At 31.2% G+C, this 144179-nt stretch overlaps 8 protein-coding genes and 2 pseudogenes across 23 annotated transcripts; 2 read left to right on the plus strand and 8 right to left on the minus strand.

Annotated features, from left to right (window-relative positions):
- Positions 1–1002, minus strand: part of LOC129288758 (beta-amyrin synthase-like) — a 12687-nt pseudogene extending 11685 nt beyond the window's left edge.
- Positions 1003–32135: 31133 nt separating this feature from the next.
- On the minus strand, positions 32136–38489 carry LOC129287480 (uncharacterized). Of its 10 annotated transcripts, none has more exons than XM_054923655.1 (2): positions 37902–38489; positions 32136–32568 (listed from the first exon to the last, which is right to left on the minus strand). In XM_054923655.1, the coding sequence occupies exon 1, from the start codon at positions 38372–38374 to the stop codon at positions 37952–37954; it is 423 nt and encodes a 140-aa protein (XP_054779630.1). In that variant the 5' UTR covers positions 38375–38489; the 3' UTR covers positions 32136–32568; positions 37902–37951. The 10 variants fall into 10 exon arrangements, with proteins under 10 accessions (XP_054779630.1, XP_054779632.1, XP_054779633.1 ...); XM_054923657.1 differs by lacking the exon at positions 32136–32568 and adding an exon at positions 33256–33356; XM_054923658.1 differs by lacking the exon at positions 32136–32568 and adding an exon at positions 34423–34439.
- Positions 36146–36907, minus strand: LOC129287479 (CBL-interacting serine/threonine-protein kinase 6-like; annotated as a pseudogene).
- Positions 38490–45058: 6569 nt separating the features above from the next.
- On the minus strand, positions 45059–45711 carry LOC129287622 (auxin-responsive protein SAUR15-like). Its single transcript, XM_054923842.1, has one exon. It carries the CDS (start codon positions 45709–45711, stop codon positions 45205–45207), a length of 507 nt encoding a protein of 168 aa, XP_054779817.1. The 3' UTR covers positions 45059–45204.
- A 16987-nt stretch (positions 45712–62698) lies between these two features.
- Positions 62699–71450, minus strand: LOC129288437 (pumilio homolog 5-like). Of its 3 annotated transcripts, none has more exons than XM_054925004.1 (10): positions 71232–71450; positions 69804–70439; positions 67987–69404; positions 67760–67883; positions 67535–67642; positions 65740–65952; positions 65544–65654; positions 64940–65131; positions 63759–63930; positions 62699–63194 (listed from the first exon to the last, which is right to left on the minus strand). In XM_054925004.1, exons 2-10 carry the CDS (start codon positions 70386–70388, stop codon positions 63181–63183), a joined length of 2937 nt encoding a protein of 978 aa, XP_054780979.1. In that variant the 5' UTR covers positions 70389–70439; positions 71232–71450; the 3' UTR covers positions 62699–63180. The 3 variants fall into 3 exon arrangements, with proteins under 3 accessions (XP_054780979.1, XP_054780978.1, XP_054780977.1); XM_054925003.1 differs by having other exon boundaries at positions 67760–67901; positions 69804–70407; positions 71232–71447; XM_054925002.1 differs by having other exon boundaries at positions 67760–67901; positions 71232–71446.
- Positions 71451–75509: 4059 nt separating this feature from the next.
- On the minus strand, positions 75510–79565 carry LOC129288689 (uncharacterized). Of its 4 annotated transcripts, none has more exons than XM_054925407.1 (6): positions 79343–79565; positions 79102–79263; positions 78129–78614; positions 76533–76937; positions 76190–76392; positions 75510–75830 (listed from the first exon to the last, which is right to left on the minus strand). In XM_054925407.1, exons 3-6 carry the CDS (start codon positions 78556–78558, stop codon positions 75585–75587), a joined length of 1284 nt encoding a protein of 427 aa, XP_054781382.1. In that variant the 5' UTR covers positions 78559–78614; positions 79102–79263; positions 79343–79565; the 3' UTR covers positions 75510–75584. The 4 variants fall into 4 exon arrangements, with proteins under 4 accessions (XP_054781382.1, XP_054781381.1, XP_054781380.1 ...); XM_054925406.1 differs by having other exon boundaries at positions 78967–79263; positions 79352–79564; XM_054925405.1 differs by having other exon boundaries at positions 78967–79263; positions 79343–79564.
- Positions 79566–109481: 29916 nt separating this feature from the next.
- On the minus strand, positions 109482–110607 carry LOC129289392 (uncharacterized). Its single transcript, XM_054926144.1, has one exon. It carries the CDS (start codon positions 110485–110487, stop codon positions 109627–109629), a length of 861 nt encoding a protein of 286 aa, XP_054782119.1. The 5' UTR covers positions 110488–110607; the 3' UTR covers positions 109482–109626.
- Positions 110608–113312: 2705 nt separating this feature from the next.
- Positions 113313–124525, plus strand: LOC129288382 (uncharacterized). The gene is made up of 14 exons (XM_054924918.1): positions 113313–113956; positions 114608–114931; positions 115440–115619; positions 115994–116129; positions 116406–116740; positions 117595–117724; positions 118797–118925; positions 119087–119131; positions 121416–121495; positions 121969–122065; positions 122203–122292; positions 123051–123104; positions 123684–123749; positions 123851–124525. Exons 1-14 carry the CDS (start codon positions 113547–113549, stop codon positions 124001–124003), a joined length of 2229 nt encoding a protein of 742 aa, XP_054780893.1. The 5' UTR covers positions 113313–113546; the 3' UTR covers positions 124004–124525.
- A 4331-nt stretch (positions 124526–128856) lies between these two features.
- Positions 128857–135358, plus strand: LOC129287438 (V-type proton ATPase catalytic subunit A-like). Of its 2 annotated transcripts, XM_054923586.1 has the most exons (20): positions 128857–129198; positions 129824–129950; positions 130165–130220; positions 130304–130360; positions 130507–130618; positions 130752–130789; positions 130875–130976; positions 131206–131262; positions 131375–131446; positions 131524–131625; positions 131712–131774; positions 131911–132043; positions 132549–132655; positions 132912–133106; positions 133302–133388; positions 133509–133613; positions 133924–134021; positions 134134–134212; positions 134540–134628; positions 134964–135358. In XM_054923586.1, exons 1-20 carry the CDS (start codon positions 129121–129123, stop codon positions 135076–135078), a joined length of 1872 nt encoding a protein of 623 aa, XP_054779561.1. In that variant the 5' UTR covers positions 128857–129120; the 3' UTR covers positions 135079–135358. The 2 variants fall into 2 exon arrangements, with proteins under 2 accessions (XP_054779561.1, XP_054779562.1); XM_054923587.1 differs by lacking the exons at positions 128857–129198; positions 129824–129950 and having other exon boundaries at positions 130174–130220; positions 130304–130352.
- A 1392-nt stretch (positions 135359–136750) lies between these two features.
- LOC129287985 (uncharacterized) lies at positions 136751–138952 on the minus strand. The gene is made up of 3 exons (XM_054924286.1): positions 138815–138952; positions 138203–138352; positions 136751–137215 (listed from the first exon to the last, which is right to left on the minus strand). The coding sequence occupies exons 2-3, from the start codon at positions 138348–138350 to the stop codon at positions 136953–136955; spliced, it is 411 nt and encodes a 136-aa protein (XP_054780261.1). The 5' UTR covers positions 138351–138352; positions 138815–138952; the 3' UTR covers positions 136751–136952.
- Positions 138953–144179: the final 5227 nt, after the last annotated feature.

The following is a 144179-nucleotide window of genomic DNA, read 5'->3' on the forward strand; positions in this document are numbered from 1 at the left end:
AAATATATTCAGCAATCTGAATAGTTCAAATTTAATATCAATGATCTATATTTAATATTTAAAATTTTATAAATTGATTATTAATATACACTCTGCAAATTATTGATTTAATATTAAATTCTTTTTATAATTTTTTAATATTAAATTTGAACAATTGATATGAAATTTCTCAGTACAATGAAGTAATGCCATTAGGCATCGGGCGTGAGTTGGAAGTGGGGCCAGAGATCTTGAGGATGGATCAACAAAATCCTGCTCAGTCAGCCAATACTCCTGATCTTGAATTGAGATTGGGTCCGCCAGGGATGGAGGTTGAAAACGACCACCCTAGTAGTAGAAATTCTGGGTCCTAAGCAGGGCCTTTCCCAACATAGGAATAAAGAAAGGTGAAAAGTTCATGCTCAATGTTAGTCTAAGTATCGGGCTTCTTAAAGCTATCTTTTGTAGGGTTTCCTTGTATAACTCAATGGCTTTCGCGCTAGCCTTTATTTCTAAGGAACAAGCAACGAGCAAGAAAAATTAAAATTTTTTACAATTTATGTAAATTTTTATTTTAATAAATAAAAACATATTAAATTTAAACGGTTTAAATATAAGCCTCCCTTCAAGAGAGGCACAGAGGATGCTTCCCTCAACAAAGAAAAGCCAGGTCTTTTGACGTAGTGCGTAACATCTATCATTGTGATCTTACTTCTTGATGAGGTTAAGGGATCAAACCCCCATGTGGTTAGATAGAATATTGAAGGGAAAAAAAAAAAGAAAACAAATGAAAAGAGACCTGAAAACGCCACAGAAGATCACCACAGGGCTTGAGATTGAAGCGATTATTGAAGAAGTCTTGACGAGCAGCTTCAACCTCAGCACGCTCTTCAGGAGAGCCTTCATGAGCATGAAACTCCCATATTTGCCTTCCTGTGAAGTTGTTGGTGCTGAATATGTACGGATCATTCCCTCCCTCACCAATCTTCAGCCTCCACATTTTTTTTTTTTAATCTCTGTCTGTGTATATTTCAATGTCAAAGTAATCAGTTCATAGACCCCAGGGACTCGCTCATATATGTCTGTATAAATACACAGTACACACACACACACATCAATGATGTCATTAATTGTTGCTGTAACAGGTAGGTAGATAGTTTAATTATGTCATGTTTTGTACAAATGGATACATAAATATTATGGTTGCGGCGATCACAATCAAACTAATTAAACGAGTTGCAAATCTTCAAAGGACAGCTGGTGTTGCACTGTTGGTTGACAGCGCGTCTTGCCTTGTTAGTCATTTTGTTTTGTTTTTATCTTTTCTGGAGATTGTACTGAGGCATTTCTTGCCTTTTTTTTAAATTATAAATAAGTAAATTATTTCTTAAACTTTAGGTCAAATAGTATTATAAACTCTAAATTTATTTATTATGTAAATTATTTTTTTAATTTTTTAAAATAGTACAATATGGCCATTACCATCAACAAAAGTTAACTTTAACTATTAGTTAACTAAAACTTAATAGAAGAACCTCAAAAATTACAGAAAAGGTCAAGAAATTATATAAAAAATAGGAAAAAAAAGTTATAGACAATGACCCAAAAAAAAATTAGTCCTTTTTTATAATTTTTGATATCATTTTTGGTTAATTAACAGGTAAAGTTAACTTTTGTTAATAATATAAGTCAAATTATAATATTTTTAAATATTGAGGGAATAATTTACATGATAAACGAGTTTATGGTCCATGATATTACTAGATATAAAGTTTATGTGGTAATTTGCTTTTTACCCTTCTTTTTTTTTCTGTTTTTATTAGTGTTTATTTTTTATAAATTAATAAAACGGACTCCTTTTTGTTTAAAAAAAATTAATTAAACGGTAGGGCCTTGTGCCTATTAGGGTCAAGGACGCTCAATAACAAATGGACATAATTTCCTTGCATGAAACAATCAACATCACGTGAAAAAGAATTTATTCAAAATTAATCATTGCTATAAAATATAAAAACTCTACCTTGACATACCAGTAAACAATGCAGCTCGTTTTTATACTATAAATATTATATTATTATATGGGTGTGGTTGTCCATAACTCCTATAACACTTAGGATTTTTTTTTTTTATCTTAATGCTTTAAACCCTATAACCTCCCTAATGTTTATGTCTTATAACATCTCCAATAAATAGCTTGGAAGGAGTTTTTCTATAGGTAATGCCATATAACTTTCAAATGCTACATAATGTATGTGATGAAATATGAAAGATTTGATTTTCTATAGGATTTAGTATCTAGGGTTTTATTTTAACAATTAAGCATCATATTAAATAAAATAAGATACCTAAACTCGTTATATATTTTGTTGTCATCTTATCATCATCTCTTGATTTTAGATAGATTAGGATTTGAATTTGAATTTTAAATTTTGATTGGGGAAATTGCTAGAAAAGACCTCCTTAAAAGGCAAATTGTGCTGAGGGACTAAGTCATATTTAAGAACCAAACTTATAATATTAAGAAAAGGATGGGGTGGTGGCAATAAAATAAGAAAAAGATGGGGTGAATGGACAAAAATGCCCCTAAGTGTTATTTAACAAAATTAAGAAAAGGGCACAAAATCTAGCTGCCAGAGCTTAAATCCCTCTGGTACCAAGTGATGGTGCATTTGTTGGAGCTCCGATCGGCCAGTGAATAGTCGTTGGTAAAAGTCAATACCCTTAGATTTCATGATAACTATAAAAAATATCATGAAAAACTAATAACAAGATGACACATTACATTAATTAGGTCCAACCTTCTATGATGATTATCAAATATTACATAAAAACTCAACAAATAAAGGGAATGTAAATGTCAATGCCCAACCTTTTAAGATGTTTACATGATAAGCCTATTCATTTACCATGTAAAGAGGATAGTGATTCAATATAACGTGCACCAATTACATGAAAGTCATATAATATAGGGCATGTTTAAAGATAGTCTCTTAGCCTAAAACCTTGCACCTCGAGCCTATAAGCTTGCACCTAAAACTTATCACATTGCACCCAAAGCCAATAAGATTGAACCTAAAGCATATTACTTTGCACCTTGCACCTTAAGCCTATAACTTTGCACCTGAAGCTTATTACCTTGCACCAAAAGCCTTTTGCCTTGTACTTTGCACCCAAAACCTATCACCTTGCACTCAAATCCTATAGCCTTGTACCTTGAGCCTATAGCCTTGCACCCTAAGCCTATAAGCTTGAATCCAAAACCAATCACCCATCGATGTTAGACCTAGTGGTGTTATATGTATATCATAAGGTTGTAATGCAACCTTACCTCTTAAATATAGCCTAATCTTCCTAAAACCAAAAGGTACTATTGAAATTAATTTGGACTTGATGCTGTTGGATTTTCTTCTCATTAAGGATAGGGAATTTGGTCTCTAGATCAAAGTGATTAGTCATATACTACATATAAATTCCATCTTCAAGCACTAACTTAGAACTTTGACCAAGTTGCAAAGAAAAAAAAGTTCATTAGCACATGTTCAAGACATTTTTTAGGAAGGAATAAAATAAAACTTACATTATACACAGTCCTCCCTATTAATGCCTGTATCTACTATAATTCCAAACCCCACTTCATTTCTTGACTTCTACATTGTTCTTCCTTAATGTGTGCTCACAACAACATTTGCTTGACTTTCTTGTGTGGGTTGACTAAAAGGAGGAGGTCTCTTGAGTGGTAGACAATTGGGAATTTTGACCTTCACTAATTGAATTACTTTGGCTCTATAATGTCTTCTTTGGCCTACCAATTCGTGTTCTAGGTGAAGGATTATGTGACAACATAAAATTGACCATTAGAACAAGTAACTTTATGTATGAAATGAAATGACACTCATATCTAGACATTTTACTTTGTTATGTCCCTTCTTTCACAATAAGTGTGTAATGTTCACCTTGACATTACCAAGACAATACACTAACACGCTGTTATGATAACCAGAATTAATTAAAATTTTAAATAAAAGTTATCACAACCCAAAGATTTAAAAGTAAATAGTTTATAAAATTAGGATCCCAAAAAAACCCTTTTTTAAAAGTTGTTTGAGCTCAAACTAAAGTTTAAAATCAATCAAATATGATAATGAAAGTATGGAAATATAATTTATACTTAAAAGCGCACTTGGACTAAAACTGAAAAATGCAAAATTTATACCATCAACTGTGATGCAGACCTCATCCACCATGACGAATGGCACAGAAAGCCACACCCTCGTTGGGTTATGCACCATGACACACTCCTGCTGTTGTCATGATAGCATCCCGGAACAGCTTTCAGAGTGCGTCCTTTTACCATCTAATGTCTAATTTGAGATGTTCAAGTGTTCACATGACGCTCTTTAAGCCCTCTAGCTAATGGCACTAATCCCACACTTAAATAATCATCCATTAAAAAGATGAATACCTGAATTCAAAATGATTTGTTTTGACCTCAAAACACTTTCAATAGTGTCCAAAACATACTATCAAATGCCATTAGTTCCAAAATCACTTTAACCTCTTCAAATGGACCACACACAATAGGCCATTCATATCACACAAATAACCAAATATACTAACAATGACCAGCAAACCCCCGATTCACATCAATAAAAGGGGTGAATTAAACTCAACATAAATATTGTTTTGGTTATGTTCACACATAAATCATCACAATTATATCACTTGTAATTATATATTGGCCGAACACACTCATTCAATCACAATAGCATCAATCTTAGGCTAGGAACGCACCCATTTCACATATTCTCATACAAGTGATAATAAAATCATGAAATGTTCATAAGTTGGCATAATATTATGACATATTTGTTACAAAAATAAAATGAAAAAGGAGAAGAGCTATACAAATGAGCTCTTCACTCTTCGATTACCACTTCCTTCCTCTTGCCCCTGCCAAAGCCCTCACCTATAAAATTTATCCACGAGGTGAGATAAACATCTCAATAACAAAATAATTCACTAAGTTACTATTAATTAATATGCACAACCATATGGGAGTATAGATATTAAGCACCAAAACATACTTTTAGCATATTACAACATAACCTTTTCCATAGTAAATGTTTATTTCCACTTTAGTAGATTCAATAAATCCTTTCTATAAACATAAGTCATTTACCACTAGCATAATCATTCTATCATCTGAACCTCCATATCACCCTAACTGAAATCATAGACTTTTGGACCAAGTGCACATTCATAATGGCCTGAGCTCACCTTCAGTGGTAGGATCACCTAGCCAAAGGTGTCCTATCCCACTTCTGAACTATGGTCTTTCCCTATCGCACACGAATCAGGGTATCGTTACTCCAACATTGTATCACTAATACTAAGGAGCGTCACTCTCTGAACGCCATATCTTGCATGAATACTAAAGAGAAAATCTCTAGCACCATGCCTCACTAGATACTAAGTAGATACATGCCATATAAACTTTCACTACTCCTTCCTACAGGTGAACTCCTACCTTTTAACATGATCATGCTCACACTCACCATATATAACACATATATATTTCAAATTCCTCAACCAGTCTATATAAAAATTTCACCATTATTATCATTTGCAAATAGATTTACATGTACAAATCACATTTTGTAATATACAAGGTTATCAAATTTCAAGTAACAAATTAACATATCTAATCACAAACAGTTAAGCATTATAATCAAATAGTGTAAATTATTTCGTTGTCTCAACCTTTTGTCACAAAAGGATTACTGTGGTTCAACATTAGCTCCACCCATTCCTAGTCATACAATAACACTTGAACAATTCTTAATCTACACAATTAAGTGACAATTATCAATTATCACTCTGAATAATCCCAATTCACTAGGTTTCAAGTACCCAAAATTCTCAAATTCCTTATTTAACAATATTAACCTTCCAAAACACTTCAACAATTATATTTAAGATCCAAACACTCTAACATAGCCAACTATCCATCCACATTGTCTAAAAACTCTCAAATTATACCTAAGGTTCATCTAAACCCTCAACAAAAATTTCAAATCCAAATCAAACTCATAAACTAAGGGTTAGAGGCTTAATTTAACTCCCCAAGACCTTAAATAAGTCAATGGGTTTGTCCATTACCTAAAGGAACCAAGACCAAAGCCCTCATTTGCCTCAAAAGTCAAAAATTTTACATCAAAGGGGAGAAGAGGTGGTATGAAACTTATCTAACGATGATTCAAGCTCTAAATGCCTCAAAATCTCTCCTAATGTCGAGCCCTAGCAACCATAAGCTCCTCCTCCTTCGCTCCCTTTGATTTTTCTCTTTCTCCTTTCTGATTTCGGGTCTGTTTTACGAATTGATAAGTGTTGATTTTGCACATGTGCCATAGCACATTAACTCAACCACCACAGTGGATGGCATAAAGAGCCCCACCATAATTTAAACTTCCCTCCATGCCATGGCCCATTCAAACTTCAACCTAGCCTTCTTCTAAGGCTATCTAAAGATTCAAAACTATATTAATCTCTCTTAAATACCATCAAGCAATCATTTATCTAATTTGATCAGAATATCCTTAGAAACACTAATAATTCTCAGATTAAAAACTTAAGATGTTACAAAGTGCATGTAATTGAATTAGTCCTCCTTGTAAATTTCTCATCGATGGGAGTTTGGAAGTCAGATGGTTTAAGAACACATTTGGCATCTCTTTGCATTGCTTTTCCCCTTCCCCTTATCATTCATTTTAATGACAACAAACTAAAATCAACAATACAATAAAAATGGAGGTTATGGACCTTGTTTCACTCAAATAGTATATAAACAAAGAAGTCTTCATCATCATATTCAATTCTTTACCTTGAAGTTGGTGTTGAGTTACTGTGCTTCGTTGTCTCCAATGTGGTCAAGATTCCCTATGCACATGCAGTCCACTGTACTTCAAGATTTCATAATTGCATTACTCCTCGCTGTAACTCTTGTCCAAATTGCACAACCTAAACCCTCAATTGTCATTGGGTCTTATGTAATCTCATTTGTCGTTCTGTCTTTGGCTCTAAAATGTCCTTACCCTCTAGTTTGTTTGTTCGCATTTTGCTTTTTCTTCCCATTTTCTTTAGACTCCCATGTGCGTGTAATCCTGCATTTTAATCTGATGTGTCCCTTTCCTCCAACTAGGATGTGCCAACTTAGATGGTCAAATAGTCAAACTTCACACATTTGAAGCCAATTTATAATTTTCCTAGGCCCCATATCTTGCCACATCACTAGATAATGAGAGAGTTGATGGCTTATTAATAGAAAAACATTTTTTGTCCTCGAAAAAAAATTGCCCCACTTAAAAGTATAAGTTACTCAACATTCCTATAAAATAAGTATAGGAGTATAATTAGACTTTAACTCTTTTCTCTTTTTTTTAAGGGTTATTGCACCCTAAACATATTTTTTTTTTCCAACACACGCCATAAATATTCATTCAGCCAAAAGAAAAAAAAGAACACTACTCCTCTCCCGAGTGGATCACTTCCATATTATTGGCTTTAGAATTTATATCAATGGAAAACTATAAATGATAATCAAATAAGTTATGCGAATTTATAAAAATAGTCTCAAGTTCGTTTAAACTTAGTTGTAGTAAATTTTTTTTATAAAATGACACAAATCCCATGAGCCACCCTCCTTTAGCCATTAATGTAACTAGACGGCATTTGCCTATGGTTGTTAACCGGGTTTTAGTAAAAAAAAATTTTTTTTATAAAATTATTAATGTTTTAATATGGGTAAAGAGCAAATTGCCTCTAAACTATAAATCAAAGGACGTCTGGAATCTTAAACTTATTTTTTATAAAATGTTCTCCTTTAATTTTTAAAAACAGTATAATTTGTCATCTACCATTAATAAAAGTTAATTTTAATCATTAATTGATTAAAGAATGAAAGAAAATGATCCAAAAATTATAGACAAGGATCCAAAAATTACAAAAACAGACCAAGAAAAATTTATTTGTCCTTTTCTATAAGTTTTTGTCTTTTTTTGTTAGTTTTATGTTAACTAACAGTCAAAATTAATTTTTATTAATGGTAAGATCAGATTACATCACTTTCAAAAATTGAAAAACAACATTGTATGAAAAATAAGTTTAAAATTATAAACGCTCTTAGATCTATAATTTAAAAACCAATTTACTCTTTTATCCTTTTAATATTCACAAGTGAAACTTCATCAATTTTAAAGTCAAACTTTATGATTTCCAAATGAAACTTCATTGATGTGTAATATTTACGAGCAAACCTTTTAAAATATTGATGTTTTAATAGTTATAAGTGAAATTACATTTTTTTTACAAGTACAACTTCATCATTTGCAAATAAAATTGTTCAATTTACAAGTTTTTCAGATTTAGAAGACAAACTTTTAAGTCAATGAAGTTTGGGCTGTAAATAATAAAGTTTTACTTGTAAAATCAGTAAAATTTCACTTGTAAATATTAAAGCATCAATATTATTACATATATAAAAGTAGAGTTAAAAGCTACGAAATAATGTCATATGTTCATTTTTAGATTTGTTGCAATTCTGTGCTTTGAGATGCATTTCCTACAATTCTATACTTTGGAGTCAGGTTTGGGGTTAGGTTTGGAATGATTTATTATTTTTTAATGTCTATAAGATATAATATTTAGGTTTGGAGTTAGGTGCAAGAGAAATTATTAATTTTTATATGTATATAAAAATGAATTTTTACCTATTTAAATTCAAATATTATCATATTTAAATTTAAATTAATATCTATCTATTTTAAAATTTTAAAAAATAACTCTATTTAAAATTTCCATCTATCGTCATCATTTTTGAAAATTTTCATCTATCCTAAAGATTTGCCAAAAATCAAGGTTCATATGATTGTGTATCTATTTTAATTCAAATTTAAATTAATATATATATTTAAATATTTTGAAAAAATATTTTTTTTGAATATTTAGATTTATTCTCATAATTTCAAAAAACTTGTATCATATAATAAACTATAGATATCTATTTATTTGAAGTCAAATTAATATCAATCTATCTAAATATTTAATATGCAATTATGGGTTTAAAAATAGTAAAATACATATTTTTATAAATAAAGAAATGTATATTATCAATGATTTATGTTTAAAAATATTAATTTCAATGGTTTGATACAAGTATTTAGTATTGCATGGTTTAAAAATATTAACTTCGTTTAGGATTTACAAAATATATATATGTGGTAAGTGATAATTGATTTTTGAATTCAAATTATTTTGGGATCACTTTGCATATCTATCATCACAAAAATTAATATTTAATATATATCATCATGATTTTAAAAAATCTCCCCTTCATTTTCCCTCTCCATTCAACCTTATTCAATTATAAATTACTAGGCTAGACTAATATCACACTTTACTATTCTACGTCTAACTCACTCCTGTAATCATATTAAGTTTATTCTCCTCTCAACTATTATTGTACTATCCATGGTTTCTACAATTAAGATTCATACAATTTATATGATCCATACAATATAACAAAAAAGGATTGGCATATTTTTGCTTGGGTGATTCATCATGTGTAGAGATTGCCAGGTAGAAATATATTTGAAAACTCCAACGGTGTTGAATTGGTCTTCCATGATGTTGGAGTAAGTTTTTATGACTTTTCTATTTCATTTTTAATAGTTGTAACCCATCAATTACGTCCAATTTTGTCCAATATCTAATACTTATGTAATCTATCTAATACTAGATCTTTGTAGTCATTTGGAAGTTTTTCTTTTAATGTTTTAGAGATAAGTTGCAGCCATTTAAGATATGTGAAATTTTAAAATTTGGAGTCTCCCAATGCTTTAGATCGTATTGGACAACAAACCATTTGTATAAAGATTAGCTTCATGTAATTGACTATTGTGAAGTTACATCCTAAGACAAGTTCTATCCATTGTTTTAGATTCAAGTTTGTCAATATTTTAGATATTGCATATTAATTACTTAGTGGATATGTTATTAAACTTTTTGAATTTTCTATTCAAAAACTTTATTTAGCACAATTAAGATAATATCTTATCTTAAACTTTTCCTATTTATTTGAAAACTTTATTTAATGCCCTTATATAATACCCTATCTATTCAAAAACTTTTCCTATCTTAAACTTTATTTTTTTCAGTTTATTTAATGAAATATATATGTAGCATTATGCCTTATTTATATGAACTATGTTAAGTTAGACTTGCTATGTTGGAGAGATGTGGATATGATGGAAATATGAAAGTTAAATAAGTAAATATTATTTATAATCACAGCAAATCCATTTCTACTTTATAGTATTATTTGCACCAAAATATGCATGCTCAATGCTTCCATATAAAAACATGGGCTCATCAAATATGGTTTGGATTTGATATTTTATTAATATAATTTGAATTTTAAATATAATGTATGTAATATATGTTTATTTTATTACATTTTTTTGATAATATGATATACTTAATGTGAATTTTATTCTATGTAATTTCAAATTTTCAAATCATAATATGATATTTAGTTAATGCGAATTTTATTAATAACTAATATATGTTTATTTCCACAAAAGCTTATTCGTTTATTTTACATTAATTGAATTAATTTTTTAAAGTTAATTTATATTATACTAATTATAAATAACTAAGGTTACTAATATTGCGTTTCATATGTCTGGATCTAACCAATGCCTATAACCTCTTCAATTTTATTTTGCTGTCAAGTATTCTTCAATTTATTTTTTAAGCTCATTGTTTTGTTAGATATTGTTTAGAGTTTAATTTATCTATTTTCTTATTTGCAGTAGGTGTATCTTAAATTTCATACTGTCTTTGGCTTTGACATGTGATCTTCACACAATTCGTACTATCAACACAATGAAAAAAGAGTGGCATATTGTGGTTCAAGTGATTCATGTTTGAAGAATGCCAAATAAAAATGCATTTGAGAACTCAAATAGTATTGAATTAATGTTTCACTAAATTAAAAAATTAATGAAAAAAAATTAAAAAGAAAAATAAAAGACTATAAAAATTAGGATATATTTTAAAAAATATTTTTTACCTGTACATCCCAAAATTCTTTGTTTTGCAGTGTCTTTTATGCAATTCAATGTTTCAGGAGTTAAGTTTGATTGTTGATTGGTGGGTAGTTTTTGAACTAATTTTTTAATTATTATTTATATAATATGAAATTTTTGCTTCAGGCATATGAAATTTTTTCTATTTAATATATTATATATTAGTTTGGTGTTATACTTTATGCTTTTTATTTCACTTATTTAGTATTTTTAATGTTCTTCAATTTTTTATTTTCCTTAATTCAAACAATCCTCTTTGAACACTAATTCATTTATGTTGTCAAGTTATTTTATACAATTATGAAGTTTTGTGATTTGAATTTTAATTGTTTAAATTTGGATGGAGATCCATAATATCCAATGCCTCATAATTAAAGGGAAGGATATTGATTATTGTGAAAAGAGAAATTAAATATCTAAACTATGGAAGTAGTTAGTAGATAGTAATTTTAGACTTTAAAAATCTAAACTATGCAATTAATCAGTGGGGGTGATTTTGACCTTTTTTTCTAATGTCTGAGAATAAAATAAGAAAAAAATAATTATGTTATTATTTAGGAAAACATCTTTAGGTTTAAATTCCAAGCATATCCAATAAGTAAATTAAATTAGCAATTTAAATTCAAAATTTCCTCTAGCATAGATACTATGCAATTATAAATTAATAAACATGAGTTTGGTTATGAATTCATTTCATGATTCAAACTTGAATTAATTCTATCATTTATGAGTTTACTGCATAGATAGGTGTATCCTAAAGTCCTAATTATCATTCAATCCCATCATGTATTTACATTGCTGATGTTTATTTAGTCTTTCATTTGCTTACACCAAATCTACCTCAACATTTCTTCTTCTATCAATTTTTATTTTGTAAAAAAAAAGTGATAGATTCATTATTAAATAATCATAGTTGTGTTATATTTAAAATCTCAATTGGAAGAGATGTCCAATTTTATTGCCTAACCATGCAATGAATAAGATTGCCTCTAATAAAAAAATACTTGTGAGTGATTAAAAAAATATTTAATAAAATTTAATATCATTATCATACCCATTATGCAATGGTTTGTTTAAGATATTAATAATCAAATGAAGAAAAGTTGTTGGTGATTGTTATTTAGAATTTTATTAATATTAGTTGAAGTTATAAGATTATCTTTCTTCATGTGTCATACCCAATATAAATTACTTCTCTTAACATATGTTTAAAAAATGTTCTAAAGTTAAACGATCCATTAATTGATGATATTTTCCTTTAAAGGAAAAGTTATTGTGTTTGGTTGAGATTTTAAGCAAATCTTTCATGTTATTCCAGGTAGGTCAAGAGATGATTTTTTCTTGCCACCATTAACTCTTTATACATCTGAGACAATTGTCAACTCCTTGCACTAATAAGAAACATATGACTTCTAACAAAAAATACTAGGGCATCTATTAGTGTTCCTCAATATTTTGCTTACTAGATTATCAACTGGTGATTGGATTGCTACTAGAATTAATGAAAGATCTATTGATATTAAGATCCCAACTGAATTTATTATTCAAAGGTTTGGATAATCTAATAAAATCCATTATTAATTCAACTTTCTCAGATTATTCTTAACAATGTTTATAATTCTTTAAATTTTAGAGATATGGTTATATTAACTCCTATGTTGACTAAGATTAAAGAAGTAAATAGGTACATATTCTCCCCACTTTTTGGTGAGAAAATTGTATACTTGAGCTTTGATAGTGTGTGAAAGATGATGGGGATATATATTTACTTGATGACATGTACTCTATAGATTTTTCTAAATTAAATTTTAATGCTAGGCCCTCTTGAATTATGAACTAAGGCTTAAAGTGGATGCTTTAATTATTTTAATGTGGAACATTGATATATTTATGGGGTTGTGTAATAGCACATGTCTCATGATTATAAGAATTGGAAGATATGCTATTAAGGCCAAATAAATGTTTATAGATCAAATACAGGGACAAAATTATATATATTGCATATTGATGTGTGTATGTCCATCTAATTTCATGTTGCTATTTACTATGATAAGGGGGTATGTAGTTTCTCATTATGTTAGTTTTTGCCATGATCATTAATAAGAGCCAAGGCTAGAGCATGTGTTATGTTAGTTTGTGCCTGTCTCATCCTGTTCTCACTCCACAATCAATTATATGTTGTTGCTTCTCATGTTTGAAGCAAGAATTAAGGGTTAAAAAATATTGATTCTTGATGGACATGGTCATTTCACAAATAGAACTTTTAATGTCACTTATAAGAAAATTTTTAGAAATTTGATTTAAATAATTATAAATTTTTATTAATTTGCTTCCCATTGTATCCATTTACACAATGTGCATTTAATTTTTTATCATTTACTTTACTCTAATATACATATTTAATATTCATGGCAACAATTATATAGTCTCATTACATATAAATGATATAGTGTTTGTTATAAGTTATTCTTTTAAGAAACATCTTCCTACAAGATTAACAATTATTCACAAAAACTGTGATATAAGACCCATGCATTGCATGGGTAGTTTACTAGTTTTAATTAAAATATTAAAAAGTTCTTTGGCTAGTTGGTCAACAACAACTGGTGATGGTTAATATCCAGTAGTCAATAATTGTTAATTAAAACGAGGGTGAGCCAAAGGGTATTTGTATCATCTTAGAGGGAAAATTAATTACAATCAAATTCTCAGGAACTTGAGAGTATTTTCACAAACTTATAAGACATATTTGTAAATAAATTTCTTAATTAGTATTTACTTATGATTTTCAATATTTTTTTGCTGCACCAAGGCGTGATTTATTTGGAACGCTGCTATCTTCTATTATGGGTCAGCATACGATGTTATTTTTCTTAAAAGAAAAATTTGATGCTAATTTTTTAAAAAAAAATAAAATTAACTAAACAATAACTGTGTGTGTATTAAATGCTCCAAAAGAATTGTTGAATTTCAGCTGTCCCGTAAGGTTCGTCATTGAATGCCATCTAAAGTTTTAGATAGCACTGTAACTTGTAATATTTTATAAAAAACACCAAAATCTTCTTTTTATGTAGTAGTGAAATAAATTTACGAATTCATAAAAATATGGCCAAATTGCTTGGCATTTGGCTGTAACAATACTGACTTATTATGAAAACATCGTAAACAATCTACTAGTTGAGTAGTGGCGGACCTGCATTTACTTGAGGCCGGAGGGTGGGGAATCGCACCCTCACTTACTCATGTAAACATGAACTTAGCTTTAATTTGTCCCCACTGAGGCATTGAACGTTGAAAGAGGAACAAGGGAAGAGGAAGAAAAAAGCAAAGAGAGATGACAATCACCTTTATATATATATATATATATAATTGTTAGAGGATGAGGAATTAAGATGAGCAGTTTGTTAGAAGAAAGAAAAAGTGCATATATAGTTGGATTTAGGACTTTTTATGGGATGAAAATTTGAAATAATAGGTAATGAGAAAGGACCGATATTTTACAATAATTTAAGCACTATGAATAAATTATCTTTTATCAAAAGTTTTATTTCAAACAGTTTAATTCTTAAGTTTGTAGTGGTATTTTTAAAAAATTTTCTAGATTTTTCTTAAAATTATTTATATAGTTTTAAATAATTTTGATCTTAATATATTTGATCAATTTGTTGTTTAAATTTTTTATCAAATCAAATTGACATGTATAGTAGAGGACTTTTTATTATTTAAACAAGTACTTTGGGTTCGAATATTAACTTTTGCATATGTAAAAGCCGATAGCTGAAAAAGTTATATCCAATATGTGAGGCAAATTAAACTTTACTATTATCATTTGCTGACTTATCAAAAAATAACTTGGGAGAATGATAGATAGGTTTCAAGATGATCAATTAATTTAAATTAAACTTTAAAAATTTGCAAGTTCGTCTATCAATTTTGTGACTTTATTGTAATGAATTTACAGCTTGTTTTTTAAAGTTTAACATGATTAAAGAATAAGTAGATTAAATTTGTTTTTCTTGTTAAAATTTGAAATACAAATTGCAAATTCATCATAATGAAGTTGTAAAATTGAGAGCTAAACTTATAAATTACTAAAGTTTTGCACTTGAGACTTAATTTCAATTAATTGTGAACCTCTATGTTATTCTCCCAAATAAATTCTGTAACTATTGATCTATGATCTCTAGTCCTACTTTTGTGTTTTGAGCGAAGAGCAACGATTACAGAAGAACGGATAAGAATTGATTAAGCCTAATTCATGAGATTCCTCGAATTAAATTTGTGTCAAATTCAACGATAAAATACATGTATGTACCTAATATATGTTTATCTTTATCATACACACTTGATATACTTCTCTATGTAAATCATTTTCAATGTGTTTGATCAGAACCAAAAGGAAAATTTAAATCCTATAACTCATTATAACTCTATATAAGTAGTATTTAATAAATTTTGGCTGAAATATATTTTTAGTCTTCTAACTTTATATAGAGTTTTATTTTAATTTCTTAATTTTATAAATTATCTTTTTAGTCCTTTAACCCTAATATTATTAATTTTAAATGATTATTTTTTGTGTAAATCATTATTATTTTAACAAAAAAAAAATTAGACTTAATATATCAACATTTGAAAATGTTTTGTCAATATTTGAAAATTCAATGTAAAAATTTATTAGAATGAAACTAATAATTCTAGGGTTAAAGGACTAACAAGACACTTTATAAAATTAAGAAACTAAAATAAAATCTTATGTAAAGTTAAATGACTAAATATATACTTTAGCTTTAAAGGCTAAATTTTTAACATTGTTCCGATTAAATATAAATTATTGCATGGAATTAATGTATCACATCATCCATGCTTCATCTAATAAAATTGCACAATTTCAACATAATAAAAAATCATATGCGTCATTACTTTTAATGATTTTATTTTGAGAATAAAATACTTATTTAATTTATTTTCTTCTCACTCTATTATCATTAATGATATAATTAATTTATATTTACAATGATTTGAGTGGCATGTTTTTTATTGTATAGAGTATAGATGACAGTATGCTATGGGTCTATACAGTAATTTCTCTAAATTTATATATTTTAATGATTTTTTTTTCACTAATATTTGATAGACATTAAAAGAAAAAATTTAATGGTATGATATATAAATACGATTAAAAAAAAATCTCTTCGTCTAATAAATGAGACTGAAGGTAGTTCGAAGTTGGTCATTCTTGACCAAGTTAGAAGTTGGTCATTAATATCAATAATCAATTATGTTTAATGTCCAGTCCTATCAACTAGTAAAAGCCATAATCCAAGGACTACATGAACACCGTATTTAATAATAGAAAGAAAGTAGTAATAACTTTTGTAAAATCATAGTATCCTTTAAACGCCCACGACTCCACGGTAATTAATCGCCATCAAATTATGAATTTGAGATATGTAAATATTTTTGAAGATTTTTTTAATATTTTTCTCATTTATTGTTTTTTATAAAATATAAAATCTGTTTTTCCTTTTTTTAAAAGGTAAATTTTACAAAAATTTACAGATTTTAATTCATGAGAATTTAAATTCTAAGACTAGAGGCCCATGTCTACGTTCACTGAAAAGAAGAGGTGATAGAGACTGGAAACTAACTCGACGCTGTTAGAAAGGAGCATGGACCTTGTTAATACCCTCTTTAATTAATTCTCCAAATTTCATTTTTTTTCCTTGTATTGTTAATTTTTAGGTAAACTGAAAAATATTTTAATATTCCCTCTGTCTCAAATTATAAAACTCATTTAGCAAGATTTGTCGTTCCAAAATATAAAACACATTTATAGAAGATTAAAGTTTTATTAAATAAACTTATTTTAAAACTACACTTTCTTTCTTTATTTAATATTAATTAAGTGTAAATATAAAGTTATTAAATAAAGGATATATTTAAAAAAATTTATTTTAAAAAAATAAGGTTGTTAAGTGAATTTAATAAGGTTTGTTGATATGTGAAATTTTATCTAAAATATCTTATAATTGGAAATAGAGTGAGTATCTTAAGACGCAAAAAACAACTACAAAATTGCACTGTTTTTCCTTCACAATGTTTAAATTTAAGAGTTTTATGATAATTTTACCTCTAAATAATATATTCAATTGTTTTTAGGACCCTAAATTTTTTTAATGCAATGTTCTCCTTCAACAATTAAAAATGGGGTAATATTGCCTCTACTTAATGTTAACTTTGACAAATGGTTTATTAGAAATAACATAAACGAACCTTAAAAATCATGAAAAAGAATAAAAAAATTACACATACGTACCTATTAAAACATTAATGTCCAGAGATTAGAACTTGTTGCTATTTGAGCAATATTCAATTAGTAGACAAGTTATTTAATGATAGCTTTTTAGTAATCAATATCATTTCTTTATTGAGAATTTTTTTTATTTTTTTTCATATTTAAAGAAGTTCATTCTTCATGTTCATTAGCAATGTGAGTCCACAGCATTTACACGAGATATGGATACTTGATCGCTTTCGCAAACGTACAAGATCATAGTAATAAATTACTCAGAGTATTTTAGATGTCGAACTTATAAGGAAGTTGTGTTTTACTAATTTAAATAATTAATAATTTAAGAAAATAAATAAAATGAATTATTTAATGAGAATATAAAAATAAAAATAAAGCAAGAAAATAATGATAAGAAAAACACAATTATTTGAAGCGGTAGGAATTAGGATTTACCTTATAGGTTGCTAGTTTTTAACCTTTGAGTTTACTCTTTAATCAGTGATAGTAACAACTATTTCTAAAGTGTTCTAATACTCTCCAAAATTAGTAATCTATTTCTATTTAGTGTTGAATTTGTTCTCATAATATCCAAACAACTAATTAACCATGAAACTATAGTTTAAGTCACCACAAATTTTTAAAACTATTCCTAACCTAGTTATTTTATGCCTATTTCTCTTGATCGATTCTTGATCTTTTCACCTCCCAATCCATCAATATTACCTATATATTTAATTAAATGATGGCTAGTCATAAAATCAACATAAAGAATAAGAGAACTAAATATAATTGAAAAAAATATATAAATATAAAAGCAAAGAGTCAAAGCAAAAAAAATAGAAAACTAGCACCTCAATTGGACTACATTTCTACCCCAACTGGGTAACTAAAAAACATATAATAAAATCAAATAGCACTGTTTTAAAATCTCTAATGATGAAAAACAATCATAAAGAAAATTAAGAAATAAAAAAGAAATAATTATAATATGCAGAACTTCTCAACTATCTTGCTGTCAACCTTCAGACTGTTTCTACGAGTTTTAAATATCTTAGAGAGAATTGTTAAAGCATTCAGATAAGTGATTGGATATTCTTGAATAAGACTATGAGCTTTTATTTATAATATTTTGCAATTAATATTTCCTAATCCTTCTAAAATATCATAATATCATTTTATATTTGATACTATTTAAAATAATTATCGTGCTCCCTCCTGTGTACACCTCTTCAATGCATTTTTTTCCTTTATATGATTTTCCTCTTTGCTTCAATATCTTTTATAATATTTCCTGCACACAAAAAAGAAAGATGTATGAATAGATTTTGTAGAGAGTTTATTCTTTATCTTATTATTAAGTAATGAGGAAAAAATATATAAATATTAATTAAATAGATATAAAATCTTAATAAATATAATCAAACATAAATCAAAACATATACCTACTATATAATTATAAAATATACACTTATCAATCCTCTAATTTTCTTATCTCTCCTTTTCTTTTCCTCACCTTTGGATTAAAAACTAAACTGTTAAGATTTAATATTTTATAAAATTATTATAATAAAAATAAATAAATAAATAAATAGATCCAAACTGTTAGATTTGAACTAAGCATTTCACATCAACAGTGAACTATAATTAAAATAAATGAATGAATTTGATCAAATCTTAACTGTTGAATTTTTAATCCAAGGGTAAGGATGGGATGATGAGAAGAAAATGAGAGAAATGATGATGAGAGGATCCAAATCCCAATACAAGGGGATTCATATGCTTATATGATACTCAATCAAGAGAGTTTTACACATAAATTTTACAAATAGATATAATAATCATTATAATTAACATCTATATCATATTTATAATGATATTTGTATTAAATTCTTTTTCGTGCCATACATGGAGGAGTTAATGCTAGTTATGAATGACTATAAGAAGAATTATACATATAAATACTGTATTTTGTCTGGGCTTTCAAATGTAAATTAAAAATTAATAAAAACATAATAAATAAAATAAAGAAATAAAGGAATAAAAAAGGGGGAGCTTTTGTGATAATAATAACAATAATATTTTTTTACTCCAAATCCTTTAAATATGTTCCCATTAAAGTTGACTTTTTTTAAAAAAGGAAATTTAAAATATTTGAAATCTGATTTGAGGAAATTATGTCTTGACTGAAATTTATTTTTAATTAATTAAGGAAAAAAATGAAATCTAAAATAATGAAAAAGAGTCAAAATAAAAATTTCCTTTTTTATTTGATCCTATCATTAAATAAGAGAACCCTAGTTAGCACCTATAAAAGAGATAGCCGTGAAGAAGAAAAGGAGGTAGGGGATAGAGAAGAGATCTGAGGAGATAACAGAAGGATATGAAAACTAGGAAGAAGCAAAACATATTGGGTGAAGCTTTGAAAGATAACCAATCCCATTTTGATTCCATGTTTCTTTAACTTTGTGTGCTTAGTCGGCAAAATCTCTTTGAAATAAAAGCTTTTTAGGTTTAGATTATACACTCTTGTGTAATAATAATAATAATAACATGGAGCTTTGTACATGTACTCTTGTGCTTGGTTTGGTTTGATCATCAAGTGACTGACCTCATCCGCAATTTTTTTTCTTTTTTGGTTTACATGATTGATCTTTATGTGTTACCAGGTGATCTCGTACTTGCTTGAGATTATGGGTGACACTTTTTTTTTTTATTTGTGATAAGATTCACTCTTGCAGCTTTATTATAGAATGGAATGAGTTTCTTGTTTGATTAATGAATCATTAGCTTTTTCTCCTTAGAAAAAGGCAAAGGTCTCGATGACAAAAAATTATTATAGCTTTCTTTTAAAAAAAATAAAAAGTTCATGATTAATATCATAAGTGATACTAAATTACCATAGATCCTTAAAATATCAAATGAGATGCCGTAAATGATCCTAAGTCATTGCATGTATCAATTTTTGCAATTAAAATTTCATAATTAAATTAGTTTATAGAAAATTCATTTTGAAAATTTCTTTAGGATATGTTACGAGTGATATTAAATTACTGTGTGTCCCTAAAGCGTCAACTAATGGACTGCGAGTGATACTAAATCACCGTAAGTTCCACCTCTCTTGTGCATTATTACAAAATAATAAAAATAATAAAAAATTTAGCATATTTTAGATTGCCCCATGAGTGATACTAAATCACCATGGATTCTTAAAAATATCAAATGAGATACAGTGAATGACATTAAGTCATCGCAAGTATCTAATTTCATATTTAAAACTTCAAAATTAAATTATTTTATAGAAAGTTTCTTTAGAATTTACCATGAATGATACTAAATTACCATGTGCACTTAGAGTGTCGACTAGCGGACTATGAATGATCATAAATCATCACAAGTTCCAATACTGGTTATTTTCCTTTTACCTAAAGGTACTTCCTTATGACAATTTTTTATTTAAAAATAAATATGATTATATAACACAAAATGGCATTCTCTTCATAAAATAAATTAATAAAAAATTAAAAGAAAACCTAAATAATAATATTTTGAATTACGTGAACTTTGATCCCTATCACAGGGTATGTAGGCCCTAGGCTTTGATCCTAGGTCAAGTCCTTCCATGTAAATAAATAATTTATTTTTTTATCTTTATTTTTCACGTGCAATAAAGTATAACAAATATATTATTAAAAGGTCAATTAATTTTACACAATCAACTTAGGATAACTGTACTTATGAAGAGGTGTCGTGAGGTGCTTAATACCTTTTTCATATACAAGCAACTCCCGAACCCTATTCTGATTATTATAGACCATTTTATTTTTTTAAAGGCTTCCAAAATTATCTTTTAAAATTTTGGTAACGACTTCTATATTTTTTTTTTTTTTTGGAAGATCATGATTTGGGCACGACAATACACAAGCTCCTCACAACACAATAAAATACTAATTAATATAGCAAAATGATGACACTGTCGGATAAATTGTCATTTTGTTCAGCTAAACTATTAATAAACTTTGTCTTATTTAATTGTATTGTGAAAAATCTTAACATAATTCTCCTATGAATATATTTTCGAGATAAAGACATTTTATCTTAGATGATATTTCTCCTGACTATTTTCAACAGTATGTTTTCTCAGAAATGTTCAAGCAAATTTCTCTCAAAATATTTCAAGAGAAAATAATTCTCTCCAAATTTTCTGATAAAAGAATCTTTTATCAAAAATTTTTGAAACAGGATATTTTTAAAAAAAATTGAGAGAAAAAAAATTCTCTCAAATTTTTTTGGTTCTTTTAGAGAATGACCGAGAGAAAGTTTTTCTTTTTTCCGTAATGATATATAATTCAGTATATGTGTGTAGAGCACAGCATAATGCAAATATATAATTAATTTACTACGAGAGATCAGATGCATTATTTATTATTTATTATTTATTTATGAGCGAGCATTAATCAATGGATTACAATTAATGTTAAGTTGAGGGGGAAGCATGAGGTGGTGGAGAGTGTTTGTGGGGACAAACTTGAGAGGACGCGGCAGTAAGGTGATGCAGAGTGATTCCATGATGGCGCATATTTGCAAAGGCTTGCGAGTATTTCTTCTTCCCGTATCTTGATAACCCTCCACAACCACAATATCTCTAGTATGTTTCATCTACGTATTTACATATAACTAAACAATTTCTTGTACGTTACACGGATTAGAATTAAGAAATTTGAAAAATATCATTGATATCATTGATATTAACACATCTAAAATGGTTAAATTTTTGGGAGTTCTTCTATTGATCTATGAGCACGATCGTGTGTTGCATGAGTGTACACATGAATATGATCACCATGCTCGTGACATCGCAACTTCTCTTTATAGGTGGAAACCTATTTTGAATTGAAATGCCTTCTCTTATAATACTTAATAATGAATCCACCATTGATGTTCCTATAGAGGACACCATGGCAATAGACTCGATAAAGGAAACTCAAACCAAGTGCTGTCATTCAAGCACGGCGAAGTCAAGCTCTCGAATTCTTCAAGAAGTATGTAGATAAACCCGACATCCTCTCCCTGACATTGGCTAAAAAGAGGCGCAAAACTCTTCCACCCTAGCTGCCCAACTCTCCACTTTTGGTAACAAACTCGCTTAGGAAAATGACTGATTAATCATTAATTAGAGCATATGAGACTGAGAGATGCAAAGATATTTTTATATTGGGAACAGAAACTCTCTAGTGGGACTTGAAAGCATGAAAAATAATATAGTTAATGCTATCATGATAGATAACTCAAGGAAAATTTGAAATAGAATTTAATGCTCCCGTCCCATGAAAAGATAAAAATCAATTAAAATAAATGAAAAATAAATTAAATTCTATCAACCAATCAAAATAATATTCAATCACATTAACTAACGACAGAGTAATATTAATATTAGACTAAAATTAAATTGATTGTCCTGTGAAAAGATAAAAATAAATTAAAATAAATGAAAAATAAATTAAATTTTGTTAACCAATCAAAAAAAATATTCAATCACATCTAACTTGAAAAAATAAATATCAATTAAAATAAATGAAAAATAAATTAAGAAATATTCAATCACATCAACTAATGAAATAGTAATATTAATCTTAGACTAAAATTAAATTGATCATCTCATGAAAAGATAAAAATTAATTAAAATAAATGAAAAAAATAAATTAAATTATCTTAACCAATTATAAAAAATATTTAATCATATCTAAATTGATCATCTCATGAATAGATAAAAATAAATTAAAATAAATGAATAAACAAATTAAATTTTGTTAACCAATCATAAAAAATATTTAATCACATCTAAATTGATCATCATGTGAAAAGATAGAAATCAATTAAAATACATAAAAAATAAATTAAATTATGTCAACCAATCAAAAAAATATTCAATCACATCAACCAATGAAATTGTAATATTAATATTAGACTAAAATTAAATTAACCAATGGGAGAGGATAATTAACATTATACCAAAATATGTTGAGTAATGGAAGAGAAGAGATTTGTGATCAATCACCTTCGTTCTACAAGATTTGTAGATATATATTGATATCACTAATTCACTATAACATAAAAGATTTTTTACAATAGTTAAAAAAAAGCTTTTTATATTAGTCTAAGAGATGATGTTGTTTCAAACGGTTTAGAAAGTCAAGAACTTTTTATATCGATTCTACAATCAATGTAAAAAGTCTATTTTCTATATTGGGTCTAAAACTAATGCTGAAAGTACATTAAATTTTTTAAGAAAATTTAATAACTGAACACTTTCTAATTGGTTCTAGAGCTCAACCGATGTAGAAAGAGTACTTCTATATTGCTTATTGCCACAACTAATGTGGAAAGTGTGGTTTTCTACATCAATTATGGCCATACCCAAATGTAGAAAACCACCAGTTATGGTTACAACTGATGTAGAAAGTGGTTGTTTTTTTAAAAAAGAAATTGCATCTTTTTTTGCCAACAAAATATTTTTTATTAAAAGCATAATAGTCCAACATATCTAAAAGCAAAGAGAGAAATTAAAAAAAACAAAGAAAATCAACCATAATCTTGAAACTTCTCCCAGTCAATATCTAATAAAGATCTGAAAGGAATTGGAGGTCTAAAAACCCAATCCAGAAGACAGCTTATTAACATAGGAGATTATTGCTCCTCTAAAAAATAGTTTAGGAGAAAAATATCCAACTTATTAATACAAGGTGCCCAGGGCTCCTTGAAGGAAAATACAGAGATAAAAATACACTTTAACCCCTAAAATATGCAAATGATGATGAGACCTCTAAAAATTTCATTATTCTCCTCGAGTCCCTAGAGACTTTTCTAACATTAATGATTTTTTTGTGAAATAGCTAAAATGCTCCAGTTTAAAATAAAAATAAATAAATACTACTGATTATTGTAGTTTAAGCAATAACTATTTTTCTTCTAAAAATGACTAGAATGAAACAATCAATTATAACTTGCCCTGTGCAAATTTTTTATTCACTGGAGTTCAATTATTGTAAATATTTGTGACTAGTTTAGTTTAAAGCAATGACCAGAATGGAACAAGTAATTACAACTCTCTCTCTACAAATTTTCAAAGGAGAAGTTGTAATTACTTGTTCCATTCTAGTCATTGCCAGAAAAAAAAAATAGTCATTGCTTAAATTAAAGCAGTCACTGATATATATTTTTTAGTTAAAGTGTATTTTTGCCTTTATATTTTCTTTCGAGGAATGTTGGGTACCCTATATTAATAAGTGGGGTATTTTCTCCCTGAATCATTTTTTAGAGGAGCAAAAAGCCCCCTCCATTGGTGATCTATTAACAGAGTGGGGTTCTTGCTCCTTTGAAAAATGGTTTGGGAGGAAAATGCCATACTTATTAGTATAGGGTGTCTAGCACTCTTTAAAGAAAAATATAAAGACAAAAATACACATTAACCCTTTTTTGTTAATAAATTGAGTTTTATATTTTATAATTGAAGTAAATCAAAATAAAACTTTAATCAATTACAAATCAACTAACCAAAACTTTTTCAAAAGTCTGAATCCTGACAAAGTCTTTTCAAGTATTTTCACCAAAAAACTGGTATGTCTCAAGAGGATCAGGAGGACTCTAGCACTCTTTGACATGGATATAACTCTTAGCAAAATTAATCTTGAAATTTCTCCAACAACATCTACAATATGAAATCAACTTGTGCCGACATGTTGGATTAGGAGGAACATTATAGGTGAGATGCAATTAAAACAAGATAATAGTTAGTAATTTAATGATAATATATAACTACATAAATTTATTGATTTATGGTGATTTAGCCAAATACTTCAGCCAAATATGGTCATTCACAAGTTCTGGCACTTCAGAAAAATCATTAAACAAGATACTGGCCTTGCTATGCGATAGGAGGCCAAGATAACTATTGAACTTGGGCTTGTACTTCCCTTGTAGATTCCATCTCTTAAACTAGTTTTGACTCAACTCCTCATTAGGGGTTCTAAGAGTTGGCTAACTCTGAGTAACATAACTAATCGGTTGGCTTGAGTGTCATCACCATGTCCACTTTGATTCCCCATATTCCTACTAATTGATATAAATAAAATTAATTAAAAATACTCAGAGATAAGATAATTAGAAAAAAATTCACAAAACATAAATTTAATTCAAACAATCAATTCGTAAAATAAATTGAACTTGAAAACATACTTTAATTTTAAAAACTAAATTCATATAGGATTATTCTTCCATATGCCTTCATGGTGTTCTTGTGGAATGTTCATCATTTACCTCATCTACTCCATTCAAAATAGGTAGCGTTGATGAGAAGGTAAGAGGTTCAAAAATATTAAAGTTTAATTTGTTCTTGTCATCACTATCAATCATCCTTTATTCCTTAGACAGTTATTAACTAATTTTTATTTTCCAAATCTGTGAGTTGTCCATTATAAATGACTCATCCTTATTAGCTAGTTTTTTAAGATCAACCATTATAAATTATAACTTTTTCAGTTGTTATTGTCAATCCATTTGCATTGAAAAATAAGAACTCTAAATTTTGTATAGTCAACCTCTCAAATCTCTTCAATAACCTTAAAAAAAGCATGGATGCTTATTTAAATTTCTTATGTTTCAAGCTAGAGAAGTGCATGAATTCAGCCACTATCATACCCTACAAGTTTGCATCATACTATTCTCATCCAAGGATTTCGTATAGAAAGAATATCCATTAATATTATATGCACTTCAATAGATCACCATTAAAGCTAGGACGTTCTACCAACCATTTAATCATATCAAAAATGCTACTTTTATTCAAAACTTTCTACTTGAACCATACAAAAGTCCTATTATACTCTTTCAACAACCTTTATTTAGTTATTCTCATTTGATAATTTTTTGCCTTTAGAAGTTCTTTGTGAGAAAACATGTAATCTTGAACTTCATTAATATTATTCAATATATAAATGTACTTCTTAAACTTCATCACGATTCATAATCTTTACTGATACCCCACGTGTGTCCTAACCTAATTGCCTCTTTTGATGATGAGATTTAGGAAGCCTAATTAGATCTGTACTTGACAAGTAATTCATGCTCTTGGTGACCATGAAAAGCTTTCTTTAATTTACGATAAGGGTGATCTCGTTTAAGAAACCTCCAACAGCCAAAATAAACCATCTTACTTCCATGTTGAAATTGATGGTAGCTTTTGCCTTCTTCATAAATTGGACATGTTTTATAATCTTTCACACTATAGCTAGAAAAATTCTCCTACGTAGGAAAATCATTTATAGTGCAAAAAATTATAGCACATAACTTAAAATTTTTCTTTTGATTTGCATCAAATACTTTCGTACTTAACTCCCATAGCTCTTTCAAGTCTTCAATCAAAAGTCTTAAGTAAATGTCAATGTCATTTCTAGATTATTTTGGTCTTGAAATTAACATGGATAGCATTATGTATTTTGGTTTCATGTACAATCAAGGTGATAGGTTGTAAATCATCCAAAGAATAGGCCATTAACTATATATATTGCTAAAACAATTGTGAGGATTCATTTCTAAGCAAGAGTTTCCTTAGATCAATGCCAAATTTAGAAAACAATTGATCAATTTTCTTTCATTATATAGAATCAGCTAAATGATAGAGTTTTTCATTAGATATCCTCTCATTTGCATGCCACCTTAAGTTCTTTGCATCATTTGCATTTGCAAAAAGCTACTTGAATCTTGCTATAATGGAAGATTCCATAAGACCTTTACAAAAGCTCCCTTTTTTTTGTACAATAGTGTCTCACATTTTGGACATTTCTCCTCTCATTCAAGCTCTTTTCTATACAACACGCAATCATTAAGACATGTGTATATATTTTTATACTTCATACTTATTAGGCACAAGATCTTCTTGGTATCATAGTAATGATTTGGTAATACATTGCCTTTTGAAAACATTTGTTGAAGCAACTCTAGCAATCATGTAAAACTCTTATCACTTCACCCATTTCTTGCCTTCAAGGTAACTAGTTTTAATACCTTAGACAATAAACTGAAATCAATGCATCCTGAGTATAAAGTCTTCTCCACGTTAGTACATAAGTTATCATACATATATGCTCACTCAAAGGCCTCTTTCCCAACATCATGGACTATGCCCTCTAGCCAATCTTTATCCATATTTACTTCATTATCAATATTATCAACTTTCATATATAGAGATGTACTACTAAGATTTTTCAATCGTTCACCATGCTAAATTCATACCGCATAATTCTGCAAATTCCATCACAAATCAAGTGCTCTCTTATTTCTGGAACACCTAGTCTCCTCTTATTCAAGTAATTTACACAAAGACAATAGCACCTCCCTCTATTGTCAACAATGTTTTCTTAGCAAATTTTAAAATTCCTTCACCTCATTATCATACTTATCACTTGTTCGTCTAGATTTATCCAACTATAATCCATATGTCATTACCTAAAGAAGAATATAGCTAATTGGTTATCACCTTCAAACACTTTTAAAAATCTAAATTCCTAATCCACCTAAGATTTGAAGTACTTTAAGAAAAAGAATAAAGTTGAAAATTTTTGATAGAGTCTTCCCTAAAAACTAGACCTCTTGAGGCATTGTAAAATTTTTTACAAAGAACATTTATAATTTTATAACACATAAATGATCACATGCAACAACTTAAGGCCTTATGAAATCACTAACAACACTCCCAGCAATAATCAATATCAGTAACAACTAAATTTGAGGCAATTTAGGGGAAACAACAAAATTAAAAAATTTTCGATAGAGTTTTCTCTAAAAATTGGACCTCCAAAAATTTTACAAGCAAAAAAATCACAAGTTTATACCTAAACAATGTCAACAACAATAACAATTTGGTCAAATGCAACAACCTAAGGCATTAGACAGCCACTAATAACACTCCCCAATAAACAATTATATAATAACTAATTAAAAGTAATTAACTAAATTATTCTACAATAACTAAAGTAAATGACTAATTAAAATAATTAATCAAAAAATAAAAATTACCATCAAATTAAATTAAACATAAATTAAACTATTATATATATATATATATTAAAAAAAAAAAAAGAAAGAAAATCAAGAAATACCAAGAAAATTCTTGAAGAACCCACAGAGGGGGAGGGAGGGGAAATGGATTTTGGATTTTGTAAGGAGGACAACGGCGAGGAGGGAGGAGGAGGGAGAATGACAATAGCAAGAAGCAAGGAGAAGCGCAAGAAGAATGGCTTCAATAAAGAGGCCAAGACACAAGAAGGGAAGAGACATTTTGACGATCGTTTGTGAGGAGGAAGGTGGTTCGATGAAACGTTGTCAGAATTTTAAATCACTTTTTACATCAGATCCCTTTGCCACCCAATGTATGCAGAAAGTGATCATTTTTCCATTTTTTTAAAATTGAAAGCTCTTTTTACATTGGGTGTGAAGCACCCTATGTAAGATAAAGTACTTTCTGCATCGTTTGTGAAGAGATTTGATGTAGAAAGTCGAACAGTCAAGTGCAAATATTACAAAAGTTACTGCCTGGACTTTCTATATTGTTTGCCTTCCAATTGATGCAAAAAGTTCCATATAAAAACCTTAATTTGTACTAGTGATTAGCTTCTTCATTAATTCAATTCCAATTTGTGTGTGTGTGACTCAGATGATGAGATCAAGTGTGGGATATTCCTAAAGTTTCTTAAAGTCAATGACTTTGTGACTTAGTGGCATTAGGCTAATCACTCTTGCATGTGTAGTTTATGAGTTCAATCCCGCTAGCTTGTACAGAAAAAACTTCCTATATAAAGTCTGTGTGTACTTATGAGTGATCTCAAACGATCCTAACCATCGACAAGAGGCTGGTGGTGTAGACGGACATAGTTCAACACCCCGGGGCTTTCGTTGAATCCAAATGAAAGATCTCCCTACGAGTCCCATGATCTTGTCTACAATACACTTCCCCTCATAAAGCTCTTCATCTAACTCTCTCTTAGCTTCCTATTTCTTCATTGCATCATCTTCCGTTCCTTTTCCACCTTCAACAACTACGTACAACAACAATAAGAGCTAGCAAATCGGGTGGGTTGAACTTATTCGAATCAGGTTTAAGGCTGGACTTATTCGATCTAACCTAAATAAGCTCAAACTTATTAAAAAAAAACCAAAATATCCAAGTTCGGCCCTAATCACTTCTAGTTTTGGGCTAGCCCAAATACTTGAATTGTCAAATTTTTTAAAAGAATAAATTTTACTTTAAAATTAATTATTTTTATTTTATCAAAAAATATAAAATATATATACTTTTGAGGATAGTTAAAAAATGCACAACACTCATTTTAAAAACAAAATTGCAGGTCTTAAAGTTTACTCCTCGAGTTCTATTTATATGCTAGAGAATATTAAGTTTGGCCGGGTTTATAGGACTCTTAACTGTTTTTGTATATATCTTTAACTTTATGCCCTTATTAAATACTAAAAAAAATTATTAAAAACAGTTATTATTGTCGTTGTCAGAGGGCAGAAGTGGAACCTTTGTAAATTTTAAGATAGAATTAATGAAATTTAATTTAAGATTTTCTTTAATTCTGGTAAAACACGTTAGGAATGACTTATAAATAAAAATAAAGGTAGTAAAAATCAAAATTAAAATAAACTTTGAACATTATTTTGAGATATTTTATAAATTAAAGACAATAAATATATGACCGTGTGATGATCAACAACGTAATATTACAACTAAATCCAACCGTGTGATGATCAAATTCCACCAATATATATATATATATATATATATAAAATAATGATTCAGAAACCTTGTTCCTCAGATAGAGTAATTTGACATATCGTTGGCTAACAAGTGAGAATGATGAAGACGAATCAAAAGCATCACCAATATTAATGTTGTTGATTATGGTACGGTTATTGTTTTGTGGATCAGAAGAAACTGGCTACGGAATGATTGCTCAGATATTTGTTCCCGAATTGCATGACGTGAGATACACTTTGTTCATCGTAACCAAATAAGGTTCTCCGATGAATCTATATGAAAATTTATATGCATAATTAAGAGAAGCACACATATATCAGAGTCTTGTGCATGTTAATATAAAAGGGAAAAAAGAAAAGGTTGAAAAATATGAGTGTATATATACACACTCACATATATGTGACATGGTTTACAATCTGATGTTGTCATTCCAGAGACTCCTCGGTCTAATCATGTTTATCACTGCATATATATAGAATGAAATAAATGTAAGAGAAGTAATGAGAAGTTTTGTTTAGTTTCCATCCTTTGTAATTCTTCTTGCTTGTGAGTTTGTTGAGTTATTAGGGGGACAAAATAGACACAGCTGCCCCACATATGTCTAATTTGGTTCCACCAAACTATATATAATATAAATATATAAATATATAAATATATATATATATATATATTTAACTCACCATGGAGAGAGAGAAATAGAGGTCTCGATCACTTAACTTCTCAAAGAAGTAGGATCAACCTCTTTATCCCCCCCCCCCCAATACTTTACATAAAGTTCAGTTAAAAGGGATTCAAACAACTTATATACACTAATTTATTGGATTTTTACGGTGATTTTACCTAAAATAAAGAAGGAGATAGACACTTGGTGACGGCAAAAGCTATTAAAAATCAAACTGATCATTAAATCAATCAAGGTACTAATTAAAGGATTGATAGTCAAAATTATAATTGAACCGTAATTAAATTAATTATAAATAAAATATTTTGATTAAACCAGTTAAGATACCAGTTTAGTGGTTTATCGGTTTAATCAAGTAGGTTAACTCCAATTTTCAAACTATGATGTAGAACCAACATGTGTATCAAAAGTGGGATCCACTATTTATGTCTATTTTTGCTTTCAATGTGTGAACCTTCATGAAATATTTGGTATGCAAAAAAGTGTTTTCTAAGAAAGAAATATGAAATGCTAGTGGACCAAAAGAAAAGAAAGGAATATGAAATACTCCCATCTCATTTCCTTTCCAGACTCATGTCTCGTTTTTTTTCTTTTCCTAGAAAATACTTTTGCATCTACTAAATGTTGCCTTATACAAGGTATGGTACAGTGAAAATTTTTTTTCATGAGAAAACAAATGTGAAATGAAGAAAATGAAATAGGTCATTTCACATTTCTTTCTCGAAAAACACTTTTTCACTTACCAAAAGGTAATGTTTACTATATGTACAAAAAAGTGGTTTTTAAATTAAAATTGTAAAATTCACTTACAAATGCAAAAGTACAACTAAAATTTCGTCGCTAAACACTGTCACTAATTTATCTAATTAATAACAGAATTAGCGATGGAGTAGTATTGCAAATGTTTAGGCTCATCAAAATATCATTGCCACATCACTTCAATCTAATGGACTAGTGCCACTTAACTACCACCTCACCGCGTGCCACATCACCCATCACCACCTCACTACCATGTCATTCATTATTATCATGTTAAATATTATTACCTTCAATTGTCTCTTAATCAAGCTAAAACTCTCAACCTCACACCTTCTAGTACCTTAGCATTCAAACATTCCCATATGTAGGCATTGTTTAGTATGCAAAAAAAAGGGTTTCTGCAAAATATAAAATGCAGTTATCTCCTTTTTTTTAGGTTTATTTATCATTTCCTTTTTGAAAAATACTTTTTTGCATACCAAATGCTGCCTTAAGATGTCTATGTTGTTCCTATTTACATGTACAATCTGGTATCGATCATATTTGGTATGTAAGGAATCAACATTTAGATAGAATCATAAAATTAAGAGATAAATATATAAGTATACAAACCAATATAATCTTCCATCCAAGAAACACTGAAGAGGTCTCCCAAACAAGTGGCTTATTGGGTTGCAGCAGAAGGCTGAGAAGAGGGCAGTAAACAGCAAAACTATCCTCAGAAGCATATTGGAAGCAGAAAGGGGCAAAAACATTGAAGGCTTTGAAACATGCTTCCTGGTTCGCATGCCTCCTTGTATATATATCACCATCTCCTTCTACCCTTTGTTTTCATGCTTCTTTTTCAACACACCCATTAACTCGTCTGCATGTATTTCATCCCCCTCATTCGGCACGCCTGATTATATTATCCATATATAAATTAATTATAATTAATTAATTAATTAAAATTACATGGATATTATTGATCTCCCTTATTAGTGGCATATATGCATGGTCCCCAAAATTCAACTGTGAAAAAAAAAAAAAATCACAGCTCCAGCAAACTCTATGATTTTGGTGCTGATCACAGAAATGAACACTAATACTTGGTATCGTAATGAGATATATATGAATTGTTCAAAGTATATTTTGATATTATATTTAAAGTTATTAACATTTGATTTTTAAAAAATTAATAAATTCATTTTATTTTTTTAAAATGTGGTAGTAAGAAAATTTAATTTCATTTTAGATATTGTATAATTTATTATATAATTATTCAATCGCGACAAAAATAAAAATAGACTAAACCCTTCATGCGTATATCCAATCCATTTCTCAACTTCGTTCATATTTAATATGAAAATGAAATGAAGTGAAATGAAAATGATTTCTTTTGAATGCAAAATGTCTTTTATGTTCGGAAAAAATTATAATTTAATAACTTGTTACATATCTTAATTTGGGTGTAGGAATTTTTTACATAGATCTAACCAAAAGGGGTCTCATTTATTTGTTTTCTGGAAAATGAACTTTTTTTTCTTTTTTGCCCAAAGGAAAAATGAACTAATTAATCATCATCTGCAAGAAACTGATTACGTACGTACAAAACCAGGAGATCCATGATCTCCGTAGTAAATAAAAACCGAGTCTTAATGGCCACTGTCCACCACCTCACCGGAGCCACCGCTGAGGACAGTCCATCTGCCAAGAACAACGGCGAACAGGTTGTGGGCTAAGCCCATTAGAACTTGAACCTGAAAGCTTTGCTATATCCCTAAATCTAAGGTGAATTATCAAGGCTCAGGGCCCTAAAGCTTTTTTGTGTGTGTGTGTGTGTGACGTGTCTGTTATTTTTTTTTTTTTTTTGTGGGAAAAATACAGTTTAAATATTAAATATTCAAGACAAATCAAAATACAAATTTCATAAGTACAAATAAAAATTAAAAAACCATACAAATGTTCTGTAACATGATCTAGAAGTCTAATAAATCTCTAATTATCATCACTATCTACAAATAAAATATTTAAGTGTTTGATTAGTTTTTCAATGATTCAACACTTTAATGATTATGGTTTGGCTATTTGTAACTAAGACTGAATAGGAGAGTTCTTAGATGGCCAAAAAAACAAAGAGTAACATATTCTTAAATAAAAAAAATAAAAAAGGACTATTGGACTAGTCCTAAGTAAAGATGAGCAAATAACTCACGACCCGTAAAGCCCGCCCATATGCAATCTAAACAGGCAGGTCAAAATAATGGGCTAACCAGAGTTTGAATTAAACGGGCAGGATAGGTTATGAGTTGCCTCTTGAGCTACCTGTCCCAACCCATGTAGAGGTTTCTTTATAAATTAAAAAAAAAAGTAATAATTAACCACACGAGTAACTCGTATGGTTGCTTCCCGTGGAAAAGAAAACCCTCCCTCATGCTCATCTCCAATTCACACACTCGTGGCTGTTAGTGTTCTCAGGCGCCCTCGATCTCTTGTTCTCTCAAATCTCTCAACTCTCAAGTCTCATCTGCTCATCTCTCCTCGCATCGTTACTCGTCGCCGACGGATGTGGGACTGGAAGAATGAACTGCACACACGGGCTCCCTCGTCGTTAAGCTCACCTTCTTTGTTGAAACTATTATAATAGTTCTCTAAAACTTTCAGCCACTCGCACCGTCCATGCTCTTTTAGTCTCTTCTTCCCCTCGCTAGTCATCCGCGCTGTAGCCACGATGTGATTCCATTCCTGAGTCTTGACTTTAATCTTTAATCTATTTTTACTTTTTATTTCCTTTTTCAAAAAACAAAAAAAGTAAGCTGAAGTTTTGCTCCTTCGTTTATATTTATAAATGATCTGTTTCAAAACTAAGCGAGTGCAGATTTATGAGACTAATAAACCCTGCTATAAACTTAATTTTTGTGGTGGCAATCTAAGCTGAATGGCTGAAAGTTTTTTCCCCTATGTTGTTCCTCAATGTTGGGTGTTTGTACTTCTATGATGTATTCTCACCTGTTGTAAATTTGAATCATTAAATGAACCCTGGGTCTAAGTCTAAATGAATATTAACAATATATATATGTGCTGGTTTTCAGCATTTCAAAGAGATGAACAGTTTTATGAAAAAGATTGTAATTCAAACTCATCTCATTGATTGAATGCTCCTGCTGCCTACGTCTGTGGTTCCCTTAAAAAAATGATGATTTTTTTTTAAATATGGATTGTTTGCACAAGCCCGCCCAGACCCTTGACTAGCCCGTTTTCAGACGAGCTGAAACAGGCCACGTACGGTTACATCCTGCCCATTGGCCGTTGCTCAGCCCTAGTCCTAAGCCTGGCTTTTCTTTTTTGAAGGGTTTTTTAAAACTCAAGCTTGAAAATCTTGTCACTCACTTTTCTAACAACTTCGCAAACTCACCTATACAAAATATGGGGAAAATGACTCAATCCAAATTCACAGCTCTAGGTTCAACCCATCTATCTCGCTTACAAAGAATCATCATTGGTGCATAATACTTTTTTCTTTCCTTGTTGATATCCTATCCTTTGAGTCATCACAGATTTCACAGTTTTTGTATCTATTGATGAAAAGGCAATCATTCAATTAAGATTACATTTGTAAGATAATTAGTTGTTGAGGTCCTCAACTTGTGAATCAGATTTGGCAGAGCATTTTAGAACAGGGGAGTCATATTCTTATCTCGTTGAGGTTCTCATGTTATTCCCCATTTGGCAGGGCATTGAATCAGATTTGGTCTTCTCGATTCGTTGAAAGGTCATAGAAGAAAAGAACATGAGAACATTAAAATCTGACAAACAAACATAAGCTAATCATAGGGGTTAAAACGTATAGCTTCTTGTTTTTTGAAAGATCCTCTTACTAATTTATAATGTCAGATAAAAAGTATTCGCGCTCAGCTATCCAAATCAGCTCGTTATGATAATATTAGACGATCCAAACCATTTCTATTCACTCAAAAACTCATAGGCATGGTAACATTTAAGGTTTGGTTTGGATGTAAAAAAAGGGGCCAGAAAAATTATAAAAACGAAAAAACTAAAAAATTTCAAAAATAATAACTGCCTTTTACAATTTTTAAGAATTTTTTTTCTTAATCTTCTTTTTTCCTTGTTCAAATGAAAGGTTAGTTTCATTCCACGCGGTTGCTTTTACTCCTCCCCCCATTGATCTGTTCTATACTCCCAACCAATACATTATCAATATCAGCAATTATTTTGAACTAACCATGAGAGTCCTAGTATGTCCCCCAAATTAATTAATAAATTTTATAGGATTAAGATACAAATCTGCCCCGAATGTTTACACACAGGTACAATTGGTATCCTAATGTTTTTAAAGACACAACGTCACCCCCATATTTTTAAAAATCAAACAATGTCGCCCCACAATTACTTTAACAGCAAACGAAGTCATACATGTGAGCATCACAAACACATGGGTGCCAAGTTGGAAGGATGAAATTTTGACCATGTACACCTTAGAGGGATGTAGTTGCCGTCACGAACCTCATCTGCTCCTTTTCTTCCCTCTTCTCCGAGAAAAGTGACGACAAGTCGAATGCCTCTGGTAGGGATATCAAATGGAAAGCGTACATTATTGCTGGCTGATTCTACTTTGATTTCTCAAAATTATCATCGCACTCCGAATCAGACTCCTCTGTTTTCATCCTCATGCTCTTTGGGATTGATTTCTTGAAGAACGACGAGTCCATGATTTTTGACATTGTGATTCAAGTATTGGGGTTCGAGTCAAGGAGCTTCGTGATGAGTCTTCGAGCTTCGGATGAAAACCACGGTGGGCATTTAAAGTCTCCTTTATAAATTTTCTTGTACATTGAAACCAAATTGTCGTCCTGAAAGGGTAAGAACCCAACGAGGAGGACGCATAAGATGACAGCACAAGACCAGATATCCGCTTTTGCACCATCATAGCCTTTTTTACTAATTATCTTCGGAGAGACATACACTAGAGTACCACAGGTAGTGTGAAACAAACCATCTTGCCATAAGTGCTCGGAGAAAGCGCTAAGACCAAAATCTATGACTTTCAGGTTTCCATGCTCGTCCAGGAGCAAATTCTCCAGCTTGAGATCACGGTGTTAAATGCAACAGCTGTGGCAGAAATCAACGACGGAGATCAATTGCTGGAAATAGACTCTGGCCATGTCTTCTTTCAACTGACCTCAAGCGATTTTATTGAAGAGCTCGCCGCCTCGAACGAGATCCATGGCGACGTACATTAAATTGCATTTAATGACCTCGGCTGCATCCCTCCAGTGTGTATATGGTCAAAATTTCACCCTACCAACCTAGCACCTACATGTTCACAATGCTCCCATGTATGACTCCAGCTGCTGCTAAGGCAACGGTGGGGCAAAATTGTTTGATTTTCGCCTTTAAAAATGTTTTTAAATTGTGCCTCTGTGTAAACATTTGGGATAAATTTATACTTTAACCCAATTTTATACAATGCAATTGAAAATAAAAAATTAGATTCTAAAAAATCAAATCAATGACAGTTAGATTCTTGACAAAAAGAATTTTTAAAAATGAATTCTAAAAATTAATTCAGACACATGTATTCCAATTACAATCTAATAGTTATATATGAAACTGAAATATTATTTTTTCAGAAAATTTCGACCAGATCTTAACTATTATTTTCCCAAAATAAAAAAGGGGTTGAATTGCACTCAAATCATGGACAACACAAGTAAATAGTGCAAAATATTGTATTGTGTGGGATAAAAAGTAATTTTTCTGGGGGAAAAAACTAGCGGAAGATTTCCTTTTTTTTTTTTTTTTTGGGTTGGAGGACGATTAACTAGGGGCCAAAGAAGGAAGGAAAAAAAAAAAAAGGCGAATATGGATTCCTGGCACCACGTGTTATTAAATTTTGAAATACAGGTCCAACTTTTTTTCAACTGATTCTCTACCGTATTTGTGTTTGGGTCATGCTAGGTGAAATCAGAACTTATCCAACTCGGTTCAAATTCAAAACTCTGAATCTGGATGCTCTCTTAGCCAGAAAAAAAAAAAATTTTTTCTATTGGAAAAAATATATCCTTATCATAATTTTATTATACTAGATTAATCCATAAACTCGATATTTTAATATCTGAATTCTAGATGAAATACAATTTTCAAATTAGTTTCTACTTAAGAATTAACTGTGAATGGAATCTGAAATGAGATGCCAAATACACAGGCAGAGAGAGAGAGAGAGAGAGCTACCTTAGTGCATTATTGATGAATAGAGTAAACATGTCCGGCAGGATGGAGAATCAAGAAGAAGATCTAGTGGCAGAGGTAACAGAGTTCCAGATTTGAGCAAGACCTCCAAGAATTTGAGGCATTACAGCTCCGATTCCTTTAAGGGTGGCGCCGGAAGCGATTCCGATAGCGAAGGTCTCGGGATAGCCAGGCTTGGAATCGAGCTTCAGGTCGAGAATAGTGATGCGGCTGTTGAGGGAATCGATCTTTCTAGAAGAATCCGCCAAGAGTCTGTCCTTCTTGCCGCGGCCGGAGGATATGACTCCGAACAACGCCTTCTGTAGATCGTCGATGACCTTCACGGCGGCGGCGTTAGAGTCGAGGCCTTGCGATTCGTAGTGAGATATCAGCTCTTGCGGCGTCGGCGGCTTCCTCTTCGAAGGGGTTTTAGGTTTCGATGAGGTGACATTTTTGGTTCTCTGCGGCTCCTCCATTTTCGATTCGCTAAACCCTTATCGGAGTGGGAACTGTTGAACTGAGAATCGCTATCACATTCGTTTCTTGCGCTCTTACGTCTCTATTTTTCAGGTTGGAAATTTAAATCCAATAAAATTAAATTAAATCTCTTCGAATTTGGTGGTGACAAGGCAGTGATGATATTTATACCTCGACACATGAATTGGCAGAATAATCACAGGAATAATTCAAATTCCCCTCAATATAAACAAATATCACAAATTATATTTATAACGAAGCATAATAAAATGAAACTATTTTTGTATTGGGCCTAAACGTAATTTTAATTATATGATCTTTATTTGGAAAAATATAAATATTTATCCCTATAATGTTATCGTGTTTTATTATTAATTTTTATATTTTTTTAATATTTTAAATCTTAGTTTTTTTAGTCTACAATATTAATTTATCTATTTTTAAATATGTACAGAAAGACAATGATATAGTACTAATAACAATATTAAATTATGTGAAATTTAACTAACAATGTTAATGAGGCTGCTAACATATTTAAAATACAATTAGTTGACAACTTAAATTAGGAGAAGATAAAAAAAAAATGACAATTGCAAAAAGTGATTTCTAGTCATTATGGGTTACTCACTTTATTTCATATATCAAATGCCATAATTTAACATCAGTAATATCACATTATTGCCCCTCTAGATATATTTAAAAATAAAGAGATTATTGTAGTAGATAGAAAAAATTGTAAGGACATAGAACATTAAAAAAAAAATACATAGGCTAAATATAAAATAGGATAATTATAAGTATCCATAGTTATGGTTTTCCTTTTATTTTAAAACTTACAATAGCCTCGGTCTTTATAGATCATCACTAAAAAAAAACATAAAGATAGTTTATGATGATATATGATTAAATTTAAAATTGATGAAAAAAATGAATTATTTAATTTCTTTCAGTGAAATATAATGTTATTAGGAAAAAGAGAAATAGGGATAATAGAGCTTTCAATTTCTTAAGATTGTCTCTAAGTCTAATTTTTATTTTTTATACTGATTAGTCCTTACAGTTTCTTAGATTATTGTGTTAGTTTTTTTTTTTTTTTTTTTGAAAAGGCAAGAGCTAGTTCTTTAGATCTTTAAACACAAACTAACTCTCAAGTTAATTTAAGAGAAAACACAGTCATTAGTTTCTATAGTTTTATTATATTTCGCTTTTACTTATTATAATTTTTTTCAATGTTTTTAATCCTTATAAGAATTGAAACTATTGAAATGATAGAGATCTTAGTAATAAACATTATCCAATCTTATTAAAATTATAAGAAATAAAAACACTAAAAATACTAAAAAAACTAATGATTATGCTTTCCCTTAATTTAATATGAATAGTATATTTGTTAAAATTTATGAGTCTATTTATTTTCTTACCTAAATAATTACACTTTTTTTATTAGTATGCATAGCTGCATGTCATCAATGTTTCTTTATTCATGTTAATAAATTTTAATAATGTTACCTCCTCTTTAAATAAATAGCATGATCCCATGCATTGCAAGCTATAGTTTTATTAAATCAATAATTAATGCAAATTTTAAGAACCAAATTAACAAAAATAAAATTTAAGAAACTAAATCGATAACTAAAACAAATTTAAAAAGACTAAAAGTTTTATTATTCTAAAGAAATACAAACACAACATCTCTTTGCCACTTGTCTATTCTTAAGAGTAGTATGGAATGATTGTCTCTTGAATCAAATTTATTTGCAAATAATGGGAATTTAAATGGCCTGTTTTCCTTTTCTCACAACATCTTGTGGAAAGAATCTTAGAGGATGAACATATTCAATACATTCTAATCCTACATACTATATGGCAGTATTTTTAAAAATTAGACTGGTCGGTCGGTCTGATTTCCAATCTGATTTATATGAGAAAATCATTTTGGAGGTTAAGTCGGGTTGAGCCGTTTCGAACCAGCAGTCGGATCAAGAATCAAAATCAAGTCGGGAACCGGTTCTGATTTTCAAAAATTGAACTGTTAAAAAAATTTTTATTTTTTAAAAAATAATTAATTTTTTTAATCATTTGATATTATGTTTTATCATGTAGCTTGTTAAGTCATGATAAACTTAAAATATTTAATTTTTTTAAGTTAACTAGAAATTTCATATGTATTTTTTATATTTTGATTATTATATACATATATAATTTTTTTAATTTAATTATTATGTCATTGGTTTGACCATTGATTCAACCCGATTGAACCATGCGGACCGTGAACCGCTGACTTTTCCGCTTCAATATTCAGTCCGATTCTAAAAACATTGTTTGTATGGCAAAAAAAGGAATTTCACAATTCACAAAATAGCACAATGATTTGCCCGATGAAAATCAGCTTCACTTCCATCTAACGCGTATTTGTCATAAGAAATGTGAAGATACCAACTTACCTGGTGAAGTCTTACGATCATCTCAAATTTCCAAGTTTCATGAATAGATTCTTCACCTCCTTTGATGGTTTCTTGCATGCGGGAAAAATGAAGATCATATTTTTATAAGATTAGCTTAGTAATTTATTTAAATGGAGAAGAGTTGCAAAGTCGAACCTGTTAGGATAATAGTCACAGGGCCATCCTTTCTTTGCAAATGAATGTCTTCGCTCTATTCTCCATTCAATTTGTAGCTTCATATCAAGCGAGAGGATCATGCTTCGTTCCATTTTCGTTGCTTGCTTTAAATTAATATTCTTTCATTTACAAGACACCAATCAGGTCACTCTATCATCAACGTAGATCTTTGCTATTAGTTAGATAACTTCTCCTAGGCCAACTTAGAAGCTTTTCCGGATTGGATAATTCTTTTTTTTTTAATTTTTTTTGGTTTTTTCGTTTTCATGTATCTATAGTATCGTGTGCAATATAGTTTGATCCTTTGATCCAAAAAAAGATAAAGAAAACCATCTAATTATTTGACTTGGTTAATAAATTTTGAATTTTCTGAATTGATTAAGTTTAATGGAAATTTTCCACAACATTTTTCAATTGTATATTTTTCATTTCCTTTATAGAAAACATATACGTTTCTACCTAAAAAATATTGCATAAAATTATCATTTTAAAGAGACCTTTTTTGTTCCTTCTAATAACAATTATTAGATTTTTAACAAAGATTGAAAAATCTTCGCAGTTACACTTTTTTTTCAATTAAATTATGCTAAATTTCAATATTTTCATTTAGAATACAAGAGAATTTACTCCTATTGCTGGACCTGAATCACAATAATTCGATCCTTTTTGTAAATAACAATAACAACATTATGATCTTCTTGTTATGGGTCCTCATATCAAGCCCATCGTTACTTTATTTGTTTAATTATAATGGGCCTCATGGCCTTTAGGTGTGCATTTGATCCAATCTAAAAAAGGGTGTAACGACGTCGTCGTGGCCGTGACGTTAACAATCGAAGATGACGAATTGTTCACTGCGTTTTTGGGGGCATATGGATGAGGCTATAAGCCCAACAGCAGACAAATCAAACCCAAAAGAAGAAACAAAGCTACCTAAATTAAACAAAAGGTTCATAGAGTCACAAACAAAAATTGTTGGTAAAGATTTAAGGATTAAGAGTTCAAAATATCCTTAAAGTGCACATAAAGAGTCATAAATGATCTATGTTCCTTAACCTTTAAGATTTTCAAAATTTTCATCCTGCGCTTTTTACAATCAATTCCTCCATTAGCTAGGCTCACATTAAATTTTTTAATATTTATTTATTATCAAATATTGCATGATGGGGCCCACCAATTTTTTTATATTTTTTAATAATTTAAAAAATTTCTTTCCCTCTCTCCCATCTCTCCCCCTTCCTCTCTCTCTCTCTCTCTCCCTTTCCTCTTTATAGTCTCTCTCTCTTCCATCTTTGCCACAAGTCCGGCATCCTCTCTACATTTTCCACTTTTTTCTCCATTCCTTCTCTACATTCTTTATTTCCATGCATGCATGGCATCATGATAGTTGACCTCATCTCCCACAACCCCTCCCTTGCCAACCTCCTCAAATGCATCTTAAACCAATGCAATGTTGATGGCCTCGCATACTTCAGCTACAAGGCCATCCTCGATAGCCTAGGCTAGCCATGTCCTTCCAGTCACCTATGTTGTCTCCAATGGCGTCATGACCTTTTTTTGTCAAATTTACCAATGTTTGGGTTGTTCATGGTTCAAGATGAGGACTAGAGAGAGAGAGAGAGGGAAAGGAGGGAGGGAAAGAGAAAGCAAAGCTCAATGACAATGGTTTGGCCAATAGCTCACAAGTCTTTGGTGAACTTATCACTACTGGCTCAAGACCGCCACTTCATCCATCCAAAACTTTACCTCATCACTTCAACCCCTACATTTTTGAGCTTCTCGACAAAATTTGGGTTAGTAGATGCATTGCATAAGGAGTTGAGAAGAGTGAGGTCGGCGACAACATAAGGTCAATAAGCACTAAAGCAATGAAGGCAGCATCATTGATGTTACCAAAGCTGAAAGGGAAGGTGAATAGGAATGGCATTAGGGGAATTGACGCTAAACGTATCAATGCATGCCAGATATGGTGGTGAATGTGGAGAAAAAGGCGGTGATGGTAGAAGACATGAACTCCAAGATGGACTTGGATGCCAAGGCAAGTTGAAACAATTTAAAGACATCAAGCTTTGGTGCACATCAAAAATGGGATTTAGATTGGAGCTTTGCTACAAATTGATGAAGTGCTCTGTAAAGAAGTAAACGAGGGATGAGCTCTAGATAGAGGAGAAAGTGGAGGGGGGAGAGAGAGAAGTGAGATGAGATTAAAAAAATATAATAGAAAACATAAAATGGGTCCCACTGTTGTATTTTATTATTAAAAAATTATTTTAAAAATTCACATGGCTCTTACTTAATAGAAGAATAACGTTAGGGTATAAAAGATCAAATTTTTAAAGTTGAAAGACAATATTGACCCTAAGTTGAGTTTAGGATCTCTAATGATCTTTCACGTATATTTGAGGGACAAAATTGACCGTCAACCCAAGATTTAATCCATATTCAATAAAATTATGAGTTCAAATCTTACTTATGATGTGAGGGCCTAATTGATGGGAAGTGATGTGCAAGTATCCATGTAAGAACTTCTTGAATTTGGAAGCATGCCTTAACCCTAATGGGTTATTTGGATTCAGCTCACATAAAATTTTGTTTATAAGAAAAAAAAAAAGGTTCATAGGGTCAAATGAAAAAATATATTAAAAAAAATTAACTTGAGTAATCTGGGAATGATGATATGAGGTAGGAAACCAATAAAAATATTGGTACTTGTTAATATAAAATATTTTTCAGTTGGCCAAAAGATCATAAAATATTTTTAAATTAGGTTATTTATAAAAAAAATACGTTTGAATCTTTACTTTAAAACCATATCTAAAATGTTAAATTGAAAGGTGCAGAAATTATTCACTTTATTTTAAAAACCACATCTTATTAACATAATTTTCATTAATAAAATACAATGTTGAATGTTGATTACTCTTCTTGAATTTTGTAAAACACGAGATAATATAACATCAAAAAGAAAAAGTTGTGGTTTCGATTTTCAAAAAAAATTTATTTTTTTAAGAAACACAACTAAAAATAAATTTGAAGTAATTTTTTTCTGAAAATGGAAAATCAAACAAGCTAATAATTATATATATATATATATATATTGGGTAACAAGAAGCTACATTTTTCCTCCTATTTCCTGGTATGGTTTTCTCATCTTCTATCTTTTGGATTTTATTAAAACACAAAGGCTTAATCTAGAAGTAAGTGCTGCATGCAAATTGCAACATATTATATTCTATACTTATCCAATAGTTTCACTGAATCAAGCTTGCCCTCTTATCTCTGGCATAGGAAAATTTTTTCCCCCATCTGTATCTCCGCAGTACATTTTTCCTAATTAACTTGTGCACTTAGACATATAATTTCCTTAATATTCTTTTTCCTTATTATTTCTGGTTAAAGCGTGAAGTCTGTAAACAAGAATTGAACTACATAAAGACAGTTTGAATGTAAATCAATCAATTCACCGAAGTTTGTGACTTATTTGGTTTGATATGATGAGCAGGTTGGTTTGATTTGTATGAATTTGGACCAAGTTTATTGTTTTTGTGATATATTTTTCATAATCAATAAATATTCATGATCATTGATAATTTTTAACTATTAATTACTATTTTAATGAAACATAGCTCTTGAGGACAAAACGAATATTTTTTAACAATTAATTAACACCTTTATTTAACTTTTAAAAATTAATGTTATTTTTAAAATACTTAATTATAAAATTAAAAAATTATCATAAACAATCACATACAATATTTGCTAATTGAAAATACTCTTTTACCAATCGTTCACAAATAACTAAATTTGAAAATAAATATAACAAAGTTCGGTTCAAGTTCCAAGTGACAAATATCTAAATTGAACCAACTCAATTAATTTTGCTAAAAGAAAAAAAAAAATCAAATCAATTTATGTCAATCTGGTTGGTTTGGCGTAAATGGTTCAAAATTCCCTTAACACTAATCTTTCTATGACCCTATTTCAAGCTAGTTAATTTGAAAATTATATATATTATATATACTTGATCAATAACGAGAATATATCATATATTATGCCATAAGATAAAGGATTATTCAAGCTCTTTTAGCTTCCCTCTGAAATTCACCTTGTTTCTCTTAAAGTAAAACCAGGAAAAGGATCACTGGTCTCGTAATTATGAAGATTAAGAAGAAGACGACAGATCAAATAAGAGAGAGAGAAAGAGATCATCATCTACAAGTTTGAGCAGCATGATGAGTGGGAGTAACCTCACAATCTGATCCATAACAACTAAAACCGTCCTTATCTTCCCCGAAGAACATCGGTCTCTTATCTTCTACCACCTTCAATACCTTCTCGAACAAGGACACGTGGCATGGAATCTTGAGTACTCCCTCTTGATGGAATCCGAATTCCTCTTCAGCTTCTCTCAGTAGAACCTGAAATGCTGGGTGTGATAAGTACTCCGTCGGGATTGTGAATCTCTTGAGCTCTTCTCCGACGCAGATCGCCAGAAAACCTTTTGGCACAACGACGCTATTGCTGTCGGAGCATGCTGAAACGACGTCGGTGAATGACAGAGTTCTTTTGAAGAACTTCATGCCTTTGTTACTGCCGCTGGTGGCGGCTCCGGCGACAGCCGCGGCAGAAGAAGCAGTTGCGAGTTTCTTCCACTTCTTGAGGATTTGTTGAAGTTTAACGATTTCTCTGATTTTGTTAGACTTCTTTGAATCCATTATTCGATGCTTCATGCATGTGGGTGGGGTGGTGGGGGCTTGGATTTATGTACACTATTTGTGCTCAGATTTATGATATTTTATATTTGTAGACTGATTCTATGTCGATACACCAAATTAGTAAGAAACTGAATACAATTTCTTTTTTTATGGAAAAATGATCATTTATTCTATAAAGTTTAAACCATCTATTTTTGTCTTTAAGTTTGAATTGGTGTGATTCAAATTTTTAATTAAAAATAAAAAAATTATCGAGATTAACTGAATAATTATATTTTATTTAGAATATTACTTTTTGTTAAAAAGAAATTATTTACTTGCACACCCTCGCTAGCTAGCTCTATTGTTTCGTACTAGCTTTGCATCATATGAAGGGATTTAATTTCTCTTAAGTAAGGTTAATTAAAAGTTAAATTTTATATATAGATAAAAAATTATGCGTGAGCCACTCTCTAAAAAAAATGAGAATTTGATCTTGTGAAATGTGAAAAATACTTTTAATTAAATCTGCAGGGTCTAATTGTTATTAAAATTTTGATAAAATAATAAAAATACTCCTTAATTTAAGAAAGTGAAAAAAATTATGGTGAGAGAAAGTTATAAATGCCTAAACCACTTTCATCATTTACTAAATCAGGCTTGTAAATTTCAAAACTAAAATTGTGAATAAAAAAAATTTTTGCTAATTAAAGAAAAATTGTGAAGAAAGTTATGAATGCTTATACCGCTTTAGTCATTTACTAAAATTTGTGAACTACATAATTAAAGTTGTGAATGAAAAAAATTTTGTACACTTTATTATATTAAATGAAGAAAAATGAAGAGAAAGTTGTCCATGCTTAAACCACTTTAGTCATATACTAAACTAGACTTGTAAATTCTAGAACAAAAAAAACTTTGTTACACCTTTTCAATTAAGAGGTATATTTGTCATCTCATTAATAACTTTAATGATAATTAGGTCTCTTAAGACTTAGAAGCTATTATCACATTTCATAGGACCAACTTATCATTTTTCTATTTTGGATGTATTTTTTTGTCATTCTTCCAATGTATTTTTTTTTTTAATGAATCAAACTCGGTTTATCTAGAGGTCAAACAAATTGGTTTCCCGGGATAAGCTGGGAAATAATATTAATTTAATTTAGTCTGATCTTAAAACTTGAATTATCATTGTATATTTATTTATTGGACAAAATGAAGCGTTAGAAGATCGTGGAAGATGCTCATGGCACTTTAATTTCCGTGTAATTAGTAAATTTGCATTTTTTTAAAAAAAATCAACAGACAAATCCAACATGCAACATGCAGTGGCCGGACCTCTTGATTAATTACCTCACAAACAGGACGTGAAAGTCCTTTAATTTATTAAATTATATATATATATATATATATTTTATTTTATTTTTGGTTGACTTCTCGCTTGAATGATGAGTCATTATTTCGCTTTTATTTCATTTATTGGAAAATAATATAATTTAAAGTCGGCACTTGATCTGTTCACATCTTATCTTAATCTTAATATTTTTTTTGACCTTCAAATCTTAATCTTGATATTTAGAAGTAGCAAACGGAGAAATCCTTCTGTAACTTAATAATTTTTAATATTAAAAAATTCATGAGCAAACCAAATATATATCAAAATCTATTTATTCTGCAAAAAATAATTTTTTTAATTTTATTTTTACCCTCCATTGGATGCCTAAAAATATTAAACCTCAATTAGGGGTAATTTTTTTTTTGTAAGAGATATTTTTAAAACAATTTTTAATAATTATACCTAAAAATTATATTAAAACTTTTATTTAGGAATAAAAGGAGGAAGGTAAAAATTAGAACTTCTATATAGGGACGGAGAAAAAATAAGAGAAGAATTATGTTTTTTCTTTTCCATCAACAAAAAAAATTATATTAATTACAATGATTAAGGCAAGTTGCAAATAATTAGTACGGATATAGTGTACCTGAAGTAATAGTTATGATTTTGAATCCTAATTATTTGATCAAACACACGAGATCACATGCTCCTATATCCACCACTTTGATTAGAGTACATGCTTCTTCAGATCTGACCCTAATTAATATAATCATTTATTGGAACGATGTTTAAGCTTTTTCTCTGTTCTTTCTCTCTCTGTTTTTTTTAAAAAAACTTATATTCTTTTTTTCCTTAATTGTAAAATCATATATCAAATATTTATAATCAAGAAATTCTCAAAAATTTATAACAAACTCAATGTTTCTCGATCTATTCTGACTTTTTAGGATCAATAAAATGATCAAAATATCCTTCTTGAATTAAATTGAATAAGACATATGACAAACTTAACAAGTAATGATAGAGGACGACAATTATATTATTAAAAATTAACTTGACAATATCAATTATAAGTCAAACACTTCTTCTTCTTCTTTTTTCTCTCACATCATTCTTTTTTTTTTTTCCTCATTTGTAAAATCATATATCCAATATTAATAATCAAGAAATTCTCAAAAATTTATAACAAACTCGATGCTTCTCGGTTTATTATGGGCTGTTTCGGATCAGGCATATTGGTGGGGTTATTAAATCCATCCCAATTAATTTTTTTCGTACTTTTTACACAAAAATTGTTTTATAGTTCTTCTTTTTATATCTCATGTGTAGTAAATTGATTTTATAATTATTGTAAAGAACTTTTATGATTTCTAATTTTTAATTTAATTTAAAATTTCAAAGTAATTTTCATACTTAATGTTTTACCTACACGTATCTTTTTATTTTTGCAATCCTATTCGAAACACTTAATTGGCCTTTTTTTTTTTAATGGATTAGATAGGCATTTGATTTGGGTGCTAGTAAAATCTAGCTTTCGTATGGTGTAACACCTATGATCTTCTGCTTAATATGTTATCCCATAAATAACATTTTTATCAAAATGTTTTTTTCAAGAGTAAAATACATTGAACTCCTCGCTATTTTTCATTAATTACATATATCTTCCATCCATATTTAAAACCCATATGAGCCTTCTTTAATATCAATAGTTACTAGACGCAAACTTCCTTCCATTTTTAGGATTTTATTTTCATTCATCTAATTGCTTGTTGAGTTAAATCATATATATTAGAACCAGATATCTCTCATAAAACAAAAATGTTATCTAAAAGTCATTTAAGATTATCCAAAAAAATGTAATGATATCCTTTCTTTAACATTTTTATTCATATTATAATTTTTGTAGTTATGAAAATTTATTTACTTAGTGTTTTCTAAAAAAATAAAATAATTAAGTTGGCTAAAATAATATTTCAAACATATACGTATGTTAACTTAATGAAATAGAGATTTAATATAATTAAGAATAAATTAATCAATACAATTTATGTTTATTTTTCTTTAAATTTTATAATTTTAAACAATATTTTAAAATTATTTATTTAAATATTGTAATACTAAATTATTTAAAGATCCTTAAATTGGGGGGAGAGAGTGGACAATTAGATTATAAGGTAAATTAATAATTTAAATTTTTTCACATAATTAAATGAAAAATTAAATATTTTAGAATCTTTAACAGAATATTCTTAACATTGTTAAAAATTAGATTAAAGTGCAGGTTTTGTGAACAGAAAGAAGGTCTATATAATTTTAGTAAACTAGAATGGAGAGAACTGTATTTTGCTCTCTTTTGGTATTGATTTAATTTTTTTTTTCATGAAAATGAGGCTTTATATTCGTTTCAATAGTTTTTTTTTTTAAGTTCAAAGCAAATGCAAAATCATATCCTATGATTTTTCAACTAAATAATAAGGCGGCTTCATAATCTCATCATGGGCATTATTCTACATCATATCATGTGTCTAATATTTGTGTGAAAGCAACTGCCGCCAGACGCTTGATTCAACTAATAAGCGAATTTTATCAGCTTAACTAAAAAATACAAAGGATCTTAATCCAAATTAGTATAGGTCACGTTAAAGTCCTCTTAGCTCAACATGAAGCAGGCCTGCGATATACTGGGTACTTAAAAAAAAATATATGCGAGGGCTTTTTTTTTTTTTTACCAGATTAATGTGATGATTTTAAAGTTTAGGCCATTATATGATAAAATAATAAAATAAATAGTTTATGCTTATTGCTTACGTCAGACATGCGAAAAACATACACCGAATTCCCATAGTATAATGGACGGCATGAATTAACACAGCTCATTTGTTTGACAAATAGTAAGAAAAATTACATAAAAGTTCCATGAAGCAAGCTTATTTATTAATAAATTCCATGAAATTTGGTAACCACAGCCAGGCCTTCTATATGTAATTTAAAATTAAGCTACAAAGACAATAATATCCCTATTAAATATATATTACACCAATTAAATAATTAATTTATAACTACTTCATCAGTAATTTATAAATATAATTTCAACATTTTATAACTGTAACTTCATATATCAAATAGTTAAATAATCATGTGTTACTAACAAAATTTAACATTAATTTTTTACAACTACTTTATCAATAATTTACAATTATAAATTTAACTTTTTACAACCGTAACTTCATATATGTAATATAGTTAGACTGATTTGTTTAGTGGATTAAGGTGCATTTTTACTTTTAAAATTTTTCACTAGGAGCAATTTTATTTTGTATAATAAGTGGGGTAATTTTATACCCTTGAACTATTTTTTTCAAGGAGGCCAAGCACCCTGTAAAAGGGGTTTTTTGCTCTTCGAATGAATAGTTCAAGAGTAAAATTGACCCACTCATCAGCACAAAGGTAAAATTGCTTATCGAGAAAAAGTTTAAAGGTAAAATTACACCTTAACCCTAGTTTAATTATTAGATATGTTATAATTGTAAAAAATTAATTTATAGTTGTAAATGACTGATGAAATAGTTATAAATTATTTAACTAATATAATGTGTTTAATAGGGGTGTTATTGTTTTTTATCCCAATTTTAAATCACACTTAGGTTCCCATGGATTTAATTATGATTTTTGAATTTCATGGGATATATTTATAAATAAGTCTATCCACAAGATTTATATGTAATTTTTCTTAAATATAATATAACAGGTTAGGAAAAAATGGAAACTTTTATATGAAAACTATTTTTTCTAATCTTAAATATGGAAAAAAATATTTTTGGTCCAAAAAAAAATGTGGAAACATATGTAAAATATACTGTCTGACAATAATAATTACAATAATGAATAGCAAATGCTTTGAATTTTTTAGTAAAAAAAATGCCTTTTCATCTACATTAGCCAAAAAAAGGGAAAAATAGTATCCAAGGACCGCTAAGGAAAATTAATATCAATCAAGAATCAATTGACTTCAAATTTACATTGCAATTCCTTATTCCTTGAGTGGCAACATTTTATTTAAGAAATAATTAGTTTAGGTGGCCACAGGAGGGTTTGATCCCATAATCCCTGGCCACCTAAAAAATTTTTACAAATATCATTTGTTAATCTGATATGAACAATTACAAATTGAGAGCTTTAAAACTTCACGCATTTTAATTGTTAAACGTCGGAATGTATTGTTGTTAATCACGAATAGGTTGTTGTCAAAACTCAAACAGATACTTGTTAATGAATGACTAATACGTACAACTAAGCCCTTCCTATTAGTTTTTCTAACTTATTAAAATCAGAATATATTGTTATTAATTTTGAATAAACTGTTGTGAAAACCTCAATGTACACTTGTTGATGAAGGACTAACATATACATTTAAGCACATCTTATCTGTTTTCTAAACTTGTTAAAGTTCGAATGAACTATTGTTAATTTAAAATGAATTATTGTCAAAACTCGAATGGATACTTGTAGTTGATAATTAAAGGCACAAGTCTAATGGACTGCTCTTTTCTAACTTGTTAAAACCTAAATGGACTGTTGTTAATTTAAAATGAGTTATTGTCAAAACTTAAATAGATACTTGTTGATAAAAGACTGACTCATACAATTATGCCAATTCTACATGCTTTTCTAGCTTATTAAAGCCTGAATGGACTGTTGTTAATTTAAAATGAGTTGTTGTTAAAATTTGAATGGATATTAAATTAATAAATATCTATTCAGATTTTGACAACTCATTCTAAATTATGAGCAGGGATTTTTTTTATTTAGACTGCATTAGTCTTGGTTTTAGCGACATGGATTTTTTTTTTGGTCAATGCTTATTGTAGAAAATTTTGCTAAATTATTCGAAGGCATTTTCACACAAGTTTAGGGCTTAATAAATGGTATCAAAACAGTTTTTTTTTTCCAAAATATAAATGAATACAAAATTGGAAATATATAATTACACCTTATGCTTGCATCGCTTCCATTCATTAACAAATGGTATTAGAGACATTTTTTTAAAAAATTTTGGGCATATGTTAGAATTGACACTCTCCAATGAAGTTGAGCTTAGAAGAATTTGGCTTCAAATTAAAGCAAAGTATGATCGGAAAAAATAAATACATTCTTGAAAGAACTATACTATCTATTTCTATTTGGTCAGTGAAAAATTAACTATCATGCACTTAGCTTTTATTCTCATGTAGTTGTTTTAGTTATACTTAAATTTTCACTAACTTAAAAGGATTTGAATTCAATGAATGGCCTAAGTTTACTCATTCAATAAGTTTCTTATGTTACATGATGACAACCATTCGATTAATCAAACGACTATAAGAGATTTTATCATGTAATATTCAAAGGGTACCAATTTAAGATTTTTAGAGGGGACAATATATGTGAGAAGTACTTTAATTGCAAGGAATGTTTCAAATTTTTGGAGAGAAATGTATCTTAATAATAGTTAAGTATTGATAAGATTTAGTGATTGTAATTAAGACACTCATTGAAGGAATAGACTTAAGTCACTCATTGGATCCAAATTCAACTTTAAATAGTTTTTTTTTTTGACAAGCTTGCTAATGAGACTCATATGGAAAAATTGAAGCACTTGAGGATGAAGAGAAATAAGTAAATTAAATACTTTGAATGTTATCATTCTCTACTTTTCCTGTTCTTGGATGTAATTGACTAAAGTAGTAATCTTGTTTATTAAATTGCACACCGACATTTAATTCCAAACTAATAATGATTTTTCTTTTATTTATATTATGTGGTGTTTTCACACAAGTTACGGGCTCAACAAATGGTATTAGAATTACTAGAATTTGCCAGAAACTTACATATTGGTATTGGGTTTGCCTTAGTTTCATGGTATAGACTTGGTTTTTTCATGCATATGTCATCACCCATATCAAAAAATTGTGTTGGGTTATTGTATGGTATTTTAATGCAAATTTTCATACTAATTAGTGGTATCAAAGCTAAGTTTTGCCTGAGAATTCTGTGAAGATAAAATAAAGGCATATAATTAAACATAGGAGGAAAATTTAGGCCAAGCTCGAATAAGCACAACAAATCTTACAGAGCTTAGGAAATAAGGGGTTTCTTTAGGATTATATTCAAGTTTTGCGTGTATATACTTGGAGAAGTTCAGTCCAAACCCTATTCCCAAATACAAACATTTTTTTCCAAGAGTAACCCATAAGGAAATTGGTGTGAAAAGTGAAAATTGCCCCTGAAAAAAAAAAAAAAACTTGTTCATTGACTTCATTCTCTCTCTCTCTTCTCTTGCTCATGCAGTTGCTTTTGATTGAGGAATGATGATTTCAAATATATCTGTCAATACTAACAATGAAGCAAAAATAGCCTAAAATAATTGTTCTATTGAATGAGGGACTATGTGTGTATATTGATGAAAAATAAACAACTTAAAACAAACGGTTCAAAAATATAGAAACAAACATATTTTAGAAGAGTAAACTGAATTAATCAACGTATCCTTGAATAAACCACCCATGGACTAGAGTATATAATATTTAAAAAATACATAATATATCATGGAGTTACATGTTACAATGAAAACTAGTCAAGATATATTCATGTTTATTACACAGAATACAATATAATGAAAAATGTAATTTTGTATATGAAAAATGTCTTTGGTACCATTGAACAAAATAAAACAATATAATTAAAGAGAAAGGTATTGTTGAGTAAAGTTTTATTTTTTGGCCAGATTGAGTAAAGTTAACATAAGTATAATAGATACTGCATATATATTTTAATTGTGCAATGAAAATGGAATCCATGGCCATTCATTATATTACATTGGGATTCAACATTATCAATGAGAATGAAAACTTGTATTATTTTTGTATGACACAACAAAGGCACATTGAAAAAACCCTTGGAAAAGTGGAAATGAATTAAAACTAGCTAGCTTCTCAAAAGACTTGATCTCAATAACACAAGGTTTGAGGGATCATAAAGTTATTCTTTTGTGTCTTCACACAAGTCACATACCCAATAAATGGTATTAAAACTATGTTTTGTCAAGGTTCTGTTTATTCAAATTGGGCTAGCCTTGGTTTCAGTAGTAGGGATTGGGTTTATTTGCTCGTGTCAATGCCTAGCCTATATTAGAAAATTAATATAAATTGTTGTGGGACATTTTCACATATGTCTATGGCTCAATAAATGATAGCAAAACTAAATTTTGCTCGAGATTTTTATGAATATAAAATCAAAAATATATAATAACACTCTATTTTTGAACTATTTTCATTCTTTAACAAATGGTATCAAAGATATTTTTTGTCTTTTAGACATATTTGACTTAATACTCTAATAAAATATAGCTTAAAATAGAGTTGGGTGTTAAAATGAGGCAGCGCATGATTGAAGAAAATAAATATATTGATGGAAGAACTTTTTAGCTATTTTCATTTTAAGCAAACATGTTAGAAGCTTGTCAGTGAAAAATCAATTTTCATGCACTTAACTTTTTCATGACAAGCTTCGAATAGGTTTGGTGAGAATGGAGGTAGACAAGGACATTCTTCCATCAATATATTTGGTATCTCCTATCATCCTTAGTTTTATTTTAGAGTTTAACTCTTCCGAGCTCATCTTAAGAGAAGAGTCTAAAGCTTGACATGTCAAAAGAAAAAAAATAAGTTAGGTAAGCTAATATGTATAGAATGCATGTCTTGTGTAATTGAATGAATTCTAAAGATCATGGAAACTTAAAATGGTTGCCATCATGACCCATTCCCAAACTTCACGATGAGAAGGAACATGAGTTGAGCGTGAACAATCTTATTTACAGGAGGAATGGAATGAATTGATGTGAATGAAGGAAACAAACTCAGAAAATGATAGAATTACAATAAGACTACTGGCCAAATAAACTGCCATAAAAGTATAGTAGATAGAGGAGTGATTGAATATGCTTATTTATTCTACATGGGTCATAATTATCGCACCCTCACCTTTAGTATAGGTTTCACAATTGACTCAAAATACTTTCATGTAGAATTGACGAGCATCTCTAATCAAATCACCTAGTTCTTCAATGATTATGTCATACTTTTCTTCTCTTGACCCAAATTCAGCGCTACCATGCACATCAATAATCAATCATTATTATGATCTTTGCACAATCCTATCATTCACAAGAGATGGGATAGAGACCTCATATTGTTGATTAAGATCTCTACCATTGGATCAGTTAATGCTATCTTGCAGTGAATGTGTTTGTCAAATTATACTGTCACCTACATTTTCAGTTTAGACTAGGTAGGAAAAACTAATAAAAAATTAAAAAGAAAAGCAAAATTTAAAGGCTGTTACCTTATCGTTAACATAGACAATAACTTTCTCTATTTTCTAATATTTAAGCCACTCATTAATACTTGAGCCTTTCCAACTTCCCATAATAAAAATGATTTTGAGACTGAAAAGATGAAACACGTTAAGAAGACATTGCAGTTGTATGAACAATGATTACAAAACAAAACTACATATTATACTTCTTAAAGGAGAGTTGGTGAACGAGACGCTCATAATATACAAACTCAGAAGATGAGTCACTCAACAACACAATCCAATCTCCCAATGTATCCATCCACCTTCATAAGTGGATATCTATCTCCCACCTTAAAGATCTCAAATTGATGAGTAGGCAAACGAACCTCTTGACAATGTTGAATTAAAGAAAAAGATTATTTCCTTCATACCCCCTCCACTTGATAGGCCTGACATGGCAGGGATGATGTTAATAAAGCATTGATGAACTGGGAAGAATCAATAACACCCAAGAGAGAAAGCTTCAAAACATCATGTTCAATCTCAAATATGTTGACTTTGTAGAATTTGGTTTTGGCATACAACTTTGGGAAAATTATTGAGAAGTCCCATACAAGGATTTCAATTACCTTAAAATCCCATGAAATGTATAAATTACTGTCAAGTCTCAAATCCAATGTAATTACAATTTGGCAAAGTAAAATGACAACTTAACCAAAGAAAATGATAACTTAGATATGAGTTTAATATTAAGTTGTTATTTTTCTTTGCCAAGTTATTATTTTTCCTTGCAAAGTTATAATTGCATCGGATTTAAGATTTGAGAGTATTTTGTGCATTTCATGAGACCTCTTAGTAATTAAAATCTTTACAAGAAAACTTAATTAGAGTAATTTTCCTTTGAAATTTTTCGGGTACACACAGTTCATTTTGTATGCCACAATTGTATTGGCATTAATATTAAAACATTAATGTCTTACACTTGAAAATAATAAAATATTCTCAAAAACTTAAATATTAATGTTTTAACAAGCACAAGGGTGTGAAATAAGCAAGGTGGTGAAAAATGACAAGCGAGTGCATTGTTTTAATAAATATGAGTGTGAAAAATAACAAGTAACAATAACTGTTTAACAAATACAAAATTGATATAGGTGGTCAAAGGATCATGAGATCAAACCCAACCTACATTACCAATTATCCTTAAATAAAATTATTATTGACACTGGAGTTTCGATGATCGGCCATTGGCAACCTAACCAGTGGTAGGGGGTCCTATGACCTTGCAATCGATGGCCAATGCCGATAATAGTAGATGTAGTTTTTCTATTTTAAACCTTTGAAAACAATTCAATCATTTGACATAAAAAATTAATTTCATCTAAGGACTAATAAATTGCAATGAAAATTCAAAATCTATCAATCTTTGAATGTTATAAATCTCTTCTAGCGATTCTAGTTGATATTTTCCCAACTAAATGATCTATTTAGGCTGAGCATCTGGCCTCTATGTCCTAAACATAACTATCATTTTGCTCGTCATATTTAAAATTTTACTTATATACACATCAAATTTATACCAATAATAACCTAACAATTCATTTTAGTTTTTTTCCTTTAGTTTCTTCAAATTCTTTTGCTATTATACAATATGCTTCTAAGGTATACATTTTTACATGCTTCAATAGTTTTTTTTTCTTGTTATTCAAATTGGATAAGGCTTTTTTTGAGGGTTCACATAAGGGAAATAATATGAACGTGATGATTCTTATTTATTTCACACCAAATCAAAAAATAAATAAAAATGAAAAACGTCGGCTCATGCTAACGAGGTTATTTTTCAGTATGAAAAACGGGACTATTTTCGCATGAGAATATTTTTTGTAAATTCCAAGAAAATTGATTTCCAGAAATTGTTTTTTCATAAAAGAGAAATGCATTTATAAACCCATACAATGCCAAGGTCATATAAGTATCTTTTAAAAAATAACTAATTTTGACTTCCTCTTTAAAATCAATGAATATTGTCATACAAATCATAATAATAATAATAAACGCTCTTTTGCATTTTGGATCTCTGAACTCGATATACTAATTATAAATCTTATTTTATATTTCAAATTATTACGGCAAGAATCATGAGAGTTGGATGAATATCATATGTGAGAACCATATATGCAGGTCAAATGAAATTCTCTATGCACTGTTAGACCTTTACTTCAACAAGAAGATAATATTATAATTTTGCTGCATCATTGCATAGATAATTGAAGCCGTCAATGATTTGAATAATTGCTTGTTAATTCTCGTTCTCATTGAGTATTTTTAACTTCCCTGCTATATAATAGAAGTGACTAACCATTCTTGATTTGAGTGATGGATGCTTAGATAGGTATATTTTGCTTAAATAATTTTTTTCATACTGAATTCTATTGAGAGGGGAAAAAAAAAAACTAAACGATTAGTGTTTAACTTTTTTTAAAAAAAAAATCAACCCGTTTTTAGATTAGTCAAGACACGATGATATTGCTAAAACTTAACCTAACTAAAGAGTTGGGTCTACCAAAAGTTTGACTTACTATTTAATTTGAAATATTTCATTGCAATAACTTCAGACATTATTATGGAGTGGATGGGCGGGCAATGAACCCAACATATCCAAACGCTTTAAGATATTGGGTGTGAAAGCAAAAAAAAAAAAAAATTTCATGTTTCGTGACAATATCCTATGCTATAAATAGTGGTAGATGCTGGCTGAAAGGAAAACTCACCCCAAATTGAATACCTCTTTACTCAATATCTATTCTTCTCTCCCTCTCTTTCTCTCTACAAAGAAGATCCTATCTAACTGTAAGTAGTTGGGTAGACTCTACAACATCGGATTTGATAAGACTCTAACCTGACTTCTTTTTTGAATTATTATTTGGTTATAATATTCTTCAATAATCAAAATAAAAGATATAAGATTGACTAGATTATAATATCTATTTCCTAGGCCATTCAAATTTCATCCTCAACGTAAAAATTTAAAATTGATTAATATCATGATATCCAACTGTGTGTGAATGGATTTTGGTTGATTTGAAAAGTCTCATAAAAAAAATTACGTTAACATGTAATATATAATGAAATAGAATGATTCATAACTTAAGAATTAAAATTTTGAGTTAAAACATAGTTGATATAAAAAGTGACACATCGAGTAAGATAATTCAGTTTAATGATTGACCTAATTTCCTTATGAAATGCCTAGGCATCTCCTAGATGAAAGAATATTGATTGCCAAAGTCTCATTCTTCTAGGTATATGTAATGAAGAGGAAAAATTTTCTCGGTATCTCTTTGTGGTGCAAAAGAAAATGGTAAAGTCATTGCTTGTCTTTTGGGAATAATATATGTTATTTCTTAAAAACATATGGTGGTATAAATTTATGGGATTGTAAGTTATGGAACCAAACAACTACAGCAAAATTGTTATGGGCTATGAGGGAAAAAAAGAAGACACGTTATGGGTAAAATAGGTAAATAATGTGTATCTAAAAGGGAGAAACATGTGGACTTATATTTGTTCCTAGTGATATGAGTGGGTATTGGGAAAGCTAATGAATATAAGAAGCGAATTTGAGTAGGGATTCCAAAATCGTGGCTTGTGAAGCCCCTATGACACTTACATAGTTGTTGGGTACAAGTGGCTGCAAGGACATATCAAATTTGTGCAATCTCCCTTTTAGACAAATATAAATTACCAAAGCATTTCTTTTTTTATGATTGATCAAAAGAAAATGGGAGGATGATATTAAGGAATTAAAAGATTGAATTAAACTTAATGTGGATGAAAATATTTGGAAATAAAAAATGAGGACCAAAGATACTTTAGCGTGAATTGGTCTAAACGTTTGCTACTCTCATTTCATTATTTACAAACCATTTCTATTACAAAAATACCTTTTTGCACCTATATTTTACACCGGTTAGAAAAAAAACCAATGTAAAAGAAGAAGCGATGGAATTATCATAGATTTGATGGAAATTTAGAAGACTTTTCACGCCTGTTCCTTAAAGAACTAATGTGAAAAAAAAATTCAGACATTGTAAAAAGTGACAAAATTTATTTTTTGAAAAATATTTAAACTTTCTAAGCTGGTGGTCAAATTAATATATTTTTTCTTTAAAAAACAACAACTTTGCACACCGTGTATTTGAGTAATTCTAGTATGAAAAGCACTTTCGACACCGATTAAGTAAGTTAATCAGTGTTGAAAGACTTTTTAACATCATAATCCAAGCCATGAGTCGTCACACAATTGTGTTATCAAAACTAATTTTCTCATCACATCAAAACCTCTTGACACCCCCTCTTCCAAGTGTCTCTCTGCTCGTACTCGTGATCAATGGTGGACCTACATGAGTATGAGGGCATGCAAATATCCCCACTCACTTGAAAAAAAAAATTACATATTAACGTATGAAGAATTAAGTAAGTTATTCGGTGTAGAAAGATTTTTAACATCATAATCTAAGCCATGAGTCATCACACAATTGTGTTATCAAAACCAATTTTCTCATCCCATCAAAACATCTCGACACCCCCTCTTCCAAGTGTCTCTCTGCTCGTACTCGTGATCAATGGTGGACCTACATAAGTATGAGGGCATGCAAATATCCCCACTCACTTGAAAAAAAAAAATTACATATTAGCGTATGAAAATTTTGCACTTTGCCCCCACAAAATTTATGATCCCATTAAATTAAAATATTAATTAATCTTCCCTACTTGGAAAATATATTTCAATGGAGTATAAAATTTAAATATAGTTCTATATTTTGAATAGAGAAGTACAAATATAATTAGTTAATCAATTTTATCTAACTTAATCTTAAAGTTAAATATATTGTATTTAAATAATAAATTTTCAAATTTTTTTTAATAAAATTGCTTCCACTGACCAAAGATCCTCTGTGTGCCACTGCTTGTAAGACACTCTTATTGATATATTTTAGGGTTAAAATGCAAATTTATCTTTGAAATTTCTCACTATGTACAACAGGTATCTTTATTTTGCTCATTTACTTGAAACTAATTTCACATATATTACAACTTTGATGTAAACTGAAAATTTTAACATCAAATAATAATAATAATAATAATAATAATAATAATAATAATAATAGAATCGGTCCTTTGATCTAACAAAATAAATGATTCGAGCATGTGACAGTTGGTAAAGAACATTTTGGATTCATGTGGCCTTGAAGGAAATGATTGAAGTTGATAAAAGATGTGATTGGCTATAACATTTATAACAAACTATTTCTAAAAGATTTGGTGGCAGACATTGACAATCATAGGAAGGATGGACCGATGATTGTGTTGGTGAAGCTGAGAAAATAATTGACTCTTGTTTATTTCACATCTTTGATTCATTACAGCAACCTTCATACTTGGCCGGTGCAAGTGGAAAAAGTCAACTTAGAACATTTTTATTTCTTTTTGCATAGGATAAGAATTTGTTGAAAGTTAGTGATATTGGTCTGCTTGGTAGCTGCTTATAATGCAAGGTGTTTCAAAATGCAGAAGACCCAGTTAGTAACCACCTTAAATATAGTCAATCAAGTAATTAATTCTCTTGTAAGTTTTCTGATTCTATGTGAAGTTAAGAAACCTAGTAGATTATGAATCTACCTACTCTAAAAATAATTGGGATTATTATTTTTTTTTGTTATTGTGCATAGGTGTGTTTTATGAAAATAATTTCATTCAAGACACAATTATACACTAAATATAAATACATATTCTAAGATAAGTTTGAATTTTCATTTATCATATTATAAGGAATTAATCCCTGTTTTTAAACCTAATTTCCATTGTGGTAATTGGGATTACTGCTTGTTCGAGACGAATCTAGGGTTGGCGATACTTCTCACCCCCCCCCCTTGGATTTATATTTTCTATTGTAAAAAATGGTAAAATTAATTCTAGTCCCTCCATATTTTATATGTTTTGAAATTTTGCCCCCATATATGAAATTCTAGATTCCTCATTGATTACTTGAGTCTGTAATATTTCTACATTGGAAGATACTTAGTATTATAAGAGAATGGTATTAAAGTCCTCAAATAATAAATTAATGATAGTTAAGTTTACGATAAAAAAATTTCAAAAACTAAGCTGCAAACATTAATCAATATTTGCTATTTATTTTTCAGAAAGTTTTATCCAAAACCTAAGTATTATTAATTTCTTCTTTTAAGACTTAACTATCATTTTTTAGGATTATTGGTAATACTAACCGACACTAAATTTATTGTATAGTTTTTTCAACACACCATTACATGCTTTCCTAAGTGGTATGTCTTTTAGTTACTTAGAGGATAAAAAAAAGTGGAAAGAAAAAAATAAATGCCTTTAAGCACTAATAGAATGCTATATGTGATTAAAAGAGAATTTAGACATACCTATGGAAATGTTGTGTAGAGCTAGGGAAGTTATTGCTTGGAAAATTTTTCTTGTGATTATGGCGATGAGAGTTTTTGGCCTAGATCCAAGGTCATATATATATATATATATTGGCATTTAGGAACCACCAAAATTATGATTTTATTAGTTTCTAATGTTAAGGTTTAATTTTACCTCCACTCATTATCTTAAATTCCTTCTTGTAACAATATTATCCTTGACATTAAATGGACAAACATTAACTGTTAATTTTGTTGACTCAAAAAAAAAGGTGAGGCTCAAATTGTAACAATGATACCCTTAAAGTAATTAAATTGTATTATCCCTAACAATACATCTCAGTCAGCCAAATTAACATTCAATGTTCGCCCATTTAACATTAGGAACAAGATTGTTACATTTTAATTATTTTAAAGGCAACGTTGCTATAAGAAAGAGCTCCAAATATTGAGTGTTCCTACAGAAATAATTCAGCGACAAAATAAGGCATTAACCCTTGTTTTTAATGTAAAACCAATCATGCATTTCGTTGAATGGGACAAAGGATGGTGGTTGACCCCATAATCCTCAACTTTTTGATTGTTGGCTGGTAAAGGAGGGGGGGAAAAAACTCTTTGATTGTTCATCTCAAACTTTAGCCCCCTATTGATTGTTTTCTACAACATATATACGCGCGTTTGTGTGTATATGAATGCATAAATATACATTATCTAATTAAAATACTCGATCACCCCAAGAATAAAGTGAAATCATGCATGCAAGATTGCATTCAGATTTCATGTTAAACTATCCTCTTGCATGAGTGATGAGTCCCAACTCGAAAGATTGGATCGTAACATTACAAGTGTACTCACAATCATGCATGCATGCGCTGTGATATAATTCCATAAAAGATACGCCTGTGACCTCAATATTATGCAGCACATATCATCATTGATTATTTATATACATAAATGTCCAAATATAGATATCAAATAGAGTACACTTAAAATCAATTTTCTTCACGACATGTGTGTGTGTGTGTGTGTGTGTGTGTGTGCGCTGGCATCTCAGCATAGAATGCCATAGAAAGCTTCTAATTCCTTCTCTTCCCCTTGATTGCTCTAACAAGTTTAGTAGCCCATTGCCACTCAAGCCTTGCATGAGATACAATGTGAGACTGACAACTAAAGACCTCACAGGAAAATTAATATCAAATTAGGATCTTATCATAACTTGAGTTTCCAAATTCAGCATTCATTTTCCTATATCTTGACACTGAAAATCCTAAAAATTCTAATTTGGTATTAACTTTCTTGTGAGGTCCTTAGTTATCATTTTCCCGATATAGTTACCCAATCAAACTATCTGACTGAACAAATCTAAGCCTCGCTTGCTGCATATCATCAAACAGGAAAATACATCAGTTATTTTATGGAGAGTTAGACAGACATTTATATTGTGCAAATACATGAGTACACTGATACGATATGATAAATATATTGGATATGACAAATTTTAAAGTTTTAGCACATGGATATGACAAGAGAGGCATGCTACTTTATGTGTATTCAACAAATTAACACATGACAAATAAGTAACATGAAAAAGTTGAGTTTTAAACAACATATATAATTTAACAGTAAAATTAAATCTTTAATTTTTAATTCAAACAAAATGTCAATCTTCAGCTTTATTCATATAATTTAAGATTCACCATATGCTCCAGGGCTATTTTGGAGCATTCCAAACAAGGGAAGTTGAATAATACAAATGTTAGAATATGTTACACAAACATTGCAGTATGTGTATTGTATCAGCTATATATTCAATATAGTTATGTCCACTTTTTTGATGTAGCGGTGCAACATGTTCATGTTATCCGAAAATTATCTTTAAAAACAAAAAAACAAAAAAATTAAAGTCTGCGAGTAAGGAAAATAATACACCACCTACTCACCTGGACGAACAAGTTGTTCATAAAGAGCAACAATGTGTTTCCCATATGTGTATTTCTTCAAAGCATCTATATGATTTCTTATATGATTGAGAAGTATTTCCCGATGCCGGTCATTGCCTATATCAAGAAGTTTCTGGATCACGTAATTACCGAACTGGTCCTTCATCATTGTCTACATTATGCAACCCAGAAAATAAAGTCAATTAACAGAAAACAAGTCTGCTATCTTCTATTCAAGAATGTCCATTTCAAATAAATCAACCCAAAAATTTTACGCTACATTTGGATGTATAGAGACTTGGATTTGGATTTAAACCAAATCCACCATTTGGATCCATTAAATATATGGATTTGGATTTGATTCAAACTTAAATTCATATTTTAGTATAATTCCTTTGTGATTTCAAATCATTCTTACACCCTAGTTATTTGAAATACTAGCTATTCTAATCCTCTTATCTTTTGGCCAAAAAAACCCCTTATCTCTTACCATTTTCATTTCTCATCTCCCTTTATTTTTTATTGTCTTTGAATTTGAAAGTTTTTATATTATCCAAACAAATGATTTTAAAAACATGGGTTTTAGATGTGAGATGTTAAATCTAAAATCCAAATCCAATACATCAATCCAAACGCTATCTCAAAAATTTCCAACAATATAAGATATCTGAATGTGTTAATCAAGAATCTTGACATCAGGGAAAAGAGTAATGCCAGAATGAATACTAACCACCAACATGCAAAGAAAAATATGTGCAAGATCTATTATACAAAACAGAAATCTCAGCAACCTTACCGTGGACTAACATTTAACAAGTTAAAATCTAAAGAGTGACAATTTCAGCAACATGGTCATTTCTGTCTGAATTGATGGTTAATAAAAATTCCCACAATAAGCAGCAATAGACGAAAAAGAAACGGCACCGATTTACCCTTCCCCAAAGCTATTGACCAATAACTACAAATTATATACTACTTTAATAATCCGTCTGATGATCTGGCCATTGACCCAAATCAATGAGGAGATAACAACTCAGGCTCATACAAATTCATCAAGTCCAATGGCTAGAGTTACTTCATAGAATTAGCAAGCCAGGTGCAGAGTATATGTCAAAACTTAAATTCCCATTCAAAACCAAGAATAGTTTCTAACTTACATTATAGGCTGATGATCTACTTACCAATAAATTATGGTCTTCACCAGGCTGCCCAATAATTTCTGCAATCATGGCCTCTCGTTCAGTTGCATCACCATGCTCCAAACACTTCTCAATAACATTAGAAGCATACTTATGATGGCTCAATTGTACAATGCTGCCAGCTAATTTTCTTATAATTTGACCTCTTTCATTTTTCCCCCTTTTCAGTACGTGCTGTAGCAAATTCCATTCAAGCGTTAAATTTAGAGAGAATAAATAACTAGAGATAAACAAACAAAACAAAAGGAGAAAAGAAAAACAGAGATCTAGTGGATGATTAAATATTTCAGTAGTTATAGTATGACAATGACATTTCACTAGTCGATTTTTCATTACCATCTTACTCAGCCAATAAACTAATTCAACTGAGGAATATCACATTATCTGGATGTGCATCATGGCTTCAGTGATGAACTTCATCTTCCTTTGTCAATTTAATACAATAAGTGGACAGTAGCAGGTCAGATGAAAATCTTGAAAGCTAAAGATTTGCATCAATAGAAAAGAAATCTCATATATTTCAAAGTAAAACACGAGTAACTTATTCAAGGGAGAAAAGCATAACTGAAAATGCATAACTTCCAACCTGAGTCACGTAATTGCCGTACTGATCTTGAGAAAGGACACAAGCAGACTCCATAATTTCATCCACGATAAATTGAATACATTGCTCATCTGAACAATGCTCCAAAATTCTCTAACAAAGGCAGAAGAATACATAAATAATATTTGAAAGATTTCATACTGAGTAGAGCCTTCCACAGTAAAATGTGTACCATTACCTGAATAACACGACACCCATATGGGTGAACAGAAAGAGCCGGAACTTGCCCTTGAAATGCAGATATAATAAAGTGGATTTTGCCCACAGGAATGCATTCTATACATTTTTGTATGACATGATTGCCATTTTGATCGTGTACACATCTCATGACATGTCCATCAAGCTCTTGCACTAACAGTGTCTTCTGATCTAATTCAATAACTTCAAGGGCCTAAAACAAGGATCCCAAAATAGAACCAGAATCAACTGGAGATAAGCAAGAGGGGGAAAACATGCTCTAAAACATGCACCAACTAAACATATATAGAAGTGAATGACTGGTTAATCAGTGATATTGCTTTCAAGATATAAGAAATAGGTACATCATTAATTGTGAGGAAAGGTTGGTTAAAAACTGTTAAGTGTGCTAGATTTGCTTTAATTTTCTGTCTTTTATGCTAAGGGCAGGGCGGGCCTGGGCTAAAAGCTAAAAAATTGTGACAAAAAGAGGGAACGTGTGAAAGGAAAATTTACTGGAAACAATACATTTGAAACTACTAAAATTTAGGGTGAAAAGTTAGACCAGAAACATGATGAATGACAAGGCATGGACACAAACAAAACAAACTCATTAAGTCAATGGTGAGATAACTATAACATCACTATACAATAATAAACTTCAAGACTCCTAGTTAATATATTTAACACTCCCAACTCATTTACAAGACTTAAGCAAATCTCTCGCTCTCTCTCTCTCTCATGAACAAAATATCAAACTCCATTTGGGGAGAGATTTTGCCCTTTTTCTTTCACTTAATCATGAAGCACTTTCTATGCACTTTGACCTTTGTGCGAAGCCTTGGTGCCCTATAGAGATTGTTACTAACAAACAAAAATGAAAGAAACAAGAACGAAAACCCTTTTATTTGCACCAAAATCCTTCACCTTTATGAGCTCAACATACATCCAATATACAATTCATAAATAATAATAAAACAGATTTCTTAATTCATTTACGCAGTCACTTATGCTCTATACACATTAATCTCACTCTTCAATGATAAGAAAGTTTCTATTAGATTTACCAGATTGACAAGGCAATGGTTACAGTTAAGGGGAAAAAATTAAATTAACTTTCATATTATATACAGCTAGTTTGAAGGGCGTAAAGACAGATACGTAATGGATTCCAAATGCAATATGAGGAGAGGAAATTGATAATTATCATCATAAAGGTCCTAATATAACATAACGAAGATATCCATTGTCTTTATTTTGAGAGAAGAACTTGTTGATTGGGAAGCTTTAGAGTTTAGGGAGGAGGGAGGTAGAGGAAGAGAGGGAGAGTGTATATGCAACATAAAAGAGAGTTCACAAAATGGGCAAGTATAATGCAGGCCCCCATCATACAATAAAATAATGTTATCTTTAAGAACTATATTATGCGAGCAATTTTATCCAAAACTTCCTGAACCATTTGATCATGCATGCACATGTCTTAGTGATTCTCTTCGTCACATCCTATGGACCATGAGAAAGACAAATGTAAGATTAACTAAATCTCTTTGTATCCAAAGCATCCTATGGTATTGTCAAAATTTTCGCATCTAAGAAAAAGAATTATATCAGGAGTGGAGTAGTTCAGCAAGTAATGCAACATGGACGTGACAATTCCTGGACAAAAACTGGAAATTGTTAGTGAAAGCTAATATTCTTCAAGTTATACTCATAACTTGTCAGGGACACCAGTAGAGCACATCAGAGGGTAACAGGAAAATAATTCTTACAAGTACTTACTCAAGAAATCATCATACCTTCTGGATAACACGACAGCCATACATCTGCAAACTTAATGGTAAAATCTGTCCAGAAAGCTGATCTGCAAGGTTTTTTCGCTGATCAGGGCTTCCATGCTCAAAAAACTGCATTTAAGATAACTAAATTAGCACAATCATGTAAAGAATGTACACAAAGTGCATAAACAAATGTAAGACCAAATAGATGCAATAATTTAGGGGACACAGATTGTGGCAATATACCTTCTGAATTACATAATTGCCAAACACATCCGTCACTAATTTTGATGAATATGGAAGGATTTCTTCAAAAACAGATGCCTTCTCTTCAGCACTGCAGTTTTCAAGCTTCCGCTGGATAAATCGACTTCCATGTTGGTCAATACTAAACCAAGAAAACAATAAACAAATTATTTCCTCCTTGTAGAAGGGAAAATAGCACATACTGGAATTGACACACTAGAAAATACCTGAGTTCAACAACACGCCCAGCTAAATGAGAGAGTTTGAACTCCTTGTGATTGATGGATTTAAGTTCCTCTAGGAAAGACTGCTGCTTGGTTACACCAAAACCCTTAATTGCTCTCTGTCCAGGAGAAAATCCTGCATTTCTGACGGAAACATGAGGCATCTTCTTATCAATTTTTCCACCTAAAGGGTTAATTTTGCCAATTGATGATGATGGAGAAATTGAAACACCACAAGACAAAGGAGGACATTGCATCACAACACCCTTATTGGAGTTCCCATAATAACTACTACCAGAGATCCCCATATTTTTGTTACTTGGAATGGTCAAGCTACCATGTGCTGAAGATTGAAATTTATGACCATTTAAATAGGCAGGAACAGCTGCATCTTGATGGGAAGGTAGAGAACAAGCCAGTCCTCCAGTCAGTGATCTTGATGACAATTGACTCTGATGAAAAGCAGGGTACACATCACTGGAAGTGTGGGGAAAATATCGCATATTAATTGGATTAGCATATGAAGGCTGCATTGGTAACCCATATTGCCCACAAATCTTGCTGTGACTTTGAAAACCAGAAGCATGTGGAACACCGTCTCCTAATGGAGCATTGGTAGCTTGACCATTCAGGTCTTGGCTACCTGCAGCTTCAAATGGAAGAGGGTCTCCTTGTGAAGAATATCCAACCATATATGGGGCAACAGATGTAGAACCTAAAGCATACCCACCTAGACGATACTGTGGAGGGAGGAAACCTGAAGGCTGGATATCATGATAAAATGGGTTTCCTGAAGTCATAAATGCAGTTGGAGTTGCATAATAGGGACCAGTAAGTCCAGTAGAAGGCGATGACGATTGTATCCCAAGAGGTGAAAATTGTAAATTACTATACGCAAGCATTCCCAAGTAACTATGTGAATTGTTTATGCCTTGAGAAAATTGTGACCCCGTGACTTGAAGTTTATAAGCATAGTCAGACGTAAAAGATTGATTTAGCTTATTCCTACCATAAGATTGTTGTTGTTCTTGTCTTTCCCTTCTAACATCAGAGGCCCTCAATTTATGCTCCTCCAAATTTACAGCCCCATCTCTTGATACATAATCCTTCAGTAAAGCATCTTTGTTGTTTGTTGGACTTGGTTCCACTGACAGGTTTTGGGTTTCATCAGCATGCTGCAAACTTTGGAAGTTTAACAGAGAAACCTGATTGGATGTTAGCTCGCAAGCATCTGTGTTCAGAATGCCTGTCACCACAGCACCAGTAGAACATGTAGCTGAGTCTGGCTGGTTTGATAAATCTATTGAAGAAACACTTGAAGAAATTGCTTGCACATCAACATCAACTGAATCTTGAGTTGTAGCATGGCTTGATAAATGAGACTGGTTATATACAGGGGAAGGGGTACGGGGGAAGTCTTCCTAATAGACAACAAAAAGGTATGAAAGTCAGTGTGTAATAAGCAAAGAAAAATTTTAAAAAAACACTGTTCCACACCAAAGAAAATTTGTGAGAGACTCCAACAAGCTAGTAACATAATAAAAAATAATGAACATGAAAAAAAAAACCATTTTTAAAACATTCTAATGTTAAATTATAAAATATGAACTCAGGAACACTACAATGTGGAGTCTTGTGGACGGAAAACACAAGTGGAACCTTAAACCCAGACGAAAATAACAATAGACAAAAGGAAAAATTATAGGGAAAAAGGATTTATTTAATGTAGGTATATTTTACTAGTTTAATTTCAAAACTTTTGTCATTAGAAAGTAACATCCCTAAGAAGGCCTCAACAACTTTTGGCAACTGAATCATACCTGTATTAAATCCACCAAGCTTTTGTGAAGACTAGCTGATAGGACTGCATTATTCCCAGGGTTAGGCATGCTATTGGGATTGAACAGGCTTTCTGAAGCTAGCTTTGATGAACCTTTTATGTTGGCAGCCTCAATAGTATAAGGGTCAACCATGCCTCCATCATCTGAATCAGCAATGCCTTGATTTTTTTCATGATTGCTAAATTGATTAGGAAGCTTGGGATCCAAGTTGAGCTCCAACAAGCAACATGCAACATTAGAAGGATCAAATAGCTCTCCTTCAGACTTGTGATCCCCAAGAGCATTGCTCAATCTTCGTGAATTGGAAACCAGACTAGAATCCTTCACAGGTAACATATTGCCAACTGCTGCAACTGAGCCCTCCATACTAGGTGGAGCACTACCACTTCGATTAGGAGTGAAGTCTGCTTGGCATTGACTGAGCTTTTGTCCCTTCAAGAAAATGTCCAGTTCCTCTGTTGATTTATTTCTCCAGAAAGATCCAAATGCTGGAATATCCTTTGACGAAAGCCATTGACTAGTTTGGCTGCCTTCCACCATTCTCATGAGACTCTCAGTTGCCATCCTCTTTGTTAAAGTTCACCTTCCCAATTTCATCACAACCAGAGGTAGATCCTGTGAGATACAGCGAATAAAGGAAGTATTCAACAGACAATCCACAAATTTGGTCAAGCAAACATGAGGTTTTCAACTTGGCCTTGGCAAGACACTAAAAGATCAAAGTTGACAATCATATTGAAACAGCCTATAAGGAACAGAATGAATGTAGGAAGAGAGGCATTATTAACGGTTTCAAATTCCTCACAGTAAAAAGAATAAAAATAGAAAAATATATTGGGGGGTAAAAACCACTTCATATCACATCATGGAAGAGCAATAAAGCTATACTCAAATCTGAGCTGGGTGGATAACAGGCATATGATTTGCGGTACAAAGTCTACCCTGTTCTTGATAGATGGATTCTTGATTCGAGTATACTATAATGGAATGCGATTTCTATGTAAATTTTCTGTTTTTTGACTAAAGGGTCATATTGTAACAATAATAGAGAGGGGAAGCCATCTTTGATGTACTTTCAAAAAGCACAAGTTAAAGAAGTAAATAGCATAACTAGATGATGGGGACGCTGTTGATCAACCAATATTCAAGAAAGCAAACTATCTTAGGCACTCCCCCATAAAACAGATTTGAACATCAAACACTCCCATCAATCTCAAAATGAAACAAGGAAATGCTTCGTAGGGTGGAGAATATCAAAACGTAAGGCTATGGAGAACTTTAAAACACAATTCAGAAAGAATCAGCGTCATCACCAAACCGTTACAAGGAATAAGAATTTTGATCCACAGATGACGATTTCAGAGCATGAAATGAAAAGCTGATAAAATTGCTAAAAAAAAACCTCACCAGATGACAGTGTGAACCATGAAAATTGGAGGCAACCAATCAAAGACCTTCCAAGCCCTGCAAAGTTGCGGAAACAGCAGAGATAAAATATGATAAGAGTCTCAGAGAATTCCTTTTGGCAGAGAAACAAATGTCACACAGCAAAACTAAAACGGTAAAACACTTGAAACCCCACTGAAGTAGTGTTCCAAGGGTTTGGACTTGATAAAATTTCAGAATTACTTTTGCAGAACCAAATAAATACCCCAACGCTTGGTAAAGGGGAAGAGATTCTCTAACAAATTAACAATTGATAAAACTTTTATGGCAATAAATAGCTATTATGAAATTTACATGAACCTTTGAGACAAATTACATTATGCACCGCTTATGTTAATCGGCTTCTTACATTTCTCAATACTTACATTGATGTCAATTTTAATTTTGAAATCAAGAAAACTTTAAAATTCATTGAATATATCTATAAATTTTATAAATTTTTAACTTTATCTATATTAAATATATATATATATATATATAAATGATATATATATTTTCACTAACCTTTAATGAAGGGTAAAATGAAAAGTCTATAATAAAAATTAAATAATATAACTTATAAATATGAGAGAAAAATTTCATCCCTTTCCCTTATAAATAAAACTGAAGGAAGTAAAATTTGTAACATACTCCTCCAGGTCTATTTATAAATCATTTATATCAACCTTATTAATATTAATACAATAAAAATACAAGAAAAAAAAATTAATGAAATTCCAAACATAATTCACAAAACTAAATAAACTATATAATATTATTTTTTTATCTCTCTCTATCTTATTTTTTTAAAGGTAGTTTAGACATTTCATTTAAAATAAAACATCATTATCAATCTAATAACTTATAAACTGGACCAATTAACCCTTCTAGAAGGTAACTAATAAAATAGATTGAAGGGAGTATTCTTGTGTGTGTGTGTGTAATTTTTTTTCCTAATATATATATATATATATATATATAATTTACTCTTTAGACTTTTGCAAGTTGTATAAATTGAATTATCAAATCAAAGTATAAATTTTTAGAATTAACAATAGCATGCTATTTGTCATGAGTTTTATATTAAGGGACCTCACAAATGGTGTGGATTTTATAAATTTAAGAGACTCTCCTACCCAACAAACTTGCTCATTATATTGGTGTTTTCATTGAGAGGTCAATATCATGAAAAAGGCTACCTACAGAGAGCACTTCACTTAGCCTTCTACCGGTCAGAACCTCTTGTGAGTAGCTTTTTTCGTGACACCAACCTTTCAATGAAAGTATCAATGTGACAAACACAAGTCTAAAGGGAGAGCTCATCTCAAAATACTAGTCTGTTGGGTAAAAGAGTCTCTTTAATTTATAAACTCCACACAACTTGTGAGGCTCCCCGATATAAATCTCATGAAATTGCCACTATATTGAGAGCCTTTTACTAGCCAGAGTCTTCCGTGGATAGCTCTTTCCGTGATACCGACCTCTCAATGAAAGCTCCACTATAACGAGCACAAACCCAAAAGAAGAACCCATCCTAAAAAACTAACTTGTTAGGTAAGAGAATTCTTGAACTTATAAACACCACAATACTTGTGAGGCTCTCCAATGTGAAAGCTGTGACAATGTCACCCCATCGAGAGCCGACATCCCCAATAACTCTACTCCATGACAATTTCACTCAATTTTTTACTGGTCAAAACCCTCCATGGATAACCCTATTCGTGACACCGGCCTCTTAATGAAAGTATTAATGTCACAATTACAAGCCCTCCGATAAAACTTACGCCCAAAAGGCACCTTATAGGTGAAAAGTATCTAACTGATTTATAAACCACACTCCACCAATATGACTTCTCAATGTAAAACTCATAACACTATCCTTTTTAGATAACATACTTGTCTTTCTTTAAGAAATAATCATGTTTGAAACATAGTCAAATATTAAATATGAAAATCTCTTTTAGTGAATATTCTAAGGTTCGCCGTGCAATGAGGAGTTAACTCTTTCCATTATATCATATCTTGTTGATATTAGTTGGCTATGCTTAATCATGTATAATAGCACTATGACTAACATGACATTGATCAAATTTTATATATCTAAAGTAATCTATGTAGTCAATCTGCTATAGTTTTTACAATTTTCAAGATTCTTAGATTACTTTATCAAAACCATGTTTTGATTTAGATCAACAAATTTCTATATACAAACTATTACAATAAAACTTGTTATTGTCAAGTTTCAGCAATATATGTATCGGAGAAAGAGGAAACCCCTTTTTTTTTTTGACCGCCGGAGCAAGAGGGAACTTTATGAGGTTTTAATATTGCCTTGGGCTAAAGGAGGGGGAGAAAAAGGTTTTAACATTCTCAAATAATTAATTGGATTGAGCTTGTGAGCTTTTAATATTTGAAAAACAATAACTTTAAAAAAATGTGTGTATGGGGCAAGTGAATTAAATTTAAAAATTAAAATTAGTCTCTAGTCCTATTTATATGATAAATATAGTATATTTATGTTGTTCCTATTTATAAAATACCTCTATTATTTATGTTCATCTTTATTTTTTTACCCTTATTAAATGTTAAAAATTAAAAAGATTATTAAATGTTGAGATATTTTACTTTTAAAGTGTATATATTTAATAGGAATAAAGTTTGAAACTTGTTGACGATGAAATATGCTAAAAATAACTTATAAATAGAATCATAAAGAATATGTTAATATCACAACAAGAGAATGACTAATCAATGTTCTCAAATTACTCCATATCAAATTACTTACCAAACAAATAGGTCAAACGGTTAGCTCACAAAATCATATTTTGATTCAATCCAAAATATTTCTAGAACTGACCTAATTTAAGACAAATCAAATCAATGAAAAGAAATCAAAATTAAATTAAAGCCTATAAAAATTATTTGAGTCATTAAAAAATAATAAAATACAATGACTTCCCTTCTATTTTGTTAAAATTATAGAAATATCTTCTCTATTTTCACAACCTATACTCTAGTCTAATTTTTAACACTGTTAGGAATATTTTATTAAATATTCTAAAATACTTAATTTTTATTTGTAATTATGCTAAAAATGTTAAAATTATTAATTTGATCTCATGATCTAATTGTTTACTCTCTCTCAATTTGAAACAATTAAAATAATTTAGTATGTTAACATTTAAATAAATACTTTAAAGATTTTGTGTTAAAATTAATGAAACTTAAAGAAAAATAAACATAAATTTTATTGAATAATTTATTATATTAAATATTCATTTCAATAAATTTTTTTAACTCTGTTTGAATATTTCTTTTCCAATTTATATATTTAATTTTTAAAAAAATTACTAAATAAATACATTTACAAAAAAAAATTATAAATTAAAAATAAAAAATGTACACAGTAATCTTTTGAATAATTTTTAGATAACATTTATATTCAAAGAGAGGGTAGTTTAATTCAACATACATGATTTAACGATCAATTAACAATTGAGTAAATAAAAATAAAATTTTAAAAATAAAAAATATGCTTGTATTTTATAACTACTAATACTAGAAGAGGTTTGTATATGTTTCAAAAATAAAAGAGATGTATTTATAATTAAAAAAACAGAGAGGAAGTAAAGTAAGAATATTTTACACCAAAAAAAATTGATTTCTTGTCTTTTTTTATATTTTTTTACAATAATTTATAATATAAAAATTGAAATCATATTAATGTCACTATCAATTAGATTATTATTCAACTACCACCAAACCTATTACCTTTATATTGATAGTCAAGATTTAGAAACTTTACACGGTGACTCACAATTAAAAAAAATCGAAGGGCTTGTGGTTGGCCAACACACAGCAGGCATGCTTCGTGTATAAAGCATATAAGGCAAAGGCCATTTTTTGAAAGAGACATTTCCAATGCTTTTGGACTTAAAGCCACCCCACATATGTCCATCCTGACCGTTGCTCCAAGAAGCTCAGATTTCAGCTCAAACAAATCACAATGGCCATTTTTCTAACATGTAAAGGTAACGAAAAACCAGACCAAGAGAATCAATCAAGGCATTGATTCAAAAATTAATAATCTTAATCTTTATCAAACTTTAGTCAAACCCAATCATGAAAAAAAATTTTATTAAATCAATTAACACACTAGTTCAATAATTTACCGGTTCAATCAATTGGTTGACCAGTTTTTAAGAATATGATACCAAAAGATAAACACACAAGAATCTAGAAAGCTCATCACCCAACCAATTGAAAAATAACACATTGCAGATAGCATATATATTGCTTCAACTACGTATCTGATACAAAACAAGAACATTGTTATTAGCAGGGGAAGAGGATGGGACTTGTGTCTCTCTCTAACCTATTGTGTGTCACATTTAGTTTCTTCATTTTTTCTTCACACCAAAACAGTTGTTCTTTTGTTATCCTCGTCATTCTCATAACCCTTGATAGGATTTTGATGTCTATGAGACCCATTAATAGCTGGATATCCTCCTGTTTTCCAGGCCACGACCATTTCTTCCAACCTTTCTTCTTTCTCCGCAATTCCTTCAGCTTCATTGCTTTCTGCATCGACAAGAAGGAAAAAAAAAAGGGTTAAGATTGATGAATCATATGGAATGTAAGAAAACAAGAGGAGACTGATAATAGAGCTAGAAATATGAACCAACCTAGACCAGATGAGTTGGCTCATGTGAGTTGGAAAAAATATGGTTTGGGTTGGGTCCAACCCATTTTCATATGAGTTGGAAAAATTTCAACCCAAACCAACTCAATCCTTGTAACATGTTATTGGGCCAATCCATATAAATTGACCCATATTTACAACTCCACTGATAAGGTCAATTAGATTGTCAGTCAGCTTGCCCGGTTCATTAATCATGGTTATAATCTGAAAAGTTGGATTAAAAGTGCATATGAATTACCTTCTCAAGGCTAGACTGAACTTGTTGTAGATGAGTTGCAAGCTGGTTTTGATTTCCCAAAGGGTTAATAGCTCCGCTTGGCTTTTTCTTGTCCCTTTTCAGGAAAAGTTGGAATGTAAGGATTGAGTTTTCCATTATCCTGATAAGATCAGGAGCAAGAACTCTCATGTCTGAATCATCTTCTGTTGACCCTTGATCTGAACCTGAATAGAGATGTATGAAGCTGAGCACTTAGTCATACAGAAATGAACATTAAGAGACATGAACACTAGAACTACAATCAGCAACCAGTAAACAGTTTCTGGCAATCCGATTAAATGCAAGCGATTCAAGGATCGCTCACCTTTAACGTTAGGAACGTGAAGCAGTTTAGGCAGAGTGTTCCTCATACGGGCATAAATTTCAGCTCTAAGGCCCTTCTCAAAAGGTTCATTCTCAATAAACCTTTGCAGCAGAACCTGGAACTGTTGAAACTGCTGAGCACTGTGGTTGTAACAGATAGGATTTTCAGATTGCCATGACATCTTCTGGCACATTTGAGAGTATTGACACTGAAGTGCCTCCCAAGTCAAGCACACCTGACCAACATATGCTGTTTCAAGATCCTGGTAGGGATCATTTCGAAGCTGTTGAAGATGTTCGGTTTCGTCATCCATTTCTCCAAATTGTTTCGAGGAAAGACACCGGAGTGGGTATGCCAGCCTCTTCGATGCAGATCTAGGAGACTGATTTGAAGGGTACTGGGAGCCTAAGGCAGTGAGGATGCAACACATCACAAGACAAGAAATGTACAAATGATCAGCAAAAATAATTAGGAAGTAAAGTCTCTCAAAATATTCAATTCGACTAACTCTGCACTTTTTTTGGTGGGTGTTTATCAAAGAATAGTCATGTAAAGCTCAACCTTCCTTATGTTATATTATAAACCACGCATGTCAAACTGGGGGACTGATAGAGCTCATGATTTTACTAAGACCTATAAGAGGAAATCAATGAAGGCAATGAGCTTAGAAGAAAACATAATTGTTGGTTCAGATGTTTGCCCTCTGGATGCTGGTTATAAGGAAAAGTAATCGATGGTCTAGTGATGTGTTAGATCCCTAGTGATGTGTTAGTCTTCTAGGGGTAATGGTTGTGTTAGAGTCACTTTTTGGGTCTTTAAATCTTCCTCCTTGCCAAGAGAGAGGGGGTGGATTATTTTGAATATTGAGAGTGGTGAGGAGAGCTCTAGCCTCTCGAATGCCAGGTTGGAGGTGGAGGAAGTCATCTTTCTTCATCATTTTAGCTTCTGCTTAGTGTGTGTTTGTAAGTGAGTGACTTATATTTTGTAATTGTTGTTTGGTGGAGTGTATTTTGTGCTGTTTCTGTTTCAGTACGCTGTAATTTTCAGTTCCTTAATTCGCTGTAATCCAACTTTGCTATTCGGTAATAGTAATTTTCAGTCCCCATTTGTGGTGTAGTTTCTGGTTTATGCTCGTTTAAAGCTTATTAGAATAGAGGGTTCCATCAGGGACACAATTGTTCCACTAGTTTACAGCAGTTAGATCAATTCGAAAAAATAGAGGCTATGCTTCGCTTTGGGATATGCCTACAAGATATTTTCTTAGGGTTGATATGAACTTCCCTAAAAACATTAATAAGACTAAACATTCTCTCAGGCATTGCTCTAGTCATGAGGCACCCAAAGAAGGTAGTCTGCAATCTGCACCTAATTGAACCTGAAACTGAAGTAAACCTTCCTAATCATTGGTAGTATCAAGATATTAAGGATACAGATAGAGGAAAATAAACAAGCTAATACATTTTTCACACATCTGATGTATATACTATAATAGAGTCAGATTCAAACATTGTAGTATCTAGATATTAAGGATATAGATAAAGGAAACTAAGCAAATTTATGTCTCCGGCAATGAACAGAAAACAGAAACTAACATACCTTTGGCAACTTCATTAAGCTGTTGGGTGCTCAAACGATCAAAGAAGAGCATTCTTTCACAGTACTTTTCAAACACTGCATCAAAACCGCGCCACCATTGTTGGCCTTCTGCTTCCACATCCCTCCATTCATTAGAGCATGTCTCTCCCTCTCCTTCATCATCCTCCTCATATGACTCTTCTTCTTCAGGAATCAACACCATGAAACTGTTTCTTCTCAATTCTTTCAGCCTCCTCTTTACTTCATTGGTGATAAAATCATCGTCATCATCCTCAGCTTCTGCTGCAGCATCTGAATTTGCTGATTTACACTGATCATCACCACCATTCTCAGGCTGTGCTTCCTCTGGTTCTGGCAGAGGCTCCTCTGATATACACTTCTGTCCACCTGCCTTCTGAGGTATTCTCAACTTCACTTTGAAAAAATTCATGCTCAATCCTAATCACTTTCTCTTTGAAAGATAATGAGTCTCTTTTAAAGTAAAACCTACAGTTACGTCAAAAGTACAGAAAGTGAGTGACTACGCCGAAGAAGATTTAAACTGATTTTATTTTCAAACTCTGATTCTTCTGTAAAAAGATTTTAACAGAACGAATATTTTGCGGGGGCCGTTAAAATTTAAAAAGAAAACAGAAAGTGAGTGATTCGACAAGAAACCACGGGATCTATACCAAGTTCCCAAATTCTGAACTGTCCCCAATACAAAAAACTAGTGATCTGCCAGCCCGGGAAGCAAATATAAAGAAAGATCACTACTTTCTCTGGGGAAAAATTTTTCTCCGAATGCACAATGTACTCTCCAAAGCTTATAAAAAGAAAGACTATGAACAGAAAGTACTTTCAGGAGTATCGAAATATTGAATCTGATGCCTTTTGGAAAAATGTGCAGAGGATGGAAGGTTTATCTATGGCGTAACAGGAGCAGCATTTAATGAGATCAGAACCACCGTCAATGTTTGTAGGTTCTTGCTACCTTAAAGCGCTTAAAGTCACTTGCTTGGCAACATTGAACAAGAAACACCAAAAGGGAATCTTTCTGAACATAGAAGCAGCACCGACATTGAAGAAGAGTAATGAGATGACGACGACCAAAGACACTATTCGCCAACTGGTTTTTGTTTTGCTCCAACAGTTTCTGAGGAAATACGCAGATTCTGAATGAAATAGAAAGGAAAAAGAAAACAAAAAGCACATGCAATCCAGAAATGAGATACCCAACAAACCGATCGTAAATGAGGCAGTCGCTCCAGATGGTCAGTCCTGGTATCAACACCTGGCTAGTATATTGTTAAAACCTGCACCAACCTGTGGAACTCCCAAAGATAACAACTTAAAGTTCTGAGAAATGTGACATCTCAGAAAACCCAGAGCTGAAGAAAGCAAATTTTGCAAGAGAGATCCTCGAGTAGAGAGAGAGAGAGAGAGCGCGCCGTGAGTGCTGGGAAAAGTTAAGCAAAAAAATGCAATAAATGGCAGCACCGGGCAGGTGGCACGCTGATTGCTCCGTCCGATTATCCATTTTTTTATTTGAAGAAACAGTATATTTGGCGTTAAAATGGTTTTTCAGAAGAAAAAAATTGAATTTCTTCCAAGACGCAATCAGAGAAGTCAAGAGTGGGTAGAGGACAAGAGACTGTGTCATCGTACAGAGAATACGATCAGGAGCCAGAAAAAGAGTGTGGGAGGGTAACTTGGTCTGGATTGATGAAAAAATTTAAAAATATATATACAAAGAAAAAAATTCAAAAATGATAAAAGTTTTTTTTCCTTAATTTTCTTTTTTCATTCTTTTTGTTATCAACTCGTCAAGTTAAAGGACCAAAGCGATTAAAACAAATAAAAAAAATTAGTCTTTCATTTGAATTTATTTAAAAGAAATATTTATATTTAATATTCAAGCAAATCTCAAATAGAATAATAGAATATCTTAAGCTTTTTGACCCCAAAAAAAAAACTCATCAGGAAAAAGATTTAATTTTAATTTACAAAACCCGGGAAGCAAATCACGAAACGATAAAGCTCTTCCGTAACAGGAAACGCATGTAGTAACCACCGATTAGACTACGTTGGAAAAGTTGAACAAATATAATTCTCCATAATAAATTAATAATATCTCTTGAAGTTAATGTTAAACTCTCCTTCCCCAAAAAACACTCCTCGTCTTATTAAGAAGGAAAAAAAAAATTAATTTTAATTTTATTTGTAAGGTATTTCCAATTTTATATTTATTTTTATCTTTTTACTTTTATTAAATGTTAAAAAATCCTTTTTAGGGATATAGGTGAAAAGTTGTTAAATTTTAATATATGATTATGGGATTTAAGATTTTTTTTAATTTCAATAATATATATTAAAAGTGATTTAAAAATAGAATATAAAAATATAAAAGCATTTTAATTCGGTTAGAAAAAAAGAAATGGCTTTTTTATGAAATTGGAATAACATTCAAATTGAAATGAGAATTGGTATATACTTAAATTTATGAGAATGGAATTATAATTAAAAGACAAAGATAACCCTCAAAAGTTATTAAATTAAAATTAAAATAAAAATAAATTAAATAAGTTAAATGTGTTTTCCTTATCCATTTTGTATATAAATGAAATATTATAGATAATAGATGTTATACATAAGTAATATGTGCGTGTAAGTAAATTGGGAGAATAATAAAAAAAATACTCTCAAAAAATATAAATAACAATTAAGTCTCCCAAATATAATTATTATTATTTAGTCCTGAGGAATTTGGCTTGCATTTTGATTTTTAAGGAAATAATATATTTGTCTTCAGTGACTATTATGTGTGGGGAAATAACTAGTTTAATTAGGCTATTGACAAAAATAAAATAGAAAATGATCATTTTGTTTTTGAAAATATGTTTACAAGTCAAGTGCAAATACTAAAAACAAGTGAATATTATACGTTAGGAAATAATTATTTTGGTTAGGCTATTAACCAAAATGGAATAGAAAATGACTGCTCAATTCCTTTCAATAAATTTATGATTTATAAATAGATTATAATAATTACTTTCTAAAAATGAAGATTTTCTTTATGAAAATGATTACTTTAGTTGCATTTGATTGATAAATAAATTTGTACAAAAAAAAGTCATTTTCCATTACATTTTAGTCAATAACTCAATCAAAGTAATCATTCTCAATGCATAATATTCACTAGAGGCAAATATGTTATTTCATCAAAAATCAAAATGATAAATAAGTTTCTAATCTCGTTTGATTACTAAAAAAAAATAGAATAAAATAGATTAAAAAATAAGACAAAAATGAGCTAAATTACTTTTTTTCCATTGTAAGTATGATAAAATTTATTAATTTATATTATAAATGCGGATAGAATTGGGAACACAAGCCCAACCAGTTGGCCCGGCTTGTTTAAGCCCATTTAACAAGAGTGTTGGGCTTACAATTAGGACCCTTTAAATATAATTCAAGTTTAAATGGGTTGGCCCTAATGGGCTAAAAAATAAACGAGCTGGCCCTAAAAGATCGAGGGCCAGCTCGTTTAAACTTGTGTAACTTTTTTTTTATATTCAAATGATTAACTTTTAATAAACTCTTGGACTTGAAAAAAAAATTAAGCATGATTTATCTATACATGTTAGCCCATTTCTACAAGGAAGAAAAAACATTCAAAAAATAATAACTAACTCTAAATCCCTAACTTCACTCTTCAAACTACATTCCACCGATTTTGCTCCTCTACGATTTATTTCTTGTTCATATTAGTTGTGCTCGTCTCTTATCATTCCTCTTTATCAACAAAATCTCCCAAATCCCAACAGTGTTCCTCCGTTTGCAACCATGCTTCATTTTGCTCCTCCATCTGTGACAATGCTTTGCCAAGCTCAAAGACTCAAACAACATCTCTCAAGTCCTCCGCTTGCTTGAACTGAACCCTAGTCTGATTTGCTTTTCCTTATTCTTCCCTCATTTTTAATTTTGCTCTGAGTCAGACTTGTGTCTCATTTATGTCTATGGTTTATCTCATATGGGCATTCTGATGCTATCATTTCGTTTGAGCTTATGGTTTATTTAGTTGTTTTATTTTGATTGCTATCATTTCATTTATTAATATGGTTGTACTTTTGATCTATATACTAGTATGGGATTTTTGAATTGTGAAATAAAATGGAGTATTACTATTTAATTTGATAAAAAAATTTAATAGAAAAAATAAAAAATAGGTAACAAGGCTTAAAACCTGCAGGGCCGACCTTGAGCCCGTTATTTCAAGAGCCGAGCCCTACAATTTAGTATCTCAAAAGAAAAACAGGCTTTTTAAGCCCATCCCATCAAGGGCTGGCTCTCTAGAGCCGAGCTGGCCTTTTTCTCAGCTCTAAATGTGAGAATCATCATATCTTTTAAAAATTTTATGAATTATAATTTTTAATTTCATGAATTAAATTATCGTTTCTACTTATGAATGTATTTTTTTTATTCCTTTTAATCATCTTATTTTTATCTTTATTTTTTCAATACATTATATTCTAATAAGCAAACGAGACTTTTATGAACTAAATAATAACTATTACATTTCACGATACTTAATTATTATTTACATATTTCAACAATATTTTTTGTCACTTTCCCAAGTAACTTTGTCTTTGTAAATTTGTGATGAGGAAAAAATTGTCATGAAAAAACAAAGTAATTCTATAAAATTGTTGTTAATTTTGTACATATACGTGAAGAAGTCCATTCTGGCTTTTGTCCTAGAATCAAGGTCCTTGGGAGTTTTTACTCACATGTAAAGTATCATTTTATTTGGATTCTTACACTAATTTCAATTTCATGTTTAAAACTCCACTCCCTCCATTTCTATTTATAAAAAATCTTTTAAAATTTTTTTATTTCTAAATATAAAGGGTTGTTAGCATTTTTTTATGAATAGACCATTATACCCTTATTAAATTAAAAAGAAAAAAATAAGTACTCTCATTAATTTATTTTGAAAAAAGAAAATTATTTTTTATTTACAATAATTAAGGACAAAATTAAAATATTATTATGTTTTTAATTAAATAACTAATTTTTATTAATTTATGTGATTCGATTAAAAATATTTTATATAGAGCGATAAAGAGGGTGTTCTGTATATGACAAGTCTTGGTGCTTGTTGGGAGATGGTTTCCCTCTGCTCCCCCTCTTCTCTCAAAGTTGGTTTCCCCTCCCATCCCATCCCAATCCCTCCCTCCTCCTACCCCGTTTCTACATTCCCCACCTTTAAGATTTCAATTTTTTTTTCCTTAAGGTATTTCACAGCTATCAATCATGATATTAATTTTTCAATGAATTTAATGGCTATTTAAGTGATTGTCCTCTCTCAAAATATGCTTTACACACACACGCTATACATACAAGAGTCGAACTCTGTGGAATAACGTTCAAGGGATTCAGATAATTACCATCCATGCCACTACCACTTGGTTTTTAAATTACAATTTTAATGGTTGAGACCTGGGATACAATATATTATTATTATACTATTAAATTAAAATTTGATCTAAATAGTTTAAAAATGCTGTGGAAAAATTAGAAAAGCTTATTTTATAAAATATTTTTATTACAATTCTAAATTGTTAAAATCAAATTTTAACCACTTAAATTTATTTATTTATCATTTAATACAGTTTATAATTTTATAATATATTAAATTTCAACCATTGAAATATTGAAATCTAAGGGTGGGAAAGGATGGAGAAAAGATTAGCAGGAGGAGATAAGCTAACTCGTATTTTACTTTGGGTGTTTTATGGGCTATGGCAGTTATATGATTAAACTATATAACCTTTAGTCGCGTCAAGCTTGCTAAAATACTTAAAACCAACGTCATTCCGTTTTAGTAAGTTTTTAACTCTTCCATGATATGAGCTTATCGATAACCCATGATTGGGACCAGCCAATAAAGCAAAACTAATGACACTGTGTTAAGATGACCCGTTTGCTGGATGAAGAGATATGGAAACGTGGCACAGGAACTTTGGAGTGTTTTCGATTGATTAAGAGAATAGAATCAGCTTATCTTGAGATTTTTAAGTTCAAGTCATGAAATATGAAACTACATTAAATAAAAATATTAAAAACATTTTCGAGATATCCATTAAATCGTTATTGATAATAATAATTTCACATAGTGAGAGCCTAAATTAACTTAAACGAGAGTTAGTAATGCTTTAAAAATTCCCTAAATGCCAAATGATGGAATTTTATTTTAAAAAATAACATGGCACAAGCTGTGGTTGATGCAAGGCTATTGAGGCCATTGCCTTAGGACTCAGAAAGATGTTTTCATACAGTTGCAGAGCCAAGACCTTGAGTTAGGGAGTGCAAGACAATACAATTTAAAAATAAATAATTAAAAAAATAATATTTTAATTTTTTAAAAATTAATTACATTAGGCAAAAAATATATTAACATAAGTAAATTATACATATTTTTATTTAGACAAAATATATTAAATTTTTTTATCAAAAATATGTTAAGAAGGTTGATATGGAATTTAAATTTAGACTTTTAAATATTTTTTATTGAATCTGAAGATTCAAAAAGCTAAAAATATAGGGTGAAAGATTGTAAATTTCTCATTCTATATATACAATTTTCTTCACGTGGCTCTGCCACTGCTTGCATATACCATATATAAATTGTCATTAATTTTTCTATTAAGCATTAATGTTATCTATATATTTTAGTAAGAATTTGTTGCTTGCTTACACACTATATAAACAGTCACATCATTTTTTTTTCCATTAAGTATAAATGTTAATATACTGTTGGCCTATCACAATAAATAAGATCGGTGGAACCACTTTGTTGTAATCTAACAATTCTCATATCTCTCAATCGAATCATTTTCTGCCACTATTGTCATTTTCTTATGGGAAAATAAAATATTGCTATGTTGATCTTACCCAAGTCTATTGCACTGTCGCGTCGTTGATTTGCTTATTACCGCCATTTGCAGCTACCAAATCCTTTTATTTGCTTATTATGTTTTTTTAACTTAAATCTTACTTAAGATCAATCATATTACAAAATATACAAATTAAATGGATTAGTTATATTATTATTGAAATTGAAATGTTATATTTACTTGATTACAAAAATTTAATAAATGATATTAGAGCTCAAAAAATTAGAAAATTAATATAAAGATAAATAAATTATAATATATTAAGCCTCTTAAATGATTTCACCTTAAGCCTTAAAACTTCTTCATATCTGCTTGCACAAAAAAGAAAGAACACATATAGAAGTTTCAACACGACTTGCTAAGATTACAAAACTTTAACTAGATTTCAGTGCGAAATATAATATACATTAAGGTTACATTTGGATGGGTGGATTTAAGTTGAGAATTTAGATTTAAAATATCATATTTGAAATCTCACATTTGAAATTCATAAATTCTAAATTCTTTGTTTGGATAATATAAAAAATTTTAAATTATAATATTAAAATCTTTTATTTGGATCAAAAGTAAAATTTTAAATTTTAAATTCTATATTTGAATTTGAAAAAAACTTAGACGATGTTGGCAATATGTTCCTAGTCAAAATTGTAACATCTTAAATATTACTAGTTTCAAATTGAATTAGTAATTTAATGTAGGATTAGGGTTCTGAGTAGTGAAGTGTTCTTTTGATCCATTGAGATGTTAAATGAACAGATATGAGTGAAGAATAGAATTCTAAATCAGAATGTGTGAGTATAGTGAGGATTTCCCTTACTGTGCCATGCGCTGCGGCAGAGAGTAAATATGCTACGACACATGGTGCAAAACTTTGATTAATAGGGATGTGTCCAACTCTTGAAACAATAAACCTTTGATTAATAGTACTTTGTGATTAGTTTAGGTTGGAACAATAAACCTTTGAAGTCATAGGCAAGATTTACCCCAATCTAGAGAGAGAGCAGTGAGAGAAATTTGGCTAGAAAAGGTTAAAGCTTGTAATGAGGGGTAATCCATGGTAATGCCCGTAATTGAGTATGAATTGTGGAATTGATAGCAATTAGATGTTTAATTGCGATAATTAACACTTTTGTCAATAGTAAGATTGAATTTGATTTACCAATTTTGTGTAGATTTTAGTGTGTGACGAGTAAATAAGCGGAAAGATATTCAAGTAAGGAAAATTACATGGGTTAATCTTTCTATTGGATAGAAGGATTGAGGTAACCATATAGTTTATTATGTTTATTAACTATTATAACTATGTAAAAGTAATAATGAGAAATTGTTGTTTTATAAATTCTATGCATGATTTGTTATTAAAAATGGTTTTAGCATGAACATTAGTTTGTGAAATGAATCTAAAAAGTTACCGATTTCAATTGATATATCTATATATATGATATTATATACTGTGGAAATGTGAATTGAGTAATGGAAATTGTGAAAAGAGCATGATTATAGGGGGTGAGAGTTCACCCAATAGATGTGGGGATGTATGTGTGTGGAGAAATGAACATATTAAATGCATTCATCTATCCCTCATTTATTTATTAAGATTTAACTAATAATATTAGCTAAGTCTAATTTTTATTGGTATTAATTTTAATATTACTATTTGATATTAGACCTAAATATTTTAATTTTCTTTATTGTTGTGTTGTAAATTGACTTAAATTTATTTTCTTAAACTTAATTTTATGTATAATAACTTTTTTATGATTATAAATATATTTTTTATAATTTTAAATTAAAAAAATAATTTTAAAAAAATAGGGCCGACCCTTTAGCCCTGAGGGCTAGGGCCAGGCCTTATAAAAGGGAACCCTAATATATAATCGGGCTTATTAGGGCTAACTTGTTTAGGCCCTGGCCCTTTAAGGCCAGGCTGACCCTAATTAATAGCTTTAATTTCTACCATTGAAAGTGAGCTTGGGTCAACAAGTGGTTGATTTAACAGAGCCTATAGTTTTATGTCGGGGAGCTTTGAAAGATCAGTAAATAGGTAATCATGCTAAGATATAAAAGTGTTTGAAATGTGATTTATATGCAAAACTGATGATTTAGCTATGATACTACATATAAATGCTACATTATGATTTTTGTTACTTCGGTATGATTGTTTATGGTAATATGCATTTAATAAACTATATTAGTTATTGAGATTTTTATTTCACCCTTGGTTATTCATATTTTTCAGGTTCTGGCATTAGTGGGTCGAAGGGAAAGGACATAGGCTGAGTTGGCATCTTTCAACTAAGTCTTTGTAAGAATTGATGTAATGACTTTGTAAGTTGTTAGCTAAGAATGTGTATAAGTTACCATAGGATTCAGTACATGTGTATAAAGTCGTAATTGTGGTATGCTTGATGATTTTGAATTTCCTAACTATTGTATATGTGTAAATGGTGAAATGATAGAATGGGCTAGTGCATAAATGTGTATGTGTGTGAGTATGGGATGCTTGAAGTATATGTGTGATGATTTGGCCTTATATGAGATTGAAAAAATGAAAATGTAATTTTATATTGTGCATGTGTATGATCAATCAGGTGTGCATGGTCCATTTGGATGTGGTCAAGGCCTAAAAAGTAGTTAATGACATTTGGTTTTGAATTGAGATGTTCGAGTGGCAAATTTTGACTTAAAACGGTCAAAATGCACTCGGATATCTAATTTTTAATAGAAATATTGAATTGAAATGAAACCAATGTCATTAGTTAGATTTTGAAATAAGTTTAGTGTGGGTGCTTGAACTACCTTAATCGGACCTCGAATGTGAAAGTGGTGCACATCTAAAATTTGCATGAGAAATCTGCAATTTGATAGCAATTTTAGGGGGGGTGTGTGTATAACATCCTCAATTTTAAATCAAGATTAATTAAGTTCAAATAGACTAATTAAGTATATTTGTGATGTATATAGCCAAAAAGGCCTAACAGGCGTGTTTGGTCTCGATTTCAATTCTAAACACAGGTCTAAAAGAGAATCAAGTCACTCAAGAATGGAAGAGGAAGAATTTCTGAAGGAAGTAATTTTGTGCCACATGCCGTGGCTTATGGTTGGTTCATCATGGCGCATGCATGACAACATGCCTGGAGGAGGCCCTCTGTGCCATGCGCCGTAGCACACAGTTCACCCGCCGCGATGCATGGTCAAAATTTTATAGTATTAAGTCACGAACCTGAAGTAAAAGAGAAGAGAAAAACAAAAGAAACCAAGAGAGTGATGAAAGAATTGAGCTAGGGCTTGAAGAAACTGACTTATGGGAGTGTTTTGAAGCTCATAAGCACTAAAGGTAAGCTTCCTTACTTAAATCTTCCTCTCTTCTTTCATTTTTTTGGTGGTAGAGGTTAGGGTTTGATTGTTAATGGTGACTTTCGGTCCATAGAAGTTATGAGTCCGAATCTATTGACCTAAATAAATTTAATGGGAGTAGATTGAGCTAAGTGAACTTGGTGTTTATGATTTTATGATGATTGGTAGTTGGATGACATTAAATGTCTGAAAGTCTCATAAATTTGGTAGTTGGGAATAATGTAGTTTCATTAATGCCTATTTAAGAGCTCAATGTTATTAATGAGAGTTAAAGGAAGCTGAGAAGCCTTATGGGTACTTATATATGAGGCAAGAATAAATCTTGAGTATTAAGAAATGATGAAATGTTAATGGAAAATAGCTCAAACAATAGATATTGATATTTTGCATGGTAAATACTTGTAGTGTAACTATCATTAGCACCATTCAAGCTTCTTGGAAGCTTCTGGAGTGAGTAGTTGAGGGGTGAAACCTTTGACCTCTCAAAGGTTTGAGGTAACTAAGAAAATTCTATCTTATGCTTGTGTGTGTTTATTAGTTTATTAATTTATGATTTATCATTGAAATGTATAAAATAAAAAGAAATGCAAGTGTGGCTTAATTTGTTAGGAAATCCAGTAGATGAAATTTGTGAGTTTTATACCTTGTGATGCAAAATTTCCTTAAGAAAAATAGTGGTGGATTTTCATATTAATGTTTATTGGGAGTTCAATGTTTTTGCAAATTGAAAAGTAATATGAATCTTTGTTTAATAGAAGTTCAATGATTTCAAAATTGTGAAGTACAATAATTGTGAAGTTGGAATTCAACGACTTATTTGTTTTGAAGTTTCATGAAATGTGATTGAGAAGTTCAATGGTTGTGTAATGACAAAGTTTAATGAAAATTGATATATGAAGTTTTCTAAACTGCATATGTGTGAGTTATGGCATGAATGTGCATGGCATGATCTTGAGAGGTGGGAGTTCACCTAGGAAGTGGAGTAGATGATAACATTCATGTGGTATGGCCCATCCGTGTGATAGTTTTCTTGAATTGATTCTATCCATATTGTCCCACTTATTTAATGAAGGACTGTCCTACTAGTTTAATGAGAGACTCAAACTTAGCTTGCTATCCGCTAGTCTAATGAGGAGGTTAGTCTAGGGTGTATGACACCTCATGATGTGGGAAATAGGAGAAACTGTGATCCATAAATGAATTGGGTGTACCTTGACCAGGTAATCCACTCACAAGTGTTTAGGCTAGGGAAGTCAAGGAATATAGACTATCCCATTAAGTTATAGCCCACAATTTTGTGTCAGAAAAATAATGAGGATATAAGGAAGGTGTGATTATGCATATAGTGAGTAAAGGCACTTGTTGTCTATATTAAGTCTATAATGATGACATTTTGAGTTGAGTCTTAATTTCTACCATTATGTTTGTCAATGATTTGTGTTACCAACTCTATTTATAAAAAAGTGCTAAAAGCGTTGTTTCCCAAATAAATGATATTATGTAAGTTGAATTGTGAATATCTAATTTTAATTGTTTCATTTGGGTTAAAGTATTAATATTAATTGCCACTTGCATTTAAACTAATTGATATGCATTAGTATGGGATAGTTAGACCTTGGCTACTGAGTAGTTGTACTCATCCCATTATCTTCAATATTACAGGGAATAGCTCAAAAGGTATGGATAAAGGAAAATACCTAGAGACTTAGGATCGTGATCCCCTTGTAATAGGCCTTCTTATTTTGGGTAAACTTATGTGTATGACAATTTCAATTATCAACTAGGATTTCTCTTTTGTTATTTACTTGCATTATGTGAAATGTAAATTGTAATGATATTTTGAGCCCTAAAGAGGATGTTGATTAATATGTGTTATGGTGATAAGGCTAAAATACTAATGCAAGTGAGGGTCGAGAATATTATGTGATGATCTGGAAGAACTTGATAAAAATTATGGTAAACTTTGTAACATCCCAATTTAAATTTTAATAGTTAATTTAGGTTAATAGAAATTTTTTTTTTAAAAAAAAATAATATTTAGAGGTAAGAAAATTAGTAGAAAATGATTATTAAATCTAATTTAGGATATAATTCTAAATTTAAAAAAAAATTTAAAAAAAATAAATAAATTAATTAATTAAAAAAAATTAATTAAAATTTATCTGAATGTTATAGTGTGTGAGTTGAAGCCAATTATAAAATATTTTATATCGAAATTATTGATATAAAAATGTGTTGGGTGGCTGTAACCCAACTATGGTTGAGTTAAATTATTTAAAAAAAAAAATTTGGTGTGTTACAAATTTTGGTATCAGAGCTACATGTTTCAAATTCTTATAAATTATGAAATTGTTATACATTAACCTAGTTTATTGGCAATATACATTAGTAATCATAATACTTCTCCATTATTTTTCTTGTCTTGAGATTAGTGTTAATTTAATTATGTGACTTCCATCCTTTAGGAGGGGAGAGATGGTGTCCAAAACTAGGAGAGGTGGCGAAATTACCGGTGATTCTATAGAGCCAATAGGAAATGACATACCTTCACTGCCACAACCGGAGCCCACACAGCAACAAATTGGGCAGGGCGAGCCCATACAGTCACAACTAAGGCAGGATGAGCCAACTATGAGGCAAATGATGGATCTACTATATAATCTTAGTGACCGTATGAAGAGACAAGAAGAAGAGTTGGCCGCTTTAAGACAATATAAGGAGAATGATAACCGAGAGGGAAATGGCCAACAAGAAGGAAGCCATACCAAGGTATTCAATGCGAGCCAATCTGCTGATGAAGGCTTACCTCCCTATTCTCACCATGAGACTAGTCCAAAGAATGTGAGTCTCCACTCTGAGCAACAGACATCCACGATCACAAAGATCTGGAGTACTTTTCGTAAGTTTAATCCTCCTACTTTCGATGGAAATCTTAAGCCGGCGGTAGTTGAAGAATGGATAGATCAATTGGAGAGTATTTTTCGTATGGTTGTGTGCACTTCTAATCAAAAGGTGCAGCTGGCAATATTCCTACTACAGAAGAGTGCTAAGAAATGGTGGGAAACATCAGGACCGAAGGATGATTCCTCTCTTACTTGGGAAGATTTTAAAGCCATATTGTTCGAGAATTATTTTCCTACTGCACTGAGAGCAGAAAAGGAGGCTGAGTTTCATGCATTCCGCCAGGGTGATTTAGATGAGGATGAATTTATTGAACAATTCTCAGAATTATCTAAATACTCTACTTACCTTCAGAAACATGAAGACACAGAGTGGATGGCTGAACGATTACTAGAGAAGGCGAGGCCTGATCTAAGGGAACAGTTAGCCCCTTTTGAGATCAAGACATTCAGTGAGATGTGCAATAAGCTTCGAATAGTTTCTCGGAGGAAGAGAGAGGCTAGATTAGAAGCTGATAGAGAGAGGAGGAAAGAACCTCATGGGAAGCCCCCTATCCACACCCGACCCATTGGTGGAGTAGAGAAGAGGAGCAGTCAAATCTTTGGAGATTTTAGAAATCAGAAGAAGAAGGGCTACTATCATAAGGGCCAGAGCTACAGAGGGAATCAGAGTGGAAGTCAAGGGTCCTATAGGAGCCCAGCTACCTTTAATCCTACTCCTAGTGCTGCTAGTAATCAAGCATGCAGTAAGTGTGGGAAGTTTCATTCTGGTGATTGTTGGGTTTGTTACATCTGTCAGAAGCCTGGTCATATTGCTAGATTCTGCTATCAAAACCAAAATAGGGGTAATGATCAGAGACCTATAGTACCAGCACGAGTGTATGCCCTCTCTGGGCCAGAGGCTGCTAACAACCCTAATGCTATCCGAGGTATAGTCCGAATCCTTGATAATGATGTTTGTGCTTTGTTTGATTCGGTTGCTACACACTCTTTTGTGTCTGATGAATGTATGAAAAGATGTAAATTGCCTGTGTGTACCTTACCTTTTGATGTGAAGATTTCTACTCCTGCTGGTTTGACTGTAAGGACTGCTAAGGCATGTCTAAATGTAGAGGTTGAGTATGAGGGTCGAAAGACCACCATAGACCTCATTTGTTTGTCTTTGTCTGGGATTAATGTTATTGTGGGGATGGATTGGTTGTCTGCAAATGGAGCTGTACTTGATTGTCAGAAAAAGAGTGTGTCACTCTCAGCTCTTACTGTAACCCCTGTAGAGTCCCAAAGTCCTATGTTGTTGTCTGCAGCTCAAGTAGAACAGTGTATAAGAAAGGGCTGTCAAGCTTTTATGATTTTCTTCTCAATCAAGGCAGAGATTGAAGAAGGTGTAGATCAGATTCCAGTAGTAAGAGAATTCCCTGACGTCTTTCCTATTGAAGTAATCGGTTTGCCTCCAGAACGAGAGGTTGAGTTCTCGATTGAACTCGCACCTGGTACGGGGCCTATTTCTAAGGCACCCTATAGGATGTCTCCATCGGAGTTAGCTGAATTGAAAAGACAAATTGAAGAGTTGTTAGAGAAGGGGTTTATCAGACCGAGTGTATCACCATGGGGGTCACCGGTACTGTTTGTGAAAAAGAAAGATGGAAGCCTTAGATTGTGTATTGATTATAGACAATTGAATAAGGTAACCATCAAGAACAAGTACCCCTTACCTCGAATTGATGATTTGTTAGACCAATTAGTCAATTCAGCAGTATTTTCTAAGATTGATCTAAGATCAGGGTATCATCAATTGAGGGTTAGAGCAGAGGATATCCCTAAAACTGCTTTTAGGACTAGATATGGGCACTATGAGTTCCTAGTGATGCCGTTTGGGTTAACAAATGCCCCAGCTGTCTTCATGGATTATATGAATCGAATCTTCAGGCCTTATCTCGATGAATTTGTTGTAGTCTTTATTGATGACATACTTATTTATTCTCGAGATGAGGTGGACCATGCTAGACATCTTAAAATTGTTTTGGAGATATTAAGAGAGCACAAGCTTTATGCCAAGTTGAGCAAATGTGATTTTTGGCTTAAAGAAGTTAAATTCTTAGGCCATGTTGTTTCAGAAGAAGGGGTAGCAGTGGACCCTAGTAAGATAGATGCAGTGATGAAATGGGAGCAACCTCGAAGTGTGACAGAGATTAGGAGTTTCTTGGGTCTTGCAGGCTACTATCGTCGTTTCATTAAGGGTTTTTCACAAATTGCAATGCCCTTGACTAAGTTGACCAGGAAAGATGCTCCATTTATTTGGACGAACGAGTGTGAAGTTGCCTTCCAGGAGCTGAAAAAGAGGTTGACCACCACACCGGTGCTCACCTTACCTGTTCCAACTGCTCCTTATACCTTATATACTGATGCTTCTAAGAAAGGTTTAGGTTGTGTATTGATGCAGGAGGATCGAGTAGTGGCTTATGCCTCTCGACAGTTGAGACCTCATGAGGAAAATTACCCTACTCATGACTTGGAGCTTGCTGCTGTGGTATTTGCTTTGAAGATTTGGAGGCACTATCTTTATGGTTCTTCTTTTGAGGTCTTCAGTGATCATAAAAGTTTAAAATATTTGTTTGATCAAAAGGAGCTCAACATGAGACAGCGCAGATGGATTGAGTTTTTGAAGGATTATGACTTTGAGTTGAAGTATCATCCAGGGAAAGCTAACGTAGTCGCCGACGCTCTGAGCAGGAAGCTTGTACATACTGCTCACATGATGGTCAGAGAACATGAATTATGGAGTAGTTTTCATGCAGTAAATGTAGAAGTAGTCGAAAATCGTTTGGCTGCTCTACATATTACTGAATTTGAGAATAATTTTTGGGAAGAAATTAGAATTGCGCAACAGAAGGATGATTATTTGAATAAGATTAGGGTAGAGATTGGGGCTAGAAAGGCTAAACATTTTGATGTGACCGATGATGATGTCGTAAGATATAAAGGTAGAGTGTGTGTGCCTAATGATACTCGATTGAAAAATATCCTACTTTAGGAGGCTCATCAGAGTAAATATACCATTCACCCAGGAGCAACTAAGATGTATCATGACTTAAGACGTGGTTGGTGGTGGCCAAGGATGAAGAGAGATGTAACTGAACATGTAACTCGTTGTTTGACTTGTCAGAAAGTCAAAATTGAGCATCAGAAACCAGCCGGGATGCTACAGTCTCTTGATATTCCAGAGTGGAAATGGGACAGCATTTCTATGGACTTCATTACAGGATTGCCTAGAACATCTTCTGGTCATGACACTATATGGGTAATCGTAGATCGACTCACCAAATCAGCTCATTTTCTGGCTACTAATATCAAGTATTCTCTCAAAAAATTAACTGAAATCTACATAAGAGAAGTGGTGAGATTGCATGGAGTGCCGACAAATATTGTATCTGATCGTGATCCGAGATTCACATCAAACTTTTGGAAGTCATTATAGGAAGCCATTGGTACTCGTCTGAGTTTTAGCACAGCTTACCACCCCCAGACCGATGGGCAAACGGAACGAACCATACAAACTCTTGAAGACATGTTAAGAGCTTGTGCCATTGAGCTTAGAGGTAATTGGGATAGTCACTTGCCATTAGCTGAATTTGCCTACAATAATAGTTTTCATTCTAGCATTCAGATGGCACCTTATGAGGCATTGTATGGAAGAAAATGTAGATCGCCACTGTGTTGGACAGAATTAAGTGAGAGAACTGTTTTGGGGCCAGACATTGTTGATGAGACTACCCAAAAGATTGCTTTAATCAAGCAAAAATTACTCACAGCTCAAAGTAGACAAAAGAGTTATGCGGATAAGAGGAGAAGACCGCTTGAGTTTGAAGTAGGTGACCATATATTTTTAAAAATCTCTCCGGTAACTGGTGTTGGAAGAGCTATTAAGGCTAAGAAGTTAACACCAAGGTTTATGGGGCCTTTTGAGATCTTAAAACGAGTTGGACCAGTAGCGTACCAAGTAGCATTACCACCCCAAATTGCTGGAATACACAACGTATTCCATGTGTCACAACTGAAAAAGTATCAACCAGATCCTTCCCATATAATTGAACCCGAGGAAATTGAACTCAGGGAGAATTTAACATTCAAAGCTGAACCAGAAAGGATTGTGGATTATAAGGACAAGCAATTAAGAAACAAGACCATTAGATTGGTTAAAGTAATCTGGAAGAGCACAACTCCAGGTGATGCTACGTGGGAGACCGAGGACAGTATGCGACGTGATTATCCTCGTCTTTTTGATTAAGTGAGTAGTTAATAGTTATTAATTTTAAATTTGAGGACAAAATTTCTAAAAGGAGGGGAGAATTGTAACATCCCAATTTAAATTTTAATAGTTAATTTAGGTTAATAGAAATTTTTTTTTTAAAAAAATAATAATATTTAGAGGTAAGAAAATTAGTAGAAAATGATTATTAAATCTAATTTAGGATATAATTCTAAATTTAAAAAAAAATTAAAAAAATAAATAAATTAATTAATTAATTAAAAAAATTAATTAAAACTTATCTGAAATGTTATAGTGTGTGAGTTGAAGCCAATTATAAAATATTTTATATCGAAATTATTGATATAAAAATGTGTTGGGTGGCTGTAACCCAACTATGGTTGAGTTAAATTATTTAAAAAAAAAAATTTGGTGTGTTACAAACTTCCCCTTTCTATGTTTTTGAGTTTAAGGGGTTAAGTAGTGAAATTTGATTTGAAAATATTCCTTGCATTATAGTACATTGCATGACTTGATTTTGATAATTTGTATGTGGTCATATTGGTGCTGGCGGCTATTGGTCCTTAGTATTTGGTTTGGACACTTGAAATTATAAAATCTGTTGCAAAAGTGTAAGTTTTGAAAAAGGTGTTCAATTTTTGTTTTAAGAAGAATTTGCGTTTGAGACCAATGTCATTAGTTAGAGCCCGGAAAGAGCTTTTTGTAAACACCTAGCTCGCATCATTCAAAAGTCGAATGAAGATTTAGGGCGCATCAAAAGTTGGCCCTAATTCTGTTAACATTGACAGTATAATTTACTGTCAAAATTTGTACAATTGCGTCACGGCACGTGTTACAGAGGTGAACACGCCATGATCATGATACATGTCCAACAAGCCATGGCGCACGCCTCAAAATTTTTCAGAATTTCTCTGTTTCAAATTCCTAAACAAATACACTTACTTATGTAATGATCCCTTGCTTTCGCATAATTGTGAACTTTGATTTTTCTGATTTCAAGACTTGAAAATGATTTTTTTTTAAATTTTATAAACTTAGGGTCCCCATTTATAACCAATAAAAATTTTGTATTTTGATGATTATTATAATCCCTTTTCTAAATTATTTCAGACTTGAATTTAATTATGGGATTAGAAAGAGGAGGATATTATAGTGTGTGCTATGGCGTATGTATCCGCATACCACGATGCACAACACAAAGAAGACGGCTATGGTCTCCGTGCCACATGCCGCGGCATATGTGGCACGAGCCGCGATGTACAATGCCAAATTTAACTTCATTTTGTTAAAATGCACATGTTTTCCATGTGGATTTAGAGATGCTTTCGCTTTGCAATAATTTACAACTTGAATATATCACTATATAATTTTGGAAACATTTTATTTTGGGATCCTAAAGTTTTCAAATTTAATGATTTTGAATTGATTAGGATTCATTATGGTGGAGCATATGATAATGTCAGTAAAATGGCATTACAAAAATCAATAGTCCGAATGGCTAACTTTTACTAAGACTAAACTATTAAAGCTGATTGGGATTGTAGTATGGGCGACAACCAGGACTAGACAGCAGACTTCTACTAGGACCAAACCAATGGCGATGACCAAGACTGGACTGACAACAATGACTACGATCGGACGGCTGACTTCAACTGAAAGGTGACTAGGATCATATCACTGTTGTTGACTGGTAGGTAAGTAGTCTAGATTGTCGTCTGTACTTCGGTGCCTATTGGCACAGGCAATTCAATCCTAATGAAAGTTAGCCATCTAGTCTCGATTAGCACTGGCGGTGCAGTCCCAGTCGGTAGTGGTGATATAGTCTCGATCAACTGTGGCAACTTAATTTTGTCAGCTTTGGTGCTTAGTCAAATTAATATTGGTGGGTTGATCAAGCTTTTGTGGACTTGGGTCAAATTACAAAAAAGATTGACCTAGGATTTGAAATAATAGGAATTTAGAAAAGATTTTAAATTACAAAGAGATTGAAGTAGAACTTTGGATTTGGCCTTCCAAATCCATATATTTTAATTACCTAAACAATATATTTAGCTCAAATCTAAATCCAAACCTATATGCATCCAAACATAACATAATGTTTATTCGAAATCCAACTGATACAATTTGCATTTTTAATTTAGGTTGATGTAGTGATCCCTAACGTGTTTGTTCAAAAGCAATAATTTGTTCTCATAATTAATGTGACATAATGACAAAGATTTTGGCACTTGACAAAGCATGCTCATTGCAAATTTATAATAGCCTCCAAAATTAATAACAGAATTAACTTTATTCGTATTTGGATCAATGAATTTAGGTTAGAAATTTGGATTTAAAATTTTATATTTGAAATCTTACATTAGAAATTTATAAATTCTAAATTTATTATTTATATGATATAAAAAATTTCAAGTTATAATATTAAAATTCTTTTTTTAGATCTTAAGTAAAATTTTAAATTCTATATTTGAATTTAAAAACAACTTAGACAACATTGATCACTTAGTCCTAGTTAAAGACAGCGGTCCAGATGGTTGACATGCACTAGGACTAATCGCTAATGCCTACCAGGATCGAATAACAAACTTCCACTAGGACCGTATTATAGGCGATGACTAAGACTAGAGTGGACCATCAATATCAACTAAGATCAAACAACAAACTTCTATTGAGATTAGACCATCAACACTGACTAGGGCCTGATAGCTAATGCCGACCAGGACTAGAGCACTAACTCCCACAATGACCAGACCACCAACACCTACTAAGACTAGAGTGCAGGAGTTGACCAAGATTGGACAACACCTATGATTGAGATTAAAGGGCCAGACTCCTTATGACTAGGTTCAACAACTTTGACTGGGACTGGCTCAGACTAGTGACCTTGACCAGGATTGGACCGTTGGCACCGACTGAGACAAGACCTTCGATGTAAATTGAGACTAAATCATTAGCAATCTGTTCTCAATTAAGGTTTTCAATCTAGTCCCAATCACGGTGGGAGTTAGCCATTAGATCTTGATTGCAAGTGGCTGTCCTAGTCAGCATGGTGGTCTTGTCCTGGTTGGTGGCGGTAGTTTGGTCTCAGTGGGAATCAATTGTCCAATCCTTGTCATCGCTTGTAGCACTAGTGGTCTTGTCCTAGTCAATGTCAAAGGTTTGATCTTGATGAAAGCTGACAGTTTGATCCCAGTTGTTACTTGCACTTTAGTCTTGTTAGTTAATAGATGTCCAATCTTAGTGAAAGTTGGTCGTCTAGTCCCAATTGGTATTGACAGTTCGGTCTTAATGGATGTTGACCATTTGGTCTTGGTTAGTACTGGTTATCTAGTCCTAGTCAATGGCAATGACCCAATCTTGATCGATAGTGGCAATAATCCTATTCAGTACCGCCAACAGGCCAATCAAATTATAAAGAGATTGAAGTAGGATTTAAAATAATTAAAGTTTAGAAAAAATTTTAAATTATAAAGAGATTAAGGTAAAACTTGAATTTGAATTTAGGTCAAATTCAAATCCATATAATTTTAATTACCCAAACAATAAATTTGGCTTAAATTTCAATCCAAATTCAAATTCGTATACATCAAAACATAGCATTAAATTAATCAGAACTTGAACCTTGAGAAACTGGACTTAAGAACAACAGCCTATAAACACCATTGTGTCCCTTACAATACATCTCATCATATTTGGCCAAGAAGATCGTCCCATGACTTCTTCTACATAGTTTTGCCAAAGCAAACACGATCTCAAGGAACTTTAATAATCGAGAAGGATTTTTTTAATTTCTCATAAGTATTTTCTTAGTAAAGGTAATCATGTTTGAAGTATGATCAAGTTCTAAATGTTGACTACTTTTAACCAGAATTTAAATATTGATTTATCATATTATATATTCAAGAAAATTTTTTATCATGGTCAAATATGCACTAAAGGCTTTTTTCTGCATTATATATTGACCTAACTTTGAAAATGCATATCTCAAGTTATGGAACTCAAATTTTTATGATTCTCAAGCCTACGAGTACCATAAACTCTCTATCAAATGTGCATGCCAATTGGACTACAAATCTCATGATGCTATCAAAAATAGGGAGAATTAATTATATTGAAGTCCCATAAAAAAAATTAATTATTGTAAGATCCATTAACAATTAAAGTAAAGCCATGTACAATTGAATCTTGTAATAATTAATTTTTTTTGCGTGAGACCTGGATGTAATTCTTCCAAAATAACCATACCCATTTTAGGCTCCCAACATTCTTCCATCTTATTTCAATAACCTTACATTTCTCATTTATCAAGTCAAATACCACAAATGTATTTTACAACCATTATTAATTTATATTTTACAGCCAAAAAAATTCTCATGCAACCATTAATTAATACTCAATAGTTTTTACAAGCATTATTATTTCCTCACATCTGAAAATATATATTTTATGCAATATAAATTATTTTGGGTCTCATTAGCCATGAATATTTAGAGCACAAAAGACAAATTAATTTTTTTAGTGAATACAAAGATGTTCTATATTTTTCCGATACATATATGAAAGGAAACAAATATTTAACATTGACGTTGACATATGATACTCTTAGACTTAATCCGCATCTACGTAAGTAATCATGTTTTACTTATGATATTATGCTTTTTGGTACATGTTTATAAAGTTGCCCTTTACTTTTAGCTTTTAGCTTTTGGTGCTAGTCTGAAGTGATGGCTTTTTCCTAATTGCTACGGATCTGAAAAGTTACTTGTTGCCTTTGGGTCAATAAAAGCTTTTTGCTTATGCCTTTTGACTTAAATTCTTAATCACTAGATGCTGCTAAGGGCCATCATTTATCTTTTTAATGTTTTTTTTAATGCCTTGTTTGCGTCATTTTCTTATCCGTTAGATTGATCGTATGATATTTCATCAGGATTAAAAAATAACGTAGAGGAGTGTACCAAAAAAAAAAAAAAAACACGTAGAGAAGGATCCGATTTGGCTGGATACTACTTATAATTTTATGTATAATGATGATTTTTGTTTAGGTTGGTAGACATGTTTAGCATTAAATTCATAATTTTGATTTTTGAGAAAATGAAAGTTGTAATTACTTAAGTTTACTTTAATTATCAATTTGACCCCTAAAATTTATTTATTTTTATCAATCTACTCATGTTAATCCTTTGGGTTCTAAAACAACTTTGGCCTTCAACTTAAGCTAATTTATAAAGTGTGTTGATAATTTGGTTTGTATATGTGACTAAACGAGAATAAATTGATCTCCAAATTATTTTTTTTTAACAAAAGACCTTCAAATTAGTTTAATTTTTATCAATTTACCCTTTTATGTTGAGTTTTTTTTTAATTTTTTGAATCTATTTTTATTATCTAAATAATTCAATGTTTTTCATATATATATATATATATATATGACTGTCAACTCAATATTACATTATCTAATCATAGTGAATTGAAATGGTGTTATCTCCTTTTGCAAATAATAAGGCTGAAATCATAATTGAAACAAATTTAAGAAACCAAATTGATAAAAATTAAATTTGATGAATTAAATTGATAATTAAAATAAATTTAAAAGAGTAAAAGTTTAATCATTCCTTGATTTTTAATAGATATGTTCATTTAGATTTATTTAGAAACTTATGAGTAGGGCTTTGTAGGTGGCGTAAAAGACCAGCTTGAACCCCTTGTTGAAGCCGGACACCTGACAAGGTTCAAACCTTAACCTGCTCGACCAACTTGAGCATATGTCGTTTTCTTTTTAAAAATATAATTTATCAAAAATAATTATTGTATAATATTATTTTTCTTGAAATTTACCATGTACTGTATTATTTTTATGATTGACATTCCTTATTATTTTAGTTTTTTAATCTCTTTCAAAATATCAAATAATTGATAATTGCTAAGAATATATAATTTTAAAAATAAGGAGTTTCGATCATAATACTAGTTTTATAAACAATACTTTTTAAATGATAGTAGTTATACTTTTTGCTGTAGATAAAATTATTTTTTTATTTTTTATAAAATTACATTTTTCTGGGTCAAGCGAAACCTAGCCCAAACATTCAAGCACTAGATTTGTATGAACAACATATCAGGTCGAGTGTCAAGCAGAAGCGATGCACGGCTTGACTCAACGTGCACCCTATTCACAAGCACCTTTTTTTTTTTTTTTTAAGGCCCCAAGTATGTATTGGCTTGATATATATAATATATTCAATTGGATCAGTTACCTATTATACTTTGCTGGATTATTTTAATTTTTGATACTTTTCCAATTGATGAATTGATACTTGCTCCTTTTTACGTGTATATATTGGTTTGATATATAATATATATTTCTGTTTATGCATATATATTAATTTCCAACATTACTAATCACTAGAAACAAACACAATATTTCACCTTGAATGTAAGCTTTGACTAGGGTCCTAGACTCCTATTTAATATATATTTCATCTTGATCTTAACATGGCCCCAACTATACGAAGAAGGGATATGCGATTTGCTCGTCTGATCTCTCTTTTATTGCTATGCTACATCAATACTTCATTTGGAAGCAAAAGTGAAAAATGAAATTAAAAAAAATTAAAATAGTGTGTTTTATAGCCACTTGAGGCTAGCTAACTCAAATATTTTGTTCTTATATTGTATTACCTCTGTTTTAATTTTAAATTATAGGACATTTTTAAAAGAGTTTTTTCATTTCAAAATATAAGACACGTTGAATATATTAAGGTTTTATTAAATATTTTATTTTCAATACTACCTTTCTCTCTTTATAATTAATTTTCATCTCTTCTCTTTTTGATATATTAAATGATGGATATTTTTAAAAAATTATATTTTTATTTTAAAAAAATAAAATTATTAAATATATTTAATAAAATTTATTAATATATAAAATTTTATTTAAAAATGTTTTATAATTTAAAATGAGTATCACATATGCCTCATTTGGAATGGTTTAAAGGGTGTCTGCTATGTCATGTCTGCTGCCTCCCTTAATGCGCTTAATTTCAACCTTCCATTTGATCTATTGGCTAGAAAAAATTTACTAATCAAAGAGACATCGTTCCACTCAGTAAATCGTGACCCCTCATTTACGCTTTAATTCAAACCGTCGGTCTCTTTTAATTCCTAAATCTTGCATCCTCTCAAGCAAAACCGACCTATTCCTTTTTAGGTTCCTTACGGCCATTGGGTTCTTTCTCTCGGCGACCCAAATCCCGAGCTGTTGGCGTCAACGTCCACCACCGCCAAGGATGTCTGGGCTTTGAAAGAAGCTGGTGTTGCTGATTCCGTCAGAATCTTCAAGAAACTCTCTCGTCCTTTGATAGTTGTCGGAGAGGGACGCCGGCAACCCTTCAGTAGGCACGTTTGATTTCATTTGTTTTTTTTTTTTTGGGTAGCAGTAGTAGCCTGGAATAGTCAACTTGAATTTAACTATTAATTTTTTTTTTCATCGCCTTCTCATTATCTTACCATCTTTTTACCATCAGTAAACACACATTATTTTTTTTAAATATTTTTTATTATAAAATATTTAACTTGAGGTGCCAACTGATCCTTCCGTTAAAGTTTAAAGAAAAAATAACTCTTAATCTATTAAAAAAATATAAAAAATTGTGGAACCTAAAACAAATATTAGATTTTTCTAGCGTCAGGGTGACAAAAAAAAATGTTCAATATTAAAAAATAGAATTAATTCATAATTGAGTTTAAAATATCTAACAATCTTTTGGTTAAAGTGGAGAAGCAAAACTAACACTTAATCCCTCCAATCTTTGTTCTTTTTTTTTTTCTTTGGACGTTCAACTCGTTCGAAAGTTTTTTGTTCTTTGACTAGAGCCTTCTTCTACCTCATTATTCTTCTTTGTCTTTGATGCTGATCTTTTTCCCCCTTTTTTGATGTCTTTTTTGTCTTGTGCTACTCCAAACACAATAGAAAAGGATCTTACGAACCCAATACCAATATGAATAGATACACTCCAAGAAAGTTAAACAAAAGTTTAGTCATCTATTCAAACACTTGAGCACTAACAAACAAGCAACTAGGACTGGAAGTATTAGAAGACATTGCAAGGTATCGATGACCAACATTGGCATTGAACGTACCCCATAATCCCAATTTGGAGACGCCTTACTACAAAGAACGCTTATAATGTTATATTTTTCTAAAAAAACATTCTCTTGTTACTTACCTACCATAAGCAGGAAGAAAAAAATAACAAACAATTTATGTGATGTACGATCCGATCCATTCTTATTACCAATGCTCTTATCCAAATTGCTTACCTAGATTTACTACTTTATTTATCTCAGTACTCAGTTCTTGACATTGAGAAACATATATGACGAGGCTCATGCAAGTCCAAACTTTTGTGTTGTTGTTAGAAATGCAGAGTAGCCACCTGGGAACAAGGGGAGGAGAGACAAACAAGAGTAGCTAAAGGACATCACATCTTAATTTAAAGTCTCAAGGTTTAAATTTATGAGTTCTTCCTCTTTATTTTATCTTAATTATTAAGCTTAACTTTATTATATGTAAGATTTCTCACATTGTCTTACATTTACTCACACTTAGACAACCTAACAATTTTCCTCAAATATGAGTTTGATAGCTTCCCATATTAAAGCACCCAAACACTAAGTCCCTACACTAGTAATCAAGGCTAGCCCAGCTTTGCGGGCTTCAAACAGTGTAACGCATACAAGTCCCTATTATAGTCAAGGCCAATCCCATTTTGAGACTTAAATGTGTGTGCAATAATGAGCTTTTAGGTTCTAAGAGAAACCAAGCTTTGATAATACTTGTTAGAAATGGGAAGCGATCCCCTAAGAATGAAGGAGAGGAGAGATGGGCAAGAGCAATGGAAGAATGCCACATTTTAACTCAAAATCTCAAGGCTCAAGTTATTGATCATTTCTCTTTATAATATAATCATTCATTAAGCCCAAATTTATCCAATGTGGGACTTCTCATATCATCTTACTTTCACTCATATTTGAACAACCTAACAATCTTCCCCTCAAGTGTGAGTCTATAAGTTTTCTGTTACAAAATGCCCTAAATACTAAGTCCCTGTACTAGCAATCAAGATTAGCTCAGCTTTTTGAGTTTCAAATGATGTGGTGCACGTAAATTTTTAAGTTTCAAATGATATGGCACATACAAATCCCAATTGCATTAAGGGCAAGTCCCATTTTGGGACTCAAATATGTGTGCAATCTTCTGCATTTTAGGATCCAAATTTTCTTCAAATTCTTCTTGGGCTATCACTATATTCCTCATGTAATTAGCGTGCTCCTCCAGAGAGTTCTTGGCCTCCAACTTCTTCTTCACGTCCTCATCCTATGCCTTGTACTTCTCTTCCTCCTGGATCATCCTTTCAATCTCTTCTTTACTCAATTGTCCTTTCTTATTCGACTATGATCATGTTCTTCATCACCCCTGTTGTCATTTATCCTTTATTGACACATTCAATATGCCATTTCTCCACATGTATGGAACCTTCTTGTTTTCTTCATTATTATTTAGAATTGTAGTTGCCACAATGGCCTATAAGGAATAGTTTCAATTAGATTTAAGCAATTACACAATTCTTTGCCATTGAAGAAGTCCTTGAGAAGTTGTTGAACTTTGGAATCCTTGTAGATCTACTAACAAGAACAATCTCATCAACTTTACTCTTATGAATCTAGGAGTTCCTGAAGACGTTTCTTTACATGTTCCATGTATTTTCTAAGCAAGTCAATGTTCAGTTCTCAAATTTTGCTATGGTAACTAACGTAGTTTTTGGTTGGAAGGAAGGGGAGGAAAAAATTTCTCCTCCCCTTCACCTTGCCAAACAAAACAAGGGGAGCTAAAATTTTCCTTCCCCTCCCCTCTAAAGCTTCCCCCCAAATTGGGGGGATCTCTCCTCCCCCTCCTCTCCTCCTCATTCTCCCCCTCCACTTTCCTCTAACCAATTAAAATCTAAAGATATATGAGTATTACAATTTTAGTAGAGGCTATTAATTTGAATTGTTGTCTGAACTGTTGAAAACAAAGTCCTCTTTGCTCTATCACATGTAGATTTCAATCTTCTTAGAGCTCTTGTGTTGTTGCTTATATCCGCCCTTCTGTACCTCTTGATCTTTTCCACCAAGTGATTCACAAGCTTGTTGTCAAATCTTTATCTCTTAGGTAAGTATCACCAGAAATGGACTTTACTACAAAGATTCCATCATCAATTATGATTAGTGAATCATGTTAGGCTATTAAAGCATACATAAACATAAGATGATGTGGGAAGTTTCATATCGGATAAAGTTAGACATAATAATTAATATATAATAAAGAAGAAGGACCTATATACTAAAGCCTTGAGGTTTTAAGTTAAGATGTGTTGTCTTTCCACTGCTTTAACCCATCTCTCCTCTCCCCTATTCTTAGGCAGTCACTTTCCATTCTTAATAAGTGATATCAGAGTCTAGTTTAGCCCGAAACATAAAAGCTTAGTATTGTGCATATGTTTGAAGCCCAAAATAAGAATAGTCTTAACTACTATAAGGACTTGTGTGATGGGTCTTTCCTTTTTATTTTATATTAGTTTGTGTGGAATGTAGGAAGTTTGTAGACTCACATTTAAAGGGAAAGTTGTTAGGCTATCCAAGCGTGAGTAAATTTATATGAGAAAGTTGTTAGAAATAGTCATAAGATGATGTGGAAAGTCTCACATTAAATAAAGTTTGGCTCTTTTATGCATGTAGAGATTCTTCATAGGACATTGTATGCTTTGACCAACACCCTTACAAAATTTATAATTGCTTGCGATTTACAAAAACAACCTTAAAAACCTCAGATTTTAGATAAGCTTCCTGCTATAAGAGCTAATATTATTAGAAGCTCATGATGACATTCTTCGACTTTAGGTAGTTATTTTTCATTAAGAAATTTACTCCCTTTGGTTCAAAATATAAATAGTTTGTATAGAAAATCTGCATATCAATTAAGTCCTTATTCCTATAAAAAAATATTATTTTTCCTTTGTACTACTCCTAGTCCCAATTATTAATGCACTCTATAATGAGTTAGGGATATATTTATACGAAGATCTAGGTTAAAAAATGCAAGGGATAAAATGGAAAAAAAAAATCTTTTATATGCACTAGATTACTTATATTTTGAACTAAAATTAAATGGAAAGAATTGTTTACATTTTGAACTAGAGAAATTATTGCATATTTACATATTTTACAACTTAAGCTTTACATACAATAGTATGGGCTATGAGATTGTGGCAAATTAAAGGAGTATGCTAATCTACCCAAAATTGTAGAAAGTCAAGTTTTCAAGTTTGTCATGAGTAATGAACCAGATAGATGTTAAAAACCTAGGAAGTTTTATGTTATTTGTTGGCTATTAGAAGAGTTTTGTTGGTGTCATGACCATCATTTAAAATGTTACTCACTCAAAAAGTGTTTCACATACACGAAAACAATGTTCAATAACAACTGTTACAGATTTTATCATATAACAATTAGAAGGCACCAAATTTTAAATTTTTGGAGAAGATAATATACATGAGGAATGTTTTAATCATGAGAGTTATTTTGAATTTTTGAAGGAAAATATATCTAAATAATTTTTAAATATTGATAAAATTTAATAGTTGTAATTAGGGAAATTATAAAGTGTGTGGATTTAGGTCATTTACTAGATCAAGGGCGGAACTAGCTATAGATATGTGGGGGCCAATTTTTTAATATATATATATATATATATATATATATCAAAAATAATGTTATAACTTATAAAATAGAATTAAATAAAAATATTTTCCTTTATATAAATATTTTAAAATTCGTATCTTTTTAATTTATAATTTAAAAATATTTTTCAATACAGCTTTCCATTTTTAAAGAAAATTTTTAAGGATTAAATATCATTCATGGGCAATACAAAAATAATTATAACAAAAAACTAAAAAATTGAAATGACCTTGGCATGTTGTCCTTGCAAGTAAATATGATCAAATTAAATATCAATATAAGAAACATCACGTCCTTGAGTAAGCTTTTTTCTTTTCTTTTTTTTTTGAACAGGGCCCTTGGGTAAGCTTTTAACTGGACAATACCATAAACTATTTCCCTCTTCCACAGTCCCACTAGGCGCTATCTTGCTGAGAAGTGAGAACAACGGTCTTCAACAACACTATTTTTGTTGAATAAACTACACTTTTTACGTTCATTGATTCCTCCGATCTTATGCTTCTCTCCTTCTCTAAATCAATTTTGGCTGTCCTTCTTTTATTATGAATTTCTTGAATGTTCATTTTTTTCTCTCCTGTCTCAATTTCTGGAAATTCATCGCTTCCTTTCTTTCTCTCTCTCACACACACACACGCGAGGATGACCCCTCAACAATAACATGAATCTGCTAATCTGCTACCGCATCGAATCTAAATCCGTGTCATCACATGCTCCTCCTCATATTTCTAAAGAATTGATTAAAGAGAATTGCATCAATTTTGATTGTGTGTTTCATGTGTTAAAGGTATAGATAGAGTCGGTAATAAGAATCGAGTCTGAAGAGCCGTCTGTTTAAGCCTATTTTTATAAGGGTTTGAGGTTTAAAAAATGACATTTTTTTTAAAAAAAAATCAAGCTTTTAAACCCCACCTTGATAGGCCCTAAGAAAACTGACTCGAGCAGCTCTTTTAGGCCCAATTTTTCCTCAAAAAATAAAGTATTTTTAATTTTTAAATTGAATTTAAACTTTAAAATATATGTTTATGCTTTAAAATTAAAATTTTTATTATTTATTTTTAATTTTTAAACATTATAATTTATATTTTTTAAAAATATATGAAACATTAAAATTAAAAATTTTAATTTTTAAAAATTTTAAAAAATAAAAAATAATAATAAAAGCTTACATGCCTAGTCTTGAGCTCTTTATATAAGGGTCAAAATTTAAAAAATAAAATATCTTAAAAAAATTAAGTTTAAAGACTTAAGCCCATAAACGTCAGGTCTTTAAAAGTGAAGTTCACTCATTTTTTAACTCTAGACATAGATAAATGGAAAGGCATGACAAATGGCGGGAAGATATTGTGGGACTGAAAGGGATTGATTATATTATTATGCATTTGAAAGATCAGGTTTCATTGATCATGCCGAATCTTTGATAGCTCTAATATATGAACATTATTGTTTTTTATTATTAAAGGTCTTGTTTTTTATTATATATGTCACACATTATTAAAGATCTTGTCTCATATATGAACACTATTGTTTTTTATTTAAATAACAAAGTAAATTAATTTTTAAATTATAATTTATGAGCTTTTGAGACTTAAACTTATTTTTTTAAAAATATTAAACTTATTTTTTTAAAAAATAATTTTCTTCAGTTTTTAAAAATAATATAATTTGACCCCCTTATGGTGATATTAAAATTAATTTTAATAATTAATTGATAAAAAAATAACATAACAAAACTTTAAAAATTATAAAAAATTAATAAAATTAACATAAAATATCCAAAAAATTACAAAGATGGATCAATTTTATATCTTTTATAATTTTTCAAAAATAAAAATATTTAATTATAATATTTTTATTTAAATAATTATAAAAAATACAAAACATCACCTCTAAATATCTTTTATTTTATATAAAAAAATAATAATTAAAAATTAAAATAAAATAAAATTGAGAAGTCAAGAACTTATTTATATATATATATATATATATATATCAAAGAAAGACAAGTTATAAATCATTACATGGCCTCCATTATTTTCAGTGCCAACAAGTGTAATTTTAGACATACTTGATTCTAACTTTCAGTTAAAGTTCTACCATGAAATTCTTCGTTTAATATTTTTTTTTTTATAATATATGAATAAATTGTACAAAAAGAAAAAAGAAAATTCTGCTCACTCACCTCCTTTCTTTTTCCAATCAAGTTCTTCGAAAACTCCTACAGGGCACAAAAGCTAACCGGAAAACTAATACTTAACGAACTAGAGATCAAACCGTCGGCGGTTTGCCGCCTTCCTCAGCAGGGCTTCACGGCCAGGAAATGGGCTGTTGATGCGCTCAATCTCTCCCTGAGACCGATACAATACGCCTTCGCCGTCGCCGTCGCCGTCACCGTCAATTCTATTCACAAAGCTAGCCCTCTTCTCTTCCTTCATTCCGGCCTTACTTCTCTCAGTTTCCCCCCACACAGTGCGAATTCGACCACCCTCTTCCCTTGTCGTCGTCTTCTTCTTCTGCCTCTCTCTTCTCTCCTTCCGCCTCCCTGCAACTGCCGATTCAACCTCCAACATCTGTTTCATTATCTTCTCATCGTCTTCTCCCTCTTCCGTTCTCACCAGTCTCGGAATTCTACCACCCCTGGACGTGCCAAGAAGCTCGAAGTTGATTTTGCCCCAACCGGCCTTGTCATTGTTGTCCCAACCGAACCTGTCGCTTATCTCCAACAGCTCCGAAACTGCACTGATGTCACCTGCTCTCGGAGAAGATACCGCCCTAGATCGATTACCGTTCAGTACATTCTCTGCGAATTCCCACTCGATTCGGTCCTTGTAAATTGGGTCTTCCAGTACTTGGTCTGCTAACTTTGCCCACTCCTCGAAGTCGCGTGCGCGCAGATTCTTCGAGACCCATTTGAGGTAGCTTGAAGGGAGGCTTCCAAGCATCTTGCCCTTGTATTTTCCAAAATCTATTACTCTGTCTCTGGCTGGGATTATTTGCGGCGAGATCAATTGCTTGGGAGGTGTTTGGCGTCGGAAATAGCATATCACCGGCAAGAATAATCGATTCTGGTGATGGACGGGATTTATTAGGGAGATAGATGTTCGAATATGAGGGAGATTCATGGAGGAACAGAGTACTGAATTTGAAAGCTCAAAATTTTGGATAAGGGTTTCAGAACTTGGAAGCTGCAGAGCTGAGAGCCTGAGTACAAAGAAAGTTGCGAAGAACAAAAACGACGATAGATATTTTACTCAAAAAAGAAAAACGACGATAGATGACAGCACAATCGAGGAGGGAATTCCTGAATCAGGCTACATCTCCGTGAAAAAAAAAAAAAAAAGTTTAGAAAAGAAGGGCAATAATATCTCACAAAAATCTTACAATAATAAAATTTATTATTTTAAAATTTTATTTTTTAATAATAAAATGATATTTTATAAATTATAATTTTTTATTTAATTTTTATAATTTACAAAATAAAAATTATTATTATTTAAATAAAAATTATGATTAAGGTTTGCATTTTAGTATCAAAAATTATATCTTACAACTTATAATTTTTTATTTAATTTTTATAATTTATAAAATAAAATTGTAATTTCTTAAATAAAAATTATAATTAAGTCTTAATATTTTTAATAAGAGTAAACTGATTTTTTTTCAAAAAAAATTATTGATAAAAAGGTTTATAGAGATTTTATCAATGTTATAATATTTTAAAAAATTAAATTATTATTCATATAATTTAAAATTTTTTATTATCATTCTTTTAAAAAGTTATGACATGTATATATTTATTAATTAATATTTATTAATATATATATATATATATATACCAAAAAAGGTATAATTATCAGTTCATAATTTTATCTAATTTTATTTTTAATTGTTATAATTTTTTTAATATTTTAATCAAAATTAAATGATATTTTTTAAAAAATTTTTATATTTTAATAGTTTTAATTTTTATAAAAATTAAAAGAATTAAAAAATTATAAGGTATTAAAAGTAAAATTTAATAAAATTATAAAAATTAATAGTTATGTTTTAGGGAAAATGACAATAAAATTCATTTAAATTATGTAAATGATAAATTGGTCCCACTAAATGACATAATTTCTCTGGTGTCCTAAGAGATGTTTCTGTTATTAGAGAATTATAAAAAAGAACACTTTTACCTTTTATTGAAATTAAAAAAATTTGCTACTTTTCATTCACAAATTTTGTCCATATATTAATAAGTTTCATTTCTAAATTTACAACAATTTAATAACTATTTGCAAGTCCTAATCTACAAGTTTTAATATGTATTAGGTGTTAAAAATTTATAATTTCTTTATTCACAATTTTTGTTCTCATATTAACAACTTTTATTTTTAAATTCACAACAATTCAATAGTCATTCATAACTCTATATTTACAGGTTCTAATATATATCAGATATTGAAAATTCGTAACTTTCTGTTCACAACTTTTGTTCATATATTAACAATTTTTGTTTTTAAATTCATAACAATTTAATTGTCATTCACAACTTTAAATATAAAGGTTATGATATACATTAGATTTTGAAAATTCGCAACTTTTTATTCACAACTTTTATTTTTAAATTAATAACTTTTGTTCCTAAATTCGCAACAATTCAACAAAGAATTGTAATTTATTAGTATCCTCTATAAATTGACTAAATCAACAAAAATAAATTACCACTCTAATTCAAGAAATAACAAATGAATAACTTTCATTCATTTAAATGATAAGAAAACCTTAAAAAGTAACAACCATCTAAAATTTTGTTATCAGTTACATGATCTACAACTTGTATCAAAATACCCTACAATCTTTTTAACAAAAATATATGAAGGGTTGAATCTTCTAGTGTCATTCCAACATGTTAACCATTCTCATGCCAACCTGAAACAATAAAATAATCATTCATCAATATATTTATTTTTCAAATATTATAATCATATATCTGTTATGTTTGATTTAACAACAACTATTCTACTTATATTCACAACTTTGTATTAGTCATTTACAACTTTGATTTATGCATTTATAACATAACTGAAAATAATATATTATTTATCATTTATTATTTATCCATGAATAAGTATCTATCTCACGTACATAAGAGAAAATTAAAAAATGAAGATCTTAATTATGAAGAGAAAATAAAAATCTCGATCATTTATACATATTAACTCACGTCAATTTCAACTATCACATATGAGAGGAGAAATTTTTAAAGAGAAGAAACTTACTCACATATACACATAATGTACAGTTAAAGGAACTCATATATAAAAACTCCAAAAAAAAAAAAAGTAGACGAGAAGGACAAGGGGAAGAAAGAGAAGAAGGAGAAGGAGGAGATGGAATTGGAGAAGGAGAAGGAGAAGGAGACGAACTAAAAGAAGAGAAGAGGAGGAGAATAAAAAGATGAAGTAGATGGAAAAAACGCATAAGAATGACTCTAGCTTGATATTTTTGTTTTATTTGAGAGTAATTTAATCATTTTTTTAATTTTTTAATGATAAAAAAATTGCATGGAATTTTAAGAAAATTATATTATTTTATATCATTCCCCCATCGTTTTATCCGCAAAAATATATTTTATGTGTTTATTTTTTGTCAAACTATCTTTTTATGTGGTCCGTGCTAATAAGTAGTATGTACTTTTTTGAAAACCTCGTGGCGCAAACTAGCCCACGAATCACGATCTGAGAAGTGAGAACGGGTAAATTTCTGGGAGAAGAACTTGCATATACTGCATTTATATATTTTTAATTAAATTCTTTACGTCTCTGCATCTAGCCTGGAGATTTACAATTATTTGTCTCTTTCGAAGTGCAGTAAATTCCAAATAACTGACTTTCTTGCCTTTTTTTTTTTCCCCTTCACGGACTATGAAATATGCATGGAAGAAAATAATTTAAAAAGCCAGCCATGTGGATTTTCCTAATTTTGACGACCGCCCAAAATCATCGTCTTGATCGGTGGAAAACAATATGTGAGAAGGAGGCATTACCTGTGGAAATTTCAATTTTGCTTATCCAATTGTACGTTGTACGTCACGTTAATTTGGGGATAGCAGGGCGGGGAGGCATCTGGTTCAGCTTATTTCCAGTTTCAGCACCATTCTTCTCCTCCTTCTTCTCAGGTTCAAGTTTTTCAGAACATGTCAACATGTTGGCAAGGTCTCACGAGTACTGTGGGGAACGCTCTTTCGATACCGCAATCACAGGCATTGTTTCACTCACCTGTTACTACTTCTATGAGCATCTCCAGGGTTCCTTCTTGTTCAGCCACTGGCCTCAGGGACATGTCCATACTTCCCTTAGAACCCAAAAGCGCCTATACTCAACAGGTGATACAGGTCAAGCAGAGCCAGAAAGGCAAACCCAAAAAACAAAATGATGAGGAGGAGGCTGATGAGGACGACGACGAGGAAGTGGGGATCTCTAAATTACAAGTGCCCAGACAGAAATACATACCTGTTTCCAAGTCAGAGCTTTTAGATGCTATCATTTCTATGAAGTTTAAATCTGACGACCAAGATGGTATCCATCACTTTCGCCTTCTTGCCTCGTAAGATCACCTCTTCCTATTTGGATCATTCTTTTATTTCTCTTCTTTTTCACTAACCCCCTCCCTTTCCCCCAAATAATCATCACACACACACACACACAAATGAAGTATGTTATGTACATGCTGGTCACTTCGAGTTGCTTTTAGATATGGGCTAGTGGGCTATTCAGTTTGTCATGTCCATCATAGAACGCTAATCAAACAAATAGCATTTGTAGTATATCTATGCAATTATAAGTTATTAACTATGCTTTTAAACGGAATGAAGGGTGAATCTCACTGTTTATAGCTTATAAATTGACATTTGTATCTTAAAGAAAATCGTTAATTCAAAAGTTAGTTAAGATAGTTGTACGTGTACTAGTATTGTCGTTAGTTAACAGAATATCACAGTTAGTACTCAGTGATTCAATGTTGATTCTATTACTTACATTTTCCTCTATTCTTCTTTCCCTTTCTCTTTATGGGTCATGAATAATATGTCTTCTAATAAATTTTATAGTCATGTTTTTTCCTCTACCCATATGAATTCTCTGGTAGAGTGAGACAAGGAACTGAACTCTATGTAATCAAGCATCTTTTTTTGCTAATATATTTGTGGTTGTCTCCGTCCCCAATATCTCATCACATGCCTCTTTGGCGTAATTGCAGGTGCTTAGACTCTATACTTCATGCTGAGCACAAAAGGATCTTAGAAGAGATGCGTTCTGATTATCAGGCTACCAATTCAGTGGAAACTGAGGACTTCAGTCCACCCTATTCAGCTGATTCAGAAATGGTACATATGGAGAATGGGTATGAGTCTGACGGAATTAGCAATGGTAGCATCCTTGGAGTTGGGGACAGTGAGGCCTATCAAGATATGGTAGATGAAGCTGAATGGCAAATGCCTTTTTTCTGCAATGGTTTAGACCTGAGAAGTATTTTACGTTCCCTGGAGAAAAATAGCAAGAAAGATTCTAATACAGGGTCCAGGTACTCCTCTAAGAGAGTGATGAAATCACATATCATCATTTATTTTTCTGTTCAATAACTTCATTGGAAATAGGTCAGTTGGAAAAAAAAAATATATTAGGACTTCAGTGGTGTGACATTGAACTTTCTCAAAAACTTGGAAGGACTAACTGTCTTTTGATCTACAGTTCTTCTGATTACCCAAAATGCCATTCCCATCTCTCAATTTTAAATTTTAAATTGGGTACTTCTAGTTTTCAGTCAGGAAAGCAACTACATTGCATAGGAAAACCAAATTAACAAAATCATTGTCAAAAGAAAGATAATGAACTTGTTAGAAATATACGTAGATCTTGTGTTTTAAAAGGAATCAATGGAACGATATAGCACTAAGTCCTGGGTTACTGTTGCAGCATAACTTGTGATATCAGTTTGTTTTTTTATGTTTAAAAAGAGGGGGCAATCATTTGAGTTCTATGCTTTTCTTCCATTTGGTTTTTATTTGCAGTTTTGTTTTCTTTGTTTGCAGAGTTACTGTTGCTTCTCGATTCCAACGTGCTTTCATGCAACTTCTTTCAAATGCTCAATTTGAAGAACTGTCAGCTACGGATCTGATGTTAACATCTGCTTTGAACACAGACTATCTTCTGAATTTGCCAATATACATTGATTGGAAGAGAGCGTATGAGTCCAATGCCATAATATTTAGGTAATTCCATGATTATGAAGATGTTTCTATTTTCATATTGAATTTTAAAATGTCGAGAAGTTGATCTTGAATCCACAATACCATGTAAAAACAGAAAAATCAATTTTGCTTTAAATCTTTTTTCGAGGTGGAAAAGGGTTAAATCAATTTTTAATATACATGCTCAAGTAAAATAAAGCTTCTGGATTCAAGTAATAAAACAACAACAACAACAAGCCTTTATCCCACTAGGTGGGGTCGGCTACATGGATTGCAAGACGCCATTGTGCTCTATCACTTCTGGATTCAAGTAATGTTTGAGATAAAAATAAATTACAAATTTTTTCATTTCTTCCGTTTGTGCAAGAATAACATATCATCATTTTCTACTGTAGGCGGGGATATGCAACTGAGAAGCAGAAGGGGCTATTAATTGTTGAAAAACTGGATTATCTTCAGTCTAAACTTCTGCGAAGAATCTTCTTTATTATATCAAAGCCCTTGGGGAGATTAGGCACTTGGATAAGTGAGGTCATTATTTGTGGCAATTCCGTCATTTAGCTTTTCCACCAATAACATAAGCAGATATTCATTCATATATCATATGTCAAGCATGGCAATTGGAAATATTCAATAATTTTTTGTTGACAAATATATTCTGTTTTTTTCCCCTTTTGGCCAACTAAAAGTATATTCATCTGGTCTGGCTTGTCAAATATAGACAATAATAAATTCCTATTGACTCTTTAAAGTTTTGTCAAGTTTTATTTCTTTAACTATAACATGTTTTGTACTCTTCTTATGCAGCTTTACAAAAATGCAAGTCAGAAAGAAGAAATACAAAAGTGGTCAAACGGATTGAAGCTTTGGCTAAATGAAGTGTCAATATTTCAGAAATCATTACTTTATAATGGCAATGCTTCAGATGAGCAACAATGGTTAAATGAGTTAAATGATGGAGAACTCCCTATTGGGCTGGCAGCTCAGAAAGCAGTAGCTCGATATGAAGGGATTTTGTCAGCAGTTGGTCCCCGTGAAAAGCTCTTGAGGAGGTTGCTTTCTTGGATTGGACTGATCCCCCCAACACCTGAAACAACTCTCGAGGATGACAATGATACTAATTCTCTTGAACCTTACTTGAGGTTTGTTTGTTCTTCATAATTTTTTTTTTTTAAAACTTATTTAGATCTGCTGATGCTTCTCTTATTCACACATTTTAGAAGTCCTTTTATTTCTCCATTTCTACTAGATGCTGTGATAATTTTAGGCTATGAAGCATACACACAAGATAGATGAAGCACAGACACCATGACATATCAGGATTGGATGCAGCATGGACATTTATATTAAAAATATACAACTATGTAAGTATTGATATGTTAGTATGAAAACACTTAAGAAGTATATGAAAATATGCCTAGTATTTAACAAACATCAAATATTTAAATTTGATAGTTTTTGTTCATAAAAGTATCATTCAGTACTGTTGGTGCATTGACATGAGTGCCAAGAGTCTGATCTGTGTCAAACATAGACAGCTTCTTTGATGACACGATATTTACCTCAGCTTCTAGGTAAACATAAACTATTTTAATGGTAATGCTTTCAGCCTCGATTAACATCGGAGGCTGATTTAAGATGTTTACGCTCAAATCCCCACTAGCACAGAACAGGATAGCTAGATCGTACAGATTTGAATAAAATTTTAAAAGAATCAAATGGGTTTATTCTTTATCCTATTTTTTTGTTTTACTTTGGCAATTAGGGATAATAATTGGTGTGAACTGCATATAAAACTGAGGCCATGTAATAGATCTGAAGTCACTGGAAAGATAATATATCTGTGAAATAATATATACCTGTCTTGATGTCATATAAAGTTTTTAACGGCAAGGTAGGTTACGTGCTCAGTAAATTTTTTAATTTGCAAGTTTAGGTGTAATTTAGTTGAAACGTCATCTTGTGAGATGACTGAGAAATAAAATTATCCATCCAGGCCTACGTCCTTGTCAAGGATATCGCTAAGTGATATATGGAGGCCCGCAACAAGGAAATACTGTGGAAATAATCCCTGGAAGATGTTGAAAACTTCAATTTCCATACTTTTCTCACAGTCAATTATCCAGGTATTTGTCATCTATATGCACATAGTTTTGTAATTGTTTAATGCTGTATAAATATGTATTAAGTAAATTACAGTTTCCTCTTTATTGAGAAGTTGAAGTTACACAACTTCCCCCGTGCTTTGAAAATCTATACTTCTTTCTCTTGTGAAATCAAAAGATGCACTTCATTCACTTCCTTATATAAAAGATAAACCACAATTACATCTATTTTGATTAGAATGCCGTTATACGTACATACACACATACATATATACAAATCATGTTTTAGCATATCAAGTATTGAATATGTTTTGAGAGAGTTGGTGGACATTTATTATGGACCAACATAAAAGAATTAATTTTATAAATTTATAATTTGAAAAAATTGAATTCAGAACTTTTAACACAAAATAAAAAGGTTAAAAAAATTCAGTGCTATATATCTTTACAAAAAAAAAAAAGAAAAGAAAAAAACCTAAGTGGTTTGTATATTGTAAGATAAAGGATGATTTTGTAATTTTAGTGACTCTAAAGGGTGAGGAATGTAATTCATTCACACACACACACACACAATAATATTTCAGGGAACTGATCCAACATTACTTTTGTTCATGACTTACTGAGATTCCTCATATTTATGACGTAAATGTTTAAGCAAGTTTTCTGTCCTTCTTCTGCATTGTTTGGGCAGGCAGCGTCATCTTTTTCCTGATTAATATCATACTTCTTTGCTTTTATTTTGGGACTGATTTTAAGTGTAACTTCTTAATTCTTAATTTTTTTTTTTTTTGGATGCCAACATGTAATTTCTGACGAATTGGGTAGAGCATGGTGCAGTGTTGGTATTCGATCATCCAACTTCCTTTCAGCAACATGAATTATGCCATGTTGCCCCTTTTTCCTTTTTGCAGATTTCTTTCTGTCAGCTATTAAGTTTACACTGTTTCCATTAAGAAAAACTGATAAAATCAGGTTCCCTAGTTGTGACTTGTGATAGTAAATAAGAAATAGAGTTCTTTAGTGGAAGTGCTATTCTGTTGTGTAGTTATATGACTATCTAAATAATTTATTCATTGATTTACTTTCATAATAGGAGCCAGCATTTGAAGAGTTAATTTTACTTTATACTAAGGAGGTCAGTGAAAGAGATGCCAAAGATAAACCCACGGTTCCAGAGTTGCAGCTAAAGATCTATGAAAGAATTCCTATTCCAGATTTACCGGTAAAACTTCTGCAACTGCAGGGACTGTCATTGTCTCATGTGTCAGTAGTCATAAATCTCTGGTTATAAAGCTCCTCAAAACGTTCATTCTGATTTGAAGTTTTCCTTTATGAATATAATTATTGTTTAACTCCTCAGATGTTGTTAAATGTTGTTTGCAGGTAATTTTCCCCGACAAAAAGCTATCATTCCGCGTCATAGACACGGTATGAACAAGTCAGCTAAAGTCCTGACTACCAGCTTAAATTTTTCTGATGTTATTGAAAAGTTCAGTTTATCTTTCATTAGCAAGGTAGCCTGTATTCACTGATGTCACTTTTTGTTTAGACTAGTCTAACTGTATTGATAGACCCGTTATGCTTTCCATTTTTTGTGAATTTAATTAGAATTTCGTCATATAATACTGTTTGTTTATAGTGAAGGTGATACGTGGGAATTGGGAAATAGTAATGGTAATTGGGGGGAATTAGGGATAAAAGGTTTAGTTTGGGTATTTAGTTATATTCTTTGTAAATAGGGTCTCAAGGTTGTAATAGGGTATTGTGAATGAAATTACTATTTCTCTCTCTATTTTTCTTCTACCTCAATCAAAGGTATCAGAGCCTCTTCTCTGGCCATGGAGGATTTGTCGGAGATTCAATCCTCCAATCATATTAGTGAATCGGAGCATCACCTTGAGCTTTAGCAAGCCATGCTTAAATCTATTAGCACTTGTCTGGCCTAACACTCTCATGTTATCGAGGAACTCAAGCAAGCAGTTTCTCGTCTTGCAAAGTCTATGCATGCTATTGATGCTACTTTGTGATCAATGGTCACCGGAAAATCAATCCTCGCAGCAGTTATTGAGTTAGCACAACAAGCAAGAGACTACAGTGGAGGAGTACCAGCGGAAGTTTGAAACACTCTTGCCATACATGAAGTTACTGGAGTACACTGCCATCAATGTCTTCATTAATGGACTCCAACTAGAGATCTAATGAATCGTTCAGTTCATCAATCCAAGAACCGTTGCTAATGTGATGTATTTTGCTGATCTTCAAGGAAGATACAGATGGAAGAAGAAAAATGATGGTTAAGAGGATGAACACGTCGTGGAAGAGTTCAAGATTCTAATGCAAGAAGAACAAGGAAGTATAGACATAGAATTTGATAGGATCCAAGATAGGCAGAGAGAAATAAGAAAGATAAATATCTATTAACATATAAAATCAGAATCTAATTTCATAATATTAATAAGAGAACATAGAACTGATGGAAGAAAATAGAATGAATAAATCTATTAAGATGATATAAAACAAGAATCTCTTTTATACTTCTCTTAATAGCCACGCTTGGGAGAATTTCTGAGAGGCCAAAAGTCTCAAAAGTTTGTTTTATTTATGATATGACTGCTTCTGAGTTGCTAAGTGTATTTATAATGCTAAATACAGTCTAAAATAATGAATAAAATTTAGATAATTAGATAATTAAATAAAAATGAACAAAATCTTCTACAATCTATATCTATATAAGATACTGAATAAAATCTAAATAAAATATAAAAAACTGAATATCTACATAAAATTTTAAATAACTAGACATTTGGATAAATATCTAGATATCTAAATAAATATCTAAATATCTATATAAAATCTAGATAACTAAATACCTAAATAAAATGTAAATAATATTATTAGACAGAAAATATCTAAAATAAATGGGTAAGGGTACATTTTTGCTCCTAAAGTATTTTCCAAGGAGCACCCAGTATTCTAATGTTTTTGTTAGAGTAATTTTGCCCTTAAACTTATTAAAACAGAAATTTTTGCCCTTTGTGTCAAATTTCCGATGTTGACCTAAACGTTGACAGCTAGAAAATTGATGAAAAGGGCAAAAATGTTCCGTTTTAATAACTTTAAAGGAAAAATTGCTCCAAGAAAAACATTAGGGTGCTGGTTGCTCCTTGATAAATACTTTAGAAGTAAAAATGCACCTTTACCCAAAATAAATTTAAAATAATATTTATTCCTAATATCTCTCTTCCCAAATCCCCCATGATCTCGGTACTCTATCAGAATTCAAGATTCATAAACAAGTAGTAGATGAAAAAGATGAAGACACGAGCGAGCGAGTTATCTAGGACTTTGTTGTGGATTCAAAACTCATCCTTGTTGACGAAGAGATGAAGGATGAACTTGCTGAGACAGGGAATGTTGATACCTTGAAATTGGACAATGTCATTGCAAGCATTGTGGAAGACCAAAAGAAGCAAGATATTGAAGAGATGGAGAAACAGAGCTGCCAAAAAGGAATTGGGAATGGTAAGGGTAATTAGGGATAAAAGGGTAGTTTGGGTATTTAGTTATGTTTTTTTATAAATAGTGTCTCAAGGTTGTAATGGGATATTGTGAATGAAATTACTATTTCTCTCTCCATTTCTCTTCTAACTTTATCAGAAGGTTTCTTTATCCTGTATTGTTTAGCCTGATGGCCTTAACTTCGCCCTGACAGGTGCGCTTGGATGCTGCTTCAATATTGGGACTTTTGGCATTCATCATAAACTACAAATTTGAGGACGTCTTATCTTCACCGTATGTATATCTTAGTTCTCATATTAATTATTCTGAAAAATGTTGCAGCAATCCTTTTATAAATGTTTGGACTTAATTGTAATTTGGATTTTCTGATTCTCAGTAAACCATGCCTTGACAGTCTGGAATATGTTATTCACAAAGCAGATTGATTCCCGAATCTTGTGTATTTTTTGCTTCTGTACATGAACTATATTTGTAGAAGATAATTGTCAAGCTTGTCAGTGTACCTCTACAAGCTATATGCGCATGCTGGGTTTTTTCTTTTTTTTTGGGATAAAATATGCACATATTGTTGAACTGAACATATTATGAATTGTCATTCTTCTACATATTGTTAATTTTTGAATTTATCTATCCACTGTTTTGAATTTTTGTTATTCCATTTTGCCCTGGCAATGTCTCATGCGTAGGAAGTTTTACTTTTGAGGAAATGTTGAGCGCCTGTAAGAATACTTTAATTGTTATGACAGGTCAGCTATATTTCTTGATGCGGTTGCTGTAAGTGCTCTGATAATATATGTGAGCCGTGTAGTCCTAGGTTACAAGCAGACATGGGATCGGTATCAGGTAAGTTAAAACCATATTTCTTATGTACCACCTGAAATTGTCATGCTAGAGATAACAATGAAAATATTAGTGATTTATGCCACAATTAGCATAAATGCAAATTGATGAACTGTGTGAAATGTTTTATTTTATTGCAGCTATTAGTCAACAAGACTCTTTATGAGAAAACAATAGCGAGTGGTTTTGGCTCAGTGCATTTTCTTCTAGATGCTTCTGAGCAGCAGCAAGTGAGAAACTCTTCTCCCTGTTTTTGTTACAATCATATTTTCAACTTACAGAAGTTAAATTGTTCAACAGAATGAAAACTGAAACTTACTGCATAGGTCATGTGAAATACACACCTATTGATATATGTAGCGATATGCAATTAATGTGGCTGATCTCATCTAGTGAGATAAGACTTAGCAATGTAAGTTTTGGTTGTCTTCATAAAAGTACTCCAAGTAGTAATAACAGAAATTTTAGCCTGTCAAGTACACTGTACTCCATTGTCCATTGCTATAATTTGGTTACCATTATTTCATAGTGTAGACGGGCAATATAAAATTTTTCCCTTTTTAGATAAGTGCAGCAGCACTTCCCTAATTTTTCATTTGAAGTTTTTGTCTCACCAGTTTATGTGATTTACCCAAGAATAGAACAATATAAATGTTTCCCAAGGTGAAGGGAACTTGGAAAGGCATGATTTGGAAGTCCTTTTGGAAATATATTATCAGCTGGTGTTCAATTCAATTTGATCATGATCAGATACACTTAGACAAGTAATTTAATTTTGGTAATTATTGACAATTATGGACTGATTACATGTGGTTTTATTTTAATGTTATGAAATTGAATGTCTTAACAGAAGCTATTTTAGATGATGCGAAAGTGAGGGGGGACATGAAAATTTGTGTCCCTTTTAACTTTCCAGCCTCAAAATTTGGATGCATACTGATCTTTACCTATCAAGAAACTTAAGAGTTTACAATGCTTACAATTGCAGTACAAGGAAGCTATTTTGGCTTATGCCATTCTACTCAAAGCAGAGAAGGGTCAGGTTTGTTCCTCCTTTTTCTTATTCTTATGGCAATGATATCATTGCCAAACTTCTAGCACGGTTTGTTTCCCATGATTTCAGAGTAGAATAACCTGGATAGGTCAACTGACGTAAAACAGCCCTAAAGACTAGATAATGAATTTAGATCCTCTTTAGTGGACGAATGAAGGGAGTGAGAGAGTGGCAGGACCATACTTTTATGGTTTTTACATGGTTTATTTAGGAGAAAGATAAAGAGAGCGATGGGCCTCATATTCACTCTATCTCTCTTAATTAAAATACTGGGGACTTGGTTTCTTTCCACTATGTCTTCATTACAAATTTGAACCGTTCACATCAAATTTCAACGGTACATATTAATGTGGACTTTTAAAAACTATCAAATCTAAATCATCAAATCCAATCTGATAATCTAGATTTGCAGTTCCACTGCAACGGAGAGCAGTGGAGAGAAGCTCCCTCCAAATACTAGACGCATGATAAGCAGTGTCCATCTTTCTTTTCTTCTTTCTCTTTGTAGAATCTCCAAACACTAGAGGAGATGCACACCATTATACATAACCAAATTCCTGCATGTAGGTCACTTGTCGACAGAGTGTTAAAGACAAATGTGAGAGATTTATGTACGAAGCGTTCAAAGTAAAGGTAAAACTTGAATCATTCTCTTTTTACTACTCATATGGTGATGATGGAGAGTTGACAATGGTGACTATATATTAAGTATTAATTAACTTGAAAAATGGCAGGTTGAAATGTCAATTGACAAAGCTGTCAATACGCTGTCAAGGCTGAGCCTAGCCACTGAAACTGTCATTGATGGAAGACTCCAGTTAGTGGCGACCCCATGTTCAATGGCACATGAGGCCCTTCAGCAACGATGGAACAGTTTGCTCTCATAACCCCATACATGTGTTTTTCTCCACTCTTCAAGTATATCCTTGTCAAAGAGAGATATATATGAAAGACTTGTGGGCCAACCTGGAATGTGGCCCCACATGACATTGCCCACATGCCTTGTGCCTAGCTCTCTCTTTGAAGCACCTATTAGAGAGACCAATTCCACTTTATATGAACTTTGGTCTTTTACCGTTACACAAGTGAGTTTTACCATTCTAGGTGTGTCATCCTGAACTTGGTTTTGAGTGCCAAAACTAGGTTTGAAGTGGCACAATGTCGCCCCCAAACATGCACCATATTTCTGTTCAATCGAAGTCAGTGAAGCGTTTGAGAGGAATTGTAAATGAACTTTGCAGGGCCATGTCTGTAATTGCTTATACTGTACATGCGGATCTGGTCCTCCCTTTCAGGACGTTCGGTAATAGGACTGTAAATGGATGAGACTATAGGCTTTTGTTTGGAGCTTGGAATGCTCAATAGTATACTTTGAATAATAGTCAATTATAGACAAAATATTGTAAAAAGTACACCCTCCCATTTTATAGGACATTTTTAGAGGTGATTTGGTGTAATAAAATATAAGATGTTTTCAAAAAATGTTTTATTAATGATAATTGTTTTAATATTATCATTCATTATTTCACTCTTTAAATAAATTTTCTCTCCATCCCTCTCGCTCATTTCATTAGTGAAGGTATTTTTAGAAATTTATAAAAATTTACTATAAACTGTATTTAATGAATTTCATTTGCATATTAATTTTATTTAAAAAATGTTTTATAAATTAGGATGGAGGAAGTAATATTCAATTTCTCTCCTTTATCTATCTATTATCATGATCCAGAAAGTGAAAGGTGAAGCTTTTGGTTTATCAAAAAGAAAAGGAAAGTGACTTTTCTCTTTATGCGCAAGGAAATCATGGGCTTCAAATAAAATCATTAAATTAAAATTTCAAACAAACAAATTAGCCACACGGTAGCCCTGCAGTTTTAATTTTAAATACAAAAATATAGATCATAGATCGTTGATGGGGAATATTTGAATTCTATATTCTGGAAAATCTCGTCATTCGAAGGCCAAATACTTAGATATGAAAGTAGTCCAAAAGAGAGAGATTAAAATAAGAGAACACGCATCTTGCGGGTCAGACTAAAAGACTAAAAAATAAATAGTGATATAAATAAATTTATGCAAACTGATACACGCATTGAGGGAGTCTTTTTAACTTTTTTTTTTAATCTTAAAATTATCTAATATATGTACATATATTTATATGATATTGTGGTATTGAATTTGAGCACTATTAAGCTTAACTAATGGCAGAACATGGAATTTTTTTCGTTCACACTATCCAAACTCTGGCTTTTAAAAGGACAAATTCTTTCACTCACCTCAACCATGCTCTTCCGTATTTAAAAATATAAGATATTTTTAATCAAATTTTATACTTAATAAAATAGTTGTTTATCTTCAAATTAACTTTATTGGTTTATATTTATCCCTATTTAATAAGATATTTTATTCTAAAATAAATATAAAGTGATTTATTTAATAGAGATTTTTTTAAAAAAAGGTAATTGTTACATTTACTAAAAATGCATTATGTTTTTGAACATCTAATTTCTTTAAAAATGCCTTACATTTTTTAACTGAGGGAGTAATTAGTATTCTTTTTGTTAAAAAGTGTAAAGCATTTTTAACTAAATCATCAATCTTCTAATAAAATAGTTATTTGCTTTCAAATTAATTTTATCTTTTCATATTTACTCCTATTTAATATAGTATTTTACCTTGAAATAAATATAAAGTGATTTATTCAATAGGAAAACTTAAAAAAAAGGTAATAATTACACCTTAAAAAAATAAAAATATCTTTCATTTTGAAACATTCAATGTCTCAAAAAATGTCTTATATTTTTCATCAGAGGAAGTATCTAATTTCTCTTATAGCTAGCATAATAATTAATTCTCACATAAAATTAGTTTCATTGAACCTTTCTGCCCAAACTCTTGCTACTTTTTTTATAAATATAATTATCAATTATTTAATATTATTGAGTCAAATTTAAAAGTAGCTCTTTTAGCATAATTTTTTTTATTCATAATGTTCAAGCCTTTAATCTTTTTTTTTTTTGTTTTTAAACAATCAAATTCCTTCCAGTTAACAACAACTATTGGGGCTTGGCAGTGAAAAACCTTTTCATTCTGGACAATAATTCAATTAAGCAAAGCTAGTACTCAGTTCCTTAAAAAATATAAGGTTTTTTGAAGGGTTAGTTGTTAAAAATATAAAATATTTTTAAGGCTTTGAGGTATTGTTAACGTGTTTTTTTACAAAAATGTCTATAATAAGTAAATTATTTTATATTTATTTAAAAATAAAATATCCTATTAAATATGGGTCAATATAAAAAAATAATGTTAGTTTGTATGCAATTAATTATTTTTATTAAAGATGAGATTCAGTTAAAAATGTCTTAATTTTTTAATAGAAGGAATATCTCATTTTGCTGGCATAATTATTAATTCTCACAAAAAAAATTATTGTAAATTCTCACAAAAGTCAGTCTTATTGATTTCAAACTTTTTCCCAACCTCTTGGAAGTTATTAATTAATTATTAAATCGAATTCTTTTTCAGTTTTAGTGTTGCATGGCTAGAAGTTTTGTTACTTAGTGACATGCAAATTATTCAGTGAGAGGTCACAATTCCCGCTTGTAACCAAATATTATTAGTACCTGTCATTCTAAATGTTAAAAAGCGTGCCATTATGGTTGTAACTTGTGAGGCATGTAGCGTGGTCAATCAGGTTACTTGTGCCTCGTATGAGTTATTAAAGATATTTACATACATTAATATTTAATTTTTTTTGTGAAGGATAATATATAGTTTTACTTAAAAAATTATTGCAAGTGCTTTCAATATTTTTTTTTTGGGTGAAAAGTGCTTTCAATATTTAATTATATGTATGTCACACTTTTTTTTAAATGAAAAATTGAATACACGCAAATATAGATATACAATGTATCAATAAGTACAAGACTTATGTTCTTAATTTTATATAATTAATTAATATATATTTATTCAATCAAATTAAGACATGTAGATTTTAATATATTAATAATATTAATAATAATTTATTATAGAATAAATAATTTATAAAAGATATATATATCTTATTTTCATTGAAAATAAGAATATTAAACATATAAAATTAAGTGTGTATATATATATATATATATATATTTTAACTTTTATATATGACAATTGTTGATAAGGCAAGCGTTAGATGCTTAGTTGTATATATTCAATATATTTTTATTCATTTAAATTAAAAAGTTAGATTTTGATATGTTAATAATATTAACAATAAAAGTTTGTTATAGACTAAATAATATAAAAAATTTATGATTTAATTGAAAGCAAGTTTTTTGAATATATAAGATTAAGTATATACACTTTCCCTTAAAATAATATCAATAATTTGTATTTAGTTTTAGAGTTGGCTTCTTTCCTCTGCACCTTTCAGTAGAGGTGTGGAATCTTGATGGTCTAAATTTAATATATTAAGCATATACTGTTTAGAATATATTTAAAATGTTAATTTATAAAAAAAAATTGATATTAAATGTGAACTATTTATATTAAATTTAAACTGTCCAAAAAGGTAAGCAGATTTATTAAATTTTTTTATAATTTATCTATTTTTTATTTTAAAAAATGTAAAATAAAAAATAAAAAAATAAAATCTAGACCTTTCAAATTAGAGTATGCACCACCCAAGCTGACTACATTTAATCTTCCCAACATAAAATCCCAATGATCCATTCTCATCGCATGGGGTTGGCGCTACATTACGAAAAGGACCCACATGACTCGAATCTTTAAAGAAAAATTTATATATTCATAGAGTCATATGATTGATAACTTGATCAATAAGTTCAAAACAGCACAAAACAAACTCTATCAAGAAAAAAAGTTCGAAACAAATAAATTAAAACTTTTTTAAATTTTTATAACATCTTTTTATTAAAATATTTTCTTTTCATATTTTTCTATATAAATATATATTTTAAAGCTATTTTAATTTAAGAAATTATTAACAATATAGCATTTTCCCCCACAAATAACCCAACCAAGAATATGTCAATTGAATTTGAGGTTTTTCTTTTATAATTACCTGTCTATTGTTGAATTAGATTTGACTATGGTCCTGCTTAATTGAAGTACTCCTTCAAAAACTTCTTTTGCATTTTTTTTACACCAATAAGTAAAATTTATATTTATTTTCTTAATATTTTTATTAAACAATACTCACTTGGCTCAAAATCATAAATAAGGCACTTTTTGAGAAGGATCACATTTAAAACTATAAAACATTTTGATATTTTGTAAGAGTTACCAATGATGTTTTTCAAAAATACCTTTATTAAATATTTTAAATTAATGAAAATTATATATTTAATATTTATAATTAATTTATTTTATTAAATAAAGATAGACATGAAAAAATTATATAGTTTTTAGTGATATTAACTATTTTTTAAAAATAAAAGTTAGTTAAAAATATGTTATAATTCTTTTTTAATTTCAGTTAACTATTTTTTAAATACAATTTAATTTAAAATACGTTATAATTATCTTTATTTACAAATACGTCATAATTCTATACTAAGTATTATATTTATTTATCATAAGTAATTACTAATTTCAACTTTATGATACAAAAATAGCTGAACATAATAATTCTGAAGGGGGACCCGACCCGTGAGTTGTGAAGCGGTTAATTAATAAGATGGCGACCAGGGGGCAAAAGGAAATTAATAAGATGACGACAAAGGCGCATTTGCCGTACGCCTTTACGTACCCGATCACGCTCTCACTAACTGACCATATCACGGCTTCACGTTCTTCTTCCTGCTCCATGGCTCGTGTTTCTCTGTCTCACTCAAACTTCTTCTCTTGCTTTCTCTCTCGTTGAGTGATCGATCCAGACCCCAGGGTGTTGGATTTTCGTCTGCTCTTTTCTGTGCAACACCACAGATCTTCTGACTCAAGCCCGGATTCAACGCTTTCTTTTTCTTGATTTTTACTTGTCCGATCTGATATCTGCTTCAGAATGCCGGCTGTTTACGGAGCTCGCTTGACAACCTTCGAAGACTCCGAGAAGGAGAGTGAATACGGTTACGTTCGTAAAGTATGCCCTGCTTCTCGATCAGTTCTTTTCATTCCGATTTAATTGGTGTGCTCGGATAGAATTGGTTTGACTCGTCTGGATTTAGTTTCACTCGTGTTTTTATGTTTTGAATATTGTTTTTAAGTGTAATATATGCATTCAGTTTTGATCATGGGGTCAAATTGTGCGGTTTGGTTACTGGTGTCCAGCTTGTCGAAGGCGGGATTAATGCTCTTATTCATCCTCTGCTTTGTGACTTTGTCGTCATTTTTCATTAGCTGGAGTTTACAAATTGAGGCCTTTGACCGTTGATATGAGAAGTTTAGTATGAAAGCATCCGAATTTATTTTGAACTTGAACGTCTCTATTTCGGAGTCTGTTCACTGTTTGCTTTTTTATGCGACAAAAGGGAACACCATTGGGTGTTTGTATGGTGTTGTGAACTTATGATATGTTGACACAAGTTTATTTTGCTTCATTGAGGATCGGAGGGCATGTCAGGTTGCTCTTATCCTGTTGCAGATATATCCCTTGCGTCAATGGTCCACTTGATGTTAAATTTTCATTAAACTATTTGGTTGGAAACTTTGACGTAATTTCCAGGGATGCTGAAATTGTATCATTGTGCCTTTCCTAACTTCCACAGGTATCGGGACCAGTCGTGGTTGCAGATGGCATGGCTGGGGCTGCTATGGATGAACTAGTGCGTGTTGGTCGGGATAACCTCATTGGTGAAATTATTCGCTTGGAAGGGGATTCTGCTACTATCCAAGGTCTTAATTCTTTTTGCCTTTCATAACAATTCTGTTATCAAAAGGGTTTCTTTTAGCTATCCTTTATTGTGCCTACCAACTATTTTGCATGATTATCTTACCCTATAACAAGGGTCGTTTTACCAGCTGTGATATACCCTTGTTGAGGATACAAGACTTTCCTATCTTTACTGAAGTTTTTGATGCGTAAATACTTGTTTCTTTACAATTCTAGTTTATGAGGAAACAGCTGGCTTAACGGTGAACGATCCTGTCCTCCGGACACACAAGGTGAGATCTGGTATATCCGTTTTCTTCATTGTTTGAATACATTGTTGCTTGCTTCTGTTGACAAGTTGTACATTATATAACAGCCTTTATCAGTGGAGTTGGGGCCTGGAATATTGGAAAATATTTTTGATGGTATTCAGGTTTGCTTTTCTTTTATCTGGAATATATTTTCTTTCATAGTGGCAAACTCATTCAGTATTTTAAGATTCTTTTTCTCCAGTGAATTGCAATGTTGGATTAATCTGTTCTTCCCAACTTATAATTTTTTGAATTTTGATTTAAACAGAGGCCTTTGAAAACTATTGCTAAAAGATCTGGTGATGTTTATATTCCTCGTGGTGTCTCTGTTCCAGCGCTTGATAAAGATACACTTTGGGAGTTTCAGCCTAAAAAAATTGGTAACCATAAAAGCATAATTCTTAATCTACTGTCAAGTTCTAACTAGAAAGAATATCATTTTTTATTGTAACCACCTCTTTCCCGCCTCCCCATTTTCCCCCTTTTTCTGAGATTCAACTTTTAATGTGGCAGGTGAATGGGACCTTTTGACTGGTGGAGATTTATACGCTGTATGTTTTAAACTGAATTAGATTTGTTGGTAAATGACTCCATTTTAATCTCCTAAAGCATTGTGGGAATCAATTCTTATTGCAGACGGTTTTTGAGAACAGTTTAATGCAACACCACGTTGCACTTCCTCCTGATGCAATGGGAAAAATAACATACATTGCCCCACCTGGTCAATATTCCCTGAAGGTTTGTCATTTTGTTTATTTTCGTTTGAATCTCAAGCATACTTTCTGTTCCAAGGTCATTCTTTGTTCAGTTATTACTACTTCAAGTTTTCAAGTTGTTTTAACAGTTATTTTTGTAGCTTTTCTCCAGTTTATAATATAGTTCTTTTAATACAAATGTACCCTTTAGTTTATTCAGGAACTACTCTATGTTGCAGTATGTGATTTTAGAATTTCAAATGTTTTTGCAGGATACTGTGTTGGAGCTTGAGTTTCAAGGTGTCAAAAAACAGTTCACAATGCTTCAGGTTTCATAGTTTTTTTTTTCGGTTACTTTGTTGAAGCGACTTTGTTTTCTTTTGTTTATCCTTTGTTACAAAAGATTTTCTTAATTTCCATGTACTTTTTCCCCATTTGCAGACATGGCCTGTGCGAACTCCGAGGCCTGTTGCATCAAAACTAGCAGCTGACACTCCTCTGCTTACGGGTCAGGTAAAACTTAATTGTTATCAGTTGTCTTCTCCTTGAACTAATTCTGATAGCTTTCTTTTGTTACATCTTTTTATCAGCGTGTTCTTGATGCCCTTTTCCCTTCTGTTCTTGGCGGGACTTGTGCAATACCTGGAGCTTTTGGTTGTGGTAAAACTGTCATTAGTCAGGCTCTTTCAAAGGTGAACCTCAGTCAACTTTTCATGGCATAATTTTGCAATAATGGAATGTTTTCCTTATTTTATTGAGATTTTATAATTTTCTGCAGTATTCCAACTCTGATGCTGTTGTTTATGTTGGTTGTGGGGAACGTGGAAATGAAATGGCAGAGGTATCTCTTCTTCTTAGTTCTTATTTACATTTACTGAAAGTAAAAAACCTGTGTTAATTTGTTTTGCAGTTGGTCAAGCTAAGTATCTTCTGATTTTTCATTAAAACATAGTAAAAAATAATTAATGATTGTTCAGGTCTTGATGGACTTTCCACAACTTACAATGACATTACCTGATGGCCGAGAAGAATCTGTTATGAAGCGAACAACGCTGGTGGCTAACACTTCAAACATGCCTGTGGCTGCTCGTGAGGCTTCAATTTATACAGGTTTCTTCTAGCCTCTAATTGTAGCATATCATTGTGTTTTTGAGCTTTCTCCCCTTGCAAAATCTTCGTTGTTGTAGTTATAACAATTGCACTTACAGTGTCAAAAGTGAGGAAGATCCTTTATCTCCAAAATAAATGGGAGTGATGTATTCTGCATATTTATTTTCTATGCTGTCTTACTCCTATATCAACAACCTGAACTAAAGCATCAATTTTATATATTGCATGTTAATCGCTACTCTGTCCTATCTGCAAGCATTTTTGGTAGTCAATTTTCTATGCTTAAAAGTGGTAATGGGATATAACCAGTTATACTGATGAGAAAGATTGCACCCTTTGGATGGTAACCGAGATGGGAAAAAATTACTTAAAATTTTCAATACGTATTGAATGTCTCTGTAAATACTGTTATTTAGAATAGGTTAACTGGGTGAAGCTGTTTATTGGAAGAGAGAACGAACTAATGGGAGGTCTATTTTGACTTTGCTATGTTTTGGAATCCCAGGAATCACTCTAGCTGAGTACTTTAGAGATATGGGCTACAATGTCAGCATGATGGCAGATTCAACATCTAGATGGGCAGAAGCATTGCGTGAAATCTCTGGACGGCTGGTGAGCATTTTAAGTTCTAGAATGACTATTTTCACAAATTTCTCGCAGAATAGGCCTTTCTTCCCCTTCTTTTCTAAAAAACTTTTGTATTTTTTGCTAATTAACTCATATTGTCTCTCGTAATAATTTCATTATAGCATACAAGTATAATTTGGCATGACACATATGGAAACCATTGACATTGATTAGTATTTTGTACAAGATTCATCTGTCTTCAACTTTCTTAGCTAACTCTAGTTGTTTTTGTCTTACACAGGCAGAAATGCCTGCAGATAGTGGATATCCTGCTTACCTTGCTGCACGTTTAGCTTCTTTCTATGAACGTGCTGGCAAAGTAAAATGCCTTGGAGGTCCCGAACGTACTGGTAGCATCACAATTGTTGGTGCTGTTTCTCCACCTGGAGGAGATTTCTCTGATCCTGTGACATCTGCAACCCTTAGCATAGTTCAGGTAAAACAAATACTTTCAATTGTGCTTATAAAAATGGAGTAGCTACTTGGGAAGCAAGATTGCCTCAGAGTATCTACCAATTCCCATTAATTCAACTCAATTTGGGCAATTAGTGACTATTTTTGCAGATTTTTCCTCTTTCTAGTCCTGCTTAACCTATTCAGTCATTATGAGTTGATTTTTGCTACTTTTCAGGTTTTCTGGGGTTTGGACAAAAAGCTTGCCCAAAGGAAGCATTTTCCTTCTGTGAACTGGCTTATTTCCTATTCAAAGTACTCGGGTGTATGTACTTGATCTGTTGCCTAATGTTTTGTTCGCTTTATTCAGGGAGTAGCCTTAGTCATTTGCAACTGCTGTTGATTGTATACCTGCTTTTATGAACTTTTGTATTTGTTCCTTCAGGCATTGGAATCCTTCTATGAGCAATTTGATCCAGATTTCATAAACATTAGGACAAAGGCTCGTGAAGTGCTGCAGAGAGAAGATGACCTCAATGAAATTGTCCAAGTATGTCCTCTTATTAGTTCTATCTCTTGAATTTAAGTTGATAAAGTATTAAACGACTCTACCATCTAATAGGAGGGATGGCATTAAAAACTGTTCAACTTATCTTGAGGAAACAGGAGGTATCATAATATGAGAACCGACTGGTTTGAAGTTCAGTCTGTTAAACCTAATTAACCTTTAACAATAGTATGATGATGAATGGAACTTGAAATCACTATACTGCATCATGGCCACCTGTTGTTTTGGCCACACATGTCTGGAAACCTTTCATTTACAACTAATATTTGGCCTGATGTCAAAAACACTGCAGCTTGTAGGCAAGGACGCTTTAGCTGAAGGAGATAAGATCACATTAGAAACTGCAAAGCTTTTGAGAGAGGATTATCTTGCTCAGAATGCTTTTACTCCGTAAGTGCTCCTGTTTCTTGTTTCTTAATTTTCAGCATTAAACTTGTTAAGTGCTTAGATTCCTACAATTGGTTTTAACTGTACTTATGCACCTTTAATGTGACCTTGACAGATATGACAAATTCTGTCCCTTCTATAAATCTGTTTGGATGATGCGCAACATTATCCATTTCTACAACTTGGCAAATCAGGTAATTTTTCAAACTACGGTGTAATCAATTAGGAAGTGGCCTGATGTTTGTCACTGATTACAAAATTGGAAGGAAAAGTAAGTTTCATATTTTCAGTCTGCCAGTCACTCCATTGTGGGGTGACCAATTTTCCATGTATATTTGTGGGCATTCAGATTCTTTGATGCTTTGTGTTTTTTCCCCCTTTGCCCTTCCCCGGATTATTGAGACAATGGACTGATGATTTCTTTATGCATTGCATTGTGAAAAAGGCATTTGAATTAAGTCGGCTAAATTGCATTAAAATGGCTAGTCCTTGACATGTGGAGTGGCTGAATGAATGTGCAGGCAGTGGAGAGGGGAGCTGGTACAGATGGTCAGAAGATCACATACACCCTCATTAAGCATCGTTTGGGAGATCTCTTCTACCGTTTAGTGTAAGTAACTTATTTGCAAAAATAAAAGCAACAATTACAATAATCCTTATCTCGCAGTCGCCAGGTGGGGCTAGCTACATGAATTGCACGATTGTGCTCTATCAACATCTAAATCTCTCAAAATATTATTAACGAGAAGATCCATTTCAATAATTTTATTTGGTCACAGGACTCAGAATTGTCTATTCTATCCTCCTCACGCCATTTTTAACCATTTTTTCTACATTAGATGCCACACTAACTCTTTCTTGTATGAAAAGAGTTGAGGATCTGTTTACCTGCCTGACGTTTTATAGAAAGTGGGCCCTAATCTGTTTACCTGCCTGACACTGCAGGTCGCAGAAATTTGAAGATCCAGCAGAAGGTGAAGCAGCTCTGGTTGGCAAATTTAAGAAGCTTCATGAGGACCTGACTAACGGTTTCCGCAATCTTGAGGATGAAACCCGATAGATTGTATAATTTATTAATTTTAGATTGCAAAATGTGTTGATGGTTTCATTCAAAGCGGCGGTCAAGGAATCCTGTGGTTGGGGTGATTGTTTTGTTCGAGTTGTGCAGGAATCCAACCTTGTCAGGTCGTTCAGATCACATCATTTTCCTGCTACAGGTTTTGGCTATCTATATATTTGCTTTGTGGAGCGATTTTCTCATATTCTTCTCCACATGTATTTATGCAAATAAGTGTTTGTTAGAAATTGAAATGCTCCCAGACAGCTGTGATTCAAGTTTATTTTGGGCACTCATTCAGTATCGAAAACTTATGCTGTCATGTATCCAATATATATATATATATATATTATTGGGAAAGTTTCAGGGTCTAATTTTAAAGGGAAATTGACAATTATGAACTCCATACAAATATTAATGATAATTACAAAAATTAAATTATTAAAATTTTAATGATAAATTATGATCCTTACTTGCAATTAAAAAATGTGAATAATCAATTGAAAAATCTATTAAATACACTTAAAATTATTTGTAATGTTAATTAAGAATTTATTAAAGTTAGTTATGAATCTCGATTTTTTTCTATCAACGTATAAATAAACCTCTTGAGAAATTAAGTAAATATATTTGGAATTAATTGTAACGTTGTTTGAAAATTTATGAGAGTTAGTTGTGAATCAAAAGTTAGTCACTTATATTTTTTTATTGTTAATATAAAGATAAATTGCTTGAAAAATCTATTAAATATACTTAGAATTATTTATAATGTTAGTTGAAAATTTATAAGAGTTAATTGTGAATCATAAGTTAATTATTTATATTTTTTGCTATCACTTGAAAAATTAACAAAAGATAGTTGAAAATCTTGGCAATATTAGTTAGGAATTTACTTAAGGCTATTGTGAATCTTAAATCAATCAACAAAAAATAATTTATTACAAATAAAAACAATGGTTTGTTATTAACATTTTAATAATTCAGGATTTGTGTTGTTATTAATGTTATTTAATTTCATTTTCCCAATTATAAATCACATGCATAACTTACTTAATAAAACCTACAATTTATTATCAATGAGCACTCGGTAAAGTTGGCAAGGATTATTATCGACATTTCTCAAGATGAAGATTTGAACCTTGAGAAGCGACAAATGCGATGATTAACAAAGAGATCGTTCTATTGATACCTCGCTATCATTGTAAGATCTCCTTGCAGTGAGTCTGGATTAGTCTAGGGCGAACAATAAATCCAATTGTAAGATCTCCTTGCAATAAGTCTAGATTAATTTAGGGCGAACAATGAATCCAAAATATTTTAGGATATTGAATGATTTATACCAAAAAAAAAAAATAAAATCATCCAAAAGAAAGCAAACACAAACAAGAAAACACCAAACAACACTTTTTACTACATTTTCATTCTCTGCAAGCAACACTTCGAAAAATTTACAAACAAAATAGAAAAAGATTAACTTTTTGTGATGCCTGTGAAAAGATTGTAAAAATGTGATGAGGAAAAGTGGTATTAGATAATTAAAATCCTCAAAACCATGAATTTGGTGGAATCAATTATTACAAGCTTTTACCAAACTCATGGTTTCGATAACTATCAACCTTAAAAAAACAAAAAAACGGCTTGAATGCCTAAATTATTTGTTGAGCGCAAGGTGGTATAGGAAAATGAAAATATAGAAATAAAAAATCAAGTTCCAACCAAGGACTTTCTAAACCAAATTTAACATCAGAATTACAAAACATTCCAAGATAGAAATATATTTTAAGCGTGGCGTCAACAGCTATTGTGCACAGCATAGAAAATACACACGTCATAGAGACAAATGAAAGGTGGAACTCATATTTGTACACTAGGCTCAATCATCCAGGGCCTACTTTGGGGATATCGTAGTGCTCGCTCATGTTTGCCAAATACTGATTGAAATCCTGAATTCTGTCCCGGTGAGATTTGTTGGCAGTCTTAGCCAATCTATGAACATCAAGCTGTTCTCTTTGTTCGATGTATCGTCTCTCTGCCGGTGTAAGATGATCATCATAATGAGGAGCCTTCCCTTCCCCAATTGATTTGTTCACATGATCAATGTCTTGATCATTAGGATCCTTAGCTTGTTCAGCACTTCCACCTGCATTATCCGAATTCTATGAGACACTTTATGGTATGATAATAATAGAAAGATTAAGGAATGGCGGAACAGATAGAACTAATGAACAGTTAAATTTATCGCTAATTTATGGATGAACACTTTGTGGCCAAGACACAGATAAACAAAAGTAACTGATATTCTGATTGCACAGCAGCTTTTGCTTGCAGAGAGCCTGCAAAGTTAACTGACACGTAACATTAAAATGGAAAAATGCCACCATTTTTTGGCTTCAAGTTATTGCCCTCCATTATACCTTCCAATCAGTGAGAGAAATCATGATCTATTTTGATTCAAACAAAAAATATCTCGCTTCCAGTTAAGCAAAAATGCGAGCCACATGAGCAGGCAATAAGTGACCCAGATACATGATATTCAGAGACACCAGAAAAATGACTAACGACAAATTCATTTAATCAGCATCCATTAGGCACCAACGAAAAGAAGCCTCACCCATTACCAGGAGAAATCATGGGATCAATCACTATTTTGTTGAGCTACACGTTCAACAGAGTAATTAAAATGTTAACTTTTTATCCCTGACCTCCGTTAACCGTGACCATGAGTGCCACAAATCCAGTGGTCCTGTTATTCCAAAATTCCAGGCGTATCCTCAATGTGATCTTTCTTGAATATAGACAAATCAGTTAACCTACCATATAAATAAAGCAGCAGGTCCTAGCTACAATAGCCGATATAGTTGATAATCTCACATCACCCCAATTCCAAGAGCTTTTTCTCAGCGATATCTTGAGCCATTTACTACCATATATGAAACATCACCAATTGGGATAAACCTTTTACATGACCTCAGCTCAACAATCACTTACTCAAATAATTAATTGACTGATAATTTATAGTCTCAACACTTAACCTTGAATGACAACAACCACTTCGTAATTTGATTTAAGACCTGAGTTAATTACATAAGCTATAACGAATCAATGCTGCAATAAAAAAAAAACCAACCTTCCAAAAACTCATTTTCAGTGGATTCTAAGATTTGATCTTGATTCTTATTCTTCTTCTTCTTCTTCTTCACTCCACCAGCCTTCACATCCAGGGCCTTTCCCTTAAGCTTCAATTTCCCACCAACAACATTGTCATAAGACGACATCTCTGTCAAGCAATCAACAAAGTCAGTGATTTTGTTCTACCCATAGGCGGACCTATAATACCCTTTTAATTTTTGCTCCAGATACTTCGACACAACTCGAGCCAAGTCATTTACAAGATCATACATCACAAATGCCAATACACAACAAATCCAACATTGCAAAACAACATAATCCAAATCATACAAGTCGCTAGCCAATTACACACCCTTCAAGCAAACACTAGTACCCGAAAGAAAACAAAAAACCTGAATATGTAAATATTCCGTAATTCAAAAGCGCCAATATTCAACGATTAAACAACCAGATTCAAAGCCAAATTAAATAAAAAATTTAAAACAAAGCAAGAACAGCTACGCAGGGAACAGGTGATGCGGGGAACTAATTCAAATCTAGTTTTAAAGCCCGATTGAACAAATCAATTTCACCGAATTTTCGGGAGTAGAAAAAGTCCTAGAGTTCAAACCTTCTTCACTGCTTGCCCGAGAAGGACCACGCAGGGCTGACAACGGCGGACAGCGTCCGACGGAGTGTGGAATGCTTGTTCGTCGACGAAGAGAAACTGGATCCGGTACTCACGATAATGTGTTTTATCGAGGTTATAATTAATTTTAGGAAGAATTTGGTTATTAATTTATATTTTTTTATCATATTCTATTAACTTATATTATGAATTTATATTCAACTCTTATATATCAAATAATATTCAAACAAGATAAGATTTTTTTTTTTTTTGAAATTTTTGGATATATCAATTATACTTTTATTTTTTATTTTTTTCATTCTTATTTTTTGCTATTTTCTCATGCCCATTTCTTCGCAATTTTTCTCAGATATAATTAAAAAGAATCTCAACTTTTTACCATGTTAAGTTAGATGAGAGAGGTGAAGTTGTTTTACAAAAAAAAAAAAAAAACAGTAGAACAGATAAAAATATAGTATGATGACGCATAATTTTATATTAACAAAATCTTGCTCTTTCTGATCTTATTTATAGGATAGGAAGAAAATTTTTTTTTTACTCTATTTATAAGTTATTTTATTAAATTTTTTTTCATTTGACTTTTATTAAATGCTGGAAAGAGTAAATAAGTTATTAATATATATATATATATATATTTAATTGTTAAGAAAGAATATATTTAATAAGAATAAAATTAATAAATTATTAGATTTCTAAATATAATTAATAAATTTTAATTTTTTTAATTTCAGTAAATCATGTTAAAACTTAAAAGTATAATGAGAATTAGGATCAGGAGTATATTTTTCTTACTATTACAGTCCATCATGAACACGCCTTGCGTGCAAGCCGGAAGGAAGCTGTTCCAGTGTTAAATTGCTCACTTTTTTGGCTTGGTTATATGAGTATCAGGAGATACATTGATTTAACCCAATCTAATTGTGAATAATATTCTAGTGTTTATTCACAATTAACAATGATATTTAAATATTTTATTTTGGATATAATAATGTTAATTACTATTAAACTGTTAATGAATGAAAATGTTGTAACTTGAAGTTAGAACTAAATAATTTATCAGAATTTAATGATTATAGTGTAGAAAACTCATTACCAAATTCAAATGGTTTCCTTTTGGCTGGAAACTAAATTCAAGAGTTTGATAGCAAAAAAATTCGGTCGTATACAAAATTAAGCATGGTATTGAAAACCGGACCGGACCGGCCGGGTCAACCCGGAAACCGGTGAACCGGTCCCCTGTCCGGTCTGGGTTTGCACTTAACCCGGTGAGAGAGTGAACCGGTGTAACCCGGTCAACCCGGGTTCAACCCGGTATAACCCGGATAACCCGGTGGGTTGACTGGGTTAACCGGGTTAATATTTTTTCAGACTTTTACCCCAAAACGACGTCGTTTTTGATTTTTTTTTTCATTTTTAATTTTTCAGAGCTCTGAGTTCGGAAAAAAATAACAAAAAAAAGTAAAATTGAAGTCAAAAAATAAAAAATTAGAGATAGAGCATGCTAAGTCCAAAAATATAGTATTTTATTATTGTTAGACTTTTGAGTGGTTGGATTTGGTTGAATGTTTTTATAATTAATGTCTTTTTATTTAAATTGTATTATTTTAATCATGACCGGTTTGCCACCGGTTCAACCCCCGGTTCAACCCTGATTGAACCACTAACCCGTGACCCAATGCCATGACCGGTTTAATGACCGGTCCGGTTTTACGTACCTTGGTTAAAAGTATAATGAGAATTAGGATCAGGAGTATATTTTTCTTACTATTACAGTCCATCATGAACACGCCTTGCGTGCAAGCCGGAAGGAAGCTGTTCCAGTGTTAAATTGCTCACTTTTTTTGGCTTGGTTATATGAGTATCAGGAGATACATTGATTTAACCCAATCTAATTGTGAATAATATTCTAGTGTTTATTCACAATTAACAATGATATTTAAATATTTTATTTTGGATATAATAATGTTAATTACTATTAAACTGTTAATGAATGAAAATGTTGTAACTTGAAGTTAGAACTAAATAATTTATCAGAATTTAATGATTATAGTGTAGAAAACTCATTACCAAATTCAAATGGTTTCCTTTTGGCTGGAAACTAAATTCAAGAGTTTGATAGCAAAAAAATTCGGTCGTATACAAAATTAAGCATGGTATTGAAAACCGGACCGGACCGGCCGGGTCAACCCGGAAACCGGTGAACCGGTCCCCTGTCCGGTCTGGGTTTGCACTTAACCCGGTGAGAGAGTGAACCGGTGTAACCCGGTCAACCCGGGTTCAACCCGGTATAACCCGGATAACCCGGTGGGTTGACTGGGTTAACCGGGTTAATATTTTTTCAGACTTTTACCCCAAAACGACGTCGTTTTTGATTTTTTTTTTCATTTTTAATTTTTCAGAGCTCTGAGTTCGGAAAAAAATAACAAAAAAAAGTAAAATTGAAGTCAAAAAATAAAAAATTAGAGATAGAGCATGCTAAGTCCAAAAATATAGTATTTTATTATTGTTAGACTTTTGAGTGGTTGGATTTGGTTGAATGTTTTTATAATTAATGTCTTTTTATTTAAATTGTATTATTTTAATCATGACCGGTTTGCCACCGGTTCAACCCCCGGTTCAACCCTGATTGAACCACTAACCCGTGACCCAATGCCATGACCGGTTTAATGACCGGTCCGGTTTTACGTACCTTGGTTAAAAGTATAATGAGAATTAGGATCAGGAGTATATTTTTCTTACTATTACAGTCCATCATGAACACGCCTTGCGTGCAAGCCGGAAGGAAGCTGTTCCAGTGTTAAATTGCTCACTTTTTTTGGCTTGGTTATATGAGTATCAGGAGATACATTGATTTAACCCAATCTAATTGTGAATAATATTCTAGTGTTTATTCACAATTAACAATGATATTTAAATATTTTATTTTGGATATAATAATGTTAATTACTATTAAACTGTTAATGAATGAAAATGTTGTAACTTGAAGTTAGAACTAAATAATTTATCAGAATTTAATGATTATAGTGTAGAAAACTCATTACCAAATTCAAATGGTTTCCTTTTGGCTGGAAACTAAATTCAAGAGTTTGATAGCAAAAAAATTCGGTTGTATACAAAATTAAGCATGGTATTGAAAACCGGACCGGACCGGCCGGGTCAACCCGGAAACCGGTGAACCGGTCCCCTGTCCGGTCTGGGTTTGCACTTAACCCGGTGAGAGAGTGAACCGGTGTAACCCGGTCAACCCGGGTTCAACCCGGTATAACCCGGATAACCCGGTGGGTTGACTGGGTTAACCGGGTTAATATTTTTTCAGACTTTTACCCCAAAACGACGTCGTTTTTGATTTTTTTTTTCATTTTTAATTTTTCAGAGCTCTGAGTTCGGAAAAAAATAACAAAAAAAAGTAAAATTGAAGTCAAAAAATAAAAAATTAGAGATAGAGCATGCTAAGTCCAAAAATATAGTATTTTATTATTGTTAGACTTTTGAGTGGTTGGATTTGGTTGAATGTTTTTATAATTAATGTCTTTTTATTTAAATTGTATTATTTTAATCATGACCGGTTTGCCACCGGTTCAACCCCCGGTTCAACCCTGATTGAACCACTAACCCGTGACCCAATGCCATGACCGGTTTAATGACCGGTCCGGTTTTACGTACCTTGGTTAAAAGTATAATGAGAATTAGGATCAGGAGTATATTTTTCTTACTATTACAGTCCATCATGAACACGCCTTGCGTGCAAGCCGGAAGGAAGCTGTTCCAGTGTTAAATTGCTCACTTTTTTTGGCTTGGTTATATGAGTATCAGGAGATACATTGATTTAACCCAATCTAATTGTGAATAATATTCTAGTGTTTATTCACAATTAACAATGATATTTAAATATTTTATTTTGGATATAATAATGTTAATTACTATTAAACTGTTAATGAATGAAAATGTTGTAACTTGAAGTTAGAACTAAATAATTTATCAGAATTTAATGATTATAGTGTAGAAAACTCATTACCAAATTCAAATGGTTTCCTTTTGGCTGGAAACTAAATTCAAGAGTTTGATAGCAAAAAAATTCGGTCGTATACAAAATTAAGTGTATAATGAGGGGGGCAAAATAGAGAGAAAGAAAAAAGAATCGCACGCGCACACATATATATAAGCTTGATCGGCCAACTAAACCAATCAAGTTTTTTTTTTTTTGGTGAAGACTGACTTGATGAATACGTCATGAGAACATATATTAAAAAATTTGAATCTTATTAAATTTAAAAATGCCTTTTAAATTGCGTGGCTTATACACGGGCACACCCCAACTCCTCCACTTTAACAATTTTCATGGGGATTGAAAGACAAAGGATTGGATTCAATATGGGCATAGCGGAACTTTATGTTGTGAAGGTCAGAATTCTTTGTTGGTAAAAAAAAAAAGTCATTTAAGAATATTCTAAAAAAATGTCAACTAAAGCACCAGGCCGGATGGTTTTATTGCTCTACATATCGGCTTGGAGGGAAGTGAAGGAGGAAGTAATTAAAATGGTAAAGCAGTTTTTTGAGGGTCATTCTGATTTGCATAAGATTAATGGAATATGTATTGTGTTGATTCTAAAAATGAAAGACCTGACTTCGTCAATCACTTTCATCCTATTAAGCTATGCAATGTATCTTACAAGATAATTGCAAAAACTCTGACTATTAGGTTGAGGGGTTTGATGAATAAGTTGATTACTCTTCAATAGAGGAATTTTATTGCGGGAAGATAAATTTAGGAAAATTTTCTTATCACTCATTAGGCTCTTCACTATCTAAGAAGAAGAAAGGAGGGGGTTAGAGCTGAAATGGCTTTAAAGATTGATTTAAATAAAGCATATGATTGGGTTAGTTGGGGTTTCTTATGAAAGTGATGTTTTAAAATGGAGTTTTGTGATAAATGGGCAAAATGGATAACGGAGTGTGTATCTTCTATTATTCTTTATTTCCAAGTCTCTAATATAGGACAGTGGCAAGAATTGTTCCAGGGAGGGGGGTGAGACAAGTAGACCCTTTATCTCCACATGTGTTTGTTATTGCCGTAGATGTTTTGTTGCTTATGATTCATGTAGATAGGAATGATTTGTTGGGTATTAGATTATCCAGGGGTGGCCCTATTTTTTCCCATTGCTTCATTGCTGATGACGCTTTGTTCTTTGTGAGAGTTCAGAGTGAGAATTACTTGGTTGTGAAGAAGATTTTGAGTATGTTTTGTTCATCTTTTGGGCAAGAGATTAATTTGGACAAATCTTGCATATTTTTCTCTCCAAATGCTGATTCTAAAGGAGAAGAAGTGGAAGAAGTTTTGGGTATTCGG

Source organism: Prosopis cineraria, unplaced genomic scaffold, assembly GCF_029017545.1.
Source record: "Prosopis cineraria cultivar Desert tree isolate PC_DT_omini unplaced genomic scaffold, ASM2901754v1 PC12, whole genome shotgun sequence".
Classification (NCBI taxonomy): Eukaryota; Viridiplantae; Streptophyta; class Magnoliopsida; order Fabales; family Fabaceae; genus Prosopis; species Prosopis cineraria.

Bases quoted from the DNA above. Each gene is read 5' to 3' on its own strand.
- LOC129287480 (XM_054923655.1), bottom strand. From the start codon at position 38,374: ATGGAGGAGCCGCAGAGAACCAAAAATGTCACCTCATCGAAACCTAAA.
- LOC129287622 (XM_054923842.1), bottom strand. From the start codon at position 45,711: ATGGATTCAAAGAAGTCTAACAAAATCAGAGAAATCGTTAAACTTCAA.
- LOC129288437 (XM_054925003.1), bottom strand. From the start codon at position 70,388: ATGGCAACTGAGAGTCTCATGAGAATGGTGGAAGGCAGCCAAACTAGT. The intron at 69,405-69,803 runs GTATGATTCAGT...GTTGTCTATTAG, and splicing joins GCTTGGTGGATTTAATACAG to GAAGACTTCCCCCGTACCCC. The intron at 63,931-64,939 runs GTAAGTAGATCA...TGCATAATGTAG, and splicing joins GTGAAGACCATAATTTATTG to ACAATGATGAAGGACCAGTT.
- LOC129288689 (XM_054925408.1), bottom strand. From the start codon at position 78,558: ATGAATTTTTTCAAAGTGAAGTTGAGAATACCTCAGAAGGCAGGTGGA. The intron at 76,938-78,128 runs GTATGTTAGTTT...TCACTGCCTTAG, and splicing joins GCTTAATGAAGTTGCCAAAG to GCTCCCAGTACCCTTCAAAT. The intron at 76,393-76,532 runs GTGAGCGATCCT...ATCTCTATTCAG, and splicing joins TCACGTTCCTAACGTTAAAG to GTTCAGATCAAGGGTCAACA.
- LOC129289392 (XM_054926144.1), bottom strand. From the start codon at position 110,487: ATGAATCTCCCTCATATTCGAACATCTATCTCCCTAATAAATCCCGTC.
- LOC129288382 (XM_054924918.1), top strand. From the start codon at position 113,547: ATGTCAACATGTTGGCAAGGTCTCACGAGTACTGTGGGGAACGCTCTT. The intron at 122,066-122,202 runs GTAAGTTAAAAC...ATTTTATTGCAG, and splicing joins AGACATGGGATCGGTATCAG to CTATTAGTCAACAAGACTCT. The intron at 123,750-123,850 runs GTAAAACTTGAA...GAAAAATGGCAG, and splicing joins ACGAAGCGTTCAAAGTAAAG to GTTGAAATGTCAATTGACAA.
- LOC129287438 (XM_054923586.1), top strand. From the start codon at position 129,121: ATGCCGGCTGTTTACGGAGCTCGCTTGACAACCTTCGAAGACTCCGAG. The intron at 131,447-131,523 runs GTAAAACTTAAT...TCTTTTTATCAG, and splicing joins CTCCTCTGCTTACGGGTCAG to CGTGTTCTTGATGCCCTTTT. The intron at 132,656-132,911 runs GTGAGCATTTTA...TGTCTTACACAG, and splicing joins GTGAAATCTCTGGACGGCTG to GCAGAAATGCCTGCAGATAG.
- LOC129287985 (XM_054924286.1), bottom strand. From the start codon at position 138,350: ATGTCGTCTTATGACAATGTTGTTGGTGGGAAATTGAAGCTTAAGGGA. The intron at 137,216-138,202 runs GTTGGTTTTTTT...CGGATAATGCAG, and splicing joins TGAAAATGAGTTTTTGGAAG to GTGGAAGTGCTGAACAAGCT.